Consider the following 136,160-nt stretch of genomic DNA (forward strand, 5'->3'; position numbering starts at 1 on the left):
CTTGAAAGTCCATACAAAAAACCCCCAAACCTCCTTCCTTTTTGTGTAATTCAGTAGCCCCACAGCTGGCTCTCTGGCATTGTGGTGGCAAGGAAATCAGCCTCTTTTTGCTCCAGGGCAGCTCAACAGCATCCTGTCAGCAGATGGGAGGGCAGATGGTTGGGTGTGGAGGGTGCACAGCCCCCACTCCTTGAGCAGAACCAGCAGATGCACCTTGCAGCCCTGCCACATGGACCCTTGGACCCCAAAGCCCTCCTGAGTGACAGGCACACCTCATACCAGCCCATGAAAGAGGGGAGTACTTGAAGGTTTCTTTTTTCCCCCACAGGAAAGTTTTTTCCACAAAGCTGGAGCCAAGGGTGCATTTTGCAGGAATTTGGGGCTTGAAGGTGAACATTCCTGGGGGGAGTTTTAGCCATTGCCTCCTGTTTCTCCTCATGCTGCTCCTCTTCCACTAACACCTCAGGATCACACTGAGTGGGAACTGTGCATCCAAGGGAGGTGCAGCAGGCATGGAGGGGCAAACCTGAGTGAGAACTTCAGGCCCTCCACGATGGTGAGGGTGTTAATCTTCTCCTGCTCCTCACTGAGGTCCATTGTAAGTGAAAAGAGATGCATTTTGGGGGTGGGTTTACAACTGTTCAACTTTTTATCAACTGTTAATAATTTGTTGGTGCCGATGGGTGCTTATAAAAATGGAAATCAAAAGGCAATTTTAAAAATCAGCAGCTTGTTGCATCCAGAAGGCAGAAAATACAGCTCTAGTGCAACCGGGGGAGGGGTCTGTGTTTTTAATCATCTGGTTTTGGGTATGTTTGCTCTATTTTGGGCCTTCTCCCCAAGGGAGCAGCTAGCACCGCCGGAGATGGGGATTTTCCACCTCGAAACAATGCCCACAGGGAAGAAATCTCCAAATTAGAGAGGAACGTGTTAAAGAAATGGTGGCCTCTGCACTGCTGCCTTGAGGAGAAAGTGCTCCCCAACCCCTTTGTTTTTGTTGGGGGTTGATAAACACCCAACGCCTTTGTTTTTGAGACTGTCCCCTTTTAAGTGAAAATAATACTTGTTTTTATCAGCACTAGCAGTGGACATGGGGAAGAAACAGCTCCAGAAGTATCCCTAAACCCTTCCAGAATTAACCTATATGCTGCCTGGGGGGGAGTGGAGGTTTAAATTTTTCATGTGTCACCGGTTTGCCAGTTTGCCCAATTGCCCCCTCCAGGGGCCTTTCCCCTTTTCCTATCCAGTTTGTTGGGATAAAATTTCATAATTTCATTTATTTTTTTCCATTTTATGTATAATTTCTCCTGCTCTGGGAAGAGGCTTTTTCTCCCCAGAATGAAGCAAAGCAGGATGTTTCTCCCTCCAAGTCCCTTCATTGCTCAAAATCCCCTTCAAAAAGCCACATCTGAGGGTTTATTTAAGCTAAAAGGGGCCTTTTTAAAGGCCCATAGGATGAAACACTGTAGTGCATTATAGGGCATCAGCAGCATTAATAGAGCTGATAGCTGGGATGAGCAAAAAAGAACTGAAGATTGGGTAATTTTTAGGTTTTGCCTTCTATTCTGTAAAATTGTCACTCTGTATGGGCCCATGCTTTAGACCTGAATTTCCCACATAGAGGAACTTCCCCCTGGAGCTATGGTGAGCCAGCTGTGCTTTGCTGCCCACCCAAATCCTCCGCACAAAAACTCACCAAACTCCAAAAAAAAAGTATGAACTGAACTTTATGTTTAAATAAGCTGGCTGAGCTTAGTGATTTATTGTGTCACGCATAACCCGGAACTGGTGTTTTAAATGAGGTGGTTTTGAGCCACACTGCAGTGTTGCCCCAGGTGGGACCCTCCCGGGAATGGAGACAGCCAGAGGTGAGGATATTTAGGGAGAAATTGACCTGTGAGAACAAAGACATCTAGGCTGGGGGGTTGAGGATCTTGGGGGGAAAGGGACCTCTGTGACTGGCTGGGGACCCAGCGGGTCAGGGAGCTCTGAGGCACGCAGATGACATGCAGCGTTGCAGGTCAGGGGTGGGTGACGTACCCACGATGAGGTGGGCCCGTACCCAGCTCCATGACCCTCTGCTCCCCCTGCATGCTTTTGCTGGGTCAGGGCCAGAGTTCGCCGTTCATGTCTGTCCTCTACAGCCCGCCCAGAGGAAGAATGAACTTCTTATACTGGCACTTTTGTTTGACCAGCAGTAATTAATGTCACTGCTAATGTGATATAAAATAATGATGCCAAGAAGCAGAAGGACACTGATAGTTCAAAGCAGGTCCAAGCTCACTGTAAAGACCAGATTAATGCTGTGAATCCAGTGTCCTGGGAGGAGTCAGGAAGGTGCACTCTAGTTTTCAGGCCACGAGGAGGTGCTTCAGCTCACTCCTCACTCAGAGTGTAAATCATGGATGATGATGATGATATTAAATCCTGCCCTGAGCCTGATGTGGGAGAGGGAGCAGTGCTTCTTGGGCTCATCTCAAGTTCCCCCAAGATGTGTGGCGCTGCAGCAGCCTTGCCAAAGCTCAGTTCAGGGGCACCAGCAGCATAGGTGGAGGAGCTACACCTTTTGCACCTCGACAGCCCGTGGGTTGAGGCACCTCCAGCCCCTCCACGAGGCTCAGAGACACCCCCCACATACCCAAATGACCCAGTCTGGGGCCTCACCCCAAATTGTATTGCTCCTGTCCCCACCAAAACTTTGCCCTTCCCTGTGGCACCTGTCCAGCTTTAGGGTAGCAGCTCTGAAGTGAGAGGTTAGTTTTGAAATCAGTCTTGCTTAGAATATCTCAAACACAGCAGGTTAAAATATTTTTATTAACTTGAAAAAGAAATCCCTTTGGGCAGCTGTCCTGGTCCTTTATTTCATGCAGGGCTCCAAGCATCCAGTCACATCTAGCTGCCTGGCTACTAGTTCCATCCAGGGGAACTGGATTTGCAGTGCTTGGGATCAGTTTTTGACATCTGAAGCTGGCTGGTCCTCTTCTAAGGTGGTGGGGCCTGGGGATGAAGGACAGAGGTAAGTGCCTTGAAGCCCAGGGTCATCTGCATGGCCGGAGACCCTCAGGGACAGGGTACTGGCCCCTGCCCTCCAAAATATGGGCTGTTTTCCCACACTGGCCAGGGCCATCTCCACACTGCGCTCCGTCTTGAACACACCCAAGGACTAGTTGTCCCATCCACCAGTCACCCCCCTCCATCCTGCTTCCACCCCCTGTCAGCCTGCCCAGACCCCAGACCCTCCCGGCACCTGCCCAGGTGTGCAGACAGAGCCCTGCCCACCCATCACCAGCAAACAGCTGGTGCTCTCTCCCCCCAGCACCGGTAACCTGACAGGCCATACCCAGCTCATCCTGTGCCCTCTTTTCCACCTGGTCCACGCTGCCATCATCTCTGCTCAGCAGCTCAATCATGCTAGGCTGGGAAGGAGAGAATGGCTGGCTGCAATGTGGGGCTCAATTCAGCATCCCCAAGCAACATTCCCAACCGATCTCTCCTTGAGGAAACTGAGGTAGGGTGGCTTTCAGATGCTCAGCATCTCTCTCCCAGCCTTGTTCCTCCCTGATGTTCTTCCCTTCACCATCCCTACCTTTTTGGAGAGCTGTAGGACATGCCTGAGCGGTGCACTGGATGTGTCCTGACCCTTGCAGCTCTGCGACTTGAGGAACTTGCTACTGACCAGCTTCCTGAGGGATGGAGCATGGAGATGTGCTCATTGTCCATCACTGAGCTTCATCCCATTGTGCCAGAGAGGTGGGCAGAGGGTGCTCCCTACTGACAGGTGTCCCTGCTGACTCCCCAACAACTGCTGCAGGAAATTCATGCCTGTCCCACTGTGCTGAGTCCCCACCAAGCCTGAGGTCAGGCTGAGACCAGATACAACTGATAATACCTGGCTTCAGTGCCACTGAGACCAGGGCTTGAGCAATGCAGTATAGGCTTTAAAAACCCAGACACCTGGGGCAAGTACAGCTGACCCTCTGCTCCCCTACCCTACCCTGCCCAGGCCCCCTGGCGCCCTGTGCCTCCCATTCAGGGTCGAGATCTCCCTTGCCAAGGCAGGACTACCCAGCATACCAGAGGCCAGTGATGGGTCCTTATGTCCCCTACCTGTGACTGTTCTGTTGTGCTTGCTCCTCTGTGCCGCTGGTAGAGGGGTGTGGAGCATGGCTGCTGGGCAGCGATGGAATCAGTGGCAGTGTGTCAATGTGCCTGGGGAGGGCAGGAGCCATGGGTGGGTGACAGGGGACAAATAAGGCACCCCAGCTTGGGGCAGAGTACCAAAACCCATAGACTTGTACCCCCCAGCACCACTCTGCTTGCTGCCCTCAGAGAAGTGTTCCTGGAGGGAACACTCCACATCTGAAAAACATGGCTTCAGAGGGGGCTCAGCAGAGTCAAGCCCCCCAGACCCCTCAGCAGAGTCTAACCCCTGTGCCTGAGACAGCTGGGGACAAGCACACCCATCCCTGTCCCACCCACGCAGCCCCCCAGTATACCAGTGCCGGGTGCTACTCACGGGCCAGGCACCTGCACGTTGAGCTGCCGGTCGCAGGACAGGCACTTGAAAGGGACCAGCAGCTGCCTAAGGGAGAAAGGGCTGGGTGAGCTCCTGACAGGGCTGCAGTGCACACAGCCAGCAGCTCACAGGCAGCAACAGGTGCCAGGCACATTGCTGCAGGGAGCCTCAGTGTTTGCACAGGGAGCTGTGGCATGTTGAGCCTGGTTTTCTTCCCATCCAAGGGAACAAGGAGATAAGCTCTGGAACTGCTGAACTGTGTCTGTGGCCCATAGCTGCCCAGAGCAGGCAGGGACATGATGGGAAGGGGGCAGGCACCCACACTGCCATCCAAACCAGCTCTTCCCCTGGTGTCATCGCCTTGTCAGTACTCACAACTCCCCTCCATCTTGCCAAGGTGGGCAGGTCATGACTGAGGCCTGTGGCACCATGAGTTGCACCCTTGCCCAGGCAAACAACCCTCTGTTCTCCATCCTTGAACCTTTGCACCCACACCCCAGTTCTGGTTTGCACAGCTTCGTTTTGCAGATGCCCATTCTTGTGCCTCCTTTGATGTGGGGAACCTGATACTGATCGGTGAAGAAGGTGCAGCTGCTTTGTCAGCATCCCTGCGGTTTGTTGGCTACATTGTTCTGATGCCAGGGTACCATACAGGAAGGAATGAGGCCAGTGCTGCTACCAAAGCCAGTACCATTCCACTGCACTCACTTCTTAATTCCAGCTGCATCGCCAATCTCTACTGTCAACTCATCCTTGAGATCCTTAATGATCTTTGCCCAGTTATCCTCTAGCTGCTTCTGGAAAGGCCCAAGCTCCAGGCGATCCAGCTGTGGACAGATGCATACCGTTAACCAGCTCCTCCAGGATGGAACATGGGAAAAGCCAGCAGAGGGGGAAACCTCACAGGGAGGCTGCCTCAGGCTGCAAAGCCCCCAAGGAGCCAGTTTTGTACCATGAGAATAAGGTACCCCTCACCTTGGAGTCCAGGGCATCACTGAACTGCTGCTGGGCCTCCTGCCAGCGCTGCTCCTGACCTTGCACACGTCTCAGCAACTCCCGCATCCTCTCCTCCAGATGCTCCATGGTTTCATCAAAATGGGCGCAATTGACTTTGCTGCCCAGGGCAGCTTTGTCCACTTTCTAGCAGGGAGGAAAGGCAGGAGAGAGGTGGGACGGGGCAGAGGTACAAGAGGCAGGGCCAGCCTCTGTGTGTTGGGGATAGAGGCAGAAACATTCCTGTGTGGCCTGCTTATGCCATCACCCCCATGGGGTCAAAGGGATTTAAAGAGATGGACAGAGGGACCTGGCAAGGGATCTGCAGCCAGTCTAGAAGTACTCACACCCTCCCCCTTCCCCATCCAGCCAGTTTGCCATTGCGTGCCCAAAGAGCAAAGTGCATTTGTCACCCTGCCCAAGATCCCCTGGGCTGAAGATGGACCTCTCAAGACCATACCAGCAGCAGCAGGTCCTCCTTGTCTGCTTTCTTCTCAAGACCCTCCAGGGACCGGAACAGAGCCTTCCAATGCAAAAAGCATCTCATGACACCACAGCAGGGTCAGAGCTGTGTTCTGGCCAGCCAGGGCTCCCTGCTCTTTGGGAAAGGCCATTTGAACCAACAAAGGGCTTGCGAGCAGGTGGGCAGGGGATCAGACCTCTGTGTGATCAGACCAGCCTTGGTGTGCCTGGGCGATACTTTGAGCCTCTGGGGGTCCAGCCACCAACCTCGATATCTCTCTGATGCTGGCGATGGTCATCCCGGAGGCTCCCCGTGAGGTAGCCGAGCTGCTCGCAGTCCCCTTCCACCCGCACAACAGTGGCCTGGATGCTCTTTAGCAGCTCCTCCTCCTGCTCCAGGGAGAAAGATGACAAGATAGTGTCATGCAAGAGGTATCTGGCTGCCCTCAAGGACAGATATGGGTTACTTGGCTATGAGCACTCAGTGCCAGCTGGACATTTGTATCAAGGCTTTAATTTCCTGCCATACTGCTGACCTGTCCAAACCAAGCTGGGGGGTAGCAAGGGGCTGCTCTACATTACAGTGAGCACAGACAGAGGGTCCTGATGCAGTCCTCCATGTTGCCAGCTGCCCACCTGGGTCTTGTCTGGCAGTGACTTCTGCACCAGCTGTGGCACCAGTGAGTCCAACTGCTGCTGGAGCCTTTCACAGCGGTGTAGGAGCTTCCTCACAAGCTTGTTGTCTGTGTGTGTCTCTCCCTGCTGCTGCCTCCCAGTCCCCATCATTGCTCTCAACTCATTCAGCTGCAAAAAGGGGAGAATGAATAGATTTTGAGATAGAATGGATGCAGCCAGCAGAACCTGGTGCCCAGATGGCCCTGACCAGGCAGGGAATGTGGCCAGGAACCCCACAAGGAGCAGCCTGCCATTCAAGACAACAGTTGGAGTGCTGCCTCCTAACCTCACCTGATCCTGAAGCTGGTCATCTGTCACCACCTGCTGCAGTATGGCCTTGGTAATATTCTGCTCCTGTCTCAGCTCCTTCTGCTCCTGCTTAATCTCCTGCAGTGCAGGCCTAGCCAACAAGATGAGGGCACAAGGCAGGCTGAACCTCCACAAAATTTGCTCCCCAAATCTGATGCTCCTGGATTGCCACCCTCCATTCCTCCTGGCTCCCCTGCAGCCCCATAGGATACAAAATCCTCTCCCCATCCTCTTACTCCAGCTGTAGGAGGCTCTCCTTGGTGCCACCCACGTCGTGCTCGCGCTCGGCTACAGTCACACCCAGCTTTCCAAGGGCATCCTGCAGCTGTCTGATCTGGGAAGGGTGGTAGTGGCAGAGTCAGAGCATGGACCCCATGGTCTCCTTTGCCTGCCTCCTCTCTGCCAACTCCCCCTGGCATTCTTGCTGCCCCCTTAGGGACTGATATGGGCTTACCTTCTCCTTCTCACCCTGCAGGTCTCTGGCCAGGTTCTGCAGGGAGGACATCTGGCCTTGGAGCTCAGATAGGTCTCTGAGGATGCTCTCCATAGTTGGAAGGCCTGCTTGGAAACCAGGCTGTGTCACAGTGGTGCCACTCTGGACACTGGAGGTCCCTGTCTGCACCCCAGGGGTGGTGCTCTGCATAGCAGGGCTCTGCCCCAGCTTGTCCATGTCTGAAGTGTAGGGCTTGGCAGGGGCAGGCTGGCTGTGGAGGACCAGTGGCTGGCCAGCAGCATCCTGGAGGTTCCCCTGGAGTGGAGTGAGAAGAGGGACTGCAATCAGGACCCCAAAACATCCACAACTCAGCTTGTGCCTAAGCCAGAGAGACCCTGGGTGGGCTGTGGCTGCCAAGTACTGGTAGACCTTTACCTTCTTTCTTTCCACATTTTCCCTTTTTTCAGGACTGTTTAGTTCAAAATGCCTCAGCAACCCTTTGGCTGAGGCCAGCAGTGACCTCTACTGCCAGGTTGATCTGCAGGCAGAGGTGGGGGCCTCCTAGTGAGCAAGGCTGAGTTTCCATGCTTCCCTCACAGGACACCCTTCCCACTCTTCCCTCCCAGTGACCTTCACAGTGGGTGACACCCACGGATACAGGGCAGAGGAGGCAGGGAGGCAGAGAGGGCCCAATTCCCTCCCAAAGGCAGCAGCTCACCTGGCGAAGTGCTTCCTGGATCATCCGGATGTCTTCTCCCATGTGGGACTGTGTGGCCTTCATCTCATTGATCTCCTTACAGAGATCCTTGCAGAGATCCGTGGTCTAGGAGAGGGGTGTAAGGGGGATGAACCTCATGGCAGGGTCCCTGGGGACCTGCAGGACCTTTGCCTGCACCTGGGGGCACAGCCAGATAGCTGGGCACTGTGGGTTGCACCCTCCATTCGTCTGGCATGGCCGGATGCAGCTGAACCTCCAGTGCACAGAGAGGTCACTGGCTGCTGTCTCCCACCTGCAGCATGCTGATGGTGGCAGCTCACCTGGCCAAGCGCCTCCTTGATCCTCTGGATTTCCTTTCCCATGTTGAACTGCATGGCCTTAATCCCAGCCATCTCCTTGTAGGACTCCTGGGGGAGAGCAGTGGCTTAGGAGAGACACGTGCTGGGGGTGAGCCCCAGGCAAGCAGCACCCCAGAGACTCCAACTCCTGCCCTGGGGAGCCCATGGCACATCCTGGCTCAGCAGGAAAAGACCCAACATGGGAAGGCCCAAGGCACCCAGAGCAGTGTTTCAGCCCCAGATTTTCTCTCCAAATCTCCCTCCCTTTCCCACAATGAGAGTCAACATGCTGCTCAGAGCTTGGGCTTCACCAAACCCTCAAATAAGGGCACAGACCCCACGGGAGTGGGAGTCTTGGGCGGAGCACCCAGGGGGGTGGGCAAAGCCTCTACCTTGGAGATGCCACTCTCTTTGGCATCAGTCTTCTCCATCTGTACCATGTCGGCAGCCCCCGAGGTGACAGGAGAGCCGCTCCTGGTGCCCTGCAGCTCGTCCTCCCCCGGCGGCTGGGGAGGCTGCCCTGTGTCCCATGCCTCGGCGGCAGGGCTCTGCCCCGGGGCGGGCGCGGCTTCCTGGGCCCCCTCCTGGGGGATCACGTCCTGCAGACCCAGCAGGCTCAGGTGTTCCAATATGACCCTCAGCAGTCTGCGGAGCGCCTCCAAGTTAACATTGACTTCGGGCGTCCCGATGGCTTCATCCAGCAGCTGAAACAGGCTGCCTGACGCCATGGCTGCTGCCTTGCCCGAAAACACAGCGCCTGTCCTTTCTCCGTGCTACGAAGGAAGCTGCAGTTAGGAATGAGGGCAGCCAGCACCCTCCTTCCTCCTCTTCTTCTGCCTTCCAGAGGCCCGATCGCGGGTCCCTGTGTTTGTGGTGTCGCTTGTTGCCAGGTAACGCCTGGCCCTGTCAGCCGGCTGTCGCGGAGCCATGGAGGATCCCTTCCGGATCGGAAGGGACTTCTTACAGATCATCGACTCCCATGTTTGCAGCTGTGGTGGCCCAGGGACTCTTGGCTGAAGGGGTCCTCCCTGATGGCCCCTTGTTCTTCAGTCACCCCACCTTGGATTGGGGGAACATGTGGTTAGGAGCCCCAAAATTGCCTTGCTCTCCTTGATGTCTATCTACATTCCACCTTGGGCTGGGAGGGACAGCAGTGGGGGTGCCCCGACCCCCCCGACCCCCGTCCCCTCAGGTGTCGCCCCCCCTTGGGCTGCCCGGTACAGCGCAGTTGAGAGCAGTGATTCAGCTGCCGCGGTGCCTCGAGCCATGGGCCCGAGCACGGGTCATGCTGGAACTCGAGTGCTTCAGTGTAAGTCCTGGACACACACATGGAGACATGGCCTGAGTTAGGGACCCCCTGCTCAGTCTCAAAATCCCGGAAAGACCCAGGCAGCTGGATGTGGGGGCAGCAAAGAGAGGTGGTTTTGTCCACACCTGCTCCCTCTTTGGGCTCTCAGGGACAGAGGACAGGTGGCACCCCAAAACACAAAACTCCCAGGTATTTGGGGTGTCCACCACAAGCAGGAGGAGACATGTAACTGGGCAGCTCCCCAAAGAGATCCAGATTTTGGTGTGCCCTCCTTGACATGGTCTCCGGATAGGACCCAGATGCCCAGATGGCCCCTCAGGACAAGGACAGGATGGTGTCTGGGCGACTCCCTACAGCCAGGAGGAGATCTATGTGTCTAGGGTTCCCCCCACGAGGCCAGAAGTGGAACACTGGCATCCAGGCTGTCCCCTCACAACCAGAAGAGGACCCAGGCATCATTTGGGGATTCTAAGGGAAGGCAGTTGGGGGGCAGTGGGTAGGGGTTTCCCCATCACCTTCTGCACAGTGTAGTGGTTGCCCTTGGAGTTGCTGTTATCCTGAGGGGACTCCCACTCCAGCATCACATTGAACTCCAAAACCTCCTTCACCTCCAGGGCTCAGACATGGAGGGGGACAGCTACTCTGTGGGACAGCCTTTGCTCCATGACCCTTAGGCACCCCAAATAGCCCTCAAAACCAGTCCGTGGCCCACAAATATCCACAATGGACCACAAATACTCCCCCAAAATGCCTGGCCTAGCACATCCAGCCTCTAAACCACACCCCAAAACTTACTGCTTGTATTGCCCCCAGTGCCTCTCATCTCAGTGTGGCCCAATGTCCCAGTACCCTCAGCCCAGTGCTGCCAGTACTGCTACACTAGGACTCCCAGAACAGCCCATCTCTGTGCTACCAGCGCCCACTGAGAACACACAATGAGAATGCCCTCCCAGGCTGCCAGCAAGCATGTCCTACCTAGCACGGCCAGCCCATCTTTGTGCCTCCAGTATGCTCAGTCCCAGAGCTCCCACTAGTCCCTGTGCCACTTGTGACATGCAGTGGGAATGCAGCTGTGCCTAAGATCTGCTTTGACACCAGGATTTCAAATTTCAAGTAAGTCCTCCAGCTCCTCTGGTGAGAAACTTGTGAGTGATTCTAACACCCTGGCCCTGACCCTGTTACAGCAGGTTCCTTTGGGGGGAGTAGAGGGCCATGGAGCTGGGAACAGGGCCACTTCAGTGTGGGAATGTCACCTGCCCATGACCCTCAAATGGCATGTTCCCTGAGAGTCTGAAGGTCCCTGACCTCACAGGAACCCTCCTATACCAGTGCCCAGAGGTCCTTGTCCCCAGGAAGTCCCCATCTCCACTGGAGGTCTGCAGCTAGGAGCAGTACCCTGAGATGGGGCTAAGGGTCCCCATGGGTCTGGGGCAGGTCACCAGGCTATGGGTTCTCATGGGTCACCAGGCACCTTAAAGACCTTGACCCTGTGAGGAGGGGCAAGTGATGCAGAAGGTGTTTGTGTGGTGATGGCAGGATGAGGCCACAGATCCTGTGGTGTCCCAGCATGGGGGTCCACTGGCTGCCTCCTGCCTGCGCATGCAACACTGGTCAGTTTCTGGTCATATCAGAGAATATTAAAGAACAAGTGAATTGCATATGTCACAGTGGTTTTTATGCAATTTTAGATCTTGTGGATCTGATATAGCTCACCTGCGTGTGTATGTTTATGTGCAAGTGCTTTCCTCGTTCAGAGTTGAGTCAACTATAAGTCCCTGAGTATTTTGGCAGGGATGGTGTGTGGGTAACCTGGTCCTCCAGGTCAAATTAAAGTCACAAACACTATTCAAAATGCAGAGTCCAATCTTGTGCTAAGCTTCTGCAGCCCCAAAACCCCTACAAGAACATAACAACATGGTGTAAAGGGCCAAAATCTGCAGATGCCTTTCTAACAGTGATTCTTCACCACTCTTCAAATCTTCCAGACCAGGAGACTGTGGAAAAGAGGAGACGTTGCTCAAGCAGGGTGTTTCCACATATATAGAAGGTACACACTTGCAATACTGTGTCAAGAAAAGCATCCTTGGACTTAAGAGGATCTTCAGCATATGCTTTGGTCTCTTGGTTAGAGATGTAATAGATGAGTAGATGGCAAAACAATACCATCAACACCTGCTCAGTTGAATCTGATCCAGATGAGTAAATTATAGGTAAACAAACACCTGCTTAGCCTGTGTTTAATAATAGCATCGAATCCAGGTCATCTGTAGTTAGAGGGGTTTCTTGCAATCTCAGCACTCTGCTCTTAAGCTGCTATTTTATTGGAGGAAGAGAGCAATTCTTGCCAAAATTACAGCTAAATCACTAGAGACAATAACATAAACCCTGAATTTGATGGGGTTTGGTTTTCTTGTCATAGCTAAAGGAACTCTTAAGGAGAAGATAGTAGGCTAAAACAAGAGTAATGAGAGAAATTATTTATTTATAACACATTAGGAACACTTTTAACAGTACATCATTAACAGGGTGACTAAATAATAAAGTGATCATAAAAGGGTGACTTAAAAAGCTGGTTAAAGACAAGGCAGAGATTATAGGCTCGTCATGGAAACTGGTAGGCTTTTTCCTCCCATAAGCAAAGCTACACAGATAAAGACTGTCTCATACTATTTCTGCAAACGTAAAAGATTGATTTGCTTAATCTGTACATTTTCTTTTTATTGTATAAATTTACCAATACTTATATTAACATTTTCATATAGTTTTTGATGTTAAATTTAAATGCAGTATTATGTCTCATTAATTTAAGGTGCAATTTATCAAAATCTACAGTAAATGTTTTCTTCTTAATCAGTTCTCTTTGGCACACTTCTGGTCTGTCTAAATACAAAAGTGTAGGATTGAATCGAGTATATAACACTGCAGGTATTTGAAGGGTTTTTTGTTAGCAAATAAATGCTTATTTATGCTTACCACAAGCTTATTCACAAAGAAATAACTATATATGAATTTCAGTTTAAGTTATATATAAAATGGCTAAACTTCTTCAATGTGCAAGGCAGAAAAAAAATTGTTACATCAACTCCTCCCAAGAGAGAGTGATTTTTGCACCATGGAAATCTTGTGTAAATGTTATAGAAAATGGAGATTTTTAATGAGGAAGTTCTCGGTGCTTCTTATCTTACAGCAAGCCACCTGAGGAGATGATTTTCTAGGTCCAGAAATGGTTCATAAGATACAGTTTAGCTGACAGGTTGGCACTATAGTGGTGTTGCAGCTATAAACTTGCATGTTCAACTGACAAACTAAACCAAAGAGCCAAAAAACCCCAACCAGTCTGTGTAAAGAGTTTAGTGAAAGTGGCTTCTTTCTATGAGAAAAGTCTCATTCCTATGTTCTTGATATATGTATATATATCTATCTATCTGCTTTTATTGCAAGGAAGAAACATTTAGAATTTGCACTCTGCACTTTTGTTCTCATGATCTCTTCTTACTTTTGGGCTGACTAATATTTTATTTATGTTAAAATCATAAATGGACAATAGAAAATGAGATTCTGTTTCTGATGGAAATGTATGAGGAAGCCATCAAAGTTGACCTAAATAGGTAAAGTATAACTTTACAAAAGCTCTTCAAGTGCCAGAAGAGCAAGCTCAGAGCAACTTATTTCACATCTGGCATTCACATGAAAGGTATGAGGAAACTTAGCTACATAAATACTGGACCTCTTTCACTGACTAATTATTTCACAATTGAATAAAAACTAAACCCTATTCACAGTAAAATGTACTTATTTCAAGGCCCTTCTGGTCTGTTTTTTTCCTGAATCATGCAAGTAGTATCCCCTCAGCTGCAGAAATTAGCATTTTGGCAAATGATCAAGTTACAGTGCAACCTGTTTAGAAGGCAAGGATGTAAAAAGGGATTTCATACAGGTACTTTGTGATGTGGTAATGTGTAAAATGCTGTGCTACTCCTGAGTAAAACACATTTGGCTGTCCCAGCTAATGACCCATTTATGAGCATGCTGATTCCAGAGAGGCATTTCACAGCTTCAGGAATAGTATATATTCTTAAAAAAAAAAAAGTATTTTACAACTGTCTTTTTCTTCAGCCTATCAGTAAGGACTAAAAATGATGAGTTCAAACTGTTGAGGGAGATGATGAGCAGGGGAAGAAGCAGTAAGGAGAATCAGGGTCTGTGTGGTAAATCAGATGTGAGATGTAATTAATTCTCAATTTCCTTTTAGCTTTTTGAGATATTGCATATGGCCATGCTTAGTGCTCCTGTTTTATCTGAAAGCTATTGGCTTTAGAACTGGGATGTCTGTGTAAAGGATATGGTATCAGATTTATCTACAGCAAAGCCTCCATTGATGTAAGATTCCTTGGCCTGTGTTTCATCATTATCAAGTATTTCTGTTTCCAAGGCAAAAGGATTGACTATGTTGACTTCAGAGGTGACATCCATCTGCTCCAGCTCCTTTTTTGAGAGCTTCTCCACTACTCCTGTACCAAAGGCATCTCCCAAGACATTCACCGTTGTTCTGAATCGATCCCTACGGAACAAAAAAGTTGTCAGACACACCATCCAGTTGTTAAGAAAATCCTTTTAGTAAAAGTAAGGTACTCTAGCTCATGCAACACTGTTTTCTTCCCAGTGCAGATTTGGGTAATTATTCAATTAAAAGAAAACAGTCTTTTAAAACAAGAATCAGAATTTTACCCACAGGTATTTGAAGAAGCCTGGGGTAATTTTCATGAGAAATTATTTTGTACAGGACATGCAAAACCGCAAGTCATGTCACTTGTCTGTTAGAGCCAAGTGGTGTGGTATAGCCTTACAAAATGTTGGAAGGATCACCTCTCAGGCCCTTGAAGTATGCTACAAAGCTGGTTCCCTCTTGTAATGATAGATTGTGGGGTGCAGCAGCAGAGTCTGCATTGTGCCTTTTGTCATTCTAACAGTCATGTCCTCAGCCAGAAGAGCACCTAGCCCAGTATGTCCAGTATTCTGGCCCAAAAGCTGACAAAGGGAAAGGCCTGTCCTCTGCTGGCTTCTCCTTATTTAAGGGCTGAAGGACAAACCTATACTAAAAAATTCACTTAAAGGAATATGATACTCCTGCACTATTGATTTTTCTCCAGACAGAAATGTGACATGCAGGCCTTAAAAACCTGCTGCTACTTGGCAGAGGAACAACAAACCCTTGCAACATAACAAAATTTGAAAATCGATGTGGAAGTATGGTATGGAGCATGGAAGGCCATGCTTCCCTGTTTTTCTTTTCAGCTACAGAGCACTACAAAGGTTCTGTGGCAGAACAAGTTTCTCTTTCTGTGCAGAGACCTTGAGGTGGATATATTTACAATATTTCCCAATACTTCTACAAAACTGCTGAATTCTAGTGCTAAAAAAGTTTTCTATGTGCAACAAAAATATATGGTAGGGAAAGGAAGAGAGAGCTGTAAAGATTCTAGTAGAATCAGTGTGACAAGTGAGGAAATCAACACCACTGGAAACTCATCGGTTATAATAGCACTATTCTATTTGATTTAATTTACACAGCAAAACATATCCTAGTCTGAAAACTGCCTTAATTAGAACCAGAAACATCTTGAATTATTTGTATGTTTCATGGTGGAACAAGAACCTTCCATGTACTAATACTGTGTCTAAAACCCACAAAAGCTACAGACTTCTAAAGTGGAGTAAAAATCAGATCCATAAAGTCATGATTGCTCTGAGAAATAGGGTATTCTCTTTCTCTCTCACTCCCATAAGGTAAGTAAAGGGCATCAAATGAAATTATTAGGGTGTAGATGAAAACAAACAAAATTCAATTATATCTCTGCATCATTAGAATGTGGAATTCATCTCCCAAGGACTTGTGGAAACATGGGTCCCAAAGCAATGAGGCATTCGTAGAAGAAGACAAAAATCACTTCTAACTCAGGAGCTCTCTGTTCTGCAATTTGCAGGAGGCTGGACAAATACTTTGGATAAAGGAACCATTATACATTTGGGTGGTCTTAGACTCTTCAGATACCTGCTCTGAGCCAGCGGTTTGTACTGATCTGCACTATCCTTAAAAACATTAAATGCCCACTAGGAATAGAAGAGAGCTAAAGAAAACAAAATTACTGTGGAGCACAGCAAACAAAACTATTAGACCCTGTTGCAGACAGCTGACTGGGAAAATTACTTGTGGACAGAACTGGTTCCTTTGGAGAAATTATGCTTATACATAAATGGAATTGATTCTTGGATCCATACAATAGCCCTGATTTTCTGGAGACTGGCATTTCTCTCTATTTGCAAAATTGAGTTATATAGTAAATAAATTAAATATATCTGTGAAATACATAGGTTGCCACCAGAAATCCTTCAATAAAATGACTGGAAAGGCCAGAGGAGGAACAGCAAGGCATTTATCTTGAATGTAAATAAACCTGAAGAAGACATGCAAATACTATGAAATTATTAAGATCACTGGATTGATATCAGTGAAATGTCATTCATGCAAACTGCAGGTGAAAAAGACCTTGGCCTGATCACCAAAGCTCACACAGTTTAGGAGGCAAAAAACCTGAAGTTATACTTGTTAACTTCTGAATCCTCTATATCATGGAACAAAACAGAGTATTGATAGCCTTCTGACCTCCAGAATACTCTGTGATTCTTTGGGCCTTTGCAAAATTGGCAGAGATACACACTGGTGTAACTTGAACAGAAAAGATTTCTGATGCAAAGGCTTCTCTCCAGAAAGAGCAGATGAATGTGACTGAGAGGTTTTGAAGTGTTCTGATATGGTTTAGATTAGGCATAAGAATCACTTTCCAAATTTAGATGTGTGCTTGTTGATTGAGGGCTGGGCCCTGAGTGCTGTCAGTGAAGAACAGTCCTAGCAAAGTAGTGCTGGCAGCACAGATCTGTGTACACCCTGCTATATGTGTGCACAGGGAATCCAGGGTCAGTTTTGCTTTGTTCATGTTGTGCTCCACTGCCAGTTTATCGATATCATGTGCTTTGCAGCTTGTGGCTACATTTCAGTTTTATGAATGATGTATGTGTTTAGCATAATGTGGTGGCGTCTCTGACACTCTAGAGACATTTCTTGGTACTATCAAATTTGCCTATCTTGAGGATGATGCTCATGATTTATTAGTGATGTGACCACTACTTTAAGGCAGACAGCATCTCTGAATGGGAGGTTATTCACTGCCATCCCATGCAGGACTTATCTCACAATCAAAGCCATTACTGCATTTAACTCTGAACAAGCCTGGCCATAAGAATAATCTCTGTCCATTTTCTGCAACTAAATGATGTTATTGCTTTCTTTCTCAGACTCACACATTTCTAGGCAACTTATGCAAACATTAAAAAAAAAAAGATAGGGAAAAAGAAAAAAAGATTAAATATGAGGTGCCTTAAACTTACAGAAGCCAGTCAACTGCAATGATCAGAGTAACATCCTCGGCAGGCAGGCCAATGGCACTCAGCACAATCACCATGGTAACAAGTCCGGCTTGGGGCACGCCTGCAGCCCCGATGCTGGCTGCTGTAGCTGTGACGCTAAATCCCAAATAAAACCCAGAAAAGGCATTCAGAAGACATGTTACTCTGTTTTCTGACACAAATAGTTTAATTTCACTGCAAGAAAGAAGCCTAAATGTTTCAGATTTCATCCTGAATAGTATTTACTCAAAGTCTGGTATCAAGTTTATAGGACAAGCTATGTTCTGATGTACTCTTATGGTTACACTACAGAATAACAGGCAACACATGTCTAGCAAGCAAACTGGATGGATCAAAGGTAGAGGCTGAGTTAGGTTTGCAGGAAAGAATAATAGCAATTTTCATAACAGTGTTGTATATCCTGATCCATCCTACCTCCCCATCAGGTTGCACTGGCTACTCCTTGGATCAAGAAATGAGAATATTTGTTATTTCTTATGCTGTGAATGATAGGTTAAACTTTCCCATGGGGTATCCGAATGTACCATTCACAAAAAAACTCACTTCCCACAAAATGTATGTGATGGCTTTAGTCTTACCTAATGGTAACTACTTGGCCAATATCCAGCTTTAAGTCATTCAGCTGTGCAATAAATATGGCTGCTACTGCTTCATAAAGAGCAGTGCCATCCATGTTGATGGTAGCTCCAACCGGAAGAACGAACCTTGTGATTCTTTTGTCAATCAAGTTTTTTTCTTCTGCACAGCGGAAGGTGACAGGCAAAGTTGCTGAACTGGCACATAATGAAACACATAAAATTAGTGAAAGCAACAACACACCATTTCTATTATGTTTCCTTTTGCTCAGAGCATGATCTGCTCTATGACTCAAAAGGAGATCTAAGGCAGGAAGGGAGGCTGCACCATGAAAAAGCAAAGCAACTTCTCTTATACCTTCTAAATATTGGAAGAAATAGCTAAGTGTTAGTTCTCAAAATTACATGGTAAATTGCCATGGTATATGTAGTCACAAAAAATGTTCAACCACTTAAATGCTGTCAAGTCTGCGGCTAATGAACTGAATGGCAAAGAACTGCCTCCTCCAGGGAAAGGCAGACTCTCATTTGGTGTAAGGCTAACACACTCTGTAGTGTCCTTTGGTTATGACAGAAATAACATTGAAAACAGTATTTCAGCCTCCAGCGGAGGGACTGAGAACTGTCCAGCTGATACCAGGGCTTTTAAAAAAGGAGCAATAAAAGCAGAGCACAGACCATGCAATACTGTTAGGAACACTACAGAAAAGATACTGTTTTTGTTTACCTGGAAGAGGTCATAAGGGCTGTAAGAAGTGCCTGAGCCATCCCCATGGCAAACCAAAAAGGATTTTTCCTTACTATTATAAAGTAGATAAGCGGCAGAACTATACCGGCATGGATTGCAAGTCTGCAAAATAAAATCAACTAGTTAAACAAATAGATCCATCTCATTGTCTTTCTTTACTAAGATGTTGATAATAGGTACCCAGCTCTGTCCTCAAATATAATAATGAAACACTAAAGGTGTTTCACCTAGGTGAAAAATTTAGAGAGAATGTAATAAAAAGCAGACTAATGCTGTTCTACACTTCCTTTTGGAAAGGAGACACCATATATGAATTGTCTCTCCTAAGCTGAGCAAGAATTGACTTGAAAAATTTTTAAACTGATAAAAATTAGAAGACTAAACTAATACGTAATATTTAAAGTGATGTGCAGAGGGTGATTTGAAATAACACTTAAACATTTCTCTTTTCTCCCAAATCCTTACAATGCAAACCAGAGTCAGAAAGCCAAGTCAAATTATTATTCTCAGTTTGTCTGCCCTTATTACAGAACATGTTTTAGAAATAAAGGTAAATATGCTTTCCAGTCAGGGTCAGCTGAAATGCACATTTTCTGCAGAATCTTCAAATATGGACCTTTAGAAAAATCAACATCTGCTGTGGGCAAAACTGGCTAAGCTCAGGTCTACAATTAAAATGTGGTGAGGTATTTGAGACTGTTTAAATGAGGTGTATATAGTCTAAGCATTTTTAATGTTGTAAGATGCTGAAATACTATGTTTTGAAAGTATTAATTTTTAAAATTAGGTGGGTTGACTCATAGAAGATCAACTCACTCTCTTGACTTTAGCAGCTCAGATGTATTTGCCTGGGCATTTGTATAGGTCTCAGGGATGAAATCATCCTTCAGCCTATGCATTGATTTTGAACACTGTGCAGTAATCCTGAATGCACAGGAATGCAGAGCTTGTGGACATTAAGATAAAAGGTAAACTGACTGCTGTAAGTGCGTTTGAAATGATATGTATTTGAAGAGTCTGTGAATACTCCCTGTGTTCAAAGGCTGCAATTATAGCACATTCGCTTTTCATGAAAAGAAATTATCACATAGCCTGGAAACATAAACCCAAAAACTGCTGTCACCTATGACCTTGGAATATTTACTCTGTTCTTACCAAATGTTCCTGTGCACATTCCTGCGTTGTAATAATGCTTTATGGTTTCAGAGCAGTTGATAAAGATAGCAATAAATAATGGTACCATTTGTTCTGCCAAAACCAGACAATTAAGAGACCAGTAGTCACAGTACAGAAATCCACAATGGCATGAAAAATCATCCACAAAACCTACATATATGTTTCCTTGAAAAATTATCTTTTTAAAAGGAACAGGCATTGAAGTTTTCATTCTGTATGGGAACATATCACAGAATTGTAGAATCATATGATATATTTAGTGGAATGTAAATAATAACATGCAACATGTCTTGATAAAATTTTATAAATAACTCTAGAAAGAAATCTAGCAAATTATACATGCACCAACACAAGGCATTATTGTATAAATTGCTAGGTTTGTGACATGCCTGAGAACAAAGTGAATATAGGAAAAAAATAAAGTGGGATGGGTGCCATTTGCTGTCTTAACAAAATGTTAATGAGAGTAAGCATTTCGAGTATGTCTAAGTCTAAAAGCATACTGACTTAGTTATTTGAAAAATTTAGATTTGCATCTTTTTAGTAGTAGCATGAACATGACATTATTCAAAATATTTTTGTTTATCTGCTTTGCTACTACTGGTTTTCCTGAAACAAATTTTAAGTAATATTTATTTTTGTTCATAAGATGCAATTATCAGAAAGCAGCAGAATTTTTATACCAAAATCATAATCAGCAATTGAAAACAGAAATTCTAATAGCATTCATTTTTAAGTTAGGAAGAGTCATGTCCCTCAGAATCCCAAGCTACCATTCCATTCCATGTAGGAATATCTCTTACAGGGATGTAGCTTCCTTGCTGCATTAGGAAGAGAAAAAGGCACAGGCAAGGAGAGACAAGGAATTGCCGCAGCTTTTTTCTTTTCCTTTCTTTTTTTCTTTTTTTTTTCCTTCCCCCCCCCCCCCCCCCCCCCCCCCCCCCCCGACCCCCTTCAGCTTGAGTTCCCTCTGGCACTTAAATTATGTCTCCACTTTGACTTTCCTCTGCTGTAACTTCTAATATGTCCTCATCCTGACTCTGTAACCATCAATCATGAGAGACTTGAGATACTTAGTGGCAAATTGCACCAAAGACACTGGGGGAAGTCTGTTCTCTCATGGTGGCCTGAACGAGACAGAGAGACTGAGATGAGCTGCAGACAATGGTGGATGAGTCCTGGTAGGGCTGAGGCTATGAAAGATCATGAATAATTAAGCTAGGAAGAAGGTGAGCTGGTTAGGGAGGTTAAAGGAAAGAAAGCAGAGGATAGGACAAATATCTTTAAAAGGAATACAAGAAACATTTAAGATAACCTGTTATTTTCAGGTTCAAGCTTAAAGAGAGGATGAAAAGCAGTTACAGAAGACACCAGTGAACAGAATACACTGCAGACAGGGTCAAATACATAAGAATGAAAACCAAACTGATGGTGGGAACTGCAGTTTTTAAGAGACCCAAACAAAGAGCAATGTCACAGACATTTCTCCACAGAAATCCTTTTCTTTCATATTTCTGTCTCTTCGGGAGCCAGAGGCCCCCGAAGAGAAGGTAAACAATTATTATCAGCTGCTGTGGAATGCAATAGGATTCACCTTGATTGGCTCATTTTCTATGTTTATAATTAAGGGCCAATCATCAGTGCAAGCCAGGGGACTGAGTCCCTGGACACAACTTTGTTGTGGATTCTTTTCTATCTATTCTTAGCTTAGCTAGCAGCTCTGCAAACCTCTCTCTATATTCTTTTTAGTATAATTATAATGTATTATATCATATATTAATAAATTCAGCCTTCTGATCAAGATACAAGATTCACCGTCTCTCTCTCACCAGCAGCGACCCACTCAGGCCGCTGTAATAGAGCAACATTTCTCCTTTTTCCTGAGAGGTAAGAATAAGAGGTATTCTTTCAGGCTGAAAAATGTAGAACAAGCCCCCTTTCCTTGTAGCCTATAGCTTTGTGTGTATGTGTTCATATCTGCTCTTGTGATCTGATTATTACATGCTCTCCCTGATGGTCAGTTTTGCAGAGAATAGGCAAAACAACGCCTTGAGCAGCACTCATGGAAGGCTGCTCTGCAGGAGGCAGAAATGCTGCAGAGGTCTTCTACCAGAGCACCCATCAGGGAACATGGTCATGTTTGGAGGAACAGAGAATTTTTCTCTCCAAGGATGCAAATTAGTGCTCACTAATGTTTTTGATGGCACCTGGGGATCTACTTTAAATTGTTGTGCCTGTCAAACAAATGATTACCAGCTAAACAGGAGGCTATGCAGTGGCAGGTTACTTTGCAATAAAAGTGCTTTGGAGAAGGCACTGTGCCTTCACACACACCTTAAGGAAGACTTGCCTTGTCACAGTAAAATCGTAACCTATAACCAGTAATCGATAGGTAAATAGTCATAAAACTTGCTATCACATCTAAAACTAAAACTTACTATCTGATGTAAAACTGAAGTCAAAAGGGGCAGTAGTAATCCATTCAACATATTCCTTCTCTGAATTAACTGGAGTTAATGACATAGAAAACCAGCAGAAGTAATACACTGTCATTCTGTCAATGATTTCTATCTACCTTGTGGTTGGGGTGTCATTTATAATTTCTATAGAAAATATTAGAGTCTTGATTTACCATCTCTTGGTAAATATCAGCTTTTGAAACCTTTAAAAATCTGACCTATTTTCCAAGTGCAAAGAAATACTCACAAAAACTGTATAATGCATTAGATGAAAATAACTTGTACTCATCTCTGTAACATTTTGAAGAAGTAATGAATCAGTGCTATTTCTGGAACAGTAATTCTTATTTAGAAATAAATTTTATCTCTGATTTTCAAACAGCTAGTCCAAACATACTGGCTTATGAATAAAACAAAACAACAACCTTAAAATAAATATGCTTATCTAGCACAGATTAATGCAAAAACCCCAGAGATCCTTCTTGACTATTTATAAAGTAGTTTGCATTTAAGACTAATATATTACCATTCTCTTTGGCTGTCAGAAAGTGTGTGAAAGACATTTGAAGAATAGCATGCAAATGCATAACGTGTGGGGAAAGAAACTCTCGAACAATTTTGGACTGAGTCTCTAGACAAAACATATATAAATCCTTGGTATACTGAAGGAATTATAGGAGTGGATGCTAAAGTAATGGACCAAGACTGCCTAGAAGGCTATGCTTCACTGAATTGGAAACAGAAATTTAAGCACATTTATCTGACAAAAGAGTCCTTTGTAGGATAGTTTTCAGAGATAGATAATAACCTGGTATTATAACCTATCATTGGAGCAGTTAAGTTATTCTAAAATTCCACTGCTGAAAGGCTCCACATTGTGCAGGTGTGACCTCCTGCACCCAGACCGTTCTACATAGACAACTGCTAAAAAAAAAGAATAGAAAAAAAGTTCTGATGCTTGGCTATGTTATTCAGATTACAACTTCTCTTTTTGCAGCCTCACCATCTACTCTAACCTTGGAGGAGGAATTAGCAAACTGCAATCCCCAGGGCTTCTCTTGATGTCAGCTGTCTGCTCAGTACTGCGGAGGGAAGGGATCAGTCTCTTTAGCATCCTTTATTGTGCACTGCTCTTACTATGCATCTGTATTTAGCAGGGAGTTTGGTCTGTGCTGCAACACCTTGGGCCCAAAAATTCCCAAAAAGTTCCATAGAGGTTCGCAACATAATCCACGCATTTGTATAAGTTCGATAGGCTGGCAAGCCCCAATAAGAAATAATTCATAACCTCAGCTTTAATACAACAATATTTTCTTCAGCACAAGCTGTGAAGATGAAACAGTGAATACAATAAAGGAATTTACTTTTGGGTTTTAGGTTTTTTTTAGAAGGCAAGGCAGCGACTTTTTAAAACAGAACATGCATCCAGCAAAATGTGCATTCAAACCATCCTCACATATCCTCACATAATTTTCACTGATGAGAATTTTTGTCTCTGACCTAGAAGATTGGATGTGGTGGATAATGGAGTGGTAGTCAACTGAGCTCCAAAACTGCATACATATTTAAGAAATTACATACCCAATTATTACTGTAGCCATATAAAGACCCAATTTACGAAAGATTTCCCAGTCCTCAACTGCTATTATCTTCCCAGCAATTAAAAACACGATACCAATTGGCATATACCTAGAAAGGAAAAATAAAGCTATCAAAAATGCATTCTCAGAAATACTGTATGCTCACCATGAAATAACTTCTCTCCCAGAGTAATTTTTTTAAACAGATAAAAAATATGTTTTGATATCCTATTTCACAACAACAGATTTTTTTTTTTAAATTATGTTATACATTGGACTTAATTCATTTGCAGCAAGGCTACAACAGAGGTGATGAAAAAAACCTGGAAAATAAAAGTAAATGTGACTCTACACATAGTCTAGCTAGTATTGTATAACTTGGTGTCACAGAATACACAGAAGTCAGGAAGGGGTATGGGCATATAGCCTGTTACAGCAAATGTTTGTGTACAACCACAAGCTCCCTGGGGGTGGAAGTTTGCAGGGTTGAGACCAGTGTCTGTCTAGTCTGCAATCACACACAGATGGGAAAGGTCTCCTGTAGTTACAGGAGCTGCACAGCAGCACTGGGGGTTATATCTGTGTCACCTGTGTCACAGAATAAACCTGCACGAGGCCATGCCTCATGGATCTGAACAGCTGTATAGGGTATTGCCTATAGAAAATTCAAGGGAAATATCAGGAATTATGTTAGCACCAGCTCCACTGCATATTTTTATTTTGGTTCCAGAGAGCAGGCTGTCACAGAGACAAGTTATTATAGAATGTATGTGTGCTATCTCATAAACAAAATTGTATCTTACACCTGTAAAAAGCAGGTATACCTAGTTCCTCTAAGCACTGAACTTGATGAAAACAGTACTAATTCCTCATACTTTCAGCAGAAAACTCTGTCTTGTTTCAAACAACAGCTCCCATATCTGTAGAAACTCAGGGAGTCTGTAGCCACAGCTTCTGGCACGTGCAAGAAAATGGATAATCAATTTATAAGTAAATACCTGTATGGCATGTGCTAAGTCTGGAGTCTCATTGTTGGTAATTTTCTGCAGAGTGAGGCAACCTGTCTCACAGGGCTTTAACTTAGCCTGGGACTAAACTAGCTGCTTAGCATAGGACTAGTTGCAGAAATTAATTTACCTTTCTTTAAGGAAGCAAGAATTGTGCAAACCCTCGACAGGTTTGCTGTTTTACATACATCTCAGTATGCTGGGATGTAAGAAAAACCCATGGAAGAGTCAGATCTGACATGGTACTGGTATGAAATGTGCACATGAGCAGAGTATTGTAATAAGTGGCACAAGGCATTCCGCATGTAGGATCAAACTCTGGAAGGAGTTGTGTGTATTTATAGTCCTGATCCTGTAATTGTGATTTGCACATACAAAATTCTATTAATAGCTGTGAAGTCCAACCAAACACTATCACACAAGTTTCTATATATTAAATTTGTTTTTCTTGTTTGAGAACATTATGAGAATGCTGTCTCAAAACCTATTAGAAGGAGGTAAATGATACTAAGTTGTATTTTGCCTACCATTTTGAATTTTTCTCTGTGCTGTGGCTTGCATATTAATTCAGATTTCTAAAGGAAGTTAGATTCAATACAGACATCCTGTGAACACAATGTCTTTCAGAGAATAATGTTCAAGACTCAGAAAGGCATATGAATGGTAGCGCTTATCCTCAAAAGAGGCCTCAAATGACTAGTGCACTAGTTTTCTGTAAACATCTAGCAAGAATGTCTAAAAAACTCAAGTTTCTTGGGAACAAAGAGGACTGCTCCTTCAGTATATATTAAGAAGCCCTGTTTCCAGTTCCCTCAAAAGGATCAAATTCTGTAGAAAGAAAAATTTTTACCAATCTTTCTTTGAAAGCTGCTTTCTGTAAAGCACTATGCAAAAGCAGACATGAGGTTGAGTCTGCTCTTACCTCTTCAGTGACAAACTCCATTTAAAGAAGTTATTGGAAAATGCTAGTATATCCTTGAACTTACCACATAATTATCTGAACTATTCTCATTGTAGCTTCGTTCAGCGCATTGAAGAAATCCATCAGCACTTGTCCTTTCTCTCCCATTTTCCCAATAACCACTCCAAAAACAAGGCAAAAGACAATCAACCCCAGCACATTGATGCCGCTGGAATACATCCCCACAATTTTATATTCTTGGGTTTTGTTCTATAAATTGGAATCAAGAGAAAAAAATACTATCTGAAAATAGTGAATTTACTTTAAAGAGTTCTAAAACAAAAACACATTTAGATTTTTTTGAAAGACATGAAGCTCTTTCCCAGCCACTCTACTGGCTTTCTGAAATAGCCAAGTGCGCAAGTTCAGGAATACACTACACTGAACTTGTGTATTTTAAAGCCGTGTATGGATCTGACCAAACCTCAGCAGGGAGTAAAGCACCCCTTAATTTGTTTTGTCCTTTCTATAGACTTCTGACATGAGTATGGCAAGGTCTAAGTATCCAGAGTCATGCTTTCAAGATCTACTCCTCTACACTCAAGATTTACTCCCCACTGGAAAGCAAAACACAGATGTAGAATTCTTGTGTTAGTTTCTGAGCAACTCAAGGGTTTGTGTCTGGATCTAAGATAAATTCACCACTGCCTAACAACTGGGACATCAGTGTAATTGCATAATTTATAGGAGAATTGTGTGCACATTACATAAAAATACTACTAAAGAGGTATTCATAAATTCTTCTGTGCAGCCTGAACATATCAACAAAAGGGTGCAATTCTTCACTACATTCTGGTTCAGGATTTAATTAATGTCTCTTCATATAGCCTATCTTCCCATGCTATTATTACTTTGAGATGAAATTTGGAAGAAGTGTAATAAAATGTATATTGATTTGGTATTGTTTATAGTTCTGCATTCACATTCTATTGAATTCCTTTCTCCCTCTCCTCCAGAGTAAGTCTAGACTTTATACACCATTAACACCCAAAAGCTTTCTACACTTCTAATGAAAGGCTTCTTAAATCTCTTCACTTTTTTTTTTTGTACATTCTTTTTCAGAGTAAAAACTATTAATTAACAAATGCTTTATATTGTTTTGTTTTCCATTAAAAATATTTATTATTATTTTCAACTAATTTTTTTTTTAGTGCTTATAATTACAGTTATTGTTACTCAAATATCTCAAGGTGATGTACATCTAGTCTTTCCGCAGTGAGTGTTAAATTTCTCAGAAAATTTACAAACCATAAGCAGATAAAAGTAATCAATCTTCATCTGTTTTCTTTGGACTGGTCCATTACCCATGGGATCCTGAGATGTTCTTAATCCTACTGGAAGGACCTCTAGGCATTTACTAATTAACTTCTGTGCTCTTGCTAAAATCCATCTATGTGCTATTTCCAATCATTTCTTCATCACTAACCACATGAAATAAACAAAATTTAGTCTATGTTCTTTCTTCTTACTTCATATATTATGAAGGAATGAAAGGATAAAAGATCGTACCTCTGAAGCCTTTGCTGTTGTAGCCATTGTAGTGGGTTCCTCTCGAAATAGGGAGCTCTTTTTATCCACAGCAGTTGTAGTTTTAACTTTTTCACGTTTAGTTTTATACTGGAAAAGTTTTTAAAGAAAAAAATCCAGAAGAACTTACTTAGGAAAATGAGAAAACTGAAGAATAGACAAATGCTCAGTAAAAATATGAGAAAAATTAACCAACTGAAGCTGAAGGTAGCAAACATAGACAAAGACTTTATTTCCCAATTCATGTGAGCCATCAGGGCTCTGTTCCTCAGAAGCTATAGATCAAACAAGAGGTTCACAAATAATATCCTATGAATGCTGCTCCCCAGGATCTTGGATACCCCATGGATGTGCTGCAGTCTTGTGGGGCATGAGCTAGAGCTCCTGACAATGGCAAGAATTTTTTGCTGGAACAAACAGCCTGGAGAGAATTGCTGACAGCCATGCCAGGAGAGGCCCCTGGCGGTGTGGTCAGCATAACTAATGCCACTATGCTAGGCAAACAGACATTCTTAGTGGTCAAATGGGTTACACATTTCCTTTACCCCTCATTGCCAGGTCTTCAAGGTCCTGTGCACCAAGCAGACAAACCGAACAGACTTACTCTTCCACTCCCTACTAGCCTCCAGATTCCTGGCACTAGGCTGACTACCCCTCTCCTTATTTGTCTTAAAGTTCCAGGCACCCAGCCAGATGAGCAATGTTGATGATGCAGTCACCGAACAGGCAAATGTAACAGTATCAGGTACACTGTCCATAAAACCAAGCAGGTGTAAGTCCTAGTGAGTAACTTGGACCAAAACTGCTGCAGGACAGTGAGACTGGGTGGTCAGGGATGCCTCTGTCACTGTCTGCTTCCTCTGAGGACTGAGTGACCAACCTGCATTCTTTCATATGTTTTTCAAACCTAGATTATGGCTGTTATATTGATACAGCAAATTAAGTATTAAGATTTGAGCAAATATGCGGTGGCTCCAGGTGATTAGAAAACAAGTTAAATTGTGCTACTATAAAACTGTTCTACACTGATTCTGCTCACAGAAATCCTGTGATATTCTGATTGTAAGTTCTGTGCTACACTAATCATAATCCCTTAAGAAAACAAGACTTTAATAGTAACTACAGTTTAATGCCACCAGCATTCTGTCAAGGATTCCTAAAAGAGCCTGCCTGTCCCCTTAGTGTGGGGTGGCCAGTAATGATGACGAAAACTACATGGAGAAGTTTTATAAAGTGAGTTGTGCACAGAGCGTATAAATTTCTTATATAAATTTCTGGGGAAGGTTAGCTGATAAGTCTAATATACAGACAGAAATTTCCTCTTTCATCTTGCAACACTCCCTTTTCCTGAAAGATGTCTCAAATAGACTACTAGTTATCATCCTTTTCCTTCAAAGGATTTGGTCTGGGAGTTGATATTAGATGTGAGACGCTTCAGGGTGAGGGCAAACTTACACAGACTTTATCAGACACAGAGGGATCTTAAGAACAAGGCAACTAATCCTCTTAAGATGGTTTTTCTAACTCTTGTTGTCCCAAAAGGAAACATCTTGTCTTACATGCTTCTTGGTTTCTGCATCCAGCTCTTAAACAGTGCCTTTTTGGGACTTAATAGCTGATAGCAGAGTGTTTATCATAATGGAAATGGAACCAAGATGCCTTAAACCCCCACCTTTTTATAGGAGATGAAGATATTCCTGGACTTCTCAGAAATAAGTCTTGCCTGACAACTTTTTTGTGACATATGAAAATAATTTGTGGTTAACAGTGAAAACTACAGAAATAAAGAGGAATGTGCAAACTTACCTGTTGGAAACAGGCCTGAACAAGGTTCTCTGGGAACATATTCCTGTTAAAAAGCATAGAAGCATTTCAATATGACAGCATACTAAGGAAAAGTTGTTTGCTATAAACAAAATGATAAAATTTGATGCTTAAAAACAAGATCATGTTTTGTTTCTTTTAGCAGAAAGAAGTACATTTAGCATCACCAGAGACAGATAGATAGATAGATAGATAGATAGATAGATAGATAGATTTTTTTTCCAAAGAAATTAAGGGTTTAAGAGTCTCAATGACTGTTTTCCTGCTAGCACTTGCTGAACTTTTGGGCTTATTTTTCAGTATTTGGCATTTCTGTTGGTAAGATACTAAACCCAGTGTATTTTATCCCTCCTACATTATCTCCTTGACTTCTGTAAGAAATATAGGACACACCATCTTTATAGGTTATGTCAAATATAGGCAGAAAAGAAAAATAAAAAACTTCTTACAAAGGCTGTGCTGTAAGAATAAGATATTTGGTATGCTCTTTTGTAGTTTTGGATTCAGAAATTAATCTTGGTTAATGGTAAATTCTCCTGTATTACTTTGGTGTCAAGGACAATTTTCAAATACTGAAAAATTAGGAGATTTAGTGCAATGTGTGACTCCAAATGCCAATTTCAGATTCAAGCAGTTGCAAAAAGAAAGCATTAATTAGGTATTTGGTAAATATCCAATCCAGTGCAGAAAATGCATTTGATACATATAATACATTGATATACTGAAGCAGAAGTTTTAAAAACTCCCCTAAAGACCTTTCACAAACTTCTGCCTTTGGTCTTCAAGTTTTAAAAGCAAAATCTATTCAAAAGCAAAATCAGTTTGTGCAAGTGTGGGTTTTTCCTTCAACTTTACAAGACTGTCTTGTGTTGAATCCTAAATCTATTATTTTTATCCATATTTTTGAATATAAATATATTGGCAATTCTAATTCCTTTAAAAGTGAATTTCAGATCTTTTAACTGCTAATTTACAGTCTTCAACTTCTTTGCAAGAAGTTGAGCTATAATCTATAGCAAACCCCCAAACTACCAGATATGTGGCAGTTGATTCTTACATGACAGGTTATGTAAAAATTCTACAAAGACAAAATGGTGGGCAGGAATAGTGACCCAGAATAGAGGCTAAATATAGCAGAAGAAAAAAATAGAAATATTTTTGAAGGTACCACCTAGCCTCTAGCCTCTATTGGAAATGCAGCCTTTATTGATGTTATTTTTCTTCAAATCCTTTATACACAGTAGCTCTGAAAACCTGGACCTGTCTTCTGCAGACTTTCTAGGGGTTTCCTTCTTCTAACCACTTTAAAATATTTGTCATTGTCCATGATGCTAATGGGGAAAGACACATTATACGGTTGCCTTAGATACTGGTGATGCAGCAAACTTCTTGACTGTGGAGCCCCTGGAAATCTTGGCATACTGCATCTGTTACTCTGCATGCTGCCTTGCGGAGGGGAACCACAGCTCTGCAATTTCAGCTGGTTGTCTATGCTGGATGACACAGAAGCTGCCAATCAGTAATCCACCAGTAATCCACCAATCCTTTATGGATCTTTTCCTCATAATAGATAAATCTTGCATGTCAGTTTCTGTGAAGGATGGATTTTCCATCACTGGTTTATTAATTGAAGTCTATACTATAAGGAGAATTTCTTTTAAACAAACTGCTTTGAGTAAATTTTAAAATGTCTAATTTGTTGAAATACTACCCTAATTCATCCAAACAGTATCAGAGAGCATTTTATTGTATTACATATCACAACTTTATTTGTGTTTGTTTGAACTTCTGCAAAGGGGATATGGAAACTAAAAATTAAAATCTCACCTGATCAGATCCAGCAAGGCATCAACAGTATTGACTTCTGGGGTACTGCCCATTCTGTCAATCTCACTTGCTTTTTGAGTCACTCCAGGTCTAATGGTCACAACAAGGATAATCCCTGCAGAAGGAGAAGCAGAGCTCACCGTGCAAGCAGAAGCATTGGTGCATTCTTCCTCAGTATATCCTGTGTATCCAAACTCTTTGTGAACTCAACTCAACAAACACTTTCCCTGGGTGCTTCTGCTAGTATGTGCAGAAAAGTCTGCAGGTGGTGTCCTTAAATGTGTGGGTTCCCCTTGTAGAGGAGCTACTTGCAGGTTTGCCCCTAGACTTCATCACTTTAGCTTTGTTTTTGTATGTATTGTACTACATCACTATTGCTCACCAAGAGGGTACATTACTTCAGCTGCCTTCAGATGAGTGTGCTGCAACTTTTGCAGAGTGAATATATTTAATTGCTATTTCCCTTGTCCTTTATGTAGCTCTTCTTGTTACTAGCTTTCAGATATGAATACAAGTGTGCACCCCAGAGTCACAGGGTGTTTCATTAAAGTTGGGTAGCAATACAGTTATGTAAGAGAAGGCTTCAGAAAAAGAAAGAAATTTTTAAAAAGTAGATTAAGAAATACTAGATTTGACCTTGTAAATACTGAAATCAATGACAAATTTTTCATTTACTTTAGTGGCTCCATTTTAAGAATTTTTACTATTGTTATTCTCCAAATTCTCAAAATATTTTTTCTCTTTTTTTTCCCCTTATACAAGTCCAGAGAAAGCCAAAGAAAATGAAACTACTAAATTTCAGTGAAAGGAGAAAGAAGGGAGAAAGAGCTGTTTGGATGACCCTTCAACCAGGCAGGAACAAGTCTTTCTAATGAATGAAAGCATTATTGTATTTGCGTAGCTCTGCATTATGAAACAAGTAATGTCATAATGCCATGGAACAACTTAGAATAGCAAGGACCTCGGGAGATTGTCTGGTTTAACACCTCACCCAAAGTTGGAACAATTTCAAAGTTAGATATATACTAATATTAGTCTTTATATAATATTCCTTATGTATTTACAGAAATTACCATGACATATGAGATAGATTGGTTTGTATTGTTTATTTTTTAAGAAGGCAGGCTGACGATGTTTCTTTAAGCAAATACAAAACATGTCAATGTTGCTTGTCAGGAACTTCCTGTAACAGGAGATGAGAATTTTGGAGATCTAGGATTGGAGCCTGGCAGTCACAGAGGGGGAAAAAAACTTTTAAGGAAAGAAACAAGATGACAAAGGAACCAGTAATTTCTGTCATTCTTTCAGGTGTGACACACTACATATTTTTCAATACGAGAATCAGGAACAGGCTATCAGTTTTGCAATTGAGGAAATTCACTTTGTATTTAAGGTTGGTCTTTGACATTGATTCAGCTTTCTTAGTGTTGGTCATTTTTTATCTCAGCAGACAGCTCCTAATCCTCCCTGAGCTGAAAAATATGGTGAAATTGCCTGTGGCCTCACACTGGATATGAACACAGCCCAACCATGGACAGCAGGACAGTTCCTCTCTGTATCTGACTACAGGTAATGTCAGGTTGTCTGGTTTGATTCCCCATCTTATCTCCACATCCTGTCTTGAGAAATTAGTAATGTCACAGTGCAGTACATTTGTAATTAGGCAGTGCTGATGATTTAAAAGTTACAGAATCACAGAGTACCTAATATTACCGCAATGACTGTTGTGCACAAATAATATACAACTGCTCGCAAACCAATCTTCCCAGAAATGTTGGAATCCAAAGCAGCAACACCTGAAAAAAACAGCCACAGAAACAAAACAATAAAAACCAGTCTTACAAGAATGTTGTCATTTTTGTAGAGAGAAGTAATTATTGTCTCTTACTTGTTTGCAGAAAATCTTTCCTTATTCAAGATGTTTCTAAATACTTAATTGACATTTGCACTTCTGAAAAATATCTGTAGCTGACCAACATATTTGCTTCTGCTTCTTTTCAAAAATCTGTTTTCCCTTTCCCCCTCCACCTTTTTTCTAGAACAAAGACAACTGAGCTTTCTTGATTCCCTGATGTTTGTGATTAATTAGATTTCTTTGGTTTATAAGAACATGTCACAATTTATTTCCTTATTCTGTTAACTCATAGCTTCACTTTTTCCAGATCTGTAACATTTTGGCTTTAAAGCTAAAAGCCATGTGAAGAGAGTTGCTCAGGCCTGTTACCCCAGGTGGCTCAAAGACTTATCAGACAAGTAAGGATCATTTCTGGTCAGTTTGTCTTCATTACCAGGTTTACTGTTTTTAAATTTTTGACTAAAGCTTTTTCTGAAGTTTGGGTGGTCCACACTTCTCCACCTGTATATGTCATTGTCAAGAACTGATGGCAGATTTACTAATGAAAGTAGGGAAAGTGCTGAAACAGGTATTACACTCAGGTCAACTTAGCTCCTGGCAACAATACTAGATGAAACTTCTTGTGAAGTATTTATTAGTTGTTTAAAAGATTTATAAAACTTGTATGTGTAAAATCAGTAACCAGGGCAAAGTGAGCATTTTGACTCCAAAACTTGTCTCTTTATAACAACGTTAGTTAATAAATCACTGCTATCTCTTTATTATACCTTTGTGATCCATTAATACTTGTATGTTTATTGAGTCAGTTTATCAAAGACTGGCTGGATTCCTTTTCATACAAAAGGTAAACCATGAGGAGGATATTTAGCCTCAGAGAAGTGTGATTTTGTAGGGAAAAATAGTTTCAAAAGTGAAGGAAGAAAAATCAAGAGATCTGACTTACATGTAACTTATTGATCTTTGAGCTCAAAAAGGATCTTAGCAAGCACAGTTTAACCATGTGTTGATGTCTCATTCAGAAGTTATACTAACAGCACTGACAACTTGTGCTTAGAGTACTCATATAATGTCTTACTCGTTCTGTTAATTGTGATTCAAAATGCAAACAATACTCAGAGGGAAGAATGAAGGTTATTTTATTTCATAATCTGATTATCTTGGGGTCTTCCATGGCATAGTGTACCATAAGATTGAGTACAGAAGAACTACACATATATACAGAAATCATAGTTCAAAGATTCTCTCACTTGTAAAGCAAATAAAGACAATCAATGAACTATTCATATGGCAAAGGAATACAGATTAATGCAGAGAAGAACAATGCCACAGCTATTACACGAAACTGTCAGCAGTAAGGATATTGTTTGAGGCACAAATAGCAGAATAAACACAGAAGCTAAGCCTTGATTTCCATTTCTCACCTTGGGAACTGGGGGGAAAAAGGTAGAAAGGAGGACTTTTCCATTGGGGTGGGCTCAGCTGTGGAAGTCATGGCAGCATGACCATATCCTCAGAATGGATAGTTTTGGAAGGAAATAGTTAGAACTGGAAAATTTGGGGAGCAGGAGGGAATAGTTTAGACCTATATGACCTTGCAGCTGGGAATGCTAAAAATGTCAGCGTGGGAAAACTGCATTTATTATGCCTAGTGTTGTTCAGCCTGCGCCTCTTTTGAGAAGTGGAATTCCTGTGGAGAGATAACGCACTCTCACAGAGATGCAGGAGGCAGGCTGCAAGCAATTCCCCCACCCTGGCCACTAGGATGAGCCTAGCCTAAGGGAGCTCTGTCTCCATGTGCCTCGGCCAACTGGCATTGTTGGTGAGGTAATGAAATAAATCTACTCTTTGTGTTTCAGCTGTCACTTGGCGGTTCCCTTGGTTACCTGATTGTGTCAATTCACACCAATAATAACAAATAATGCTTTCTGTGGACAAACTTATTTTCAAAGGCTGTTCAATGTTGAAACTTCTGCACCTGATAAATTAACTTGGAAGAATTCACATACTTTTTTTAAAAGAGAGCAAGCGGGTATTGCCACTATTCTGTATCTTTTAATGAAAAGTTAAAAAAACCTTGGAAATAATGGAATTTTATTCTAAAACTTACGCCTTCCTTTTTTTTTTTCTTTCTCTGACAGTCCTGTTGACTTAGTTAAGAGCCTAATAATCATGCAAGGTTATTTCCCTGGAGTAGTCAGTTATAAAGATCCTACAGTAAATATGAAAGGAGATTCCTGTGACAGGAATTCTTCTGGCTCCAAATGAAATCCCTTCGCAAACTGTTATGCTCAGTAGAGTTATAGAGGTATAATAAAGGGTAAACTTTGCCCCTGCCTTTTTAAACTGAGTAATGATCCTGTTAGTGAGCAAGCTATGCTAGGATCCAGCCTGTCCTTCCATTGTCATGTTGATGCTGCTTTGCTGGTAACCATAAAACCACACAAATTATTGACAGACGTGGCTGAATAAGTACAACAATGGTCTGGGGATGATAGGTGTGGGATTTGCATTTTTTGAAAGCTGCTGTACTCTGAAACATGCATTCAGAATGATGTTTCCATTTAGAGACTGAAATAGCATTCAATACAAGTGCCACAGACACAGGTTTACACTGGGTAATGTATACTACTAAGCTCCTTTTTTTTCATGTTAGCTTGTTACACATAAGAAAATATGATATATAATAATGGACTTCTATCCAGATATGTCCTACTGTCATGACTGAGCAATTGACAACATAATTGATAGCCACTAGCCTTTTTCTCAAGAAAACTGAAATTAAGATTCTCTTTGTAGTTACATCATGGCTTTAGTTTCATCATGTCTTTCGGTTTCTTTGGAACTGAAAGAGTTAATAGAAGATGTATTGAAGAAAGCACTAAAACACTGCTAACTACAAAGCTAGTAGTATTAAACTACTACACAACACCAATTTCAGTTCAGAAGAACACTAATTACTCAAACTAAGATGGCACACATGCTGCTTCAATAGGAAAGTCTGCAGTGTCATTCAAAATTAGATCACAAAAGCAGTGTAATTAGGTTTGGTTATCTACTTTGGATTACAACTAAACGTTTACAGCTCATGTATTTGTTCTTTCTTCCCTCAATCTATCCCCAAATTTAAACATGTTTGAACAGATAAACTGGTAATATAATTTACTGTATAGAGTTTGAACAGGCATGATAGATTCTCCTCTGTCCCATGGCATTTCAAAACTGCAGTTATTTCTGATTAGTCCCCTAAATTTTCCTATAAGATATTTCCTAATTCAGCTGTAGCCACTGAAGCACAAAATGCAATTCTGTGGCTGTGATACAAAAAGGCTTAAGAGTGAGATCATCACCAAAGACACTAACTGATGTTAAAATCTGTTAATCTATCTACCTCTCTGCCCATATGATTTTAGCAGAACAGAGTTAAGTTTTATTTACTGAAGAAAAATTTTAGAATCAATTGTCTAGTCTGCAATTCACCTCCCACATTTTCTATGTTTCAGTCTCCAGCTTGAAGCTCTTAGCACTCTTCTCTTTTTTTGCCCAGTTTTCTCTATTTTGTATGACATACACTTGCAAAAGAATACAACCCAAAAAATCAGTGAAATGAAGTCTCTCCCTTCTACTCTTTCTTGTATAAGGACCTCAAAACCCTCCTAAAGTGAAACGCTGCAGTGCAGGAATTTTTAAAAATGGTACATGTTTAAGACTACTTCCCTGAAATACTACTGGATAAAGCTATCTAAGGGAATAGTCTCATTTAAACAAAAATAAGTTTAAATATGAAACATGGTGCTCCAGAATTTTTTAGGAGTAGCCAATGAACATAAAATATGTTCACTTTAGAGGCCTGTAAAATGCCTATATACAAATGGGCAAATGGCTTTGCTTTGAGGCACAGCACTGTAATTCCAGAGTTGTTCACTATGCTCTTGTGAGACCACTGCTCGGTCCTGCGAGATCTGGGAGTAAAACGAGTTCTGTGAAGTACTGGAAACAATCACAGGGGTCTTCTGACTTGCTAGATATCATCTTCATAATTCCCTACGGGATAAAACCTACATCCTTAGAATTTCTCATACCATTCTACAGATTGGAATTCATGCAACTATACACACAGATTTACGCTTCCAGGTGCTTTTTTTCAGTACATCATGAGAGCTTTAATCATAAATTTGGTGCAGTGGTTGACTCTGTTCAACAGAAATAATCATACGTAGACCTCCTGGCATTTTTTATTCCTGCTCTACAAATTTCAGTGCCATCATCAAGTCCATCTCTTGCAGTACTTAGCTGTTCTCAAACTTCCACAGATCAGTGGAAGGTGACAGGATCATCACTTTATCTGCACAACACATTGATCATTATGTATAATGCATAAAAGCTAGGCTGTTTAACTCCTTTTGCAGCACAGCCACACTTGAGGATCAAGATGTGAGTTCTCTCAATGTCACTTAGCCAACTTCTAGCACTGACAGTTGTTCTCCTTAAGTGACCCAGGGCCTGAAGGAAGAGTCTGGCTCAAGGTCCTTCCAAGTTCAAACTACTGACAGACACATGGTATATTTCTCTATTAGTTTTAGAAGCTAATTCAATTCCGATGAAAATCAACTCAAGTATGGTGCATATCAACTGCACACCAATTCTCTAAGGGTTCTGATATCTAATTCCCTATCTAATCCCCAATTGTAAAAAAATTTAACAAAAAAAGTTCCTGAAGAATAGAGCTCTATGCCTTTTAGACCTTCTCAGCTATGACCACAATGCTGATTCAAAGGCAAAACACAGTTCTGAAACTGCTCCAAACTGCTAGCAGCCTTACTGACTAATTGAAGAACTTCTGAAGTCACTAGATAAATCACAAAATTATTCTCAACTTCTTCCAGGTGTTCACACTATATTTCTTCATGTCCATTTTGGCTTTTCTGGCTGCAATATGCAGTCACTACATCATAAAAATTATATGTAAATAAACTATACGTAATTAAATTAAATTACATTAAATTAAATGATGGTGAGCATCCAGGGAAGCAAAAAGTTTTTACAGAATGTTGCATAAGACATAAAAAACCAGAAAACCATAGGCAACTCTTAAAATGCATACAGAGAATTTCAATAGGCAGTCCTTCTAAGGGGATCACAATGTCTTATATAAAAGAAGTAATGTTACTTTATTGCTGGGATGAACTATGTTATGTGTTGTTGCAAAAAGGTAATATTTATTCTTTAAAAGCACTGAGTAGAAAAACCCAAAAGAGTGCTGACACTCTCTTCTGAGAGATCTCATTTAATTCACTGGTCATCACAAGGCTAGTGGTCAGGCCATAAAAACAATCTTTCTTAGATGCAAGTGAAAGTTCTGAATTAGTTGCCATCTTCTACTTGCAATGGGAAACACTACCAATGCTAAAACAGTATTTGGCCTTTACTTCAGAAGACCAACATGCTTTTTATCTGAGGAGTGAACACCAAATTCTAGCTCCAGTGTTGAGCAAGATTATCGCTTGCACAAGCAGTGTATAGCAAGCTTCCAAAGCCAGTTGTCCTCTGTCCTTATGTTCTTGGCCCAATATTTCCTTTTGTCCTTGGTCTATGCTCACTTTTTGAAGGGAAAATCCTTCTGCTTACAATTTGGAAAATAAGTGCAGTGAGGGAATCACAGTTGTGAATTCAGAGCCTATGCTTTACTGAAGACATTTTTGAGTCATCTATGATTTTCCCCTCTTCCCATTCCAGATTCTGAGTCCTTTCTGTCCCATTTTGCCCTTTTATTTGCATGATGTTGTAGTTAAGCCCTGACTGTCAAGTTTGCTCTGACTGTCAATAATCTCCTGAAATGTCATTTTCTTCATATTCTCCCTGAAATTTCAGTTTCCAGACTAGTTTAACAGCAATTTCTGTTGCTTCTTCCAAAAGCTGAATGGTGAATATTTTCTTTTTTTCCCTGATGCTCTGTGGAATTCTCTGGGAAATGTAATACCATGTTACGTGTGTTTGAACAAGACGACCGGGACCGAGTAAGTCATTCACAACTGTCTACTGAAATACCACCCACACACAGGACTTCAGACAGCACAATGTACTGTCCACTGCTCATCTGAGACAAAGGACTCAGGTTGCTATTGCCACTAGATCATTCTCAAATATCTTTCACTTGATATGCACCTCATAATTTTATTTTTTCCTCATGTTTACTGTGTCATGGGGCTTGGAAAGATCTTTTGCAACTAGTCTTTCCCCAGCTAACTGAATGACCTCTTTAGCTGTGTCTCATTAGGAGGACAGGTCCAAGTCAGATGTTGGCTGAGAAGATCAGGTAATGAAAAAGCTATGGCAAACGGAAACCCCAAACACACAGTGATTTGCAGTCTCTCAAATGAGATTTTACATGATCTACTGTCTTTAGTGTTTTTACTAGAAGTCTTCCATTCCTATTCTGTCAATTCTTCTGTAACAGCAGTTATCCTTTCTATTCAAATGTCATTGTTACTTACTGTAAAGGAAAAGGATTTCTATGGCAGCTTGTAGCAATTACCTTTTCAATCGACTTGATAGAAATTTTATTATTGCTTTTCTTTAGAACAAGTGATTGTTATCCCACTAGTAAGTTGTGTCAGTGCAACAAAAGAATGTCTTACAAATGAAATGAGAAAAACTAGCACATGACAGGGGCACAGTGTTAGGGAGAGAGTGGGAAAGAGAGATAGATGCATGCAGGTAATGCCTAAGCAATTGTTCTTGCTATTTAAATATAACCAAAAATTCAAGTCAGAAAATTCTCAATTTCTAATTACATGATCTAATGAGACTTGGATTAACATGTCAAATATTGGTCTCTTAACTTTGGAGAGGCATTGAAAAAATATTATTTGAAAAAAAACCCCAACAAAGAGACTAAAATGTGGAATATAACAATAGTTGTAAGAGCCCAAATACTGAGAGATGTCTTGGTTCATTTAGGATGAGGTTGAAAAAGTAATTGTAATGAACCTTTCTAAATGCTAGATAGGGTGGAATGGGAGATGAACAGTTCATAGCAATGAAAGGGTTAAAGCGATTATAAAACAGAGGGAATTTCTGACCCTGGATATCAGTTTGCTGAGGGACTGTTGTGCTGTGTTCTTGGCAGCTGGCACAATCATTGTATCTTTCCCTACAGAGCTTATTGGAGACATGCAGAGAAAGAGGGTATTAGTACTGCCTTCTATTCATCACTTCTAGGAACATTTTAGTTTTTTCTCTAGAAAGCTCTTAGAGGTTATATAATCTGAAGTTAATGACTTTTCAGGAGAGATGATGTTCCTCAGTTGGAATATAAGAAGAACTTGAAAGGAAGGAAGATGACACATCTATCTGCCAAGATAGACAGGTGGACAGACTAACAAGATTCATTACAGAAATCAGATTCAGTTCAAGGATGCAGCAGAAATATAGCCCTGAACTGTTGCTGGTGATACATGTATGGAGTGTATACAGAAAACTGTAGTATTGAAAGTACTTGAATTCCCTCAAAATTACTGATGGCAAAATGTGTAGGTGGACAAGGTTTAACTTCCAAGCTATTAAAAAAGCCCTTTAACATGACACTGCATTTTTAATCGATTGTGATATCTGCTCATAGGGAAATGGAGTGAAAAAGATGAATGAAATCTGGTTTATCTAGTTGTATATGTCCTGCGTATCTAGTTGTATATGTCCTGAACAGTTTTATATGTCCTGAGCTCCACAAGAGAACCACAGAAGACACCAACTGACTTTAGACTCAACCACAGTGGTACCACCAGCAGTGCCCACAGTGATATGGCTACGCCAGGAGGCAGTGACAGCTGGTACCACAAAATGGCTGTTCTGTTGGAGATGTTTGCCCTTGAGAGCTGGTGGTAACTGTGCTCCATGAACCAGAAGTGCACTTCAAAGTTTTATTACCTTAATTTAAAACTTCAAATAATGTAGGGGCTGTCTTAGTTGTATAAGGTCAACTGATATTGATGGGAAAGGAGTAGATGACTATGACAGAAGTAATCTGAAGAAGAGGGGCACAAAGTCTTGTCCATTAATAACTCATGACTCTGCCATCCTGCCTGCTTCAATGATTGCACATGGACAGCAGGGACAGAGCTTCCAACATCCCTCAATACAGCTGAAGGCAGAACTCATTAACAGTACTGTAATGTTTTCTGACCTTCACACAATTAATGATACAGAGGGAAGAGGTGAGTCTCCTGTCTGAGCCCAGTTAACTAATTTACTAACACTATACAATAGATCTGATTTTCTTGGAAGCTCTTTTGGCTTAAGAAACAGCAAAGCATACAAAGAACATGCAGGTACTTCAGAAGACAGTCCCTGAGTATGTTAAGCTAGCCCAGTAATTTCCCAAGGACTCTGCTGGTGATGCACAGGGCCTGTTAAGGATGCCTAAGGATGTAAGTAATAGAGCATCTCCCAATAGCTGTGCTTCTTGGAATTGTAGAAATAGAAACTGCTGAGACAGATTTGTGGTGAAATCATTGCCTTTGTACCATAAGTAGCAAGTGCAAGTAAAAGTGTATATTTAGTATAGGGACAAATGGAACTGGCATGATGCTTCAGACTGCAGTGGACCTGGAGTGAAAGCAGGCCCTGGAGTAAAGCAAGAGTTTATTTCTACAGCGATGGAAACTTTATAGTTTTGCCAGACCCACAGCTCAGCAGACATTGTATTTATAGCTCACTTACAGCTGCCCTGAGAGAGGTAATTGAGACTGTCTTTTTTCCCACTGGTCCTGAAGTATGCCATGTGTACCTGCAAATGCCTCATCAATGGCTTTAGGAAATTTTGGTGTTACCCATAGCCGAGCCTGCAGAAATTCACAATGCAGGAAACTCTCATGCATCTGTTCTAGTCTCTTTGAAGTTGTCTGTGAAGGCTAAAAGTGCAGGGGAGGTTAGAAACATAAGAAAAAGCTTTATTAATATTTTGTCAGGGAGGAAATATAAGAAATGAGGCACAGATTATTGCAGAACTTGAAACAGATGTTGAACAGCTGATAAAATCATGTCATTAATTTTGAGATCTGAGACATGGACCTGCTCTGCTATGTGCCACATCTTTTAATACAAAGCTAAAATTTCTGGTATTTATGGGTAAGTCTGGAAACATCATCCAAAAAAAGGTCATTTATCACATATGTGATGTGAATTTTTTTGACAGAATATATTCTAGCCCTGAAGAAAGATCTCCACATCAAGACCCATGGCTTGCAGTTTGAAAATCAGTGTGGCAGGCAGCATGATATAACCCCATCTGAGAAGCACCAACTGAAAAGAGATGGGAAGCAGACCCATGGTATTCTCATAGTATCTGGATGTCTGGGGATGTTGCGTTAAGATCCAGATCTCCTGACACTAGCTACTAACCCAGAACTTAGGTGCAGGAAGTAAGGCCAGACACTTTATGTGGACTGATAAAACTTCAGACTAGGCATGTAAGTTTCCTCAGCTTGTAACCCAAGTAGAAGAGAACAACTCTTCAGGAAACTTGACAGTTGTCTCCAACCTAAGTTCTACTGGCATCCTGATAGAAAACAGATTTACAAACATTTCCTGCTGTTGCATACTGTGTGAATCTCACTTCATGAAAAAGAAAGCTAAAGTGATTAAAGAGGACTGATCTGTTCAGTATGCACCCTTAATGAAATACACTGCACAACTCCAGGGAATTTTTGTTCTCAGAATGAAATTAGAGTTGTGAATTTCTAAGACTTTCAAAGATACTTTATATGTCATAAGTACTCCCAAAATGATTACATTGAAGTGTCAAAACTCCAATGAAGCACACAAGAGATTTCTCTCAATTCTTTCTCCCTACAGGATACCTAAAAATAACATATTTTTGTATTTGTCTAATATTTATTCTTTTAGAGAATTACTTCAAAAAGAGTGGATTTGGGGTGTGGAGCATTACACTCAGTACAGCTGTAGTTCTGACATCATAGCAATGATCTTGAATAACACTCTAGGCTTTTGATTTTCATTTTCAATTTTCCCATGTCACTACAGCAGAAGACAGAAAATACAAATAATTTCTTGACAAGAATGATGCAGTAGTATGCTATTAACTAATTTGAAGCATAGAAATCTCACGGGTAGAGCTCTATATATTGAACCAAATTATCAGGGGTAGACTTTTCGGTGAGAGTAGAGAACCCATTAAAATTATTATGAGAAGAAGAGAAAAATTAAAATTTCGCTCTGAGCTGGAATACTACTCAGACTATTCCACACCCAAAGCAAGGTTCTACTAACCAAGATTTTCAGAACAAATACATGCTTAATGCTTATGCCAGTTTTCTACTAGGCTACAGTTATGCTTCTAGGCAGGTTAGTGCAAAAATTCCACAAATTGCAACTTGTACGCTAAATAAGTACGTAAACAATGCTTTTCATCTCTAACGCTCAAAGGAGCTGAGTTTATGAATGAAAACCACATTTTACAAAGTCTCCTTCTCTTCAGGGGGAGAATTTTACCTTTTGAATCTCAAAATAGAGGTAAGGGTTTTTCTGCTCTAATTAAAGCTCCAAGGAGAAGGAAGAAGCACGTTCCTAATTTAACTGAGGAAATCAGTGAGGGTTTTTTTTTACTAAGATGGAATTTATTCCAACAAATTAAAATTATTAATACTTCAAATTTTGCAGAAAATCGTGAAATCTCAAGGAGTGATTCCAACTTCCACTCTCTTTGCTGTGGCTTGATTTACATCATTATGCACAAATGGATTGGGATCTGGTCATGGGACATGCATTTGTCCACAGCTCCCCATCTCTAAAGCATAACCTGATTCTTTTCAGGATGTGACATTACCTTTTTAATTATTTAATTACATTATAATCCTAAAAAAGAAAACCACAGACTGCATTTTCAAAAATGTCTTGGTGATATATTTTGCATCATAGAATCACAGAATGGTTTGGGTTGGAAGGGAGCTTAAAGATCCTCTAGTTCCAACACAGCTGCCAAGGGCAGGGACACCTTTCACTAGACAGGTTGCTGAGAGCTCCATCCAACATGACTTTGGACAATTCTGGGGTGAGGCAAACACAATTTCCATGGGTTAACCTGCTCCTGAAAAGTGCCACACAAACCTCAGAGCAAAGAATTTCTTTTCACTATTTAATCTAAACCTACTTGTTTCCAGTTTAAAGCCATTGACCCTTGTCTCAGCACTAGATGCCCATGTAAAAAGACCCCTTCCAGCTCTCTTGTAGACTACATCAAGTGTTGGAAAGCTGGAGTAAGGTCTCTCTATCACCTTCTCTTCTGCCCACTGAACAAACTTGTGAACTTGCTGAAGAAGCACTTAGCTCCATCATCAGTCATTGATAAAATGTTAACCAGGACTGGCCCCAGTATTGAATCCTGGGGTACATCACTACTGACTTGTCTCCAACCAGACTTGTGCAACCTTCTCGGTCTGCCCATTCAGACAGGTTTCAATTTGCCTCACTGTGGAATTCTTTAACCTGTATTTTTTTCAGTTGATCTGTGGGGATGTTATGTGAGAGTGTCAAAAACCTTACTACTAAAGTCAAGTTAGACCACATGTCTTTGAAATTTTGCATTTTCAGATCAAAAGCAAAATTCACACTTTCAAAAATTACTGTAAAGAAGCAAACAAAGAGGGGAATGAAAAATTTATGGAAGATCCAGGATTTGTCTTTAGCTATGACTGTAAACAAGACAGTTTGCCTTACTGTTAGTGGCAAGGCCACGTATTTCTGCATTTGGCGTTGCCTTTCCTAGAATGAGACCCAAAAGCATTTTCCTCCAAAGAAACCTCATCATTCTTGATTAAATGTAGGATATGCAAGGAAAGCACCACAATCTGCATGATGGCTGGTGGTCTTTGGTGGGACCAGATGTGTTCTGAGGATGTCCACCTTGTTGGAATGCATGTATTATGCAAATGCCTATAGGGCCTGTATCTGATGATCACAGCTGTTGGACCTGTGTATGTGTTCACACCCTCAGTGGCACTTGGGGCCGTAATATATTCAAAGCTGCTGCAGTTAAAGTAGTAACAACACTTCAGCTGGCCCAGAATGAATGTCTTTTTAGTTTACAAGTTAAGGGGATGCAATTAGCTCACCACGAGAGAAAAAACATTGTCATGTTATTGTGCCTTTACAGAAGGTGAAGTGTGTGCAGCAGAGACAATTACAATGGCTCATTTGGTACATAACTCTAACTAGACTGTGATGCTGAGTCCAAAGGCGTCTAGGAAGTTTTGATGCCTTTGTAAATTTATGTCATGTCAAAATACTAGATTTTGGTTACAGGTAACAGCTTTGTGCATGAATTACCAAGACAAAACTGGGAGCAGTGGCTGATGTATGAGCTAGTTATATGGTCACTCAGAGGTACCTGCATGGGCTGGTGAATTTGTCTGAGGGAAATCTTGTGGAGTTCAACAAGAAAAAATGCAGAGCCCTACATCTGGGCAGGAATATTGCAGGGAACCAGTGCATGCTGACGGCTGACTGGCTGGAACAGCTCTGCAGAGAAGGATGTGGGAGTCCTGGCAGACAATAAGCTAACCATGAGACAGTAAGATCTCACAATAAAGCTGGCCAACAGACTCCTGGGAAACACTGTGACAAACACTGTCAATGTGGGGGGAGGTGATCTCTCTAAACACATCTGTGAGGCCACACCTGGAGTACTGGATCTAGTTCTGGGTTCCCCAGTAGAAGAAAGGGATGGACTTACTGGACTTAGTCTAGCAAAGGGCCATAACAATGATGAGCGTTTTGGAGCATCTCTCACATGAAGACAGCTGAGAGAGCAGGGACTGTTCAGTCTGGAGAGGAGAATGCTCAGAGTGACCTTAGTCATGTGTATAAATTGCTGATGTGTGGGAATGAGTACAGAGCCAGGCTCTTAGCAGTAGTGCCCAGAAACAAGACATGACACAATAGTAAAAAATTTTAAAACCCATGAGATTTAATCTGAACATGAAGACACTGCTTTAGCTGACCCTGTGTGTTGATTTGACAGAGCCTGGATTATTAGGTAACAGCAGACAGCCACAGAAGTGGCTTCTGTGAGAAGCTGCTGGAAGCTTCCACCATGCCTGACAGATGCAGTGTCTGATGGCCCTGAAGATGGACATGCTGCTGGGACAATTAGAGAAGTTGGCAACACCTCTGTGATGACATATTTAAGAAGAAAAGCCAAACAGCATGTGCAGTTTTTTCCAGTGGTGGCAACGAGCCGTAGCTGCCGCCATCTCGACGCGGCCTACGGCGGGCCTTGCCTGCCTGGCCGCCCCTAGGCAGCCACGCCGTGGGCAGAAGGGCAGAGGTGGTGGTGGCCTTTCCTTCCCAGACCCCACATGAAGGGAGATGTTAAATGGTGCCAGGGCCACGGCATCCATCACTGCCTGTGCCATGGCAGGAGGGTCACCTGGCCAGCAGCAGAAACACAACGAGTGACTCCCCAACGTGGAACCTCTCGGCACTGTGGGATCCTGCAGGAATCTCAGAATTGGTAGAACTTGTTGACAATGGTACCTACAGGGAGCAGTTTTTCTTCTAGTCAGAGAAGAGGAGGAAATGAGGAAATGTGAGAGAAAACAACATGGTGGCATCAAGGTCAGTGATGCCTTGAGGGGAAGGAGGTGCTCCAAGTGTCAGATGCAAGATGAGGACTGTGGTGAAGCAAACTGTCCCCCTGTAATGCATGAAGTCCATGAGGCTGCAGAGATCCACTCGCAGCCCATGGAAAAAGTGCTCACGCTAGAGTGGGTGGATGCTGGGATCCATGGGAGAACCAAATAGAGAGGGAGGGCTCCTGCTCCCAGAGATAGAGAGGGCCCTTGCTTCCAAACCAGAACAGCCTGTCCTTAGAGGCTGCAGCCTGTGGATGTGTGACCCACGCCACAGCAGTTTTGGGAAGACTCTTTGCCCGTGGGAAGGACCCCATGGCCAAGGCAGAGAAAAGATTCCTCTTCCTGAGTGAACAGAAAATCTCAGGTGATGAACTGACCAGATCCTCCACACCCTGTCTTCCTCCACTGTCAGTGGGAAGGAGGGAGGGGCTGGCAGGGGAAAAGGTGTTTTAAAGGTTTATTTTACTTTTCCTTATCCTCCTCTGACACTATTAATAATAAATTTATCTTATACCTTCAAATTTGAACCTGGTTTGCCCTTAGAGTATTTTTCTCCCAGTTCTTATCTCAACTCACAAGCCCTTTGTTAATTTTTTTCCCCTCTCCTCTGCCCAACTACAATAGAAGAAGGCGAGTGAATGACTTTTGTGGCTATCTGGTGTTTAGCCAGTATCACCATGACATCCTGCATGGGCACTGGATTAGATAGTTTCAAGAGATCCCTTCCAACCTCAATCACTCTCTATGACTCTGTGTAAAAGAAGAAAAATGACTAGTATGCTTCATAACCATTCACAGGTTTACTTGTTCAATTCAAATGTGCATTTCTGATGCTTGAAAGGTTAACATACCTATTTTAAAAGAGGCAATATCTCATTAACATCCTGAGGATGGATATGGGTAAATAGCATCATGCACCGACATTTGTGGTTCATTTGCAAAGGCCTATATAGTCTATCGAAGTAGCTTCTGTTTTTACCTATCTTGCTTCCTTTCCCTTGCCTAAAATTCTAATACAGAAGTGTAGAAAAATATGACCTTACTTGCCAAGGAAATTGGATATGCCAAGGTCAGAATCAGAGCATCTCGTTCTCACCATGAGATGCTGTGATTCTGACCTTGGCAATTCCAATTATACAGTCATTTTTGTATTTGACTGTAATCTGCAATCTGTAAAATCCAAGATTATGTTAGTAGTTACAAGGGCAGTTTACTCATACTGGAACATTATACATTAAGTGAGCACAATATTTTTTAACAGGATGATTCTTGTTTCCCCTCTAAGTGCTGGACAGATAGATTTAAAAAATAATTTCATGATTATCCTAATGATCCAATTTATTTCTGAAGACATGAGCCCAACTTCACTCACAAATAAAACCTTGTTCAAAAAAAGAAATGTCTTAATTTTATCTTGGCAGTTACATTTAAACACAATAAATATCCTGGATATTCATTTTCCTGGATAGCCTGACACAGACTAAGGTTCTCCTCACCTTTACACACTAACAATTGCTTATCCTCCTTTCATTCCTTTGGACATAACCCTTGACTATTTTGTGACATCATTTCTCACTCTGCCTTTGGCAGCTTTCCATTCTGGATCTTGCAGCTCTTGACATTCTCCATTTCAATTCTAACACTGGGTTCATCTCACCCTACATTACAGATATGAATATCTAGACATGAATATGTTGTCAAAATAGAAGTTTTGTGGAGATGACAAGGGACCAATGTGTCACTGCAAGAAGCTAAAAGAAAAGAGTCACAATCCTTGCACCCTCAGTAAAGACTTACAGAATAAAGAGAAGTTTACTTGGCTTTCCCTTTTTTGAAAAAAGTTATTTCTACGGAAAGGCTATTTGACATTCAGTTCTGTCTCCTTGCTTTGGGCTTTCTCCACCAAATCTTTCCAAAGTTTTCTCTGTGGGTGAAGTGCTAGCAAATTCTAGCACTTAGGGCAGGGTTCCAGCCAACAGCTTGCTTGCTTTTCCCAGAAGATGGAAGCTTTGCTTCTCTCTTCCTTTCCTGGCCACACAGTCTCCCAAGCACCTGCTTGGTTCAAAGGAGTTTTCAGTTTTGGGGAAGTACAAGTGGACTCGCAGAAGGGCTCAGTGAATGCTAGACTTCATGCAAGGTACCTCAGGGAAGTTAGCTGAGACCAAGGAAGTATAGGTCATGAATGTCCTCTTTGTGACAGAAGGCAATGAAATCAGCTCTCTCTTGCTTTTGAAATGGCATCATGAGACTGCTTATAACAGTTAACTCTACCTCAGAATATGTAGTTGCAGCTTTGGGCTTGCAATGTGCTTAACCCACTTCTGAAAATAGGGAGAGAAAGATACAAGAATCTATAGATTTGCAAAGTTATTAGCTCACAGCTCTATATAATGTTATACATAATAGTGCTAATCTTTCTAAATCTTTTCTCATTCTCATTATATAAAGAAATAATTTAACCTAAAGGTATGAAATCTCTCTTTCTCAGTATAGAGTTCCATCAAGTTGTTTTTAGGGGTTATACCCTTTAGAAAAAAGCTAACCCACAATGATAGTCCCACAAGCCAACAGTACATTTTCAGTCATACCTGCGATCATACTTGATATGATTAATGGCAGAATGATGAGTTTGAGCATTCTCATCAGCAATTCCCCAGGAAACGCAAAGTAGACCTTATCCAACTTAGACAGATTGCCATATTCCCGTACCAGCACGCCAATCCCAATACCTAAAAGGGACATAAAAATGTTACACAAATTCGATGTAGTTTATAATAGAAACATGTGAGACAAGGAGAAAAAATATCAGAATAAAAAGAGAAAATAAACATATTTTCACAACTCTGGTACAACTTCTAAATCAGGTAAAATCATTTATTTCCTTTTCTAATAAGCAAAGTAATAACACATAATTCTGAAGCAGGATGTCTTTAGGTATGTCTTCAGAAAAATCTGATTAGGTGGTCTGATTATCAGTCCAGTCCAGTTCTGACTTTTTACCCACCTTCACCAGTTCTAGAAGACTCATAACTGGCATTTAAAAAATCAATAGACTATATAAACACTACCAAACACTAAAGAGAGATGGTGACATAAATACTTCAGATGATTTCTTTTGGTGAAAATAAGCCTACCCAGCAGCAACACACTCAGTAATTGCTGCTCTACATAATTAGGAAAGAGTGTGACTGTAATCACTAAATTAATTTAATAACTTCCAGGAAACAGAACAACAAAAATACACTCTGCTCATTTCACACTCATTTCACAACACAACCAGCCTAAAAATACCAGATTATAAATTCAATCAGTGATTGAGCCATGGCACAAGGAACCTTTATACATCCTCTTGTCTTTGGATTATATGAATTATCAGATAGTTCCCACTTCTGAGATAAATCACAGATAAGACTTCTACCAAAAGAAAAAAAATTATGAATCAAAAGACAAAATTCCTCAGTTTGACAGGCAATAGCTTTATTTTCCATTCCAACATGATTTTCAAATTAAAATGACTGTTACAGGATATGTGTAAAATGTTTTTTCTAGTCTAAAAAGCACTAGAACTGTTGTTTCACATAGAAGCTTGGTAATGCTTCAGTCCTGAATGAAAAGAGATCAAGAGATCCAGTTTCTAACTGGATCCAATGAAGGAACAAGTCAGAATTCTCCATCATCAAAATCAAGGTAAATGAAAATTAAAACAGATTAAAAACCAAGTCTTTCCTGTTAATAGAGATGGAAAATTAACCAGATAACCTTCCAAGAAAATGAGCTGCTCTAGTCAACTATTAAGATTTCTGATCAAGGTGTAATCTCTGCCAGTGAATACAGACAGCTTGAATTCCTTGGAGCAATCTTGAATCTTAATAGCCTTGAAGATATTCGCAATATTATGCAAATAACCTTGATTAAAGAATGATAAGACACAATGATATCTACTTCTCATCTAGGTACTGAATTAGATGAGTTGAAAATATTTACTCTGCACTTTTAGATAAGCCCAAGCAAGATAAAATTCCATTTGTAAAATGGTTACATGAGTTGAAGTTAGTTGCTAAGGCTTTGATCCTGAAGGCACCAGAGTAAATAGCTGAATCTAACCATACAGGTAATTTCCATGTCTTCAGACAATGCATGTAACTTAGAGTAGACATTTGCTTAAATTGCAGCAAGACTGAACTGCATGTTTATGGCAACTTGTGTAATGCCACTTTACTTTCAGCAGGTACGGCTAGGATGTGCTCTAACCATCTGCCTTTCATTCTATATGACTGCCATATTTGACCAGATGGAATTCTGATAATTGTATATTCAGCAGGATTGCTTGCAGGTTGAAAGATTCACCCTTGGTTTAATTCTTGAGGGGTCTATTTTCCACTTCTTCAGATTTCACTACAAAAACTTCCCACATGCTCTCAAAATTATAGCAGGGTTTCCTTAAGATGTTCCATCTATACACTTGTACCTGTTCTGTTTGATTTTTTTGTTGAGGATATTATTTATCTAATGGCAATAGCTGAGAACAGAGTTTCAACAACCTCTTGAAATTACATTATTGCTCTCAATTCCTTATTCATGCAATTCCTTTACCCAGCAGCGCCCTTATATCCATATTAACTCGTGTAGTATACCAAACTACAGTAAAATGCAGCTACTTTTTAACTGCAGTTAGCATCTAGCATATGCTGCTTGAATATATCATGGGAATATAAGAAATTTTATTTTGTAACAGTAACAAGAGAAGATTAGAAATTCAGCAGAATAAACTTGCTGTTGTACAGGAAATGGACATATGTAGAACTTTTTGATCCTCTTCTTAATAACCAAGTTTAACTTGGAAATTTCTTCTGGGAATTGCAACACACAAAAAGAAGTGTCGTTGCATAAACACATTTCTCATGGTAACCACTGATTTTAACATCACATTGATTATAGCAGCCCAAAGCAGAGACAATGTGTTATAAAAATCTCAATTTCTCTAGATGAATGCTCCTGATAACTCCCTTATTTCTGAAATTAAAATCAACAATTACTTTTAACAACCTTAAAATAAAGTCTTCAAAGCTGCTTCTATATATTAGGATTCCTTCCTTCTTATTTTTAATTTTTATTATTATTTTAATTTTATTTTTTTATTATTCTTTAATTTATGGAATAATTTGCTTGTACTTTTTGAAGAGCAAAATGTTATTTTTCCTACTTGCTCTCTTCATCTTTCCTGGAGGAGTTTCAACTACTCCACCTTTCTTCTCATCCGCGATAAACTGGTTGTATTTCTTTTCCATCTCTTCTTTTTGCTTTTCCTTCTTGTCCACATGGCTAAGTTAGGTTATGATTTTTACCACAAGAGCAATCCTTTACTTGCAGCTCAATGACACATTCTGCTTAAGCTCCAGATTTCTGCAGTCTTTGGCAGATGTGAAGAATGATGGTGGAATAAATGGTACAATCTCATACCTTTAATTTAAATTTTTAAGGAAAACATATCCTTGTAACTGAGAATAGTAGAGCACATGCTGTATAGCATGGGGTCTACATTTCCTCTCCCAGCAGCCACCAAGACAGCAAACTAAAGGTGCAGTCAGGTCCCTGAGTTTGCAAGCACAATGAAGGCCACAGGACAATTCTCACATGTTTTAACTCTTTGCTACTGTTCTCCTAGGTAACACACAAGGCTTTTTATAAGCTTGGTAACAGACAGAAAATCCTTCAAAGAAAATGTGCAAATACAGACGAAGTAAGTGAGGGGTGAAGATGAGAAGAACAAGAAAAACAGAGCAGAAGAAAATCACTGAATATAAGCACACCAAGTGAAACCCACTGGCACCCAACTTTCAGGGAGTCCCAGCTTAAAAAGCCAGAGGGAATGCATGTTTCCCCTCTATAGGATGAGCCATTTTTCATTGTGCCACCCAGAAAAAGGGCAGCAGAAAGTGCTGCAAGGGGTTACCTAGCACCTGCAACTGGCTCCACTGTACATAGCACTAGATCCATTACATCTGCCAAGCCTGAGGCTTTACAGGACCTAGGAGATGATGGCTGTGTGTAGAGAGGTGGAAGAACCAGTCTTGCCTGTGTATTTATGGTCAGTGAGTCCACCACTGAAATTAGGTAAAATGGGCTTGGGAGACCATTATGTTGAGGTTTCTGTCTATCTGCAAAACAATTTCTGTGACATCTGGGTATGTGGTGAACAGTAATTTATTGCAATCTGATCTTCATCTGGAGTGTTTCTTTGCATATTGCTATTCTTTCTGAAATTTTATCTAAGGAAAAAGTAAATTCTTTGTATGGGAACGATTATAAGGCTACTACATTTTTCTTCAAGTACCTTGCTGAAGTTCATGACACAGATTTAGAAATGAGTAAAAAACCTACACACATTCTGTTCAAAACATTGGCATAATCTCCATGTTCAGTTATACTAGCACACATGGGGTGTGTCATAGATTGTCCGACGGCTATTGTAAACTTGTAAAAATATGCTGGCCATTCAGAAGCTCCCAAGCAACCCAACATGGAGACCATTTACAATTTTTCAGGAAGTCATAGCTAAACCCTGAACCCTTTTGTGTGAGGTCAACAAAATACAGATTTTGAATTTCAAAACTCAGAAACCCTGAGTATCTGAATCTGTTCAGGATATGCAGTATGACATTACAGTACTTATTTGCTTTACATCATTACTATTGTGGGTTAGTTGCTCTTCAAAACCTGATTACATCCCTGATAAGAATATGGTAAGATAGCATGCCCCTTTACTTTCTTTACCTTCACAGGTAGAACAACTCACAATTTTGAAACAGATAACCTAAGTCCACATATAGACATGCTTGCTTCTGTTTCTCACTGAAAGAGAATGTGAAACAGAAAAAAAAAATTTATCCAACAGGTGGGACTCCCTCATGTTATTTGCATTCATGGATGAGAACACTGGTTTGGGATGCACAGTTTCTATTGACAGGGAGTTCTCCATCAGTGTGCATGACACTGAAGAAACAACATATCACCTTCACCTCCCACTGACTTTATTATGCGAATGATCCTTAGGAATGAACCATAAAGGCAATGAGAAAAGGAATCCAGCATGTATTTTTGTAAAACTAATAATCTGTTTTGTAAAATTATCTGTTCTGTAGCACATGTATTGCTCTGAAAAAAAAGCTGTGGTATTTATTTTTCCTGTTTTCTTAAAATTTCATAATATGGAAACTCCTTCTCACTGAAGCAGTTAGTGATCCTGCTGATGCTGTTAGACAGTGTGGAAATTACAGGAATTTTGCTTTGACACAGCACTGAAAGAAGAAAAAAAAAGTCACATTGTTCAAACCTGGTAATATTTAATTGAATTGTATCAATATCTATTGTGCTATTAACTAAGTGATTAGGCTCTTCATAATTTCACATTATATGCTGCACAGATGTGACAGACTAAAACAATTACTTCTATAATTTTGGTGAGTCTTAACTGGATTAACCTCACAGCAGATGGTTCATGGAACTGAAAAGGCTAGCAAACAAAGTTCACTGACTTGATTTCAAACACAATACAAAATATTCAATATAAACATGTCAAACTGCAGCACAGGCAGGAAGGAGTTTTGCAGTGTGGTACATTCTCAGTCCTTTAGTAATATTTTATAAAACAATTTTGTCTGCTCTCTCCATAGAGTTTCTCTTATCACTGGCTGTCTCTTAGTGCAAAGAAATATAGTGCCAACTACAGAACACTAAAAGAGAGAGTGTGGAAGAATATATTACAAAGGCTTATAAACATATTACTTCAGCTCTTTTGCATTGTTTTTACTACTTTCTAATGTTACACATTTTACTGTTTTACACTCTATCTTCCAATAAACATACTGATGTGGATTGAAAAAAGATGATTCTTGGAAAAACTGCAGGCAACCACTAAGGTATAAGGGGTATAATTACATGGTAACTAATCTTAACTCTATGGTTGCTTGTGTTAGCCAGACTACCAGCTTGCTTACAAAGACATGTGAAGAAAAGTTCTCTCAGAAATCTTCCAGAAGAGAGTTTCCATATCAGCTCTTGATTTACTGAAGAATATTTAGTAGCAATGTATAAGAGAATGCTTGTCCTCTGCCATGGTGAGACCCCCTGATGCTCTCAGATTATCCTGTTGAGGGTGCAGTGGTTGTAAACTCCTTCACACAAGTAGCACATTGTCATCTGACTGCAGTGTGAGAAAACTTCAGGAAGACAGTGACTCCCTGTGATGGACCTTCAGGAATGAAGGCAAGGTGGAATGCTGGCCAGAGGGGTAAAAATCAGCTGCTCCAGTGTAGGTGTACTCCCTTTACTCACAGTAGGTTTGAAGGCCACTGCAAACAGCAAACCCACATAACTCCTGCCACCTTCTGTGCTGCAGGAGCCTGGAACAGGGCTGATAACATATGGCAGCCTGTAGCAGTCACCACTAACACAGAGCAGCCCCTCTGCTAGGCAGCCCTGCACAAGGCACACCTCCTCCTTCGTCAAACCAAGAGCAGTTAGCTCACTCATCCAGGAAAAGGGAAATAGTGGCTATTTTCCTGTGACTGTGTGACCACAGTTCTGCTGAATCTGAACCAGTACTCCCTCCAAACATGCAAACATAAACAAGCTGGCTAACCAGCTTGATTATTTAACAATGTCTCCTACTGGACTCTGGGTTTCCTCTCCTTTATCCAAACAGTGTAGATGAATTCCACCTGCACATACTTTCCAAATATTTTCCATGTGCAGATGAAACTTCCTTCAGAGAAAGCCAAGAAAACAATATACAGGTGAATGAAGAAAAAAACCTTTCAACTGTGCTTCATCTAGCTAGAACTCTAGTAAAAGAATCTACCACTAAAAAATAAACTGTCATACCAGAGATAAGATTTTTTTCTTTCATAGTTTCAAAAACTTGTTAATTTATTATATTTATGAAGTAGTGTGCTTACAACCTTAACATAACAAACTTATTTATTTTATAAGCAAGGTCATGTCATAAACAAACAATCTGGGGAAAATGACAATTCTGTCCCAACAGCTATGCAACCTACATTTCTTCATGGATTTGGATGTGTCCTGGTGAAAGCACCTGTTCTGTTGGGAAATACTGTGTGAAACTCATTAAGGTTTCAGGAAAAGCAAAATCAGTGTCAAACACACATGAAGGAGGACTATAGGGTAATTAAAATGAAGAGCCTACCTTTTGAGGGGAGATGAAGGAGCTTATTTTGTCCACCATGGATGAGTGAGGTAGCAATATAGAAAATGGTTGAATACTAGTGATGGAGTAATATTTTAATTATTGGATGCATAAATAGTGAAACAGTACATTTACAGTGGAAGTCGTAAGGCTTTCAACCATCAGATTGACGAATACAGCTTCCTAGGAGGATGTACAGCATCAAATGGCCTATATAACGTTAAGATGGAGCATGGCATTTAACAGAATTTTATCTACAATGGTGCAACCCAAAGCAGCAGAGGCTAGATATGATAACCCAGAGGGTATCCTTCTATCTCTCTATTCCTGTGCTTTACAGTAAAATTAAAAGATAACCTGACAACAGTAACTGGTCTTTCTTCTTTTGCAGACCTTCCTCATGACCCCTTTCATATATCACTTCTAAAACCATTACCCTTCTCCTTCATCTCATCCATCTATGATGTGTGAGCCTTCTTTAATTATGCAGTCATCCAGACATGTATAGGTCTTAGTGCTTCCACAATGTCTCCAAACGCACTACAATTTATAAAGCAGTGTTTTTGTTTAGACCCCTTTTCTCAATCGTTTCAGAAATTCATGTCTCTCAGTTGTAGCATCCGATGTTTTGCTTATATGGCCTGACACACTACAGTACCATGGGCACCATTACAATGCCACACACAAAACACCAATAATTTCTCCTCCTTCCTTGTAAAACCCCACTGATTTTCTGTTCTCTTTCCACAATGTTTGGCTTGCTATCCCAAAGCTGCATGAGCACCTTTGTACATTGATAGCCCAAGAGGTATTAGCTCAGTAGAGCACATCAGGAGAAATGCATCTTTACTTAAGACCCCTAAAACACACAAGAAACTAAATGGTTGGAAGCGGTATAAAAAAGGTGAAAGGCCAGTAACTGGAAATATCTGCCAGATTCTAAACCTTGTTATTACTTCATTCATGAGAGAAAAGGACAGTAAACAGGACATTCTGTTCTAGCTCTCCCCTTGCTGGAAGAGCAGTGGAATGATTGTGATAGAGATAAGCAGATGGAAAGGCAATTTAGTGGACACTAAAGATAGACAGATAGCAAAATGCAGTAACATTGTTATTCTGAAACTAATGAAGACTTCAAAGCCTTGAGAAATCAGATACATGACCCAAAAAAATAGCTCAGAGTAAGCAAGGCCAGGTTGTTCACCATTCCAAAATCATGAAAGGACCACGAAATTTGAAACGCTAACTCCAATAGAGCTCTGATCTTCAGATGTGATACACATGTGTTCTCACTGGACAAGACAATGTTGTGGGACTATAAGCACAAATGCTTTGCACAAATCCTATGGGGCATTTATAGGAAAAAAAAAAAAAGATTTCCGAACAGTGCAACTGTTGTTTGCAAGTAGTCTCAACCTGAACATTATTTTTTTTAATGGGGTATATAAGATTAAGTGTCTTTATGCTTTGTTTCTAAAATGTAAATATAAAAGAAAAGAAATTCTTGCAATTACATTGTAATTTTTGCAATTACATCTTCCCTTAAATAATATTGGGAAATTGGATACAGAAAAATATTTTGCTGATACTAATATTGGGGTTCTTGCTTCAAATGTAAAAATAATACCAGTAGACTTTGGTAGTTTGGGGACTTTTCAGAGTGTAAATTGACATTAAGCTCACCCTTTCCAAAGATTTTAAAATTCAGCTCTAGTGATAGTTTCACTTTACTCACATAAAGTGAAACCCAGAGACTGGGTTAAAACAAACAATAAAATTGGAAAATTTACATGCCAGAAGAAGAAATAAAAGATGGGTTTTCTTCGCTTCAAAACAGTTCAAAAGAGGCATCATGCTTAACTTCAATTACCTTTGATTTCTTCCATTGTCTGACTTCCTGATTTAGAGAATTTCTGATCCTCAGTGGCATGTTAAACTGTCAGATGAAATTATTTGTCACTACACATTTTACTTTCCATTGTTAAAATTAAATTCAGACATTTTCTCAGAATTGCTGTGTTTCATACATTTCTGAAGAGATCCCATCCTATATCAAACTGTTGGTAAGTGTTACAGAGAAACACAGATACAAGAATCATCACTGTCTAGAGCGGCACAGAAAGTCACAAGTATCATCTTTGCTGTTCTGAGGCACAGCAAGAAGAAAACAGTTTTCATTTAAATTTCCATGCTACCATAGTTGATTCAAGATATCTGGTTTTCATATTTTATAAATTCCAAATTAATAAAATGCTGTGCTTTAGAATTCAAGAAAGAAATTGAATGTTTGGCTTACATCTATATTTGTCAGAAACAAAGCAATAATTCTTTTGTTTTTTTATATTCTCCTTATTCCCCAAGAACTTCTTTCTTGCTGGTTTTGCTAGCATATTTCAAGAGACTATAAATCTACTTCATTGTTTGGAACCTTACCACTATATTGTGCAAGCAAGAAATGGTACTGAAGACAGCCTAAACTAACCCAAGAGGCCATTTTTGATATGGTGCAAGGAGGGAGAGAGGGAAAATGGTGAAACTTTACTTCATATCAAGACTAGGATTTTGCTATTTAAATTGCATTTGCTGGAGACAGAAGCAACTTACTGACAGAGAGTTAATATGTTTTTGGGGTTTAGAGGCTGCAGTCAACATCTGCAAAAAAACCTCAGGAATATTGTGAGCTCCCTGGATTCAGGCGGCCTTCTACATAGGGAAAGGCCATCAACAGAGTGATAGGTTACTAATTGTTCTGTTGTTGTCTTCACCCTATGAGACATTCATTCTTGTATGAGTGCACTGGTGGGCTTCCAGTAATGCAGAACTACTGCTATTAAAACCAGCTGTCAAGTCCCCGTGTCAAGTCTGATTACAGAGGGAGCACAGCCCTTCATTTAGCAGGTATGAATGGACCCGATTTGTCTAGAAACAAAGAAATATTCTTAAAGTGAGATATTACTACTTAATATTATTATATAATAACTTCCATTAACATTATAGAGAATAAAGGCATATAAACTGCCAGGGGGTATCATAAAATACAAACTAGAAGATTCAATGGCTAGTGCACTTACCAAATTCTGGAAAATCATTTTAGTCACAACACTCAAAGTTTCCGCAATGCTGGTGTTACAACAGGAACTATGCCTGTTTAAATCTCACTCTCAAAGGCAGGCTGATGCCAGCCCAAATCCTTCAACAATGGAACTGCACAAGCAAAGCATTTGATCGTGCAGAGACTGAATAAATTCACTTCAGAGGTGGAAAAGTCAGTCGTTTAGGCATGCTCCAGCCTCAATACCTGACCCCCGCCCTCTCTTTTACTCCGCCCCTGCCTTGCATCGCCGCTGGCTGCAGCTCGCGTTTTCGCGCGTTCTCCGGCCGCCCGGTGCCGGCTGCGCTGAGCCACCTCGGACAGCTCCCGCCCCACCCGGCTCCCGGCCCGGCACCAAGGCTCCTTTTTCGCGGTGCCTGAGGCGTACAGCCTAAGGACCGTGTACATTCGTGAAGAGGACAACGATGAAGGAAGGTAATGGCAGAACACAAAAGTGTTTGTCGCCGCCTCTCACTGAGACCGCACTGGCACACCCCTGATGAACAAAGGGCTGAAGAAAGGACACCTGAGATTCACAGTCTTCGGTGCCATTAGCTTCCTCCTTCTTTATCAATCTCAATACTGCATTTCTCACATTTCCACATAAATACCTGAACAACTTCAGTATCCCACAAGTGTGCTGTTGAAATAAGCCCAATCCCAAGTCACAGACAGGTTTAGAGGTATCTTAAATTCTGAATATGTTTAGGAAGTGACAGACACTCCATTCAGCAATTAAAAAAAAAAGTATCTGCAAATTTAGGTGAATTGAATCCCTCAGAATAATCTTTCCCAGACACTGTCACATAATCAGCCTTTCCCTTTCATGACTGGTTTGTCTGTGTTGCAGCAGTGACCTTTTTGAGACAAAGTGATGACAAATAAGAAATACTCTATGAGAAACCTGTGAAGTGTGACTTAAACTCTCCATATGCAATTACCCTTTGGACACCTGTTTCAGGGTGAGTAATTTTCAGGGATATTTCCACTTTATTTTGCCTTGATTGTATAATGTGGAAACAATTTAACTTTCTATAAAATGGGCTGCAGAAGCACTCAAAGCAAATTGACTTTTCTTAGCTCAGTTGCTTTGGGCTCAGTAAGGCCAATAGAACAACAAGATGCAAGATTTTTGCACCTTTTTGCACCTCCTTTTGCAGATATTTGTGTGAGGCTGCTGCTCTCCTGGTTACACATCTCTTCACATCAGCTTAGTGGCCTAAAGCTGACTCTCTTCTAAGGCAAGGAAAATAACCACTTGAGCCTCAAATTTTGTTTTGTTTGAATAGTCATTCAGGTGTTTTTACCCAAAAAACATGACACTCCAGATATTTTGTGTACAGATTTTAAATTACACCCTCCACATACACAATTGCTATGAAAGAAATTCTGGTACATTTGAAAAGGGAAAGGACAGGCAAAATGTTGAATGTTTAAGATAATAATACTCTTGAAGGAAGCAGTGTTCAGAATTCTGAGGGGTTTCCATTTCTGTCTCTTTTCAGAGCTGCACACAAGTAATCAGAAAAACTTTTCAATTTAGTAAGGGTACTAGAAAAGATAAGCATATTTCAATTGGATGCTGAACATGGCTCTGAGGATCATGAGCAAAAACCACGATTCCATACGATGGTGCAGGAATGTCAGGTACTTTGCAAGACAGCTGGACAGCTTTCACAGCATACTTTCACAGCTTGATGCATTTATTACTTCCATACACTTCTGAAATGCCTATTTTCTTATTTCAAAATGATGTGCCACTCTTCTGCTCATAAATGCTAAATTGTTCTTCCAAACTAACTAGATTAACAAACCTCAGACCAATTTCCCAGAGTATATTAAAAAAGAATAAATATGTAAATTTAATTATGAAGGGTTTGTGGACTCTAGGTATACTACAAACTTTCCTCATGCTGTAGTAAAGCAATAATATATCATTTAACTCCATCTTTACAAGGGTTTCACTGTTCTTCTCGTGTACCTTACTTCACCTATGAGAAATACAGGAAATGCTGCAGATACACAGTTCCTTGAAAAGGTAATTTGGTCCAAGGCTCACAGAATTACGATGAAGACTCTCTTTGACAATATTATAGAGCTCCCCTGAGATATGGACTGTTAATTACAGTGCAGCAGGCAGAGAAGTTGAAGGACACAGCAGGTGCTGGGAGACTGTCCTCTTACTGGGAATTCCTATTGGGTATTAGGGGAATTGGGGTCACTTGTCCCCACAGCTCCTGCATTGCCGTAAGTTGTGGCTCTCAGAGAAATTTAATTTCAGAATGTTGCAGCTGTAGAATCACATCACAATCTTCAATTCTAACTACAGACACCGAAGATAATAAGAGGGGAATATTTCTTAACCACTTCTGTAAATCAAAAGTAAGTACGCCAACTCCTGGAAGAATACCTGACAAGACTATGTGAAAAAGCAATTGTACACATGCAAACACAGACACATAAACACACTCCTCCAGTTGTACAGTCAGATTTTCAAAGCAAGGCCCTTCGCACACTTGGTATACAAAACTCACAAAAATATTTTTGAACAAGGTCAGAAAAATCCAGGGATCTTTCAAATACTGAGTGCATTGTGGAAATACACTTACATACATATATGTATATATGTAAGCACAGTTCTGATTACAGCTTATAAATAACTAGGAGGAATTCCAAAATAATAATTCTCTTCTGAACAAATTTGCACCAAAATAGGCATGGTTGAGCCAAAATTCAAATTAGCAGAAAAGTCATCTGAAAGAGACCCAGACAGCAAGCTAAGGAAATATTTATAGCACCACTTCTCTACAGGATAAAAAAAAGTGAACAAGGCTTTCCAAATAATATCCAAGAGAAAATGAAATAAATAGGGCCAAAATGATGCCCTATGGAAAAATCTCTTCATCTAAGTAACACAGTGCATTTTCTTTGCCCTCTTTGCCCACTTATCCTTAATAAGATGGCGTTCAACTCGTTTTTCCTTCAGAAGCTGGCTGACGTACAGGGGATAAATCCTGTTATCTTTACAATGATGGCCGTGAAAACCTCTCTGAAAGCCGGATGGCACTGCCAGACGTTTCCACCCCGAAAACCTCTCCAAAAGATGGGCGGCATTGCCAAACTCTTCCAGCTGCACCGCTCGCTTGGGCCACCAGAAGCAGCCACCTCCACCGCTCCCCGGCCCTACAGCAGCTTCCCTCGGCGGGGCTGCCACCTGCAGACCAGCAGTAGGCAGGGGCGCGTCCCCCAGAGCTGCAGAGGCCCCCGGGGCACAGCCCGCCGAGGGGATCCGCAGCACGGAGGGCCCACAGCCCCCGGCGCCCGTGCGCTTCTCCGCACGGCGGTCTCGCCCCGCCGATCACCGACCTTTGCCACAGGGGCCGGAGGGACGCGCGCAGAAGCCGGCCCGGCCAGGAGGGCCCCGGGCCCCCCGCTGCCGACCCGGCCGCCCGGGGCTGACAACGCCGCGTCCCCCCGCGCCCAGCCCCGCTCCCGCCCGACCGCCGCGGCACCGTCACACTGCGGGGCTGCTCCCCGCGGCCGCGGCGGAGCCGTTGAAGAGCAGCCCGCCGCCCTCGCCTGCCTTTCGGGTGGGTCGCTAGCATGGCCCCGCGCTGCCCAGCCCTGCCCTGCGGCCGCGCAGCCCCCCTCGCCCCGGCGTCGTCTCCGGTCGGGCGCCGCGCCACCGTACGGCCCGGTAAGGCCGTACCGTGCTGGCAAGGCCGGGCGGGGGGCGGCGTCGCCCCGCTCCCTGTCTGCCCCGCGCTCACCCGTCAGCACGGCGGCCACCGTGCTGAGCAGCAGCCAGTTCTCCCTCACGAAGCTCGGGCAGAGAAATCCCTTCTTTATCGCCTTCGCCATGGCGGGGATCGGCGGGGCTGGTGCGGTGCGTGTCGCGCGGAGCCGATCCGATCCGATCCGATCCGAGCCGAGCCGAACCGAACCGAACCGGACCGGACCGAGCGAGCCGCCTGCGTGCGCTCCGCGGGGCTGCGCGCTCACCGCGGCGAGGCGGAGACGTCGCGCTTCACCTGGCAACCGGAGAGGCCGGCCCCCGCCCGCCCCTCGCTCGGCCGGCCCACGCCCGCCCCTCGCTCGGCCGGCCCACCTGCCGGCCAGCACACCCAGCTCCTGCTGACAAAATTGGGGACTGCAGGTACACAAATGTCGGATTTCCCCCCCGGGATTTGACCCTGCTAGGCTTACATACTAAAATATCCAAGAAGCGTTTATTTCTTGTGCATCTCACAATGGTCTCCTTCTTCCTCCCCATCATAAGGCTGATTAAAGCTTATATAATATTTGGACCCAGTTCTCTGTGGGTGTATGGTTTTCAATATGTCTATAAAGATGCCGATTTTGATTGTCAAACCCGTAGCTCAATGGTAAATGCAAAGAACAAACAGCCCCCAACCAAAATCTGCCATTGTCTTGCTGAATGACATGAAGGAGAGAGCAGAATGAAAATTTATTTTATCTTGTTTAATTGCACTTGATATCATTGATTTCTAACCATACACTACTGAGGTTTACCTATTTCTGTCTGTAACACCTGGATAACTAAGACCTGAAGGAGATCAGCAAAAACCGCAATTGAAACCTTGTCACTTCTGCTCTCTCTTCATTCTTTCTTCACATGAATCTAGCTGTGCTGTGTGACAGCCTGGAGAAAGAGTCAGGCATGTACCTTGTTAAATCAGGTAAGAGGACTGAAATCCACCTGGATGAGAAGCAAGAGCTGTCATCAATCTCAAGTGTTAAAACCTGGACCTAGATACATAAATTCATAGAGACACACCTAAAATTGTCCTTATTTTTCAGATGTGTAGAGCAACTGCAGTAATTTGTTTGCATCTGTCATCAGGACAATTTAATTTAAAAAAATAAGTGGTAGCCCAGTGGTGGAAAGGAAACAGATAAGTAAATATATTAGTTTAATTAAGCCATAAAATGTGTCAGACCTCTTAAAAGGAAGGCTGGCATACTATCACATTACAAGCTACAGTAAAGCAAAACAAAAATAATTAATGCAAAGAAATTATAAGAAACAACTGTGCCTAGACTTTGGTATGGAAATATCACAAAGTATGAGTGGCACCAAAGAGATACTTGAAGAAAAAGACACACTGGGTTTCAGGATGGGCAAGATCAGGCATACCTCGTGCAGAAGAGCTCTGCCTTTGGATCTCATTGCCACAGGATATAATTTTTTAAAACTATTATTTCCTCTCCTATATACTTGGAGTCTCAGATGTTGCTTTCAGTAAGTCAAATGTCTGATCTGCCCCAGGAGGTGGTGAACTGATGCCTCTCTAGATAGTAAGAACAAAATGATTTGCAAGACATCTTCAGAATTTAGGCCTTCCTTTAATTTTCTCTCTATTCACCTTCTCACATAGCCCTTCTTACAACTTACTCTGCTTCTCTTTTGAGCTGTTTTGGTGAGCTATGGGAAATTATTCCAATTCAGTTCCTGAAGACTAGCTAAAATAAGGTTATAATTTACTTATTTCTCTATTAAGGTTTTGTAGTTCTCTTAATACTGAAACATTAAGTATCCTTTTTCACATTAAGGATTTTGGAGTACCTTCTTGGTACATCTGCAGCATTCTAAGGACAGAAAAATGCCCTTCTGCAGGTACAAAACAATGTGATTGTGGCTGATATATTTCTTCCTGAAGCTTGAAATATCTTAAAGGAGTTGCACAACCTTAGAAAAAACATAAGACAATTTGCTTTACAACTTGTGAAGGCTAGAGATAGATCTTATTTTTGTGTTCTGCAACAGCAAGACAATATATATATTGAATAATATTGAAGACCCCATATAACTTTTGTTACAATACAATGTTCTATTATTTTCTGCTAGTGTTTTGTCCCTAAAAATGTTTAAGGAAAAAAGCATGCCAAAGTTCTAGTCTTTTTTTCCTTAATAATTGTCTTTATTTTTTAATTTCATCAAAAGTAATTCCACAGTCTTGACCTCAAAAAAACCAAACCTAAACCCACAAAGTTGACAACACAACACCCATTGAAAATTAAAGGGTGTAAAAAATCAAGCCTATGAAATAGGGATGTTTTCAACATCCTGATGAGCAAGCCATTTTAAATTTAATTTTCCTATTATAGAATGATGGACATTGGCTTTGATCCTGGATGTAGAGTCAAGCTAGCAGTTTCTGTAAAGGGAGTTATAAATTAAAAAACCCAACATCACAAAAAAAAGCATCCCAATAAAATGGAAAAGAAATGTAGCCTAAGCCCATGGATCATTCTTGAAATGTTGAAATTATTCTAAAAACTAATTAATCTATATGAAAAGACTAAAAGACACACCACTTTTCAAGACTACCTGCTTGTACACCTAGTGAGTGCAACTACTGAACAAACATAAATCTATATTCTATTTAAAACATTTTTTTAAATTTTTGTCTGATTTTGAGACATCATGGAATCATTATGAAAGGAATAGAATGCATTTGTGAAAAAATGTCGATACACTCTACCTGTAAAGACGATAAGAATATATTCTGCAGCTATATTGATCACTGTTACAAAGTTGTTAGAGTAGATCATGGTCAGGATTGTATGCATGAAAAAATGATTTAATTTTTGTGCTTAATTTTTTTAATGTTAATGAACCATACAGAGGAATCAGTCTTGAAAATGTGAACACTGTCCTGGGAAACAATGACATACATTCACCATGTTTGGGTTTTTTTTCCTGAAGGCTAAAATAATTCAGATTATTTTGTTGTAGAATTAGGAGTGTACATAAATACATAAATAACCATTCTATTGATAAATTATTACCACATGGTGTACTAATACTTACACAGCCATGTCTCAACAATAACTTCCAATCTGTATAACTCTCTTAACTACATTTTAAGTGAATTACTGAAGACCAGCGTAGGAATATTTTCAGTTTTGAGGCATATGAATGTTTCAGTGCTGGGAGATGCTGGGAGAGCAGTCCTACTGGAGCATGTACAGTACAGTACAATGCAGAGCAGAGTATAGCAAATGGAAGTTTGCCCTTTCATAAATCTTAAAAAAGATCTTCAGTGATTCTAATTAAGAAAGGAAAAAAAATCACTTCAGTTTTACTTATTTAGATGTTCAGCTTTTTCTGCATTGGTTAGCTTACCGTATAAGTTTTGGTGACAGTTGATTTGTTCCATAGAAAACTAATGAAGTGCCTTTTTCTTCTAGTTTATGGTGAGCATACAAAGGAAACTGCATCAACAGGGAATTAAGGAAATTTTGAGTATTGTGTTTTTAAAAAGTGCTTTGATAAACAACAGTATTTTTAAAATATTTCAAAAAATAATCTACATAAAATATGGGTAGAATAGTTGAGGGTTTAAAATATGCTTTTTAAATTTAATTTTGCTTGTTTAATTTAATTTTGCTTTTTTAATTTAAGGCCAGTGCACAAGATAGGAACTTTGCAATAGTTTTTTAATAACATAAAGCCATGAGTATATACAAAATTTGAAAACACAAACTGATCAGTTCCTTCTAATATCTCTTTGTCTTAATGAGAAAATAATGCAAAAAAAATCATAGCATTTTTAAGTTCAGTGAAGTGCCAAAGCATGTGGAACAAAATGCACAAAGATCTTATGTGTCTTATGTCTGTAAATACTTTAGTGTTACCAAGCACCTAAAATTGCAGAATTTTTCCTTATAGCCTGGAAGACGTGCCTCCTGACATCTGACCTTGAAGTTTAACTTCCATATATGCTGTATAATATAGCGTATGTGATGAGAAAAAAATATATTATAGGAAAAAAATTCCTCCACTGAGCTTTACTTGACAGGGCTGATTTTATATCTGGTGCCATGATACTGGTCTAATAGCAGTAGACTTTTCTTTCACAATTGCTGTTTAATCCAGTGTAGTTTTAAACTACCAGAAACTTTATTGGTATATTTAATTAATCCAACCCTCTCTTATAATTTTAAAGTCATACATATTTCTATTTCAGTAGCTGTTCCTGAATGCATAGGGGGATCCCTCTAACTACATAGAACTTCCAGAATATTACCAGTAGGTGCTTTATCTTCTGTTTGCACTTGTTTTTCTACTCTTGCCAAAGATACCCTAAACCTTATCAAATTAGTCATTCTTCATGTTTTCTTCAACTGAGATTTTTTAGAATTGTTGAATTATGCTTAACAGTAGATAAAAAAGTCTGGATTTGAGCTAAAATTAACAAAGAGAGGACATTGGGAGGGGTTTTTTTTTGTTGTTTGGACTTTATTTTTTGTTTGCTTGCTTTGGGAGAGTGTCAGTGGTTGTTGGGGTTTTGTTTTGTTTTCCTTAATTAAATGAAATCCTATGCCCGATCAATGAGATTTTTATTGTTGTTGGAGTCAATGGGACCACAACTGGGAGGAAGACAACAGCTGCAGATGAGATTTTTGTTTGCTAGCTTGTAGCCCTCTAATATTGAATATATTTTTTTGCTACCAAAACCCACTTTTGGTAACTAAATATTCTTTTATCAGCTATTTTTCACAGTTGGTATCAAAACTCATCTGTGTCAAACAAACATAAACGAATAATGATGAAAAAGTATTAGAATTCCTTGATAATGGTTTACCTGTTAAGCTTTTAAAACCATGGATGTGGAACTTTGCATTCTAGATCACTTCTGGTTTTTTTAGTAAATTGTGTTCCTGGCCTCAGTAAAAATACTGCGTATATTGTCACTTATTTTAATGAAGTTTGGAAGATGTTGTGTCCATATCTTACTTGGAGGAATTTCTATCAGTGAGAAAGTGTCATTACTTTTTCTTGTTTCCAGTAGTGTAAATATTTCATACTGTGCTTATATGTTCTCCTGGCTGCAGACATTTTATGTTGTAAGAAAGTGGGCAAGCAGAGTGGGAAGGTGGCATGAAATGTGTTTCACAGATTGAGATTTAACTAGTAGTTATGTACTATTAACAGAAGGCTGAAGGAAAGCCAAGCTCTGAAAATCATTACAGGCAGACACATTTTACAAGGTCACAAATTTCTCATTTGCCTAGAAAGAGTGATGGCATATCTGTGAAGTCATCATGAACCAGCAGTGGTGTAAATCCAGGTGCATACTGTGGCAATGATTTTAAAAATTATTCTTCTTTTTCTTAAAGATTCAGCCACTTAAGAGTCTGTGAAAAAATCTAGACCAATATGACTGCAAATAGTTTTCCTTCCTAATTACACAAAATGGGTAAGTATGAACAACAAGGATAAGTATGAAGCACACATATTTCTCACAACACCCTTCTTTAGCCTCATGTGCAAAGGAACTCTGGTAGTAATAAAAAAACTAATTAAATTTGCACAAAGAGTAAAAATATCTGAGTTTCTGCAAAGCATTTAAAAATGTTTGTCAGAGAATATCAGCATGGCAGGGATGAAGTTTGTTTTGAAGTATGATGTCTTCATGGGCAAAATTATTCAGTAAATCTTTGTAGAGTAGAACAATAGATCTACTATCTGGAGTGGAGATTTACCTTTTCACTTCTGATTTTTGTAATATCTTCTCACCTGCTGACTCAGAAATGAACTCTGCTTAAGGCAAATGACTAAAAGAAATTTGAACTAGACCTCATATATATTTCCAAGATTTTTGAGCTGTGAATAAGGCATTATTGTTTTCAGATGTGACTTGATATTGGGTGTTGCACAGGATATATTGTTCTTTGGCACAGTAATATGTACAAGGCAATTCCACCTCAGAGGAAGAGTTACTTCACAGCAGCACCTGCATCTGATCTCTAGGCCCATATGAAAAGGCTGAATCTTTACTGTAGTGGCAATCGTGTCTCTTAATCTTGAAAAATTAAGAGGTAAAACTATGTTGAACAAATATCACTTTATTAGCATAATAATAATTTGTTCCCCAAGTGAAGATGGTGATATTTTCCAGCCATATTGGAGTAACATCATTTAACCTCCATACTACACAAATTACGTATGTATTAATACAAGGTGATGGTGAACAAAGCAAAAATTATAAGATAATATTCTACTGCTGCTCCAGCAACTCTGCAGGATGCCTCATTATGCGATATATGGTACAAGTTGCCGTACTAGTACATATAACTATGTACTATACATGTAATTATAAAATTATTGATTCTAGCAAGCAGTTGCTTTTTACCAGTCTTCACAAACGACATAAGTGAAATTGAAGGACACTGTTCACCCACACTCCTTTTGGAGATTTATTTTAATGAAGACGTAATGAAGCAGAACGTTTTCTGGATAGAAGATGATAGCAAATGACAAAATTATTTTGGAACTCAAATCTCTTAGTAGCACATTGAAATGGATGAGTGAGTGAACACTAATTTAGAAAATGTTCAGCAAGTTTGAGGTAATATGTTAACTGAGATAGCCAAAGATCTGAAGAGCAAAGTTGAGAAAGGAATTTAGAATTATTGGCTATGCAACTCAAAAATGAATTATAGGCATACGATCTGACCTTCTGGGACATTTCAAGAGCTTGAAAATACTCAGTGCCCTTGGCATCTTTTCTAGGCAGAACTAAACAGTCATTGTATTCTCAATTTGCTCTGAGGAGTTTCATCACAGCATTTGGAGCTTTAGCATGGTCTGTGTCTAAGCCTCAGCTTTTTTAGTTGCCTGCACACGTTAGAATAAAAAGATCTAATTGTGAGCTAGGATTCTACTTCAAAAGAATGTAAAAAAAAAATTTGGAAAAATACAACGGTAATGCACTGTAAATGGTTCAAGGAAAGAACTCATCTTTTAAAATATTTCAAAATCTCATTTTATCTGATACCTTGCCTTCTTTCCAGTACTTGAAGAGACCCTACAAGAAAGATGGAGACAGACATTTTACAAGAGCATGTTGTGACAGGACAAGGTGAATGGCTTCAAACCTCAAGAGAGTAGGTTTATATTTGACATTAGGACTTTTTACTGTGAGAGTGGGAAGACAGTGGAACACGTAATCTAGAGAAACAGTTAATGCTCCATCCCTTGAGGTGTTCAAGTCCAGTCTGGATGGAGTTTTGAGTGACCTGGTCCACTGGAAGTTTTCCCTGTCCACAGCAAGGGAATTGGAATGAGATGATCTTTAAGCTGCCTGCCAAGTAAAACTGTTCTATGATTCTAAATCTAGTCTCTGCAACCATTTGCCCTTGTCTTCTCACCACATGCCCTTGTAAAAAGTCCTCTGGCTTTTTTGTAGATCCCTTGCAGATGCTGTAAGGTGGCTAGAAGTTTTTCCTTGAGCTTTTTCCAGGCTGGAAAACTCAAACTGTCTCAGCATGTCTTCGTAAAAGAGGTGCTCCAGCCCTCTGGTCACCATTGTGGCCACTCACTTCAACATGTTCATGTCCTTGTTGTGGTGGGGACCCCAGAGCTGCATCCAGTACTATAGGCTGGATCACAAGAGTGGAATAAAAGGGCAGAATTATCTCCCTCAACCTGCTTGTCACACTTCGTGTGCTGCAGCCCAGGACATGGTTGGCTTTCTGGGCTGCAAGCTCACTTTGCTAGGTCATGTCAAGCTTCTTGTCAAGCAACACCCCTTGTCCTCAGGGCAGCTCTCCACCCATTCATTACTCAGCCTGTGTCCGTATTTGGGATGACCCAGCACAGAGGTAGGAACTTGTATCTGGCCTTGTTGAACTTCCAGAGGCCCACCTTCTGGCACAGGTTCACCTCTCCAGCCTGTCCAGGTCCCTCTGGATAGCATCCCTGCCCTCCAGTGCATTGGCTGCCCACAGACTGGTGTCATCAGCAAACTTGCTGAGGGTGCTTCCACTGTCCGTGCCACTGCCACAGATACTATATGTAGCGCTGGTCCCCTGAGGAGCACCATTCATCACTGGTCTCCACATGGACATCAAGCTGTTTTGGGAGCAACAGCTGTGAGGGCTACCACCCAGCCAATTCCTTATCCACATAATGTTCCACCCACGAAATTTGTGTCTCTCAAGTTTAGAGACAAGGATGTCATTTGTGACAGTGTCAAATGCTTTGCACAAGTCCAGGTAAATGATGTCAGTTGTTCCTTCCTCATTCACTGTTACAGTATGATTTCAGGGTTTTACCCCAAACCCTTGGGTTTCTTCTCCCTCCTTTCCCCACCCTGCCCCCTGCCAAGCACTCTCTGTCAATCCTGGAATTCCAGAAGGGTGTCAAGTGATTGGGCAGATTCAAAAGATGCCCTCTACCCCCCAGGGGGCATTGGGCCATCCAGGTGTCCTTTGTCCCTTGAGACCTCCTCTCCCGTACCTGGTTGGTGGGCTTCCTATCCCTTCCCTCCTCCCCTCCCCTGAGTAAAAGAGCGAGCAACCATGTGGTCCGGGAGTTCTGTTGGAGGAGTTGCTGGATTCAGAGGCCTGTGGGCCAGAATAAAAGCTCTGGATTAAAGCCCTCCATCAGAACTGACTCCTTTCCTTCACTACCGCCTTAAAGCTTCTCTGTCAGAGGGAAACCTGAGGAGTGGACCGTCTATGAGAGGAAGCTCCATCTTGCCACCACCGGAGCCCCAGCATGCCTGAACTTATCTCCACGTGCCCAGCTGCAACATCCAGCTAGCCAAAAGAATCTCTGAGGTAAAACACCACAGCTGTCACCTTTTGGTTCAGCTGCAGGGGCCAGACAAACTCAGGCACGTCCCGTCCACAAAATTGGTAGTTCTAATAATCCACCAATACTATAATCCTTCATAGAAGGCCTCCAAACTTGTTAGGCAAAATTTGCCCTTAGTGACGCCATGCTGGCTGTTGCAAATCACCTCCCTGTACCTTCATTCCAGAAAGATATGCTACATGACCTTGCCAGGCACTGAGATGAGACTGATAGGCCTATAGTTCCCTGGGTGTACCTTATTTCCCTTTTAAAAAATCGGGATTATATTTCTCCTTTACCAATCAGTGGATTGCCACATCTTCTCGAATATGATACATAACTTAGCCACTTCCTCCACCAATTTCCTCAGGATCTGCAGCTGTACCTCATCAGGTTTATCTCAAAATCCACCTGACCCTTGGAGCTTTTATTTGTGTATCCTTTCTCCATGGTCTTAAATTTCTTCTGAGAGAGAATTTCTGCAAAAGCTGGGGAATGAAAGCTGTCAAAGGGTATATTAACCCAGGAGAAACAGGATGAACACCATGGGCTACCATATCTCTACAAACATAGATGAAGTGCTGGATGACAAATTACAGCCCTCCCTGAACTGCAATGAAATGTATGCCAAAATTTTAGCTGCAAGAAAAAAGCTGGTATTATAAAAATGCCCATGATTTGGAGGCAATCTTATTTTGAGACTTGAAGCTTGGCCTTTGAACTTAGGTTCAAACTGCATGGGAAGTCATAGGCCAAATTTTCATGGTTGTAGGAAAGCCTTAGACAGCCAAGCATCTGTCTCAGTGCATTAACTGTAGAAAAAGCCTGCTAGGAACAAGGAGGGAAAATGAACAAGAGGAGCCAAGTGAATGCTCATCCAGTGTGGTAAGTAAATCTCACACACAGCTGTTAGTATACAAGAGACAATATTTTAGTGCAAATTATGCAAGCAGTTTGAACAGTAATATGGTCATTATTTCAATATATCATGTGAGGGTTGTTGTTGATAGTAGTTCATAGGAGACAAAACACTTACTGTCATTTTTAGTGTAATTTTTTCTAACTTTTAACTAATTTAGTCCTATATATGCCTTTCAGTGATTCAGTTTGTGCTGGTTTTAAACCCAGGTGAAAAATTAAACCCATTGTAGCTGCCCCCTTTCCCCCCTGCCCCTTCTGATAATGGCGGAAACTAGGAGAAATTGTAAACTGGAACCACAACTTATTGAAATAATCACAACAATATTAGTAACAAAGAGTGTACAAGAGGCAGCGACAGGAGAGAGTTTTGCCCACAAAAGGGTATTCACCAAATGTCCACCTGGGCACAAATCAGTGCACTGTCTAAACACAGGCAAAATAGAACCATCATCACATGGCCCTCAGCAAAACAGAGGCAGCATGCCAGGGTGGCGGCTCCTGTGGCTCAACCTCCTCCTCCCCAGTCCAGAAACAATGAAAAACAGGGACAAAACAAAATCTGGAAAACTACTTTTTCCAGATAAGGCTCTGTGGTGCAGAGACGCTGGCTCTGGTGGTGGCAGCAGTACTGGTGCAGGCTCTCTCTCGCTCTCTGCCACCACAGCAGCAGCAGGGCTGTGGGTGCAGCAGTGGTGGCAGCAGCAGAGTGGCAGCCAGCAGCTCCGGAGTGCTGGCTCTGATGGCTACAACAGCTATGGTGCCAGCTCTATCCTGGTGCCTAGTAGCAGTGCAGTCTGGACTCTGCTCTGGCACATGCCCTTCCATGTGCCCTGGCTAAAGATGGTGCCACTTCAGTTTCTGCTCATAGTGTTTTCCTGTCAAGGCCGCACCCCTCCAGCAGTGATGTGGGTGGTGTGGAATACACAGCACTGAAAGCTCCATCCTCTTGTCCCTGTATCCAGGACAGAGTTCTTAGGCCTTAGGATTCTTACTTATCACCAGAGGTGTAACTATTACTGGTAAGGGGGCAATAGAGGAGGTAATTCTCGTTAATTAATTGCAGTAGCCAAAAGAGAAGACTTGAGGCTTTGCTTTGTTTCTTAGAAATTGTTTAGCTGGCGATCAGTAAACTCTATAGTAAGAAATAGAATTAAAACCATAAGAAATCACCTTTTAATATTTTTTTTAATTTTAGGTTTTAAAATGAATTTTTTGGACACAATATTGTCATGGAAATGCTGCTGGGCTTGAAGCAGCTGACTTTTCCAGCCTGACAGAAATGTGTGGTCACCAGCAGTAAGCAGGACTTCAACCTATGCTTCTAGCAAGTTTTATAATTAACTTTCGGCAGGGCAGTTTAAGCATAACTTCACAGTTCTGATAGAAATGTCCTGTAAGAACAAACAAATCTTTCTGAAAATAGCCTTTGGAGAGACAAAATCTCCTGAGAAATAGCTGTGGAAACTCTTTGTCATCCAAAAGGACATAAAGTCCCCCTGTGCATCAGGACTTAACTGCAGTACAGCAGATTTGCATGGTAAGGTTTTTGACTGATGAAATATGAAAGTATTTTAACAAGTGAGCAGGTTACTTTGTGCTGTGCTAGCAAAAGGATTTCATGGAAATGACCCCACACTGCTGGTCAATATCAGGAGCTTGCAGAACACAGCTCTTTTCTATGGCAGAAGCGGAAAGTACTCAAGAAGCAATCTGTACATAAATTCAGATAGATTCTGTCCATGTGTGTGCATTCAACCCCTTGCTTATGTCCTCTTTTCACCTGCTAAGGAGTAGAGAGGAACTGGGGTCAAACATGCAGCAGAATATTGTATTTCAAGTTAGTAGATTCAGTTGTAGGTTCACTTTAGAATTTCCAGAGATGTGTCTAGCACCCCAGGATCACTCTATCTGGAGACCATACAAAAAGAATAATATGGTTGTTCTCATGCAATCAACCAGTAGGAAGGACTCAAACATGTTCTTTGTCAAAGCAGGAGTCACAATACAGAGATCATATTGTATAATCTTCACAGTGTCAGCTGACAGTAGGTTACTTCTTTTCATCTAATGTGTCTGTGGGGTATTCCATTTGTGTCATCTGTAGTCTAAAGAAATTCTGGTTACATTTAAATTTTGCTACTTTCAGATTATGACCACATGCTTTTTTGAAAATGAAAGTACATTCTACATTGAAAACAAAAATACAATAGCAGGGAAAGAGTCTGTTGCAGTGCTGATTTTCCTAGTCTCAAATTTTGTGAATGTAAAAGTCAGCAGTGGTTAACTTTACTGTGACACCCTCCCAAGCCAGTGAATAATGTAAGGATCTTTTGGTAGAGTCTATATGTTGAAAATAACAATCAAAAATATTCTTCCTTTGAGATGGGAGAGTATGTGGATAATTTGAGGCTGATAATCCTTTCTACCAGCTTGTTACATTGCCTTTACAGGAAGGTAAGAAGATACATACAGGGAGATATTTGCCCAATAAAATGTTGTGTTGGTCACTCAGTTTTCAGCTCTAATGTCATGACATGTCTTCATGAGTTGCAGGAAACAGCAAAGAATTCAACATGGACAGATCAAGGCACAAAATCTCAGAACATGTGATTTCTGAGTGTATGTGCTGAGAAATACAGAATCAGAGATTCAGCTAATTTGAGAAAAAATATTTGAGATCATCCAGTCTAGCCTATGACTAATTACTACCTTGTCAACCAGACCATGTCACTGAGTGCCACTTTTCTTTCCTTAACCATCCCCAGGGACAGTGAAACCTCCATGTCCCTGGGTAGCACATTCCAATGTCTATTACCCTTCGTGTGAAGAAATGCCTCCTAATGTCCAACCTAAATGTCCCTTCAAGAAGCTTAAGACTACGTCCTCTTCTAATATTCATAGCTGCCTAGGAAAAAACGTTCCCACCTGGGTACAACCTCCTTTCACGGAGTTGTAGAGGACTCCTGATACTCCTCCTCTCCAGGCTAAGTGATCTCAATTCCCTCAGGCACTCCTTACAGCACAAGCATTTCAGACTCCTCACCAATTTCGCTGTCCTTCTATGGACTTGTTTCACCACTTCAATGTCCTTCCAGAATTGAAGGGCCCAGAACTGATCACAAGATTTGAGGTGTGGCTCCCACAGTGCCAAGTACAGGGGGTCAATCCCTGCCCTGCTCCTGCTGGCCACACCATTGCTGGCACAGGCCAGGATGCCATTGGCCTTCTTGGCCACCTGGGCACTGCTGGCTCACGCTCAGCTGCTGTCACCAGCACCCCCAGGGCCTTTTCCTGTGGCAGCTTTGCAGCCACTCTGCCCCAGCCTGTGGCACTGCCTGGGGTTGCTGTGACCCAAGGGCAGGGCCCAGCACTGGGCCTTGTTGAGCCTCACACCACTGGGCTCGGCCCATGCTCCAGCCTGTCCAGATCCCTCTGCAGAGCCTTCCTGCCCTCCAGCAGATCAGCACTCCCACCCAGATTGGTGCCATCCATGAATTTGCTAATAGTAGACTCAAGCGTCTCATCCAGATCACTGATAAAGTTAGTAAACAGGACCAGGCCCAACAGTGTTTCCTAGGAAACACTACTAGTGATGAGACTAAATATGCTTAACTGAAGGGATCAGTTAAATTCTGAACATCTCTATAGTGAAATTACCCTAACTGGGCAGTTTGCAATAACTTTTTCTAAGTAACATTTACTGAAGGGAGTAAGCAGTCACACTTTTCTTCTTTGTTATATTTTGTTTTCATTTATTTTTCTTTTTTTGTATATTTTTTTCTCAGTTTGAAAAAAAAACAAACAACCAAACCAACAAGTAAATTATCCCGTGGAAGCCATTTTTTGGCAATGTGGTTTGCAATTCATAGTTTGAAGAGTTTTTCCAATTACCATTGTATGTCACTTTAGCTGTGATTTGATGCTGAAAGTCTGTTGTTTGAAGTTTTCCTGAGTTCTACAAAATATAAAATAATATGATACTATATAATTAATATAATTAATATAATATAATTATGTATATGTACATCAGGCCACTTTTTTTGTTCAAATTTAAGTCTGGACAAAAAAATCACTATAATAACAGCAAAAATAGTCCTTAAATAGTTAGGTTTTTTATGCTAATTTATTTCTTGCTATCTCCGTAAAATCACTTTGCTTGTATAATCTATTTTGCTGAATAAAAATATTCCAATAGCTGGTAAAATAATTTCAATGTTTTTGTGCAAGCATGAGATTTGTATCATCCCTTTTTAGGAGCTGTCATGTTAAAATAAAGTGACTTCTTATTGCTTACTCCATATCATTTAACAGACTTATTGCTGAACGGGACTCTAACAACTCAGTTTCTTGGAATCGTAAGTAGTTGGAAAATAGGCACCCAACTGGAAATAGTTCAAAATTACTTTGGTTTCGTGCTCTCAGCAGTAAGTAGATTGATTTGGTTTTTGTCAAGCTATGTTTGCCTTTGACTTTCTCATCTTCAGCACTTTGAATACTCAGCTTCAGTATCAGATGGATGCTCCACATCAAACTTTGGAAATGTTAGCCTGATAGTTATGTCTTGATCCATTTCTGAAAGCAGTGAGGATCATCATTTCATCCACCCATGTCGATCCATTTTGCTTTCATTTGTTGCTTTTATTTGCATGTGGGGTAGTTTTCCAGCATGCTTTGCTTTGTGAACTTGGATCTGCAGGCTAAGCATGATGTATTTGTCTGTCATACTCTCTCTTTGTACCCAGTGGAAGTGTCCTTTTGTCATCGAGCACTCGTTTCACCTCACTGCATTGCAACAGAGCTTACACAAGCAGTTGTAATACTAATGCTGTCCTAAGAATTAATTGCTGAAGCATTCATCTTTAAAAGGAGATATTTTCATCCAAATGTTTTAGAGACAAGGTAGTCCTACTCTTAATTATGTCAAGGACCTTTGAAGTCTCTGACTTCAGCAAGCTGGATTATGCTGTGCTATTACTGTTATTCTGCTCTCCTTTTGTGCCTGAGTAAGACACTTTTCAAAGGTCTAAAAATCCATCAATGACACAGTGTAAAATTCTTTGTTCAGGGAGACATGAGAAAGATCTTGAATATTCATCTATATTATAAGCCATGTCTTATAACATATAGCCATTTATTTAAGGTGATATTGGATATCTTGCATTTGGCAAGGTAGGAACATTACAGAGAAATTTAATTATGGAGGAGTTTATTTTCACAGAATGGTGCTTTCTTGCCCCTTTTTATCCATTTTTGATCCACATTGTTTTGGAAAGAGAGAGAATCTGACCATGAATTACCTGTGGGTTGAGTTACAAGTACTTGAAAATGGCATCTGATTTTGGTAGAAGATCTGATGTCACTTGTATGTGTTCCAGACTTGAAAAAGATGGACAAGTGAGAGGAAATTATATTGTGACTAATAAGTCAGTCCTCTTACTCTTGTCAGATATATGAACTTTCAACCTTTTACAAGACCTTGGCAATCAGGCTGACATTAACTATGAAGTCATTATTGTCTGTAATCTGTAGGTATTTCAAATGAACTCATTACACAATCTATGTACCATGGGTATATATTCCATATTTTTCATGTATGGGAATGTTCCCAGATTTCAGAAATAGATCTCTTTGTAGAAATATACAATGCACACCTAAAAGAAAAAAAAAAAACCTTCTGGTTCATTCAGATTTTTCTTCCCACATTTCTCCACATAGTGAGTAAACATCAGGGTCAATCTGAGCTGGCTATTTTTCAGGTAAGTGCATGTTATCATATGCTGCCCTGAATTTTTCCTTGAAACTCTGCGAGGGAAGGGTGGTACTGAAGATGTGCCCAGAGGCCATGAGCAATATGCATAGGGTAAGGTGTACGTTGTGAGCAGGTGGGAAGTTATTGTGCTTCATACTTCCATGGAATTCTAGGTAATGTTTCTAAAAAAAGGCAAATTTTATGTTCTTGCAGTCAGCATAAGTAAGCACAACCTTAGAAAAGCAGTGAAAAGGACTTCATTGTTGTTTTTTTTTCAGCTTGCTCACCAATTCCCTCTCATGGTTTAGTCAAAAGACTATAAGAACTATAAAGACTGGATGTGGCACTCAGTGCCATGGTTTAGTTGATGAGGAGGTGTTACCTTACAGGTGAGACTTGATGATCTCAAAAGGTCTTTTCCAACCTAGTTCATTGGGTGGTTCTGTGATTCTGTGGAAAGACTCCACATCTATGCTTTTATATTACCGTGTCACTTTTTTGAGATGTAAATAGACAAGAAAAAAAGGTATTATGACCTCCTGAGTACACTTTTACTGAACAGTTTCATTTGTTTGAAAAAAAAATCAAAAACTTGCTATTCATTACTTAGAGAAGTCAACAACACTCCAAACAAGGGTGAAAGAGGTGTAATGAAATGTAGGTTATCATTACCAGAGTTGTCTTGAAACAAAGTGTGTTATGTTTTCTCTTGGGCATAGAAAACAGAACAACACTGACAGATTTTTTAGCGACTGGACTACATTATTTGGTGGAGATGATGGGAAAGAGAAAGGAGCAATCACTAAAGAAGCTTTTGAGAGTTTTCCTCATGCATCCTCTTAATATAAATGAACTGTAATATATGTCATTTTCTGACTATATGAAATGCTTGCTGTGGAGGAAAAGAGCTGCTGTGGAGAAAAGGCAGATTGCCTTTGGCCTTCTTGGCCACCTGGGCACTGCTGGCTCACGCTCAGCTGCTGTCACCAGCACCCCCAGGGCCTTTTCCTGTGGCAGCTTTGCAGCCACTCTGCCCCAGCCTGTGGCACTGCCTGGGGTTGCTGTGACCCAAGGGCAGGGCCCAGCACTGGGCCTTGTTGAGCCTCACACCACTGGGCTCGGCCCATGCTCCAGCCTGCCCAGATCCCTCTGAAGAGCCCTCCTGCCCTCCAGCAGGTCAGCTCTCTGGCCCAACTTGCCTGCAAATTGCCTGAGGTAGCACTCAATCTCCTTGTCCAGGCTGTCAACAAAGAAATTAAACAGAATTGGCCCCAGTACTAAGCCCTGGAGAATCCCACTGGATATCAACAGAATTTAAGTTCATTCACCACCATTCTCTGGGCCTGGCCATCCAGATGATTTTTTACTCAGTGAAGAGTGACAGCAAAGTGTAACTGCATGAAGCAAAAGAATGAGGTATTTTAAAAGAAAGATAACGGAAGAAAACAATAAATATATTTCTGGGCACATGCAACTGAAGTAACCAAAATATTTAAACTCTTAATTAACTATGAGTAAATTACAATTAACCTCTTTTTTTTTTCTTCTGAATGTTGTGATCTAGTGAGGAATTCTTGTGCTATGGTAGAAATGTTGTACTTGTAAGCAGTGTTTAACGTAACTAGGATGCAGACAGAAATCCATGAATCCAAATCCTCTCATGGGACGCCATTAAACAGCTGGTATAATGGATTGGATACCTTACAAACAAGATGTAACACAGCAAGTTTATCCAGAGATGAATATAATAAGGCAAAGGAATGACAATTGAAAGACCACTGTGTTTTAAAGTATATGGAAGGGTGGATCTAAGATAAAGAATCTTTTTTTATTGCTACTTATGTGTTTAAGTGGGATAATAAAAGGAATTTATGCACTTATCACTAACAAGGAAAGTCACAGTTTCTACAGATTCAGTTAGTTTATCTGTATCTTCAAATGGTAGTAAATAGTGTACTTCCAAAATTGTCAATTATAGTTATGCCATGTAACCTGAAAAGAATTTTATTAGAGTGGCTTAGTCAATCCAGTAGCTTTCAGGATTAGTTTTCACTCGACTTTGATTCCTTGCTTTTCCATGTATATTAGAGTCCTGACACTTATCATCATTTGTGTGTACCAAGAGCATCTCTGGATGACCTGTGTCTCATGCAGAGCAGCTTGGTCTGCTGCCTGTTCACAGGCTGAAGTAATGCCTCCCTGGCTGTGGCAGGTGTAGCCTGCAGGACAGAACCTGACAGCGTGGAAGCAGATATCGCTATCTATGGAAACAGCCTTAAGAACCATAAGTGCCTGGGATGAAGGCTGATTGCAAATACATGTCTCTACAAATCTACTAAAGAACATAAGTTACTAATTTATAAATCATTATAATTTCACTATGCAAAGAGCTAGCTACTTCAAATTTTTATTTGAATTCTTGACAAAATCTAATTTATGATGAACTTTATAATGTTCAGAATAAATGTTTGTTTTACAGCATCATCCCTTTTATTGCATAGAGAAACACAGTAAAATTTGAAAAACATACTTCCCTGTAGTCAAATTCTGCTCTTTGCTATAATCCAATTATCTTGAGGATTGTGAGCATGCATCTGAAACCAGATACTATGGCTCATGCTCACTGAATAACAGTAAATACTGATGTAGCAAACCGTGTTGGTCAAGTTGTTTATGTGGCATATTCAAAATTCCCTGCACTCTCAAAGCCTAGAATTGTCTTAATTTACTCCAGTGTGGTGAAAACAAATTTGTGGAACAATTTAGTCTAATTAAGTTAATATTAGAAGGTATTTGTTATTTTCAGAACAGTAGAGCATGAAAAATACAACTACAGTGTAACAACCACAGAGTTAAGAAGTTCCAAGAAGTTCACAGAACAAGATAAAGTAAGGATAGAAGAGACTTTGAGAAATTTAATCCATTTCCCTTTTCTAGTTACGGTTGTCATTGCTATAGGCATGTCTGTCGAATCTGCTGGTGAAAAATCTCCAGTAATGCCAAGTGCACCATTACATGCAAACACCGTAGCTATCCATTCATTTATTTAAAGTTATAACAGCATCAAAAGAGAAATCTGTTGTGGCCAATTATTCTGCCTTCAATGCACATTCTGATCTTGAACTCAACCAAGGGAGGACCTCCTAGTGTACACAGGTCATCTGTCATGAGAGAGATTTAGCAGATGCATGCCAATCTCCATAATCTGTTTTGACAGGCATGGGAGCAGCAGTTACTGCTTTCTGCTAAAACTTTGTGTCTCATGTCTCTGTCCAAATTTTTATACACCTCTGCCTGGTTCAGAGTTGTCTACTCTCAGCTGAACACAGAAATTACTTGTAATTCTAGGACCTATATCACTGTTTTTTCTGAAAAAAGAAAGTAGCTGAAAATCGGGGCTTCTAAGATTCTGATTTTTTTAAATATAGAGAATGAGTAAATTAAATAAACATTTTTCTTCCAGCCTTCAAATGCCAGAACACTGAAAATTTTCATCATGTAGAAAAATTTCTTTTGACTTCCCTGAGTCAAGAATTCTTATCTAATATGTGTAACAATTACTCTATGGGTAGATTTCCCTGTTGAATGGTCAATGTACTGATTTGTGATGGCTCTTTTGTCTCAAAAGGTACAGATTATTCTTATCTCTTACCGTGCACAAAAACTTGCATGCATTGGTTTCTTCCCTATTTCAGCAGCTGTCATCTCATCAAGATTTTGTAAGGAATGACATATGTGGGAAAATAAATTCTCAGTCCCTAGGTGGTGTGGGAATACCCATCTGTATTCATTAGGGTTGATGTTGTTTTCCTTCTTGTTGTTCTGAATTTGCCATCATAGTGATCTGCTCCATGGTCATAGTTTAGTGATTAGTCTTGCTGTGTGCTGTTTCCTTCCTTGGCAGAAATAAATCCTTGCCTACATCCATCTGTCGGTGGTTGTGTTAAAAATCAGATACTACCATTCTGGGTCAAAGCAGAGGTTAGGCTTGTATCCTGTCTCTAGTTATTGTCAGTTCCAGAAGCATCATGGAAATGAATTTACCTCCCATTGCTGTGAGCTCTCTCCTGCACTTAAGCATACAGTTGCATTACCTTCCAGTCTCTTGTTTCAATTGTCCTTCTTTAACTTGTCATCTTTTTTGGGTTTGGTGTTGGTCGGCTCTCATCCATAAAAATATATTTTGATAATAATCTTGTTTCTCAGTAGAAAAACCTGAAAATAGGAGAGTTTTGCTATGATATATGTTAGTCTTTGACAATAAATCAAGTAATTGCACATGTGCCAGCAGTGATCTGCTGGTGTTGATGATAACAATGTGAGAATACAGGTGGAAGGAGAGAGTTTTCCTCACGCATTCTCCATTGCCATTGTCAAGCCAATGTAAATAAGAATGTAATGTTTTGTCTAGCAGAGCTCATTTTTTTAAAGTGCGATTTTAAAAGCATAGATATGCAATGTTTGTGGTCATGGGGACTTTCTGTGAATACCAGCGTAGTGCAAAGACCAAGCTTTATTCTGGCATACTAGGCAGTGCTAATGCAAAGAATGTAAGAGGGGAATCATGGAAGTAGGAACATCTTTTCTCCCTCTGCTCCTCATATATTGCTGTTCATTCTTTCTATCTGCTTCTGATCAGATACTATTTAGATGGTGAGCAGTTAATTTGCTCAAAAATGAATGCAAGTTTTCTTTTATTCTGAATCAGTTCTTGTGAAAGATACCAGGCAGATGTATGTGGAAACCAAAGCCCTCCACCTACAATAAAAAAGCATACATCAACCAATATAAGCAATCTTGTGCTGCCTGATATGTTGGGGCAAAGGGGAACTGAGTTTTCACAGCATTAGTTTTCTGTTTTCTGTGACATCACTGTTTACATGATATCTATTATGGGTCACCATTCATTAGGAATGGGGCTGGAGGCTACTAAACAGTTATCAGATGACAAGTGTACTAGTTTTTGATCAAATCAGGCTATAAAAGTTCATGGGTTTAATTTAATTAAAAGAGCTTCTGGGGAGTTTATCATAAGAACACTTTCGGTTACTCTGTTTCATAAAGGAGGAGGTTTATCTGATCCTGCCTTCTTGTTTGTGAATATGTTTGCATATGTCTTTGTATGTTTGCTTTCCTCTCTTCTTGGAATAACTTTTGCACCTTGGGAATCCTTAGTTACATGCAAAGACAGTCTCAAGATACAAAATTTGTGCAAGTCACATGAGACAGAAAAACAGAAAAACCCTGCTGAGGAAATTCTGTATGACACATACAGTCAAGAAAGAGATTTCATTAGTTATTAAAATAATTGATATTTTTTGTTTTAATGTGTTCATAGAATCCTCTTATTTTCTTTGATTTTTGCTACAAAGAGGAGACTCCTTGGTATGCAGAATCACCTTAGTGGTTTACCTTTAGAGAGGGTAATTAATGTGATCCTAGAATTGGGCTAAATTTTTTCTCCAAGTATTTGAAGCATTTTCCTTGAATTTGAGGGTTTTTTTCCCCCCCAAAGAATCATAGAATGTCCTGAGCTGGAAGAGATTCACAAGAATCCTTGAGTCCAACTCCTGGCCCTGCACAGGATATCCCAAGAATCACACCATGTGTGTGAGGGCATTGGCCAAACTTTTTGAACACTTCCAGGCTTGGTGCTGTGAGCACTTCCTGGAGACCTGGTCCCAGTGCCCAGCCACCCTGTGGGTGAAGAACCTTTTCCTGATATCCAACCTAAACCTCCCATGACACAACTTCAGGCCATTCCCTCAGGTCCTGTCACTGTCACCCCAGAGAAAAGATCAGTGCCTGCCCCTCCTCTTCCCTTAACAAGGGAGGACTGCAATGAGGTCTCCCCTCAGTCTCCTCCAGACTGAACAGAACAAGTGACCCCAGCCACTCCTTGTGGCTTTCTCTCTTTTTTATGAATTAACCATTATTTTCAACCATAGTTGAAATTATCAACTCAAATCACTTAGACATTCAGAAACCTTTCTTCAGTATAAACATGTAGAACCCTACATGCTTGTAGGAATGTACATCTATAAAGTTTTTCCAGTGAAGTGAAGTAAATAGAGTTCTTCAGGGAGTTTGCAAAAGTAATAGTCAGCAGAGTTTTGCTTCATCATATGTTGACTCTGTCCTACCTTGCAAAACAACTTTGTCTTATAAATTTTTCTTTTGTGTACAAAACGTTCACGATAATTCATGTTATTATTACTTAAATAAGATTAAATCATCAATATTTCTAAACTATATTGCCATCATGAAAAGAAATACATTTGCAAGTAAGGTCACTTAGAAATTTTTCTTTCTAATTAGTTAATGGATAGTATTTTTCCTGTTGTGTGTCTATGAGCAGGAATATCACTGATTTTTTGAATAGTGTTGTCAATCAAACACCCTCACCTATATACATCTTTTTCCCTAAAAGTTTACTCTCTATGGTCCTGGAAGTATTGTCTGCTGCTCAGGGGGGATGCTACCATCCATGACTGGCTCATATAGTTCCCACTGCTAGAAAAGACTGATAAAAAGTACTTGCTACTAATGATACAGAGTAGTACAACAAAATTGGTGACTGAATTTGTGCTGTGAAATTAAGCTACATCTTGGGAGTGAGTCTTTTGGTGGGATTTTTCTGAATGCAGATTATATCATGCTCTCACCTATGGCTGAGGACCACAACCAGTCTTTTTGTCTTTCGTTCTGTTTGTGCAGGCAGACTTGGCACAGCAGGCTGGTCCATGACACTTACCTTCAAAGTCCCATTTTAGGAAGATGGCTACACCACTCCCTCCTGCAAAGGGATGAAATGCAGGTCAGAGAGGCAGGAGAAAATACTGCTAGTTTCATGCAAAGCTGTTTGTGTGGGGAGTTTCTTAAAATACAGATTGAATAATTGGAGTTTACGTGCAGAGTATAATTCTTGAGGAAGAATTGAGAAGAGAAGGGAGGAAAATAGTTTTTTTCTGAACTGGAGAGATGATGACCACATAACAGTGCAATGACAGCAGAGGAATGGTTTGCTATGAAGTGAGAGTTTGCACTGAGTAAGTGATGGTCTGTAGGGTAGTGGGTGATCTAGTAATAATTAAAGGTAATAAGAGTGTATATGGGAATTAAACAAATTATGTGAAACGAATACTATAAGTGAGAATACAACAGAAAAGAAAGTAATACCAGGTAATGAAAGTCAAGTTACCAGCCATTCTCTAGATTTAGAATCCAGTAAGTTGAGTAAGCACTAGATTTCAGATGTTATCAGTAGACTAAATGTTACTTGAATTACTTTTTTTCTTTTATCTAACAGTGATTACATACATCCTGTGAATTAAAGCCAGGTTATTAAGAACATGCAAACATTGACTGTGTACAACAAATTAGTATCTTTTTCATAAAGGACAAGTTGTAGTAGAGCAGTGTTAAGATGTAAAAGAGTCACACACCACAATTTTAAAGACAAGGATCAGATTTTTCTGAATATTTAGTGTACTAACTGAAAACAGTTTTTGCTGACTAGAGTAATTATGCTTCTTAATAGGGACTTACTGTCACAGTAACTAATTTGCACTGACATCACCTGTCAAATAATTTTATGCTCAGCCCTGTATTCAAACAGGCTCTTAGGTGTTTGATTTGCACCAAGAGTGGAGGAAGTTATGTGTGCCTTTGTGGAAAGAACAGCGCTCCCAAACTACTGTCTTTTTACAAGTAAGAATTTCACAATACAGGTCTGGAAAAAATCTGAATGGATCTGAAGGGAATGACTCTCAATTCTGAGAACAGGAAACAGCATCGGGTGCTGATTATTCTTTCTGTGGTGGTTTAATCCATCCCTTCTTCTCTACTAGGACATCCCGCTGATATACATCTGATAGTCTTGGTGGCGAATTCCTCAAAGAAGAGGTGTTGGGAAACAGATGGCATCATCTTCACTGAAGGACCTATTGGTCCTTCATTTCAAAAACATTTTGAAATTTCAGAAGTTAAGACTTCTCAGTCTGATAGCACAGTGCCCTTCAAATTCTTAAAGCTTCATATGGCAAGGACAATTTTTCAACAAAATGCAGCAGACAGAGAAAGAGCAGACAGTATAGTTGCACATCTGGAGTGTGTGGGCCATTTATAAATTTGCAGATTTGCTGTATTCAGCGGCCTAGATGCTCAGATTCTGAGCATGTCTATAGCATTTGAGATATGTTCTCAGTCTAGAAGTCTGTTCTTCTAAACATGCAGATGAAACATGTTGGAAAACTGAATTGCAGAGAGAACTCATCCCTGTGTTTAGCATTCCCCTACATCTAGATAGCAAAAAGGGGACCCATTTTACTACATAATCAATACGGAAAAATTGTACAGCACTGCAGACAGACCTAAAGCGTCCTCTTGCCCATCACCTCTAATGAAGTGGGGCTGTAGAGAGAAAAAACTCAGTTTTAAAAACCATATCAGCAAAAAAACTTGTGAAGAACCTGGTCTGAAATGTCTGCGTGCATTTGCCTCTCCCAGTTGTGTAGACAAGAAGCATGTGAGGAATCCTACCTAGCTCTTCCTTGTTTCTTCTGCAGCAGACAACAATCAAGCAGTACTGCTATTTGGAAAAAACCTGCAATTTTGTATACACCTTCTGCTGCCACAATTCATTGGAAATTAGCCTTCTATTATAGTCTGGAAGTGCAAAGAGCAAATTAGATGATGTTACAATTGTCTTGACCTAGCTGCAGATGAAGAGTGTTTGTATGAAGCTGATATTTGCAATAGTGTTAGTTTTGGCTAATCTGCCTCTTCTGCACTGGTTTCCAAACCAAATACAAAAATGGGAGGAGACATAATTGCTGAATAGCTCTGAAGGGTTTTCCCAGGCATTAGCGTCAGTTGTGGGAACAGAAAACAGCATGGGGTGCTGATTATTCTTTCAAACTTTTGAACAAAAGCTATGCATAGATCTGGAGACTTCGCAACCTCTTAACACTAGGATGTTTTATGGGCTGTTCAGTGTGAAAATATGAATTTAATAGTCCACAAAGTTCAGCTAAAACGAAAATTTATCTTTATGGGGAGCCACAAAGCCAATAGTATATACTATGATTTTAAACAGTGAGTAACTGTTATTACATTGTAGTGACAAGTCTCAGAATATCTACAAATGCAAATATCTATAATGGAAAAATAAGATAAAGGTAATATTTCCAACAAAGGTCAAAAGGTAACCCTCAGCAAATATTGAAGGTTGCCTATTTGTTGAAGTGGCTCATTGTGGATCATTGTACCTGGTGCACCCTAAGATATACAACATATTTGACACACTGGGACACTCCCACACCCACACCCACATTCTTGGAGGAGTGCATGGGATTTGAAAGGAGGCTGCAGTCAGGGGAAGAAAGCTTAGGTAGTTTTGTGCCTTCAGTTACACTGTGGATGGGGTGCTTTTTGTTGGTCTGGACATCCACAGCAAAGGGAAGCAGGACATATAGATAACTATGTTCAGGGTATTTTTTGACTTCTGATTGCCCAAGATTTACATCAACCCTCCTTTTGATGGAGGGTTCTGTTGTGATTTCTATATTATAGCATTGTGTTGCTGAACTGGTATTGCGTGTCACTCCAAAAGGACATGTGGGACCCGCCTTTAGACAGAAAACAGAAGAGCAACACACTGCACTGTGTCACTAACATTGCTTTGAAATATTCATGTCAATATCTTTGAAGATATGTTTATCACTGATTGTAGTATAAAACTGTCTGGAAGATAAGAGTTTACCAAATTCTTTCTCTTTGCTTAGCTCAAACGTAGGGCAATAGCAAAACCCTTAGTAATGTCTTTTGTAGCCCAGAACTTTTTATTCATAATATTTATGCAAATTGCATTAAATTTGCAACTTCAAATTGCAAAATATAACCATCCAATAATAGTACTGCCATATTTTCCCATGTATTTTTTAAAAATATCACTAAGATTTAATTCTGCATATGAGCGGTGTACGATAGGACGGACTTAGAATGGGTGACGAGTCTGTTCAGTTCAATGCAGTTACTCATCACTGTGGGAGGCTGCATTCAAGCAGCCTGGCATCAAGAAAGCACCTGGTCTCAAACTTTGCATCACTGTTTTCCAGAAACAGCTGCCAATTTAGTTATTTATACACCAGCTTCAATTTAGTTATTTCCTGGTTTTTGAAGGCTTGACTGTATAACCTGACATACTTTGTTTTTTGTAGCTCTATGTGTAGTGTCACACCATTACAAAACGGTGCCTTAAGGCTGCGGAGAAAAAAAACCAAACAAAAAAACCTAGTTCTTGTTTCGACAGTTTTTTTAAAATAAGTTTTGTTGTACAACTGGTCTTTATGTAGAATTTCATAAAATCTTGATGTACATAAGAAAAATGTGCTTTCTGAAATTATTATAATAAAGGTTGTCACTTAGTGGTGTACAGCCTCAAAGATTAGTAAACTATCTGTATTTCATTTCTTCAGGGTCGTTTACAGAGTCTTTATTCAATTTGATATGAAGGGGTAGTAATGTCTGAAATCAAAGTAGTGAGATGAAAGGTCAGATATGACCTGGAGAATTCACTTGTGGACAATAGCAGGTGTGTGAAATGCCTGTTTCTGGTTTGCTTGCATTGTGGAGTTTATTGTCTTCCAGCAGCAAACTTCTCTGCCTTTCCTGCCCAGCTGATGAAAAGCAGGAGGAATAGCTTTGGTATAAAACTGCTATTGCTTGGGGACATTCAGACTCTGTGGAATTTATCTCCAGTTTGTCTAATACTCACTCTTACCATCTTGTCCTGTGAAGCCACTTGCCTAATCCCATCCCAGAGTTTGTTACAAAACTGCAAAGCTAGAACTCATACCAAACCCATGCTGTGATTCCTTTGAAGGCTGCACAACCCTTCTTACTCGCTGCAATGAAGTTGATGGTGACCTTTATGAACACGAATGCCTTTCATAGTGCACACAGTAAAAAGAAGGGAACAACAATCTTCATAAAGGAATTAGCATTTTAAACTCTCTACAGGTATCTGGTTTATAGTAAATTGGAGTGGCTAACTGGATATTGTCTCTGAGATAGTGCAACAGTTTACTGCCACAATACACAGGTAAAGATGGAAACTATAAACAGCCTCATAATGAAAAACTGGTTACTGACTGAGAAATGTTTGCTGCAGGGATAAATGAGGTGTTTTCAAAGTACTTGCTAGTACACTCAACCCAGAATGAGCACATGAAAAGATTGATCCAGTCTTGGTACTGGACCACCAGGCCAGTGGTCTCAGGTCGTTTTCCCAGAAGGGACTGTGTAGTCCAGCCTGCACTTCTGCTCAGACAGATGTACACAGTACTGCGCTGCTGAACAGGGAAAGTCACATTGCTTCGTTGGGGGTTTGGTTCACTTTTTTTTTGGTTTTGATCCTATGTCTCTCTTCCTGTTTCTCCTCTACTTAAAAACTTGACACACACTGAAAGTAGATCACAACAGCAGCACCTGAAACAAAGTTTGTAATGTAAATGTATAAAAGGGATATTGGCCCTTTTGTTTCACATTTTTTCCACATTATTTATTGCTAAGAAATCTATTTGGAAAGACAGGAAATACTTTAGACTGAACCTATGCTGTTCGCAGCAAGTCCCTGGGTGTGGTAGAATCTGGTTTAGCCAGGGACAGGGACACATCTGCAAATGAGCAGGTTTTTTAGAATGCTGTTGCCAGACATTCACAGGAAGTGTGATTACAGAATTGTCTTAACTCCTTTACTTAGCATGGGACTGCTGAAGAAACATTGTGCCTTTTTTCAAGGACTGTGGACACAGGCAGCTTTGAAAGAAACTGTACTCTGAGTCAGAGAATTTGTACTCCCTGTCTCAAGTATTTATTATAGAGAACATCTTTAAAGCAGAATTGGATGTTGATGTGAAATGGAGAGAACTGCTGCAGGTGACTTTAAAGTCACCCAGACTCAAACCCCCTGATTTCTCCCAGCTTGGGAAATTACTGGGAGAGGAAGAGAGGAAGAAGCCTTTATATTTGTGCTGCCATGATGTCAGGAGTTAAGGAACAAAAAATATCACACCCAAAAAGTACTTTTCACTCACTGCATTTGTGCTTCATGATAGGTCTGGTGTAATGACTATTCCCATTTTGTCTCTGAAGCCTGCAACAGACTTCAGGCAGCCCAGTGTCTGGGGCTGTTTCCTGGTTTAACAATTGCTGGGACAGCTGTGGGTACCTTGCTTCTTCCTCTGTCACACATTTTTTCTTCACAAAACAAAGGAAAGAGACACAGCAACAGAGGTATCAGCGCTGTTAGATATCCTTTAGTACTGCTGCAAAAAACAGTAGGTACCACTAGGCAGTCCCTGCCTCCCTGTTTATGCTTCTTTCATGTATTGAAATACAGAATGTTCCCTCTAGACCCGAGGAAATGCTTTTATTCTGTGAGGATGCAGAGTCATCAGCTTACAGCTCTTCTCTGGCAGACCAGTGAGCAGATGCTTTTCTTCCAAGCATTTCTGACAGACGCTTACATAGGAAATGATGCTTGCTCCCATGTGGTCCCATTTTTTGCCAACAGTGGACTGCACTCATGGGGCAGTAGCCCACCAAACTTTTCCCCTGACCTGTGGAATAGCTTCATCATGAGAAATTAGATTCCTGAGCTTACTATTCACTTAACTATTGAATTCAAAGGCAAATGAGGAAAATAAGGTTGAAAGAGAGCAGAAGTGCCCAAACCTCCTCTGCACCCACAGTGTGTCCGCTTTGGGGTGTGTAGTGAGCTCCTGAGCCCCAGAAGTATGAGACAGAAAAGACCCCATAGCTCCAGTGCTTCTCCCTCCTGCTGAAGCTCATATCCCACACATCCACAATCTGTATTGCTTTTTCTTGCCAGTGATGTGCTGTGGGATCTTCAGGCAGCAATGAATATTTCTCATTCTGAAGGCTCCTAATTTTTTCAGCTACTGCATTACTTATTCCTCTTTAAGTGAAGCTTCTCTGGCTTTTGGCCTTTGATCATCTTCTCTAAATGGTTCTGATGCAATTTACCCCAGGTTGGCTCCTCCTCCCAAACTCACTTTTGTTTACATTTCTCAGGGCCTGTGATGGTGAGGAGTCCTTGATTCACAGGCTTAGAGAGGAATTTTTTTGTCTGACCACAATGGGAAACCCGTAGCTAGCACTGTGTATGGAATTCAGAGTTATATACTAAAGAATTGCAGGATTACAAATACATGAAAAATATAAAAGCTAAAATCCTAAGGCACCAGTTCACATAGCTGTAAAATTAGGGCAAATATATCAAGGCTTAATCTTGATTACATTTCAGGATCATCACAATCATATGATAACAAAATCTTTTGAAATCATGTCACACAGCTGGCAGGGCAAGGACATTCTCTTGGTTTCAGAAATGTGTGTGACTGAAGGTGTGTTTGAGCTGCAGTGTTCAAGTGTCTTTTGGAAGCAGTTTTCATGGAAAGTAATTCACAACCCCATCAGAAGTTGCTTTCTAACATGCTTTTGTAAAAGAACAATAAGAATCAAAACCCTTTGGAGGAAGGGGTTTGAAAAGGTTTATAGAGATAAATGTGACTGATTATGGTAAAGAATGAAAGAAAAGGAGTTTGGAGTTGATGTTGAACAGCAATATTTCCATTCCTGGGCAACTTTGTTGGTTTTGCCTACTTGAAGATACTGGTAGAATAAGAATGCTCTCCCTTAAAATCAGTTGATGAATCAGTGTTCTGGACAGAATCCAGTTTCTTATCTATCTGGGATCGAGTTACCCTACTTTCCCTATTTTTGCATGCGAACAATGATAAATGGAGATATCGGTCTCCATGGGAGACTAAAATGACATCACTGAAATAGCAATGATGTTTTTTAACAACGCTGTAGATGAAACAAATTAGTACAGTTTTGACCTAACATCTTGAGTTACCACATGTTTACATCTTCATTACGTTGTCTTCTTTTTACTGAAACAATGTAGATATAAAAGAATGGCAGATTAGAGGGATAATGCATTAAGCTGATGCAAACTATTTAAAATGCAAGATGTCAAGCAGTGTCTCCAAACATAGCACACATCATCTAAAAAACCCCAAATCAAAAAACCATAACACTCCGAAGAAAACTACAAGAACAGAGAAAGTCTTTCCAACTATGAAATTACTTTCCAAATCCTCCTAACTTAGAATCTTGAACATAGCCAGTGTTAAAGAAATTAATTCACTGAAAAAGCACACAACACACAATGTTCAGGAAAAAATATTGGTTAGTCAGAGAACATCTGTCTCAGTGTTTCAATATTTAATTTTGAATCCATATTTTAAAAAGTGCTAAAAGTTTAAAACCAAACCAAAGAAAATGCTTTAGATGCAAGCAGCAACCACAAACCAAATCACTGTTTAAACCAAACTAAAAAGTTGGTTACTTGTATGTATTATAAAAAATTTTTCTTTAACTGGACAAATTTTACAACAGTGGTGATTTTTATAGCATGTATATTTTGTAAACCAGCTTTTCAAACACTTCCTGAATAAGCCTCTGCAATATTTTTGTACTTTCCTATATTTAACACTGGTGACATCTTGTGGTAGTTTTAGTCAAGGTAAATAGCACCTGTTGCTTTCATCATCCTTACTCTGCAGATTTGCTTACTGCTGAGTGATGGAGTCCTGCAATTGATAAAAATGCAGCATATGGCTTCATGGTGAGGAGATACTACATCTACTAGATTTTAATAAAATAAAACTAGCCTAGTTAAGTGTCAAAAGAAATCTCACTCCAGCCACAGAAAGGAGAAAATAAAATCAAAGCGGTTATAACCGCAATTAGTCTGTACCAGAAAATTAATGATTCCTTCTGGAAAAGACTAAACTCTTGCTGAAAAGGGCTCTTTAATAAAGTTATGGGACAGATGGGGAAGTGTGTATGTAACTCTAGACAATGGGGACTGCAAATGTCACAGTCCTAAGCCTCCCCTCTCATGTGTGCTCAGACAGCAACAAAATTACATGGATATTTTGTCATTCCCAGAACTACAGTGAAAATCCTCTATTAAACAAGAATTGCCAGTATTAGTACAGCACAAAGAAAACAACTGATGAATCCTATAAAAATCTGACAGTTTTATCTGCCCTTTTAACCCAAAATACTTTATCCTGGTCACTAGGAAGAAAGAAAGTATCACTATAAGGCAAGTAGTAGGCCACATCTCAAGTGAAATTATTTTGTGGCTGCCTTGCATGGTCTTAGTGACATGGATAGTTTTACGTGCCCTGGAAGAAAATATGGTGGAGGTTTTTATGTTGTAATTTTCCCTGACCCTTGTATGTTTTGTTTAAAGAGAGGTATGTGGCAGACATAGGAAAGGAAACAATCAGAAAAGGTACAGCTCCCATGAATTCTAGCCAAGGGTATTTGGCCCTGTGAATTGCTTAATACAAGGGCAAAAAATGTGGTTTTGAGAAGGGTTTGTAGGAGTCCCACATATGCATTATACTTAGCAATGAACTATAATGCCTGCAGCATGAATGCAGTCTTGGATTTCAGTTAGGTGCTGAAGCTTTGATGAAGAGGACACTGGAAATTCCCCTTCCAAGGCACAGTCCAAGCACGCACGGCAGAACCAATTCAAGTGATCAGTTTTGGTGGAAATCAGTAGCTTGCACTGGCACAAGTAGCATCACAACATTAAGTAAAGCACTGGTGCAACTAGGGCTGAAATTCTACAGCCTTACTAGTAAGAGGACTACGATATCTAGAAACAGTATGATGAGCAAGTGCCTCACCCAGCTCTGGAAATACCAGAAGGACTAAAATACACATTTTCACAAAAGCTTTTACATGATCACAAGAAAAAAAATTAGAAAAATCAGGGATCTAATGTCTTAGAGTTTGTGTGTAGAATACTAAAAGTCTGAACTACCCATGTATTGAACAGTCTGATCTAGGTCTGATAGCAGGAATAAATAACAAAGTAAGGTCTCAGAGATGCATATCTAAAATTGCATTGAAAGCAATGGCAAAAACATCTGATAAACATTATTAATTGCCTAATTCTGCTCTCTCATATAACACTTTAATTGGCTAAAATGCTTTATCCTGGTTACTCTGTTATTTCACCACTTTAGAGGCATTTTCAGCAGGAGCATTATTCAATTTATCACCATGTAAGACCTAAATTGAAAAAGAATTGGAAGTTATATGTCATTTTTTGGTGAGATATACAAATGATAGGCTAAATGAAACACAGAATCACAGAATGACAGAGTTTGGAAGGCACCTCTGGAGGTCCTGTGGTCCAACCCCTGCTGCAGCAGAGCCATTTGGAGCTGGTTGCCCACGACTGTGTCCAAATGGCTTTTGCAGATGTCCAGTGGGGGAGACTCAACAAACTCTCTGGGCAACCTGCGCCAGCGCCCAGTTATCCTCACAGAAAAAAGGGTTTCCTGTTGCTTAGAAAGTACCTCCAGTGTTTCAGTCTAAGCCCATAGACTATGCCCTGCGTTCTGTCTCTGCTCCTGTCACTGAACACCACTGAGGAGAGCATGGCTCTCTTTGTTGCACTCTCTCTTTGGGTATTTGTAGGTATGGATGAGTTCTCTTCTCTGGGCTGGACCCACATCAGTTTTTTATCATGGTAGACACTCTCCAGTCTCATTAACATCTACTAAAGATTATTGAGAATTACCTCACAGTGGTACAAGGTGAGTTAATTCTCACACTCGTGTGCATCCCAGCAAGACTCTGGTATGTTCAGATCGCTTAAGTGATCCCTGACCTGATCCTTTTCCACCATGGAAGAATTCCCTATGCATTTTCCTTTCTCCACATTTTTCATGTGTCTGGGTTTTCTGAAAGATGGAATTGCTAGTAAAGACTGAGGCAAAGAAGGCATTTTGTACCATAGTGTTTTCTGTGTCATAGAATCATAGAACATAGAATGATTTGAGTTGGAAGGGGCATTAAAGATCATCTAGTTCCAACACTCCCTGTTGTGGGGAAGGACACCTTCCACTTCATCAGCTTGCTCAGATCCCTATCCAGTTTGGCCTTGGACATTGCCAGGACATCCACAACTTCTCTGGGCAACCTGTTCCAGTGCCTCACCACCTTCACAGTAAAGAATATTTCCTGATATCTAATCCCAAACCTACTCTCTTTCAGTTTGAAACCATTCCGCCTTGTCCTGTCACTACATGCTCTTGTACAAAGTCTCTCTCCAGGTTTCTTGTAGGCTCCCTTCAGGTACTGGAAGGCTGCAACTGGGTCTTCTATTCTCCAGGCTGAATAAATCCAGTTCTCTCAGCCTTTCCTCATAGGAGAGGTGCTCCGGTACCTCCAATATTCTGGATGCCTTTCCTCTGGACTCACATCTTTCCTGTGCTGGGAGCCCAGAGCTGATGCAGCCCTGCAGGTGGGGTCTCAGCAGAGCAGAGCAGAGGGGCAGAATCCCCTCCCTGCCCTGCTGCCCACCCTGCTCTGGATGCAGCCCAGGACACGTGTGGCTCTCTGGGCTGGCAGTGCCCATGGCTGGGGCATGTCCAGCCTCTCAGCCACCAGCACCCCAAGCCCTTCTCAGCAGGGTGGCTCTGATCTGTTCATTCCCAGCCTTTGCTGATACCAGGGTTTGCCCAAGTTGCACATGGGGATCATGAAATTCCCATGGATCCACTTCCTGAGCTTGTTCAGGTACCTCTGAATGGCATTCCATCCCTCAGGCGTGTTAAGTATGTCACTCAGCTTGGTGTCAACTGCAAATTTGCTGGCAGTGCACTCAATCCCTTTGTCTACATCATTAATGAAAATATTAAATAACACTGGTCCCAGTATGGATTCCTGAGGGACACCACTTGTCCCTCTTGTCCATCAGGACTCTGAGCCATTGCCCACACCCCTCTGGGTGCTACCACCCCACTACTTTGTTATCCACCTAACAGTCCACCCATGAAGTCCCTCTCTCTCAATTTTAAGGGAGAAGGATGTTGTGGGGGCCTGTGTGTCAAAGGCTTTCCAGAAGTCCAGGTAAATGATACCTGTCACCCTTCCCCTGTCCACTCGTGCAGTCACCCCACCACAGAAGGTGACTGGGTTGGTCTGACAGGACCTGCCCCTGGTGCTGCAATGCTGGCTTTCCTGAACCACCTCCCTGTCCTATGTGTGCCTTAGCACAGCTTTTGGGAGGGTCTGTTCCATGATCTTCCCAGGCATGGAAGGAAGGCTGATAGATGGGTAGTTCCCAAGGTCCTCCTCTCTACTCTTTTAAAAGATGAGTACAATGTTTTCTTTTTCCAGTCACCTGGGACTTCACATGATTGCCATCACTTTTCAAATATCACCAAATTAAACATCACCCAAATGTGAGAGTGGCTTTGCAAGTACATCAGTCAACTCCCTCAGGACTCAGGGATGCCTCTCATCTTAGTCTTCTGTTACCTACATGCAGGTTCTTCTCTTTTCACCAGCACGACTGAGAACACCATCTGAGCCCAAGAATCAAGTTTTGTCTAGCAGTATCATTTTCTTTTCCATGGAAGATGAGCAGTGGTATTAGTCAGAGAGCCAGAGAAACTTCTGCAGTCCCTACACATTATCCTGGACAGAGGACCCAGCAGGCAGCAGATCTCTTCAATTGATATGTCAGGTCAACAGGTGGTTTATTCTGTACCCTGAACAGTGAAGCAAGGAGTTATTGCAGCAAGGAGTCACCCACTGCAATGAATCACTGTTTCCTCATGGTGCTATTGCATGTTTTAGGGTCAGGTGGACCAGATAATTCGCTTGAAGGTGCATGAAGCTCCTACTCAGCTTTGAGGATAGTGAAGCTGCAAGCCTTTAGGTGAGAAAAGAGCCTTCCCCGTTGTGCTGTAAGCCACTTGCTTCCACCTCTTCCACTCTCCAGAGGTTGCACTTACCTTCATATTAGGGATGAACACTGCCAACTTCTCAGCTGCAGGTGGGATTGGTGGCTCTTCAAGCTGTTGAGCCTCAGAGAATGTCCTCTCTCTCTTTCCTCTTCCCTTGTGCTATGCAGCCTGATCACTTCCTCTGGGTAACTGCTCATCTTGGCAGCAAAGATCCTCCAAGACTTCACAATTCCTACAACAAATTAAAATGAAACAACAGATTTTTAATGGAAGAATACTAAATGTCAAAGTAGCTGCTGAAGTACAAATGTCTTCAGGCTGAACATCCTGCTGTTATCAAAGAACTGTTTCACTTGCCAGAAATCTTTCTCATATTAAATATCTCCAACTTCTGCTACTGCTTGCTATCATTATTTGTCAGTACAGGGATCCTCTTTCACACAACATCTAAGGTGTAGCTCAGTTTCTGTGTAAAGGTAACTTATCATCACCTCTAACACAAAGACAGCCTAGCCTTACAGCTATTAGTCAGTGCACAGCTTACATACAAAATTGAAACTAAGAAACAAACAAACAGAAAAACCCCTACAACAAACCAGTGTAATGCAACTTACAGAAAGTTTTTATATTAAATGTTTGACAAGTTACAAAGTTTTCATATATATCTGCTGTGAATATAACCACTAAGTGTAAGACTCTCCTTGGGAATGGTGATGCTCAAGAAAAGTACTTAGCATTTAGAGAAGGCTTTAGTACAGTCTCGTAGGTAGCTCGAAGCAGAGGAGAAACACTTTCTATGAAAAAAAATGTTTGAAACAACTCTTTTGAAACCACTTCAGATATACAATATAGATATGATCAGGGCATGGCTAGGGGAACAGGCTTCAGATACTTGCCAACTAAGGCTTCGAGTTTTCTCCGGGGTTGTAAGAAATGACTCAGAAGGGAGGATGTGAAACAAATGTGAAAAACTGCTGCAGGATTAGATGAATGGTTATTACACAGAGGGAATAACCCACAGAGGGAATTTATATTGTATATCTGTAGTAAGTAAGTAAAGCATTGCCCAGTTTCAGATACCAAGTTCACTCTAAGCTCTCTGTGAAGCGCTCCTACCTGCAGGTTTTTTGAATGCCATAGGAAAAAAATCTACTGCCTTCATATTTTTGTGTATCAGCTCTGGTAGGATAATATATTATTGGATCATTGTTGCGCCAATGGGAAAAATTATGTTCAGAGATCCAAATTATTTTCTCAAGAAACTGTTGACCTGTCACATGACTTCATTGATAGGAGCATATTTTGCTTTTAAAAAAGTAAAATGGACAGGTCTGAGAGGAATGTCTTGTGAAAACCAGTGGTGAAACAAACTAAAGGAGTATTTGTAGAAATGACTCTATTTCTGCTTCTTGCATTATTTTATTAATGGGGTTTACAGACACTGAGGTTATGGCCCTGGACAAATAAGCATTTCTCTCTGCACACTTTTTCCTCCCATCATACTTCCAGCCTAGTGAGAACAATTTATGCTGAAATTGGTGTTCACATTTGAAGCTCCTGAAGTCTTTCGTTGCATACAGGGCATATTATGTGCCATAACAGGCATGTTGTTTTATGGCACATTTTCCTACTTCTACTTCACACTTGCAGCATCCTTGCCATGCAGAGCTTGGCTGTTCCTGAGCCACTTTTTTCAAACACAACCTGGCACACCCTACTCTACTGGTCAGACCTTGTCTGTGAAGCCCTGACTAGCTTGTGAGAAAGAATGAGGAGGCATGGGCCTGTGTTTTATTCAGATGTAAAGCCTTATTATTCAACTGGCCTGGAGGTCTCCATGCAGGGTGAGCTGCAGCTGTGTGAAGAGTTTATTGTCTGTTCAGCAGTGGTGCAGCTGGGTGCAGCACCTTCTACTTCCAATGGGAGAGTAGACAGGAATGTGTTTCAGCTGGGACCTGGACCTCTCTTGTCCTATACAGGAGCTGGAGAGTAACAAAATGGCATGAAGCAACTGTGTTCATGCAGCACAAGCCATGCAAACAGACTATGTTCAGTGAATGACATTGTGAGCAGCTGCTTTGATGGATGGTTAGGAGGCTGGAGTTGTATGGAGGATGTAAGTCTTTGAGTTGTGTCTGTAATGCCTAATTGGGATGCTGGGCACAAATAAAAACACAGAGGGCTGTGAAATCCAGATTGTTGGATGCACTGTGCTGCTGATTGCAGAGGTATTGAGACATGGTTTAAGTGAAAAACAGATACATGGCCTTCTCTAACAAGATTCAGGCACTAGTTTTCTGTGTGGTGCAGGAAGTGCTTCTTTCTGATATGTTCCCTATTCCTGCACCTGTTCCTGGTTTGGCAAGAGGGTGACTAAATTTTCTATGTGAATAGCAATATGTTTTGTGAAGCATGGTGATATGAACTTATAATCACTGATACAAGAAAACAGCTTTTTCTGTTCCCACTGATCTTCCAGGTGACTGCTTAAGTGCTGCTCATTGGTAGGTAGCATCAAGGCAAAGACTGCATGATTAACCTTAGGGTTTCTGAGAGAGGTTGTAAATACATCCAGGCTCAATCAGGCTCTTCATCTGTAAATAGAGAACATTCTTTCAACGCCTGTATTGCCATTAATTGAGGTGACCTCCACATAAAAAGCACTTAAATACAACTATGAAATGTGGTTTTTTCAGCTGTGATATGACTTATTTTTCAACATAAATATTGTTTGAGGTAAAAACAAGCTTGGTGCAGATGTCTCAGTTCAATACCAGTTTCTCAGTTCTTTGTGTCTTGATGGCATCTTCATGGAAATTGAGTGCTTGTTCATGGTCATTTCAGTTGGAAGAACTATAAAACATTTTTCTCTTATTTCTCTACAGCAGCAGAATTTGTACTGCTCTCTGAAGCTTTTACAATTTAAAATCATGAGGCATATGGTATTTGCCAGTGAAATGTTTTTGTTCTGAGAGTCTAGACTTAGGAGCTGAATAGTTACTGCTTTTTGTTTGAGTTAAACAGCAGCAAATAAAAAAAAAATAAAATAGTTCTTTCTTGGCACGATTTTGTGTAGAAGACAATTGAAAGAATCACAAGTGGCTGACTCCTCCAGCACCTCTGGAAATCACTCTGAGCATCATCATGGTCAACAACAGCAAGTTAATCACAGCCTTGAACAGGCAGACAGATTAAAAAACCTCCCTGTTCCCATGTGTTTAACTACACTCATGGTAAAAAACATTTCAATACTTCTAGTCTGAGTCTTTCGTGCTCCAGCTTGTGTCTCTTGCTTTTTCATCTATTGATGTGCACTTCTGAACAGAATTTTTGTCTACCTTCCCTATATCCTCCCACAAGGTTGTTGAAGGTAAGAGAAAGTGTAACTCTCTGATGAATAAAACAAGAGACGAGGAGAAAGCTCAGGTACTCAGCAGTTTTCCCCCCTCAGTCTTCAATAACAATCTCTTCCCACAGCTCTGAAGTGGATGGGGAGCAAAGTCCTCCCACTGTAAGATATCAGGTTCTTGAGAAATCTGAACAGACGTAATCTATGGGACCTGATGAGATACCTCCCAGAGTCATGAGGAAATTGGCTGATGTAGTTGCCAGGCCATTTCCCATAATATTTAGAAAGTGATGGCAATCAGGTGAAGTCCCTGGTGAGTGGAAAAGGAAACATTGTACTCATCTTTTAAAAGGATAGATATGAGGACCCTGGAAAATCCTCTGCTCTGTGCCTGTGAAGAGCGTGGGACAGATCTACCTAGAGGAGGTGGTATGGCACATGGAGGTGATTCAAGACAGCCAGCACAACTTCACCAAGGGCAAGTCTTGCCTGACCAGCCAAGCAGCCTTCTGTGATGGAGGAACGAGATCAGGGGGTGAGGAAGGGATAAAGATGACATTTATCTGGACTTCTGTAAAGCCTTGTAAGAGTTCCCCAAAACATCCTTCTCTCTAAATTGGAGAGAGGAATTTGATGGTTGGACTGTTCAGTGGAGAAGGCTGAATGGCTGCATCCAGAGGGCAAAGGATCAGACCTTGTCTGTCTGGAAATCAGTGATGGATGGTGGCCCTTGGGAATCTGTCTTGGGACTGATTCTGTTTAGTGTCTTCATCTGTGATACAGACAAAAGGATCAAGCACTGTCAGCAAGTTTGCAGATGACACTAAGCTGAGTGGTGCAGTTGACACATGTGAAGGACAGGATGCCATCAGAGGGACCTGGACAAGCTCATGAAGTGCGTCCATGGGAATGTCACGAGTTTCAAAAAGACCTAATGCAAGGTGCTGGATCTGGGTTAGGAGAACCTCTGGTATTAACACAGGCTGGGGATGAACAGATCAGAGCAGCCTGAAGGCATTGGGGTAACCTTATTTGCAGCCCTTCAATACTTAAGCGGGCTTCACGAAGAAGATCACCACAGACTTTTTTTGGAGGGACTGAAACAACGGGGCAAAACTAGGAAAATAAAAGGGTAGATTCAGACTAGACATCAGGAATCATTTTTTACAATGAGGTGGTAGAACACTGGAACAGCTTGCCCAGAGAGCTTGTGGATGCCTCATCCCTGGGAACACCCAAGGTCAGGTTGGATGGGGCTCTAAGCAATCTGATTGAGATGAAAATGTCTCTGCTTATTGCAGGAGAGTTGGACTAAATGACCTGCAAAGGTGTCTTCCAACACAAACCACCCTATCATTCTATGAAGTCAAAAAAGCAAGAGATCTCCCATCCCTTTTCCCAGGTTGACAGAAGGCTGGGGGGGCTCTCCTGAACCTCACCCAGTATATTCATCTTTTCCCTATATTATTGGGATCCAAAACTGGACACAGCAATTCATAGCCACCTCATAAAGGATGAATCATTAACAGGTAAAGGATAACTTCCCTGGATCTGCTGTCTCTGCCTTTGCGAGTACACCCAAGCATTTGGCTGGGTTTATTTGCAGCAATATTGCTGCAAATAGGTAACAGAGTAACAGAATAATTTAGGTTGGAAAAGATATCCAAGACCGTCAAGTCCAAGCACTGATCAAATACCACCATGCCCACTAAACCACAGCACAAAGTGCTGTATTTTTCTTTTTTCTCTGAATGCTACCAAGGATGATAACTCCACCACTCGCTGAGCAGCCGGTTCCAATGCTTAACCACTCTGTCAGTGCAGATATTTTTCCCAATATCCAACCTGAATATCCTTCCTTGGTGCAGTTCCTCTTGTCCTATTGTTAACTGCCTGGAAGAAGAGACAGATCACCATTTCACCACAGCCTTCCAGGTAGTTGTTCAAAGCAGGTCCGCCCTGAGCCTTTTTTCACCAGGCTAAACAATCCCAGCTCCCTTAGCTGTTCCTCACAGTTCTTGTGCTCTGGAACCTTCACAGCTCCGTTACCTCCTCTGGACCTGCTCCAGCACCTCAATGTCCTTCCTGTACTGAGTGGCCCAGAAATGAGCACAGGATTTGAGGTGGGGCCTCACCAGCACTGAGTACAGGGGGTTAATCCCTGCCCTGCTCCTGCTGGCCACACCATTGCTGGCACAGGCCAGGATGCCATTGGCCTTCTTGGCCACCTGGGCACTGCTGGCTCACGCTCAGCTGCTGTCACCAGCACCCCCAGGGCCTTTTCCTGTGGCAGCTTTGCAGCCACTCTGCCCCAGCCTGTGGCACTGCCTGGGGTTGCTGTGACCCAAGGGCAGGACCCAGCACTGGGCCTTGTTGAGCCTCACACCACTGGGCTCAGCCCATGCTCCAGCCTGTCCAGATCCCTCTGCAGAGCCTTCCTGCCCTCCAGCAGATCAGCACTCCCACCCAGATTGGTGTCATCTGCAAACTGACTGATCCCCTCATCCATGTCACTGATGAAGATATTAAACAGAACGGCCCCAGTACTGAGCCCTGGATAGCACCACTGGTCACTGGCCACCAGCTGGATGTAACTCCATGCCCCACTAATCTCTGGGCCCAGCCATACAGCCAGGTTTTACTCTGTGAACAGGATGCCTGTCTGAGCCATAAGCAGAGACTTTCTCCAGGAGAATTTTGTGGGAAACAGTGTCAAAGGCTTTACTAAAGTTCAAGGAGAAATATCCATAGCCTTTTCCTCATCTTCTGAGCTTGTCACCTGATCATAGAAGGGATCAGGTTGGTCAAGCAAGATGCATGTTTCACAAACCCTTGCTACTGGCCCTGACTCTTGTATTTCCAGAGTATTGGTGATTACTCCTAAGGCCTCTAAAGGGTAGTCATGAAAAGTAATAATTTACTGCAGCTTTCCTGGATAAGCAAGTAGTATGAATCTTGAACTAGTCAAAGACACTTGACATAACAACACACATTGGAATTAATTTGGTCTCTTTGATTCAGAAACTTGGGTTGGGATAGGAAGTGTGTGAACTTGTAACTCAGTGTTTTCAACTTCTGCTTTTTCCCCATTGATTTTTCCCTGGACAGGTAGACAATGTTGCTCTCTCAAAAATGTTCAAGAGGCAAGAGATCAAAATGCTGCACAAACTGTCCCTGTCTTGCAGCATAGTTACTCAAGAAATCATCCCAGCAGTCACAATGAATTGAACATTCTGCAGTTGGTGGCTGTATCTCTGTGTGACAGGTGAGCCAGTCTGGTTGCCAGGGATCTCTGTCTGCTGCAGAACTTGAAACCTAGCAAAAACAGTGGTTTCACAGAAATTACTTTTCAAAAACTAATCATGTTGACAAATGGCACTAAGATGTCAAAGGCTGAAGGGACCAGTGAGGAGGTAACTACCACACTGCCACATCAGAACTGTCAGGCATTCTGGGTATCAGGGGCTGAAGGCCCAGTTTTTTATCTTAATATATGTACGCAGAAAATATGCACTGGGATTCTGTTGAAGCTGCAGCAGTGTACAATAAAATTATGGCTTCTCAAAAAGCAAGTCTGAAGCATGGAAAGACCCTATCTCAGGTCTGTCCTATAGAGGTCACTGCAAACCCACTTCTGAGAAAACTGCAGTGCTGGTTTGCAGTATTATCACACTAACACTGAATGCAGGCTGAAATGTCTTTGTCTATCACCAGTATTTATTTACATCTCACATGTTTGCACAGTGACAAATAAAAATGTCATGTATCCTTTCAGACAGATTCAATATAACTTTTGAGAGCAAGACATTAGTAAGCATTATGTTTTGACTTCTCTGAGCCACAAAAAAGAAAAAATTAGGATTCCAGCTCATCCTGTTTTTTAAAGATGGACACTCAACTCGAAGTTAGAATAAAACTTGCATTCTTGAACTTCTGATTTTCTCCTACCTTAAGCAGATTTGCATTTTCACAGATGCCTGTAACATTGTGTCTAGGATTTTTGGTGAAATCTTTTTTTTGTTTGTTAGTGTTGAAGAGTGGTGAAATAGAGTTTTTCAAATTAGAAAAACAGCTAATAGTACCTTTGAAAAAACAGTTTCAACACTAGGATTGAACCTCAGATTGCATTTAGGGAAAAGTTTTATCAGATAGTAACCCTTATTTAACAGCAATATGATTATATTAAATAACAGTTTTTTTTTTTTGTTTTTTTTTTTTTGATTACTGTTCAAATGTTTGTCTGCAGTGTTGGAGTGCAAGTGGTGAAAGAAGATATAGTGATTCTTTTCCCCTGACACTGTTTTAGGATTATGGTTTCCAAACCACTGAAATAAGCTTTAGGAAAGAAGCCCAGATCATGCTTCTGTGTACATATTACATTACTATTTTTAAGGTCTAGACTAAAGGAGAACATGCAGGCTTACAGCTGAATTTGGACCTGAAAGAGTTTGATTTCGACCTTGATTAATGAACTTATGGAAGTTCCAGCTTTGGCTGTGGTGGGGTTTTGCAGTCAGTGCTTGGAATGACTGTGTGTCCTGTGTTTTCCCATGGCATTAGAGCTTCTGCACCTGGGATGGGGCAGCCCTGGATGTACAGAAAAATGAGATGCTGGAGAGAAATGCTACAGAAAGGATCCTGAGAGCCCTGGCTTATGGCAAGTTGAACATGAGCCAGCAGTGCCAAGGCAGACAGAAGGGCCACCTGTGTTCTGGGGACACCAGGCACAGCATCCTCAAGCACAGCATTGTTGTCCTGCTCTGCTCTGCACTGGGGCAGCCTCACCTCTAGTGCTCTAGAGGCAGCTCTGGGTGCCACAATAAAGGAGATATAAAGCTACTGGAGAGTGTCCAAAGGAGGGCCATGAGCATGGTGAAGGATCTAGGAGGAAAGCCCTGTGAGGAGCAGCTGAGGTCAGTTGTTCTGTTCAGCCTGGAGGAGACTGAGGAGAGACCTCATTGCAGTTACAGCTTCCTTGTGATGGGGAGAGGAGGCAATGGTTTTAAACTGAAATAGGGTAGATTTGCTTGGATACAAGGATGAAATCTTTTACAATGAGGGTGTTGAGACACAGGAACAGATGTTCTGATTAGCTGTGGATGCTCCATCACAGGAAGTGTCCAAGGTCAGGTTTCACACTCTGATCTAGTGAAGGATGTTCCTGCCATGGGTCATCATTATCTTTAAATGTCCCATTCTAACCATAACCATGGTATGATTCTATATTTTGTATATAATAAATACCACAGAGGGTTTTTAAAAAAAAATTAAATAGTGGAATATGTAAAAAAACCTTGTGTACATAGGGAAATGCAGAATATTAAAAAAGGATACTTGAGTATAGACACTTTGTAACAATAAAAGGTCACTTAGGAGTCAGCCATGCTTGAACATATCCACTAACTTTATGACTGTTACTTGAGCTACCAGCATCCTTTGTTGGAAAAACAGCAGTGGAGTATCCTTAGAAACAGATTATACTGGGGGTGAAACTGCGTTATAATACCTGCTCTGTCTTGAGCTGAATAATCATAATGGCATGTAACAGAAATTATGGCATGTAACAGAAATTATCAGAGGACTTGGGATTATAACAGGCAATTAAAGACAGAGGTGGCTGAGTTTTTTGCCCCTGCTATTTATATTACTAATTTATTAGTTAGGCTGAAGTTTAAAAAAGACTCACCATGGAACATTAATAGTTGGCCAATGTCCAAAATTATCATCCAGACCAGAATGGAGAGTGAAAGTCTACTCTATTGAGACCTAAGGTGCTTGTGGTCTTTCAAAGTACAGGTTTTGAGGAGCTATAGCAAGACCTGAGTAGAAAAATGTGATGCCAAGCTCTCAGTAAATAAGACCCAGTGCCTCATTCTCATATTTGGGTGCCCTTTTCTTACTCTCTCTCTTTCACAATATATCAGGGCCTGTAGGACATTCCTGGCAGAGCAAATACATTTCATGGAATGAGCCACCCAAAAGAGAAGCTGTCTGAAGAGGCAGTCAGCAATTTCCCCTCTCCCAGACACTATGACATCAAAGCTGGGAAGCACCTGGGAATGTATTAATGGTGCAGCAGTGAAAGTTAATTAGCATCTACTCTAGAGATTAGGTTTTCATTTGTGCCACTATACAAAGGCATATGCTCTGAAAAATCATTAGCCGGAGGAATGCCCTTCTGCCTACCAATGCTTTCTAGCCAGACAGCATTTCTTTTTGTATTTTCCTTCTTTCCTAGTGTCCCTACCTTGTGATATACTGAAAGCCATGTCTGCAGTCCAGTTAAACATTTAAAACTTGTTTAATTTTAAGTATTTTTATGTTTTTCTATTGAAATCAAATCAATTCAAGCTGTTGAAATGTTTCCCTGTAATAGTAACATGTTGTGTTGTGAAAATTCCAGAAAAAAAAAAGGCTTTGAGGAATGCAACAAAAATGTTCATAACTATTGACAGTCATTACTAGCATTCAGTATTGTTTTATTTTAATGGGAACAGGTTTATCATCAGACATTGATATGATAACTGTTGCTTGGATTTTTGAGTTTATATATGTGCATATGTGTGTACATATATTCTCTCTAGAGATATGGTATCTCTTGAAAAAAAGAGATGATGTCAAAGTTCTTGGATGGCAACAAGAAAGAAAAAAAAATGACACAATGTTTTATAAAGATTATTTATATTTAATTTTCCTTTCTCTGTGGTTAGGTTCTTCCACAATTTATATATCCCCATGTTATATTTTATATTGTCAGAGTTATCAGAAAAATAAAGAACTATATTAGCACATATGACACTTTGAATCTAACCCAGCAACAACAACAACCCAGCAACAACAGTCTGAATTCAACTGCACAAGGAATAATTTATAAGTGTTTCTGAAAGTCAGGATTCAGTCTTCATTACAAGTGTGATCAGGAAGGTAGAAAAGGAAAGGAAGGAGATCTCATTAAGTGTCACAGCACCTCTCTGGAAACCTCAGAAGACTTTTCTCCTACAGCTAAAGTTCACTAGATTTGTTTGTCTAATCATTAGATTTTAGAATTTTATTGACAGTGTTATTTTTTCAAGTCAACTCCATTTGAATCCATGAATGCCAGAGATTTTTGTGGAACTGCAAACCCCTTCAGTGACAGCACACAGAAAATTAGTAAGTTGCTTTGAATTAGGAAATTTTAAAAGTGAGCTCCTTACAAAATACATTAAAAAAAAATAGAAGCAGCATTTTGGGAGGATCAGAATATTTTTTTAGCAATGTAAAGGAAATAGATAGAAATGTACCTAAATCACTTATGCTGATGGATATGTATTGTCAGGCTCACAGAGGTTAGTGAAGTGCATAGGCATACCATAGAGTAGAATTTTGTGTAGCATAAGAAATAATAAGTAAAAATGCAGCTTATTAAAAAATTTGGATGCACTTGTGGATTTTTGATAATTTCTGAGACACATCATATGCCCAGAAAGACTGGAACATGTGACTTGGAGTTATTTTTTTCTGGTTTGTGTTCTTCAAACTGGAGCAAAGAAGTATAAAAGGGAATTGGCAACATTTTAAGGGTTTTTTTGTGCAATATAGACTTTTACAGCTTAGAATAATTAATTCCAATGGAATTAAGTAAAGATTGTAGTATTATATAGATCATCATAGCTGTTTTCTTATCCATTTTACAAATGGATGAAAAAAAGAAAAGTTTTTATCATTGCTTTAATTTTTAAAATTACATTCAAGGAAAGACTCAGGAGATTAATTTCCAATCCACTATATCCCTGTAGTTCTTACAGAGCCAACTACATGTGAAGATATGTTGGTATAGTTATATCAACTAGGCTGGGAATATGAGTGAGTACTGTTTTGAGAACAAAGTCAGATAAGTATTTTGACACTTGGCTAGCATATAGACAACTTTCTTATTTCTTACATATGTCTAAACACAACCTTTCGAGAATATTGTGTGACCAGCCATTTATCTGGACTTTATAGAATTTCAGTAGAGGCTATAGGGGTCCTTTCTAACTCCAAGTGGAGAAATACTGTTTAAAGGAGAAAATTCAATGGTGCAGAAGCAAAAAACATAAGAAACATATTCTACCAGTGAAATATATGATCCTAGAAAAAGGTTAGACTTCTATTAGAATGAATTCTATGTAGAATCGAACAAAATCCACAGTAACATCAAATTATTCACATGTTGTTTTTAAATTGCACATCTTCTCCTAATGGAAATATACTAAAACAATGAAAAGGAGGGAGTGTGGGTGATTTTATTAAGGACATAAAAGAGCACAAAGATGCTCTCTCATGTAGAGAGTACAAAGCCAAGATATCTTTTACTCAGGCTTCGTGGAGACAGCTGATGCCTTGTTACAGGTAACGGGCTCCTGTGGCAATACTGTGCACACAATACCATAGCTTCACCCATATGCCTCTCCCAGACGCCCTCCTTAATTGCATGTCACCCTTGGGAAGAGGCACACTGACTGCGGGAGACAGCCACGTTTGGGGTGAATTGTTCAATATCTGATTGATCAAGGACCTACTTTTTAGTGTGTTTCCCCCCAGTATTTTCTGAACTAAATTAGTTTCTTTTCTTAATTAGTAGAAGTCCAGAGGTACTACAATGAAGAAAGCTAACTACACACATGTCAGTATTTATTACACGGTATGAAGCAAAATTTAACATTAAAAATCAGTGTTGAGGTGAGTAGGCATAGAAACAAGAGTAGGAGAAAAATTGCAGTGTTATATGCATGCCACTGAAGTGATTAATAAAATGCTTACTCTCCCAAACAAGAAAAGTGAGTTTCAACATTGTACTTATCTGCTGTTCAATCTAAAATTGCTGGGGCCTACAAAAGAAATCATTATTAATCATTATTACTGTAGGACAAACAGTAGTTCCACTTTATCACAGCATTTTCTTCTAAGGTTTCTAAATGGACTGTGGGAAATTTCCTTCTTTTTTTCTTACTTGGCCCTCAATTAGCATCCTACCTATAACAATGTTTCTAGCAGTGTTATTCGTCACTAAGTATTAGGGAATGGACATCATGCTAGCCCGAAATCCCTTATAATTTCTCCATGGAAATCAGACATGTTTGGTTTAGTATACTTCGATCCACATCAAAACTCAATTTGACTTCAAATTTGACTCAGGCACGAAGACAGCAAATGTGGTCCCCCTGTTCTCTTCACCTGTTTGTCAATGTACATGATATTCCCACTTTGGGACCTGAACCACAGCATATGAAATATCTAGAAAAAGTGTCAGCTAAGTATTAATATATTCTAGCTAAACTCCACTGATGATATTATGTCTTTTCACTGATTAATTTTTTATGAGGCTTCTACTCATCAGTCTCAGTTCCAGCTTCTTCAGGTGTATTGTGGGAATGTAGAATTCCCTTGCAATTAATTTTCATCTAATAATTTTATTTTCTGACCCTAAAGGTTTTATTGTTATAGATAATGACTGCATTCTTCTGTAAAGGTTCTGCATGTATGTTTGTACCATATAAAACTAGACTACAATTTAATTAAATGAATCCAGTTTACCAGTGCCAGCTTTGTCTGTGTAAGAATGCTGGGGAATCAAACTCTCTTTGAGGAGGTTAGTAGAATGCATATATTTTTTTCATATTTATTCCACAGGCAGATTTCTCTCCACCTGACAGCTTACATTTAAGAGTGGCAATGGAACAGCTTTTATTCATCTCTTCAATTCACAGTGCAGCGTGCATTGCTGGAGCTGCAAGGAGAGGAACTGATTTGTTACAAGGATATCTAGATGCTGTTGGGAACTTTGAGGATCTTAGCAATATGCTCTTCATAAGTGTCAGTTTCTTGCAGTGTGGAGGAGAAATATGCTGTGTCATCTCCTGCATAGCAAGTAAAACTCACTAAAAAAAGTAATATTTGTGAAATATGGATAGAGAAAAAGGAAATAGAACACAGAAAAAAATTCTGTGGCCCTGCTATGTCATGATGGTATCAGACAGCCCTCCTTGATGTATTGTGAGGACGACCTAAATGCAACCTGTGACCTGTGATTGGAAAGATGAAGAAAAAGGATCAAACCCCAAAACTCATTGCCCATAATGCCCTATTTTTTCTGCTAGAAAAAAAGAGGTATCAGCCCTGAGATGCTGGAGCCATGGATGATGGGAAACAGCAGAGGTCCCTTGCATAGTTCTTTCTTGCCAAGAGTCAGTTTAAGCTAAGATGGGAGAGATGCAAGACTTGATTTTATAGCTAAACCTGGAAAACCCAATTTGATTATATTTTAATATACTGGAGTCAGTAAAACTATTCAAGATGGAATTCAAGGTTTGTTTTTTTTTTGACATATCAGCTTAACTAGCAAAAATACTGTTCTCCTTTGCACAGAAACTATGAAAACAGAATAGATATGAAATGGAAGATTTGAGGTAAAATTAAAGAATTAGACCAAAAGTGTTAGTCAGTAAGATTTATTTTTTTAATCAGTTGTCCCCCCACCCCAAAAAAACCCAACCAAACCCAAAACCAAACCCCCAAGACAAGAACATGAACCAAAAAAACCCCCCAAAACCCAAACAGCTTGAAAAAGCTTCTGCATTTCTGTTTGCATCTGAGGAATTATTGTTCAGACTTGGGTTTGTTCAAATCAGCATGTCCAAGGCAACAGAAGACACGCCCTCTAATTCTGTAAGTGTTCTCTAACGAAGTATCATCGTATTCCAGGTACTCTTCAAATTCACTTTATTTTCAGTGGAATTTTGTCCTCCCATTAAATTGACTGCCACAATTTCAAAGGTTTTTGGGTCAAAAATTTTTCAGATTTGCTATAGAAAAGCAGAATTAATTTGTCTTACAATCCTAGTACCTAGGTGTTTTCCCCCTAAAGGTGAGTTCTGTTGCTACCAGTATACAGAAGAAAGAGATAAGAAAAACTAAATCCAGCTGTATCTTCTGGTTATCACATTCCTTATTTTCTGTTCCTTCTGCTATAATGGTTTTCCTCTGGACTCTGAAAAAATTAATTTTCTCTACATGATGCTTCAACATCAAGAGAGTAATTCCCTTTCTCAAAAAGGCCTCTAAAATACCAATAAATAAAATAAATTTACTAATCTTTATTCAGTTTCTTTCTCCCACTTGAATGAGCTCTTTTCATAATCTTTAGCCACTGACCATCTCCTGTCAGGGCTCACTCACAAAGATGGTCTTTCCCTGGGACAAAGGTGACAAGGATTTATATGACCATGTGTCTCTTTTCCTCCATACCTGGGAATAAGACTCTAGGACAACAAACCAAGTGACATAATACAAGAATCAGGCTAGGAAGAGACTTTGCAAGGACTGATGGCATACTGTGTTATTCCAATAGACTTTGGGACAGAGAAAATGAAGAAAAAGGGGACTTTTTTCCTTTAAAAAAGAGTCTTTTGAAAAACTCTTCTGTGTTTGATAGTTTGTAAACTGAAGGCTTAATTCAAAGTTCACTGTACCTTCATATAGCAAGTAACTATACATTTCCTTGAGCCGTAAATAAAAGATTTTACTGAACTATGCAAATGTAATTGGCACTGAAGTGACAAATATAAATTTTTACCCCCAGTTCTTGGGTAGGTGGCAGAAGAAGTTCACAGGTATTACTGTGGATTCAGATACATTTCTTGCATTTCAGAATCCACTAGCTCCATTTGATACATGCTTTTTGATAGAGGGGATAAAATTTGCAGTAGAGAATAAGCAGTAGTTTTCTGAAGGACTATGACATAGCCTTTTCATAATTGGGATGTGTGCTTTATGTGAGAAGTATGGGTTCATACTGACGGATATGAATGTGCAATGCTGTGTGACAGACATGAACATGCAGCTGTGTCACCCACTAAGAGAACTTTGGATGCACTTATTTTTAATGCACTTATTAGTCTTACCTGCCTTACTTTAAATAAACTTTGCTGCTATTTCAGCACATTGAAAATGAAGAATTATCTTTAGATATGAGTTGCAGTTTCTAATGTTAACTTTGTTAATTGGAGGTTCTGATTGTCCTCTTTACTTCATTTTTCAGGACTTCTCAGCAGGCTTCATCCAAGACAGTAAAAACTCTTATCCTCTATGTAAAGGCTGCCTATATCTTGTGTTTTAGACCATGTGTTTCTCAAGGTGGTACATTGATAGGATTCATCACTTCTTTTAATTTGAAAAATGGAGACAATTTACTTCCCATACATATGAATAGTTTGATAAGGCAAAAAGATTTTTTTAATGGTGGTTAGATTTGGTTTCTGATATTGTCAGGGCTTATTTAAAGCAATTTATTTAACGCAAACTCATCGTTTATATGGTAGATTTGAATCAAAATGAGTAGTTTGACAGTATATACCTTCTTTGTTGCCTGTTTTACTCATTTTCAGTGTGAGTCTTCCACTATCATTACCATGATGTTAGCTTGGGGATAATCCTTGAACTTGTTAATTATGACTTCCAATTAAATGATAATTGCATAGAAAATTCTGACATATAGCACCAATAATGAGACAGTAGCAAAAAACCACATTGAGCTCACAAGCAAATTCTGTGCTTTCATGTGGAAAAGACCCCTTCAGCTGTCAGTTCTTTTAATATGATTTTTAAAGTAAGATGCAGCTTAAAAATATTTCTGCTTTAAATGTACTATGAACAGTAAACTTACAAGTGTCTCAATCTCTAAGTGTCCATACACTTAGAAAAAAATCCCAAAACACTGGAAGGCAATGAAACTTTAATAGAAAGACTGAAGCCTCAATATATCTGCTAGGTTTTCTGGGTATGTAAAGAATGCAACACCAACTTCTTACGAACTTCACAGTCACATTAATTGGATGCAATATGAATGAATGACAAAGGACCTTTAGCTTGGAAGAGTTTATTCAGCTAAGGATCAAGGCTGGCCTTGAGGAGCCCAGTGATGTGAACACATCCAAACACATCCCCCTCCCTCAACTCTCCTCCTAACAGCACTCACAGCACAATAGGGATACGGGCTTCCCTTCACCTAGGGATAAGCAATAATGACTGCCACAGTGCCATTCTCATTCTTGGAGAACTGGGATTTAAAATTGTTTTAAATGCAGGGCTGGCCATGCTTGGCATGAAAGGCCCACGCCTGCTGCAATCTTCAATTGCCCATCCATGTTAGTGGGCTCCCTTGCTGGAGGCTCCCTGGCTGACAGGACACCCTGCCATGAGGTCTGCATGCTCATGTGCTCATGCTGGTGGAGTGATTGGGTAATTTGCTGTTCTCTGAGCCTGGCTTTTCAGCTGCTTTATTCATCTCTAGCTTCAGCTCATTTATATTCTCAATTCCCCGATTACACCAAAGGGGAGTAAGATGGACCCAAACTGAAAGAACCAACATGTTTCAGTTGCTGGGCCTTATCCTACATGTGTAGGAGTCTTTTTGAGAGCAATGGGCGCTCTTCATGGCATTTACCTCTTGGCTGCAACTGGTGCTGCAAGAACTGATCAACTTGGGGCCACAGCATCCCTGTGCTTTTGCTCTGAGTGGATACTGCCAACAATACTGCCAATGGCTCACGCTATTACATTGCTAGTCCTGCAATTCCAAGTCAGGTTTCCTTCTAATTGAGAAAGGCTCTTGCATGCATATCACAGCTTTCTACGCCGGGTGGAAAAATGCCAGACATTAAGCCCCTTCATCCTCTTTCCCACTTCCAAAGTCCTGTTCCTGTGGTTTACCTACTACCCTGCCCGTGTACAAGAAAACCATAACGTTTAGGTCCCATCCAAGCCCCCTTACAGCCTCCGTGCAACCCCCCACGCATTCCTCATAAAGCCCGCAGCGTGTGGCCCCCAGACTATCCTCCGGGGAGCCTGCAGCCCCCAGAGCTTCTAAACATTTCTCCTGCAGAAGTGGTGCGGCACCGCAGCTCCCCCCGCTCCTGTTACACACAGACACAAAATCCCCCCCACCTCCCCTACTGCAAACACCTCCGGCCTCCAGCGCACCCCTCGGTTCCCTCATCCCCTCTAGCGTCTGTGCAGCCCGTCCCCCCCCGAAGCCTCCCCCTCGGCACCTTCCAGCCCCTACATGGCCGCCCCATCAATCCCCCTGCATCACCTGCCAGAGCCCCGGCTGCCCCGGCCCTATCCCGCCGTACTCCACGCGTTCCCTGGCGCAGGGGGCGCGGCGGGGCCGCTGCCGGCGGGACGCCGCTCCCCCCGCGTGGCGGAGCAGGCGCGGCTGGCGGGGCCGGCCCGGGCCCGGGAAGGGTTAACGGGAGGCGGCGGGCACATGACAGCGGGCACGGCCGGCCGCGCTCGGCGGGAGCTGCGCGCTGCCGGCGGGGCCGGCGGGAGGTGAGTGCCCGGAGCCCCGCGGCGGCGCCGCGCCCCGCCGAGCCTGCCGGCACGGCACGGCACGGCACGGCACGGCACGGCTGGGCCCCTCCGCTGCCCCGCTCGCAGCCCCGCGCCGCCGGCCCCGGCGGGGAGAGGGTGAGTCGGCGGCTCACGGCCTCCGTGTCAGCGCGGGAAGGGCGGAGGAGAAGGGAAAGCAAAACAAGCGCTCTTGTGGTGCCGTCAGTTCGCGATTACTCACCTCGCCGGCCGGTCCGCCGCCGGGATGGGGACGCAGCTCTGTCTGGAAGGACGGGACAGACAGACACCCGCCCGGGAGATTTGTCATCCTACTGGTGAATAAGCGGAGCTAGGTACCCGCGGCGGGAGGCTGCGGAGCGGCGCGGGCGGGAAGCCGGGAGCGGCCGGGGGTGCCGGTCGCAGTGATGCGCATCCCGCGGGGGCTCGCGGCTCTGATGCCGGGCTGTGTCCCGCCCGGGGCTTCCTGTCGTCCAGGGACTGGCCCCGTCCGCAAGAGACGTGTCGTGCTTGGTGAGGTGACAGCTGTCTTCATCTGCCGGCCTGTATGTTGCTAGCAACTCCAACCTCTTAAACTTAATAGACTCGAAACTCATGGCTTATAGCTGTGCCCTCCTTCCTTGTTCGCTTTTGGCCCCGGCTAAGGCTGCTCATGCTTTGCTGCGAGATCTCTGGGGTGAGAGCGGTAGTGATAAGGGTGGCCGTAGTTGTTCCCCGGTCCATCAACCGGGCAGTGTGTGGTGGCCTCCTGCACTGCCCCATGAGGGTGGTCATAGCGGAGGAACCAAGGCAGGGCAGGTGTCCATGGCCCCATACCTCTGTCTCTGCATTGCCGTCGGCTCACACGGGAACATTGTTGGTGGTTTCCCGCGTCCTGCATGGACCGAAGGTCTCACCATTGCTAATACTGCAGCACCGGTAACCATGCCTGCACTTCTGGAAAGTTCAAAGCCTTTCTAGGCAAGGTGAACAAGGCAGCATTGAGAGTAAAAGATGCACGAATCAGGGCTTGCAGGTACCTTTGTTTGCTAGGTGAGGATGCTGCGGCTACTGATGGCATGTCAGAAAGCCTGCCTCAGACTCAGGTACTCAGTGCTGCCTGATTTGTCTCGGGTTTTTTAACCACCTTGTCTGAGGGTTGTAGGTAGCCCTGCTGGGAATAACTTTGCTCCTGGAAAGCTCATGTTGTGTTTTTGGAGCAACCACTTGCAGAAGCACTGCTGTGATATTTAAGGTTGTAGTCGAGAGGAAGCTTAGGAGATCTTAATTAACATAATAAACTTGAGAAGGTTTCTTGGGCAGACTGGCAAAAATGGTGGGATATACATCATCCTGTCCACTGATCACAGCTGCTCTTTTGGTGGCAGTTGCAGCAGTATCAATGACTCTGCTCTGCTCTGTGTTTGTACAGTCCCTTGCACAAAGGCATTCCTTTCTGTGACTAATCTTCCTAGGAATTATAGTGATGCAAGTAATAAGTAATTAGTAGATTTCATTATACTAGCTCTGAGAAACTCAATCATATTTGGGGACTGGTTGCCTTGAGTGTTGTGGAAGATCTTTAGCTATCATTTGCCTTGTTTGTTCATGCTGTATCAAGAGGGCTTTCTGATGATGCGCGAGAACTAAAAACTATTCAGATTGTGTGACCTTTTCTAGCTTTCCTTGGCTGACAACCTGGGCCTTAGAAAAAGGTGATATTTACAGAGTACTGCAGTTTGGAATGAAGACCCCTGTGGTACTTCAAGAATACTACTGTCAAGAAATGGATATAAATGATCAAAACAGTGGATGCTAATACTATGTATTTATTATTGTAAGTAGTTGATTTCTGAGATGCTGGCACACATGGAGGATGGGGAAGATATTCTATATCAATGAGAGAAAAGCTTATTTTTTAGCCCCACTTTTGAAAGCACTCTGTCTTTCTTTATTGCAGTTGGGATTCTTAATGTGCCTATTGTTCCAAACCTAATTTCATACTCTCAACTGTTATTTCTTGCAGAGTTAAATCTTTATGTGGTTTTCCTTTTCAAGGAGAATTTATTACCATGCTCTGTTCTGCCAACCAGAGCCAGATAACTGTAAAAACACTGTAACTTCCTATGCATGTGTGCTCTATTTAGAAAATGCATGGTGGTTTGCACCTATATTAGGGTGTGTCTTTCTCACAAGTAGTTGTGAGACACAAAAACTCGGGAGTCAGTGAGGCTGAGGTGAAGCATCCCTATAGCTTTTGGTGCCTGTTGCTTCCCCCTCTCCATCACAGCCCTGTCCACCCAGCCTGGCTCATCAGGGGTGTGATGTCAAACTTCTGAGTATTTCACTGTGGTGCCACTGAGAGATGACGCTCCAAAAACCATGGCCATGCATAGACGGAAGGGCTGATAGGGGAGAATAGAGCTCAGAGGGTGGGTAGATCCTTTGGGTGGCCATGTGGCTGCTCAGCCCTGGGAGGAAGTAAATTTTTTCCTGGAATTGTGCCAAGGAAATTGTTGAGGGGGACATGGTGAGAGTCTTGGCTACCCATATTCTGTTTGGGATGAGGACAGGCACTCACAGTCTTGGAATGCACAGTTCCACATAGGGGGTTATGGTTCATGTTTGATTTTTGTAGTGTCTGGTAGCTGTTGTAGAGGTGAGATGTGTCCAGTAGAAAAATGGGCAAGAAAAATAGGAGGTTCAGTGCCTTGTCTTTCAGTCTCCTCTTTTGGGATAGTGCTTGCTGTGCCATGTGCAAAATGCCAGTGTCTGATAACTACTTCCATGAAGGCATCTCCTGAGCTGGATTTACTATTCCTTAAATTCACCTTCGCAGTGGAGTAATTTAGCTTTTGTTGAAATTGAAAAGTATTTTACCTTTCTTTCACTGAGTGAAGCAGTAAGCTAGCTCTGATTAAAACTCTCAGAACTGCCCTGGAAAAGTAGATGTGCTACAGACATAGATTTGTGAATTATTCTTTTGTTTCACTTTCTGAAGGATAAATGTTTGGATTTTCCAAGGCTTCAGTTCAGCTTGAATTTAAATTTTATTTTTATGAAAGTGAATTTATGAATCATTGCTATGGATTTTGAGCACTTATGTTGTCATAATGTTATTGATGCGGAGTCATAGAACTTGGAGTAATGTCAGCTTAGGAAAAAAGAGACTTTTAAAGCAGTGGACATAAGTGTCCTTTTGATATCTGTGGTAGCATAAAAAGGTCACTACAGTGTCTTATGATGGACAGAAATATTTCATTCAAAGACGGAAAGTGCTTCTGTTCCTTTGACAGAACAAAGTAATTTGTCTGTACAGCCATTCATTTTCAGGTTATTACTATTTCTGGGGTTTTTTTGGTTGTTTGGTGGGGGGAATTTTTGTGCATTTTAACTTCATACATGAAATTTCAACCCTATTCAGGATTGCAAAGCTTATTTCTAAATAAGCCATTGTATTTGGTGCTGTACTCTCACAATTTCCAAGATCGCTTTGATTAGAAGTGTATGGGGTTTTACTATTACAGGTAGTTACTTCTGGATCTGATGCAAAAGGCATTTAGACTTTTAGAAAATAATTCATGTTCTAATTAAACTACTTATATATGATTTAATGCATCTCTAGATAATCTGGTGCTTTGGTCTCATTCAGTTTGGCCACTAATATGAGACGATCCTGATTTCCTGATGGAAATTGATATTAAAATATCTTAAATATTAAAATTTCTTAAATAATAAGACTTACGCTCTCCAAGGTGCTTTAGTATTTTAGAGAAATAATATATTCATTTGCATGTCAATGTTATGTTATACATTTTCATGATATAGTATGAGTGGAGACTAGGGGAAGAAAATGCAGAAGAATGGCTTAACATGTTCCTACTCTCATAAAAAAATTTGGTTTTTTCCTGCTTGCAGGTCAATTGGTTCAAAAAACAGTTTGCTAACATGAGAAAGGAAATTGTGAGTCCAGAGGCCTTTCTTCAAGTGTAAAAACCACAACAGTAGCTAATGAGAAAACATGATGGTATAGAACACTGTCTTTCCTTGTAAGATATAATGTTGCTAGAGGAGAATACGAAGGGACACCAGCATTATAACAACACAAATTGCATATCAACCTCGGTTTTATAAGCCTTGTAGGTCTGTGTAACCTATGTAGAAAAATTCTGTTGATTAAACTAAAGGTGCTTTTGTTGAGTAAAGCTAATGCATTCAGTATGTTATAATCTTTTCTTGATTATATTTGTACTTTTCCAATGTAGTTAAAATTGCAGACAAGAACTACAGGGAAGAATAGTTTTTATTTGTTTATAGTGACATGGTATAAACCCATTGCCAGAAATACATGCCTTCTTTTATTTCTTTTTCTTTTTTTTTTTTTGTGTATCCTTTTCTAAAGACTTAGTCACCTGTGTTAAGGCAAGGGACTTTCTGCTTTAAAATGAACTCTTAGAATTTAAGAACATTCAGCTCTCCCTGTCCTTGGCTGAATTGGAGAGAGTGATTTATGCTTCATCCAGGCATGAAAATAAGTACTACTGACTTTTATTGTTGTACTTGACAATTTTTATTCCCACAACATAAAATATGTAACAATCAAAAATAGTATGTAGAGTAAGGCTCTATGACCATTTAAGTGTGGTTAAGACATATCTCTCCTAGTTAGGGATTTTGCTCTTTCCTTTGAAGATGACATGCTTAGGCCTTTCATTTTTAGTGAGTTTTACGTGGAAAGTGTGTGTGAATACTTCAGATACATGCATAGATATCTCTGTAGGCATTTAGATGACTTTCAGTCTAGAAGTGTGCTGTGAGCACAGTTTTGTGAAATAAACAGGATGCTTTGTGTTTTTTGACTGTTCACAGATGGAGAAATGGAGACATTACAGAATCAGAATAAGCAAAGGTTTAAGTCTGAGGGTTTTTTGTTAAATTCGGTGATGAATATTCTGGTTGGAATCTTACTGGCTTCAGTGCTGAAAATTTTGTGCTGAAGATAAAGTTACAGTTCAGTGTTTTGCTGCAAGAAGAACATAACACTTCATTAAAACCTTAATGCACATATGAATTAAAACCATGATTGAAGCCATACTTCAGTTTTGTTGCTGTCAACTTAATTTGTTTTTCTGAACAAGTTCATTAGGCACTGAGTCTATGATTGAACAAACTGCTTAAACATGTGCTTAATGCTTAACAGATGAACCTAGTGATGAAAATTGGACCTGAGCTGTTCAGCTGAATTAGGGCTGAAACGATACTCCATCTGTATGATATCTTAGCCCAGTGACTTACACTGACAAGTGCAGCTTTTGCCTAAAAATATATTTTATTTCAGGAAATGTTTATATCTGGTTGATTCTGCCGTGTAGTAGGTTGTGGCTGAGATGATCTCAAACCCCTTGCCAGTCTTGTCCTCGAAGATTTAAATAGGAAAACGTAAGTGATGAACAGCCAGGGTCCAAAATTTATTGGGATAATTGGAAAGAAATCCTTGAAAATTTGCTACTATGTGGTTGTATTTCAATTCTGGCATATCTATAGGCTCATAATAAGCATTCAGTTTCAAAGTGATTGCAGTTGTGTTTATGAATGCTTCTGTGCTGTGCTTCCCTCCAGTACTTCTGTGAAGTGCCACAGAGTTTGAGGGACCACAGAGGCTTTTCTGTGGTTTTGCTGTTTTCTCTTCATGTTGTTTTATGCATATCTTTTAGGTCTGAACTGCTATTTTTCCTGTTTTGTCAGGTGCTTCCCTACTACATGAGCTTTTCAGCATAGACTGAGGAGATGGCAGAAAAAATTGCAATAGATGAGTTCATCCTAATGACAATTCCCTATCAGAAGGTCTTTTCAATTCTGGCTGCCTTATTGTACTTGGTCAGCATTCGCTCAATGTTATGGCTTATTTAGGTAATGTGAAGGCAGCTGACCTTATTGGAAACTTCAGTTTTTTGAAGAGCAGAGAAAGGAAAAAAAATATTTTCTTTGTGTTAGAGCTTAAGTCATTGCTTGGCTTTATTCTTTCTTCCTGAGAGACCATACAGAGGTTGTACTTTGTTTCTTGTAACCAGTAAAGTCACAAAATTAACAGTCATGTGCAGTACTCTTTCATCTGTTACCTACTACAGCATAATTTATTTTTATTTATGTATTTTTTAAAGAGGTGTAATACACAGTGGATTTCTCACTGACTTTGGATTGGTATCAGTCATAGCTATGAGTCTGTAAAAACATCCTTTGATTACATTAACTTCTTAAAAAGTAATGGGAGGTCATACAGGGCCATGGGACAGCAGGTATTCCTCAGGGATCTAGGATCATTCGTGGACAGTAGATCTCACCAGTCAGAATTCATGCAGGAGCACCCTGCCCATCTTCAAACAGCAGCACCCCAATCCCAGCTACTGAAACTTGTCTGCCAGCCTGCACTTGGAGGAGGGATAGCTCCTCAGAGCAGCACCATTGACAGTCCTATTCACTCCCCTGCCCTAAATTCCAAGAAATGTGTGGTTACAACTGAGAATGACCCTTTATGTGTGACAGGTCCCACAGCCCCCAGAACTGCCAGTCCCACAGTTTTTAAAGCCAATACAGCAAGAATTTTCAAACACTTTCTCCCCATGCTGAGGTGAAGATAATACTCATTTTTCTACTGCCATCAGTAACAGCAGTTTTTTTCCAATCACACATATGCAGATGGTATTGGTTTAAGCAGATAGGAGCCAGTCTCTTCTTACTTCTCTTTTCCTACCAAGGAAGAGACACTGCAACAAGATGTCTTGATATTTTCCACAAATGAAACTCATCATTTGATTATGTTTGGGACTTTGTGTTACACAGCAGTTGCTTGGAATCACTGAGTTGTCCTAAGATTCTTTTTAAACAGAATAACCTAACCTTTTGACTCAACTAATCCAGAGAGTGTTTTTATGTTCTATGACACCAGAATTTTTGTCAGTGCTATCAGGAATGCTCCGTGGATGCATGAACACACCTTTCCACTGGTGACTAACAGCTGCTTACTGATGCAAGCAGCAAGAGTCATGCTTTTTTAAGGAGTCTAGGCTGGACATGCTCTAGAGTGCTTTGCCTTGACCATAGATTTGCAATGCATTTCTTGAAACCACTGTTTATGCTGTAGAAATTAATGATGCATAACACTCACAAAATTTGGAGTCTGGTTCTCTGTGAGTAAGTGCTTTTGCTTCTGATGAAAACATACTTGATGGTCTGCTCTTAGGTCTTAGAAGTCAAAATGGAACATGTAAGTTTGCAATACTTCTTGACTCTGGTCGTTCTGGAGATGAGTATACTACTTTGGAGGAGTTTTTAATCATATTTTCAAAATTTATTGTACATGGACGTGAGAATGTAATATATAGAAAATAATTGAATGGTTTAAAATGAAATAAATTAAATACATTTAAAAAGGCTTAGGTTGATATCCAAGTGGAAGTGGAGAAAAGGAGAGAGACTTCCCGTTTTATTACTAGTGTGTTGATTCTCTCAATTTCCTCTTTTGGTTCACTACTTCCATTGAAAATTTAGGAAGTCTGTCCCTCTTCCACAAGGCTTGCAAACTCGAACCAGTATCATTCCAGAGCTAGTTGAAAGTTAACTGCATGTTGAGTGCTCTGCTGAGTCAGACTGGTGGTAACACATATACACATTCATTGTGTGACCTCTGGGATCACTGATCTGGTGCTCAGAGTGGTGGAGGCGGTGGGTGAAATCCACAGCACACACAGTGGAAAGAGGTGGACCCCCCACATGATAGTTTTGGAGGAACTTTTCTCTCTTTCTCTTCAGGCAGAGCCTGATTCTTGCTGTCTTCAAAATTATACATTTAAAACTGAGAATCCATACTGAGATCTTTGAAGTAGACCTCCATAATAGCTAATCCACCTGCTACAGTATGTGTGGCAGAGCAGCATGGGAAGGTGAAGGGAACACCAGCCAGTTCAGTGTCCCTGGTTTGTGCATTTTGAACTGGGGTTTTTGTCTGCTGTGTCCTACTGCTCTGCTCCTGGATGCTGTCAGTTCTGCTTTTCCTTCTTGGCTTAATTAGCTTGCACACATGTGATATAGTCAACTTTTTTGGTAGGATAGCAAGTAGAAAATTCAGCTGAAGGGCTGGCATTAGGGAAGATTATATATAAACACTGTGGACATGGTAAAATACTGTGGACTTCAGATACCAGCACTGGTCTTCAACATCTTTCATCAATGCAGCTCTTTGGGCAGAAGTTTTGTTATAAAATAGTACAATTTTAAAAAGCCAGCTTTTAATTGAATGTTCTGTTAAGAAAGTAGTTTATTTTAAGGTGTGTACATTTCAAACTGTTCAAATTAGAACTGTCATCTAGTGCTTTGATATCCACAAGTTATGTATTCGAGGATTTACTACCAGCATATTATGCGCATCTGAATAGTGATTTTGTTTCTCAGGAAGTCTAGTAGCTATTCTTATTGCTTGTCTTGCTCATTCCTATGTGAAGACAATGGATTTGTGAGTGTAAGCTGGACTGTGTTCAGGCATATCTTGAGTGTTCTTGTGTCTCTTGTTGTAACAAAAATCCCAAGTCTTTCTGAAAACAGCACATACTTTCTGAAAGCACCAGTATGTTCAACACTTCAATTCGTTTCTCATAGTCAGTCAATGAAAAGATATTTTTGAAGTTCATTGAGAAATATTAAAGATAAACATATCCCTGCTGGTGTAGGTAGTTGCAGGAGGTAGCTGTGGGAATTACTAGGGAGCTCACTTTTGATTTTTCCCTCAACATTATTGGTGAACACTATGGGAGGGAGGATCCAGCTCGTGAAGCTGGGTCCTTAATGTGAATCACAGAGATTCAGAACATGTTATGACAATTCATTCAAAGTTTAGGAGGAGTAATACAATATATTGTAGTCTTAAAGCAGCCTGGATTTGGCTGAGGAAGAATTTTTATGGTGACCAAAATGCCATGCTGACGTGGTGCTAGTGACATCAGTGCAGCTGCCGCACCTCCAGCCACTGGTGGACAGGATGAGGGGAGAGGCGGCCAGAAAACCTGGGTTTTGGTCTTCCTGTGAATATGCTTTGAGCTGGTGTGTCTGGCAGGATTTTCAGTAATTGTGAGCAGCTCACAGTTGTGAGTGCCTTAGCCATCTCCTTGTGTCCCCTGTTCTCCCTGGCAGCAGGTGACACTGCCTGTGGGGGGAGTTCAAGCCATGGAACCAGTCTCGCCTTTTGTTCTACCTTGAGTGCTCTGCTAAAACCAGTGCAGTCAGAATGTGGGTGTGTGATGAAGACTGTGTTACAGTTGTGAAGATTTGAAATAAAATGACTGAAATGGAGCTTGAGGAAGCAAATCTGGACACCTGCCCCTCAGATGGGGAACTTCAATAAGAAATACAAAAACTTGTGCAGATTTGTTGTCCTTTTCCAGGCATTGAAAAGACAACTGTCATCCTTTTCTGAGGCTTCTGTAGTGTTGTCCATTCCTTGACATAAAGACAATACTGTATTTTATTTTCTGCTTTCTTGCATATTTGACTGTAATTTTTTTTATGGTAAAATGAATCAATTAGCTCATTTGTTCCTGTGTAAGATGAGCTTGTTTTCTGTTAGAGATCATTAGGGATCTTTCTTATCCTGGAAATAGGTGACAGACATCTTAGTATTTTATTTGATTTTATTTTCCCTTTAGAGACTCTGGAATAAGAAACAGCTCCAGTGCTACTAAGCTGTGTGAGAACTGTGAACTTGGTCAGCAAGGATAATTTGTCTCCAGTTGCCAAAAGAGCCTTGTTTCACTTTTGAACAATAACCACTCAGGTCTGTGAGGAATGTTATATGCTGAAGTGTTAATCAGTAAGCAGCTTGAGCCACACTTGAAATCTCTTTAACATACTTATTTTGCTCTCTAGTACTTTTGTTTTTATGTGTCAGTTGGCGCAGTCTGAAAAAAAGACATTCATCAGTATTCTGTGCAGTTCCTTATGCAGAAAGCTTTACTCAAGACTCTTTTTTTAGTTGTTTTCTATAATCAATAACCAGGCAGTTTTAAAGCCTGGTTATTGATGATATTTAAGTATAAAAAAGTAAGTGATAATGACCTTAGTTTTATCCAGCTTGACACATTTTTCAGGTTTGCAAATCTTTTGGTGGCCTTGATATGTTTGACAAAACAGCATATAATCCATCAACGCAAGGAATGCATTGGCATTGCAGCTCTGGCAGTTGTTTCTGGAAGCCCGTTCTGTAGACAATAAGGATGGGCCTTGATTGATTATTTTCTCTTGTCTAGGACTTTTCAGAATGGTACAGCTGTGAACATGAGAATCCTTGAGTTTAAATCGGCAATTAGTTTTAGGGGCTGGATGACCAGCAGGCCTGGCTGGCCTTGAGCAGGTTCACTGCTGCTGTTGGTATGCCTCTCCTAGAATGTGCAAGAAGTTTACTTAACTTTTATGTAAATTGAATCTGGTTTATGCACAGATTCCTGCTGCAAGACACTCCTTTGGAGTGCTTATTTCAGGCTTATTTCTCTTCTCCCCTGTCCTTCATATTCCAGGCATGGTTCAACTCCTGAACACAAATGACGTTCAGGCAATTCTTAAACAGAAATAATGGACATAAGGGAATGATGTACATTGACTCTGTACTCTTACAGTCTTTATCTTAAATATTCAGAATTATGTTTAAGAACAAAATGTTGAAGAAAATCAAAAAAGCTGGTGATGCCAAAACTATGTGTTTTAAAAGCCCTCAGCAACTTAGAAGAATGCCCTGAAGAGTCTAAGGCTTAATGCCAAAAAAGAGCTACTTTACACAAGAGCTGTAAACCTAGTCAAGAGTATTAGGCCTGTTGCCAACAGTTACCCATTCTGTGTTGAGTGTATTTTAACTTCTCTCATACTGTGTCTTATACCCTTTACCCTCCACTTTGTGGACTTGGACAGTGAGATTTAAAATTAATGGCAGCAATCCAAAATGCAATATAGCGAAGGTGTTGGTTTGAGTAAGGCTCCCTTTTCTTTGATTTTCTGAGTCCAAATATTATTCTTTCTGACTAGGGCAAATCCAATAAAGGGGATAGGGTGTATTTATCAATAGATTTCTGACACTTGTTTTCACTATCATGACAGCTTGGGGCTTTCCTCCATTGTCACTGATGCTTATTTATGTCATCCTAAAATTGGCTAATGCGTTTTGTATCCTCCAAGTCCACAGAGAGGAAAATTTGATGCCTCAGGTCAATCCGTTAAAAACAAGAAAACCAAACCAGATCAAACTATTATATTTTCGCTTTACTCCGGGAGTTTTCAACTCTAGTTAATGATTTTTCAGTTTTGTTTTATCACCAGGAGATGGCACTAATAAAATCTGTTTTCATACAGAGATGTATGTTTCAGCCACCCCTTATAGATGAAATTAGTAACAAAGATCCAGTTGAAGTATGAAATTTCTGGAAGTTTTATACCTGAAAATTCTTGAAAACTGTGTTGAGGCTACCTGGTCGTCTGAGTGAATTAAGATTTCACTCTTTTGGTATGAATGTGTGTAAGTCACATAAATTTCCTTTGCCTCTATTCTTTTTGTTGGCATATTTTGGAAAAGTTATTTTTACATTCATAAAGTGGTTTGAGATCTCCACATGAAGTGCAATTTATTGGTGTAAACACAAAATTAATTTTAGACCTGCGTATGCACCTATAGAGATGGAACATAAAATGAAGTCTGTCTATGCCTTTTCACAGAGGAGCAGGCTACCAAAAAGCTGTCCCGTACACACTTCAGCATAGAAGTGTGCAAATACTAAATTTTGCAGTTGTATTTGGCAATTTGTGTTCTTCCAGAACTATATTGCCTTTTCTAGCAGTACTGTAACATGATCTTTATCATTGTGATGTGTTTCTTTATTTGGTCCCTAGTGCTTCAGACCTGTTAGATGGTGCTGAACAGGAAGCAAAACCACTATTTGCTTTAGTGTAACTGCTCTGTCCTACCACTCACCCACAGAAAACCATGAGAAGACAAGCTGCTCTTCTGGCATTTATTCTGAACATAAAATGCAAAGTTGTCTTTAATTTACTTTCAGGGAACTCATACAGCTATAAATGCAGGGAACACTCCTGCAAGGAGTTTGAAATTTAGCTTTGAAATTTAGCTTTGCTTGGACAGTAAACTGCTTAACATGTACCTTACCTGTTTCTAACTGGGTTAAAAACAGCTTGCATGTGTTCCTTTGTCCATGTTTCTGTTCCTCTTACACCTTCCAGGCTAAATTTCATCTCAGGCCACTGAGGTGTTTGCAGGCATGTTATACTTATACTTCAACTAGTGGAGCATTTCTTTCACTGCCAGTGGTAACGGTGTGCACCATTTTTTCAGCAGACTTGAGAGACCAGCTCAATATGCACTGAGTGCAGTAGAAGGTGCCCTGTGCCTGAAATACAGTAATAAAGGTTTGCATTTAACTGTCATATTTGTGAGGCTAAGTCAAATACTGGCATTTTGTACCAATGTTTGTTAAATTCTGCTCGTGGCACAAGCATGGCCTTCTGTTGTTTCATAGACGTGTTTTGGAGAGATTCGGAATGGTTGAGGTGTCACTGGGCTGCATGTGCTGCTGAAGCTGATCAGGTGTTGAGTTTTTTCAGAAGTTCAAAATCAGCTCAATAATCTCTGCAGAACCAGAAGTTCCCCCAGAAGGGCATGTGAAGAACACATCTCACATGAAATGCAGGATGGCTTAGGGCAGGAGTAGGCAGTGTGCTTATTTCTTCTGTGAGCCCTTTGCCTCAGTTTTGTGACACAGGATACAGCTGAATACATAGGCCCTTGTGGGAAAAAAGAAACCACAAAAAACCCCCAGCAAACAAACCTTACCTTGGGGTTACATGTTCTGGCAATATTCTTCAGTTGCAGGTCTAAATACATGAAATGGAACTTGAGATAAAAATCTCATTTCGCTGAGGTTTCATGTAGTCAATTCTACAGATACTATATGGTTGATAAAATCAGTGGTTTAAGTGGTTTTTCCTGGGCTTTTTAGAGAAGTCTATCCCTGTTTAGTCTAACCATTTGACACTTTATTAGTTTGCTGGCTCTGTGGGAGATTAGTTGCTGGCTGAAGTTAAATCATGACACTTTGTAAGAGGTTTCAAATGATGAGAGGAGAGCCTGTCTATAGTGGATTATTATGCTTTAATGGGCAGAGGCCACCAGCTCCTCAGGTTTTTCTGCTTAACAGTGACGCTGACATTTTTGGCTGAGGACTGTACCAAGCTGAGAGTTCAGTAGAAGAGACATGCCTTTCCCAGCTTTAATTATTACAAGAAAGCAGTTGCTGCATAACATTTCCCTTGGAAAACCTCCGGAAAGAATTTTTACCTGACAGGTTTCCCTGGAAGTGTTCACATGGCAGGCCCACTTTGTCCAAGCAACATCATCAGGGCACGAATCTTCTGTGGGTGCTTGGCGTGGTTGGACTTCAGCCAGTGTCCAGAAGAACTGGTGTCCTGGCTGACCCACGGTAGCTGCGTCCTGGCTTTTCCCTCTCCACTTTCCCCTTGCAAATGTGCCCAAAAGCCTAATGAATTTAGTCCCCTGAAACAATAATGAGTCATGCTCCAGCCAAATTCCTGTTGAAATCAACGGTGTACACAGAAATTCCTATTTGGGCTCTAGTAAGGGATTTCTTTGCACATTGTTGTGACTTATGTGCATTGTCAGAATTGTTCTACAGAGCTTCCTGTGGCTTTGAGCGCAGCTTGACAGGGTACAATGTTACTTGCTTTCAGAAGGCATCCCTTTGTGTTCAGAAAAGATTGGTTTGTCTGACTCTACCTTGGTACTGTCCATTTTTACATGAAATTAAGCCTTAAAAGTTAGTAAATTTAATTGAGATGAATAGGAAGAAGAAAAGCTATTTAAACAATTGTGAATGGATGCAGTAACTGGTAGACCAGGTAACGACATACTTTTCAATTTTTACTTCCTTTCAGTGTCTATCCCTTTTTTCCCTAAAATCAAACAAACAAAATGAAAATAGAAAATGTGCTTTGCTACTGCTGTCCAGTCTCTATCTCGTCTGCAGGGAAATAAGCTTCATCAGATTAAAATCTCTTGCCTACTAAAGAAGCTATATTTGGGTCTCCAGCAGGGAGTGGGATAATGTACTTTCCTTGCAGTTTCCCTGCAGGAACTGCTATCATTTGCAGGAGAATCCAGGTCTTTCTGCCTTCACAAATATTTTTTGGGTAATTCCTACCTTGTACTTAGTAGAAGTCCTTTACAGAACTGAGATTTGAAGAGTTAATTTCTGAAATATCAAGAAGTAGATTAAAACTAGCAGATTAAATAGCACCAGTAGATTAAAATTTGCAACATGGCTAAAAAACCACTGTCAGTATTAGGAGCTGGCAAATTGAAAATGGCAAGTGTCAACTGGAGAGGCAAGTTCCAAAGTCACTTTTGCCCTAAAATGTTCTCTCCTTTTCCTATTGATCAAAGATAATATTGAAAATGGAAATAATTAAATTTGGCAGATTTTCTTTCTTCGTCTGTGGTCCCTAACTGGTTTAGCTCTACTAAATAGTACTCAGAAGGTTTTGGAGATGGAATCTCCATGCAATGTCTGATCCCGTTCTCTAGTTGCTAGTGGAGGTAGCAGTTGCTAATGCTGGTAGAGAATGCTGGTTGGCCTTTATAAAACAGATATGCCAAGCCCTATATAATTTTTCTAAATTAAGCTGTTACAAAAAAATAGGATAGCTAACATAATTAGAGGAGAGACTAGAGGTAGATGTTAAGTAGAGATAACATAAAAAGAGCAGAGTAAAAGCAGTAAGAAGAGAAATCAAAGTGTTTATTCATAAATGCGCTATGGTCTGTATATATATATATAGTCCTTGCTGGCCACCAGTGCAGGGGTTTGGGTGCAGCAAGGCATGGTCCTTCCCAGTCGTTTGCAAAGTCTTTGTGTCTCTTTCCCCCGAGATGTGGCTTTCTGTCCGCCCGCAGCCGTGCTTCTGCCGCTGCTGGCGCTGTGCTGTAGCCGGCAATCCCTCCAGCCCGCTCTCCTCACTGGCCCAGCAGCTCCCAAAGCTGCCCAGCCCCGCTCTTCTCCAGCGGTGACCTTGGGGCTGGCCCTTCCAAAAGGAGCCTGTGGAACCAGGAACATACTGCTCGGGTCAAGCTGTCCCAGCAGCTGTGAGATAGAGGGCCTTGAAAGCATGTTGGGAATGTTTCTTTCCTCAAGAAAGAAGAAATATTATCATGTCGTTTCCAAAAAAGGTTGTGAGTTCCCCTTCAGAGAGGGAGTTTTTAGGCTGGATAATGTTTTATTAAGATTATAATTTATTCAGGTTACTGAATAAATTTGTGGTTATCATCACCAAGAGTGATGATTTTGTATGAGCATAGGAAATTGTACAGGTTTTTCTCCTGATGGGAAAAAAGATGGAAAAATAGAAGTGAAAAGTTGCCTGTCTGCTTTTTAGTATGCCCAAATCTTGGGATTTTGACGAAAGATGTTTCTCTTTGTTTCACTTGAACGTCTCTTTTCATTAATGTTGCTTGAGTGCTTTCAACTAGTGTTATATTCTGCCTTTTGCATTAAAAAAATTTACAGTTAAGCATTACAGTTTGTCTTATTCTATCTGTTTCTGGGACTTGAATGAGATTTGGCCAGTGTAAAGGCCTTGGGGTTACCAAGAGTTTTACTGTGAACATTTTGGAAATATCATAAGTATGTGTTTAAAGAAGGAAAAATAAATCTCTATATGCAGTTTAATGGTTTTTACTTAGGAAGTTAAAAAGAAAATAGGTACTCCTACAATAAATTGCACTTGAGAAAGCCCAGAATAAATTTATAATTCATGCTTTATTCAAATACCAGTATATTGGTATTGACAATATGACAGGCAGTCAGACTCATTGCTGACATACCACTTTGGCAGCTAAATGCAGTTCTTAACTGTATAGCATACACTTTAACATGCTTGCTCTGTCCTCCTGAGACATTTTTAATGGCTTATTTCAGAGTTCAGTTGTAGCATATTTGACCTAGATTGAACTTGCATTTGTTATATACTACTGTTTGAACATTTGTTAATAAGTCTGCAGCTGGCTGTAAGTTCCAGCTAACCAAACTGTAATTGGCCTGTCAATTCACAAATAAATGTTGTTTGTAAAAAAACTATTGACCCAGCATTGATGTTAATTAATTAGTGAAATATATCTTCTAACACAAGCCACTGTTTCTTATGAATGTTTTGATGCTTTTAGCACTAAGAGAGGACTACTTGGATAATTATTTGCATAAACAAGTAGCTATAAATTTAGTTGAATTTCAAATATGAGGAAATGTTTAAAAAACTTTTAGTAATATAAGAGGAAGACTGTTCATCTTGAGACCTCAGGACAGCCTGATGGAAGATGGGTTGGCCATGGTGTACCTTGCCTGGCCAGCCCACCAGCAGTGGGTTTGTTAGTGCTGCTCCATGACTTTTCTTTGTCCAGAGAGGTGCAGGGCTGATGTGTTTCACTTGCTTAAACTAAACTGAGATTCTTGCTAGATTTGCTGCACCACCAGGAGTGGCTTTCTAGATTGTCTTCTTGCTTGTCCGTACCTTTACCATCTTGCATCTGCTTTCTCAACTACTTCCCCTCTTTGATGTGAAATACGGTTACACATCTTAGTTCCTTGTGAAAAGCCATTATTTTTGAATGTACCACGTGGGTTCGTAAGAGAACAGGGAAATTTCTGCAATGAGTCTTTGTCTCTGAAATTACTGGGTTCATGTGATGGGAATATTGCTTCTGTTGCAGTGAATTGTTATTTAACTGCACTCGTTGTGCTGTTAAGATGGAAGAAGGAATAGAGAAGTTGTACTGAATTTTTTTTTTGTTCATTGGATAGCTCATTTTCTTACAGACATGTCAACAGCAAGAGGAAAACTAGCTTGTACAAAGACTAAGTACAGTGAATTATAATTTTGAGAGGTGGAGAAACTGAAACTTGGGGCTTGCAAAAATTCTCTCTTTCACTTGTGTGGGAAAACACCAAACTCATAAGTCCAGTGAAGAGTCTAATATGAAAAATAAGTCTGAATAGATATTGATTTTAAATTTTGCCTTTGGCAGATGTAAATATTATCTGACGCAGGAAACAGATACTGAAAACCTTTTGTCTCCTAAATATTACACTGTATGAGGTTAAGAGTTAGTGGAATTAAAGGATCTGGGCCACCCAAGATGAAAACTTCAGCATATACATAGGGCAACCAGGATTGGAATTACAAAGTGTAATTCAAGTACAGATATAATTACTTACCAACACTACTCTTGAATCAAGCTTAGCTTGCGATTGTATTCAGTTCTTCTGTGCGGTTTGTAAGTCTCTTTTCATAGCTTCAGTCTTAATCTTCAAAAGACTAATTTAGACTTGTGTATTTTCTTATAATTGTGCACTATCATTTTTAAGGGGAAAAACAATTTTTAAAAAATATTTACTTCAACAGACAAATGCTGAAGCCTTCAAACCTAAACTACAGTGTACAAATCTTCCTCCTAGTAAAAGAAAAAGGATCTTTGTGTATATTCTGTAGAAGACTCTTGCAAACAGGGATCACTATGGTACTAGAAAACTGTACTGAGGAGAAAATATGACTATCCATGGGCCTTAAGAGTGGGAAGATAAGCTCCAGTGTTCTCTCAGAGTGTTCTGAAAATACAATCTGGGAGGTTCTTTCTACACAGCTGTGTCCTCTGTTGGCCATGAGAACCAGGAATTTTTTACATTTTTATTATCAGATAATACTGCATGAGTGCTCGCTGTCTCTATCATTAGTTTCTTTTTCAATCTAAAGGTTTTTCAAAACTAACCTCTTCCATTGAGAGAGGTGGTAGGCCTGTGCAGCTGGAAAAATGATTTCTTTCAGATTGTAACAACTTTTCCTTGTCAAAAGGTGAGATTGAAATGTTGAATGAAAGGTTGCTGGAACTGTTTATTTTTAGCATTTGTAGAGGAGTGATAGAAGTTTTATTAGAAAATGCTGGAGTTCTATAGACTATAATAGAAAACTATGCTGATACTGGCTATTTCTGTGGAAGTGTTGAATGTATGGAAGAAAAGTTTATATTGGATTCTAAATGTTTAAACTGATTTATTTAATTTTAATTAAATCCTGTAATATGGAATTCTACATAGAAAAGATTTTGTTGAAATTAATATGATAAAATAGTGTTAGAAGGAGGCCAATTGAGTTTTGATTAAAACTGCCAAACACTGAGCATCAGTGTTTTCAGTCATTCATATTTGGTTGTGAAAGGTGCAGTCTGAAGTTCAGATTACTTCATTCAAATTAGTCAGTTGCTGATGCTAATGAAGTACAAGGTTTAGGGTTTTCTTCTTAGAGTCTATTCTCATCCATTTTCCTGGTGAGTATTCTAATTATTGACACTATTTCTGCTTATTATAAATTTACATAATATGTACAGTAAGTGTACATATCCTAATTTCACAAAAATTTGAAATGTGAGATGCAAATGTCCTTTATTCCTGTGTACAAAGGAATCATATACTGTAGCTGTCTAACTTGTAACCAGAAAATAATGGCTGCTGGTTACTGCTCTGTGTTTGTGATAATACTCTTACCACCAAAGCAAAAAACCACATCAGCTTCCTTTTTTATGTTGCAGTAGGACATGGTGCCATATTTTCCACCATATATTAAAAAAAACCCAGCCTATGAAATGAAATACCTGCATTGCAGTCATGTCTATTACCTTTTGTGGAAAACTACTATTTCTTTCCCTTAACTCTAGTTTTGCTGCCTTCTCACTAGCAATTCCTGCTCGAGGTGCTCTGAGTTGTTGCCAATATTCTGTGAAAATCTATGACTGTTATGGCACAAAAATGAACAGCTGCAAGTTAAAGAAGTGTTCTTAATATCTGCATAGTGCTTGTGGTCATACCTCTCCCATACCTGTTACTTGCCTTCTGTATGTGTCTTTTTGCCTGAAATGGACCCTATTTATGAATGTTGATAAACATTTTCAACATGCTACTGAGTCTGATTCAAAATTTTACAACTTGATCCTTTGCTTTAAGCCTTTAATTGAATGTGAAATGTGAATTCCTGGCAATGGTGAGTATCAGCTCTAAGTTAGTGCACATCACAGGCATGATAACTCAGAAAAGACTCAGAAAAGGTTAGTAATTGTCATTTCTCCAAACTGATAGTGCATGTCCGAAGCACCTTTGGGCAAGTGGTCCTTTAACAGAGGCAGTAAACTCAGATAAGGTGGAGGGCCTAAAAAGTGTGACTTTTGCTTTTCAGCTCTATTTTTGTTTCCAGTCTATCTTCCACCATCCTTGTTGTGCTCTAATTATTTCCTCATCATTGCTGCCTTCTATTTTTAGACTTTCTGAAGCAGTGTTCAAATCTCCTCTCTGTCTCCAATTTCTTTATAGAGCGATGAAGAGCTACTGTGATAGCACTCATGATAAGCAACAATGCTGTAGTGTTAAAAATGCATAGTTTATGCACAACTACAGAAAGGCATACATACAGAGCAGGCATGGCTGCAGTGTGCAGTGTCTGCCACTGGAATGACTGCAGTCTTCTTGCACAAGAAAGTGAGGTGTTGATGCAGATTTCATTGCTTCGCCTTTGACTTTTGGTAAAACCGATACTAATTGAAATTGTGTCAGAGCTGAAAGTGTGTGAATGGATACCTGTGGGAGGAAGAGGGGGAACAAAGTGTACATGCCCCATGTTTACTTAACCATAGTATAATTCTGCCAGCTGGACAAAGGGACTATGCTGCTAATTGCCCTGCTACAAGCCAAGTGGAACACCGAGGGCCAAATCTGTGTAAATGACATTCAGGTTACTTGAGAAGTTTTGCAAAGCTGTTCTTCCTGAAGGAGAGACCTGGGAAGTATTGTGCCTCAGAGTTCACAGGTTGCACTGGGCAGATGCAGTTCTGATTTACTTTCTTTTCTTTACTCTTACTTCACTGTTACTCTTTTACAATTACTTCAGTTCTGCCTTTTTCTAGACCAGTGCTGTAGGGTCGGCCTTGGAGTGTGCGTTGTCCTGTTGCTGTGCCGTGATGGAAGAATAGCTGTTTTAGTCTGGTATTGCTTGTTTTTAAGCCTTCAGAAGTGGTTACACTTTGATCCTGGGATCTTAATTGGTGTAGGTGAATTGGAAGGTTTGCTGGCACTTTTGAAAATCTCACTTTACGCTTACAGAAGTAGAGGTGGGGACTGGTGCGGTGCAGGTGTAGGGAGCAGCTGGAGGTTGGGAGCTGGACTGAGCAAGGTCCCTGCTGTTGCAGACATCATGGTAACATCTAGCTGTATTCTTGCACTGCAGAGGGTAGCTGAAACACCCTTGGTATTCTTATATCGCCAGCTGATAAACATGAACAGAGTGTCCTTGGTGTTGGGGGTGGAGGGCAAGCAGGGTCTTCTCAGTACCTTTGCCAGTCCTCCTTGGCATGACTGTGAAAAGAAAATGCACATGAGTACATTTACTGACAGCTCTGTGGTTAAAAAATGTTGATGAATGTCAAGTCGCTAACACCATTTGAGGCATGCAGGACCTTCTGTCACTCATTTTATGTGTAATAAGTAACTCATCAAAAACTTCAAAGAAAAAAAAAACATGTAAAACTATGTATTTTTAGCAAAAGATATGTTTACAACCTATGGTTTTAATGTGAGGAAGAGTATGTTTAGAGTGATCTTTAACTTTTTTCCTCACAGTTGAATTTTATAAAAGTAAATTTGTTTTTTATAGGTGTTGATTTATAATTAGAATTTGGAATATTTAAGAGTATGAGAAATATATATTCCTATTCCTGACTAATAAAAATGATTCTTCAAGAGCTCAAGCAATTAGCCTGCTTTTGTGCAGTCATATAGCAAACATCAAGACATGAATTCTGTGCAAAAAATAACTATGATTTTTTTGGTGATCTTAATTTTGCATTTCTTTTTATGTTCAGTTTTAGAGATTCTGGTTCAAGAAAGATTGTGAATTCCTCAGTCTCTGAGGAGACTTAAAAAGCTTCTGTAGTATATTAAACTAGAAAGAAGAAATCCACATTGATTGGACTAAAAAAAGAAAAGTGCTGCAAAATAAGAACAAATAGTAGTCGTGAGCAGTTTCTTTCCACATGACTGCTCCTGTGAATTCCTTCACTGTGTCCTAACCTATAAGTTCATTAATGGTCAAACTGAATGATTTGAATAGTTCTTTACCCACAGATCTCCAAAATGAATCTATTAAATTAGATATTGGAATCTTTTGCGAGGGGTTTCAACATTGAACATAATGATAATAATCTCATTTTTTTCCTTCATGATTACCTAGCATGTTACAACTTGACTAAGATTTCTTTCTTTCAAAAAATTTCAAAGAGAAAGAAATTGTTTTTAAAGACTTGGAAACTAGAAACCAGGGACCAAGTTACGGTCCTAACAAAACTGCTCCCAGTAAAGGGACTTCAAAATTTCTATGAAATAGAAAACTTGGGTGTGGCAATTGAGATTTATATGATTTAATTGAAAT

General features: G+C 40.7%; 1 protein-coding gene and 1 long non-coding RNA gene across 4 annotated transcripts in view; one reads left to right on the plus strand and one right to left on the minus strand.

Moving 5' to 3' along the window:
* Positions 1 to 795, plus strand: part of LOC132086769 (uncharacterized) — a 3,877-nt gene extending 3,082 nt beyond the window's left edge. For both annotated transcript variants that reach the window (XR_009420440.1, XR_009420441.1), the window contains one exon: positions 1 to 795. This exon is cut by the window's left edge and continues 1,507 nt beyond it. This is a non-coding gene — a long non-coding RNA (uncharacterized LOC132086769).
* An 11,420-nt stretch (positions 796 to 12,215) lies between these two features.
* On the minus strand, positions 12,216 to 62,988 carry SLC1A1 (solute carrier family 1 member 1). 2 transcript variants are annotated; one of them, XM_059492207.1, is made up of 12 exons: positions 62,929 to 62,988; positions 49,012 to 49,152; positions 32,626 to 32,718; positions 30,923 to 31,037; positions 29,078 to 29,120; positions 27,254 to 27,361; positions 25,770 to 25,954; positions 23,778 to 23,885; positions 18,541 to 18,663; positions 17,817 to 18,011; positions 17,200 to 17,334; positions 12,216 to 14,314 (listed from the first exon to the last, which is right to left on the minus strand). In XM_059492207.1, exons 2-12 carry the CDS (start codon positions 49,064 to 49,066, stop codon positions 14,068 to 14,070), a joined length of 1,407 nt encoding a protein of 468 aa, XP_059348190.1. In that variant the 5' UTR covers positions 49,067 to 49,152; positions 62,929 to 62,988; the 3' UTR covers positions 12,216 to 14,067. The 2 variants fall into 2 exon arrangements, with proteins under 2 accessions (XP_059348190.1, XP_059348189.1); XM_059492206.1 differs by lacking the exon at positions 62,929 to 62,988 and adding an exon at positions 62,493 to 62,663.
* Positions 62,989 to 136,160: the final 73,172 nt, after the last annotated feature.

Source organism: Ammospiza nelsoni, chromosome Z (assembly GCF_027579445.1).
Source record: "Ammospiza nelsoni isolate bAmmNel1 chromosome Z, bAmmNel1.pri, whole genome shotgun sequence".
Lineage (NCBI taxonomy): Eukaryota > Metazoa > Chordata > Aves > Passeriformes > Passerellidae > Ammospiza > Ammospiza nelsoni.

Excerpts from the sequence above, each read along its gene's own strand:
- SLC1A1 (XM_059492206.1), bottom strand. The coding sequence starts at position 62,583 with ATGGCGAAGGCGATAAAGAAGGGATTTCTCTGCCCGAGCTTCGTGAGG. Across the intron at positions 27,362-29,077 it reads TTCAGGCCTGTTTCCAACAG|TATAAAACTAAACGTGAAAA; the intron begins GTAAGTTTGCAC and ends AAACTTTTCCAG. Across the intron at positions 17,335-17,816 it reads GGCCAAGTAGTTACCATTAG|CGTCACAGCTACAGCAGCCA; the intron begins GTAAGACTAAAG and ends TTTGGGATTTAG.